The sequence below is a fragment of the Platichthys flesus genome, chromosome 11, assembly GCF_949316205.1.
Source record: "Platichthys flesus chromosome 11, fPlaFle2.1, whole genome shotgun sequence".
Classification (NCBI taxonomy): Eukaryota; Metazoa; Chordata; class Actinopteri; order Pleuronectiformes; family Pleuronectidae; genus Platichthys; species Platichthys flesus.
In genome coordinates this window covers 16,439,144-16,579,460 of record NC_084955.1, presented here as the reverse complement: position 1 = coordinate 16,579,460, position 140,317 = coordinate 16,439,144, and the positions used below count along the sequence as shown (strand labels likewise).

Genomic DNA, 140,317 nt, shown 5'->3' with positions numbered 1-140,317 from the left:
GCCGACACACACCTGTGTCCCCGGATCTGTCTCTGGAGCCCGAGGGACGACAACACAATATGTGTACTATGAGCTCAGAAGGGATGGGCTTTGCTTATTTGAGGAACCCCCCCCACACACAATATTCAAGGAATGGTTGCTATTTTTTGGCAATTGCACTTTCTTGCCAAGAATGAGATGAGACATTCAAAACCACACCCCCACTATGTTTCTTCAATGAATATGATGCCACTGACAGCAGCTGGTTAGCTTAGCCCAGTTTAGTATAAAAACAGGAAACCAGGGGGCCTGACTGTCCAAATAACAAGATCTGATTATCTGCACCTTGCTCAGGTTAGGTTACCATAACACCAGGAAACAAGTGGAAACGGCTAGCGTGGCTCTGGTCAAAGGCGACTAAAACTGCTTATAGTACCTTTATAGTACGACTCAGCTCGGTATGAAAAACTCACACTAAATATGATGCCGCAATCCAGTTGCACAGGTACAATGTTTACGTTAGCCAGCTGGCCATTGTTTACAGACAGTAATTGGACAGAAGAATACTATGTTATCGACACGTTTAATGGCAGAAGTGCTAATAATCAGTACAAACTACAGCTGTCTATAATGTTGATGTACAGAGGAGCCATCTTGGATTCCTTCCAAATCGAAATTCCGTCGGCTGGGGGTGGGGGGGGGGGGCGTTCCAGTTGTAACTTCATACTCGGGGGTCACATATCCGAGCTCTGAGGTTAAATGGAACTCAGCAGGAGGCTATTGCCAGCAATAGAGTTAGCTTAGCCTAATATAACGGCAGGAAGCAGTAAAACATCTAGCCCTAATGCAGTAACAAGAGTGAGATGAGATACTTGCTACAGCGGCTACAGACAACCACTGGTTAGCTTAGCTTAGCTTAGCTTAGCAGTTCATACCATCAGCAAACAAGGGGAAACTGCTGGTCTGAGTCTGTTTAGGGTGGAACTAAATCATATTGTGGTTTCAGATTGGACTTTGTGAGGAACTATTTCTTAACCTGGTGCAGTGACTTCCTTCAGTATCACAATAGTTCCACTCATCATTTTTTGTAACACCACGAATTTTGACATTTTAATTATACTACTATAACTTTTTGTAATGATTAAATAAACTGAAATTGGTGAGCTTTAGAGGCACTGGGAGTTTTGTTACATTTAGACAGAGCAAAGTTATCTTGTTTCCTCTGCTTCCAGCCTTTAAGCTCAGCTGAGCTAATCGCCTTCCAGCTCCAACTCCATACTTCACACACAGACGTTAGAGTGGTATCGATCGTCTTCTCTGACTCTCAGCAAAGCTATCAAAGCTGCCAAACTGTCAAACACCTGCCTGTGATTTCGTTTGTTTCAGTTTAGTGCACGTCTGCGTGTGGATGCATGCGTGGTGGGTTTTACCTGAACTTCCCGTGCATGGTAGGCGATGATGAGGCCCAGCAGTATGACCGTCGACAGGCTGATCAGACACTTCAGGGCCAGAGAGTACATGGAGCTCTGTAGAGAATAAATTAACACATCATGAAAATCATGCAGTGCAAACATAATGCCTATTTCATATTGGCTTTGCCATGTTGATTGGTTGATTATTCAGAGTACATTTATGATGAAGATGACACAATCATAAAAACTGATTGTCGAGATTCAGTCTGTTTAACTTGCAAATATCCCAGATGTCCTGCGTCACTCCTCTGCTAAAATGGCCCGTACGTGTACAGAAGCGACACAGCCTCAGCACAGACAATATGATTCAATATTAACAAACACAGACTCAAAGGCTGACCAGAAGTAGAAAGGTAGTACCCCACCCATCAATATCTTTCAGTCAAGCTTTAAATCCTCTGCTTGTCTAGTTTCTTATGGTTCATAATCGATGCACTGGGGAACTTCCAATCAACACAACTCATAGCACTTCAGTGGCTTCTTCCTCAACCCCCTCACCCCACATACTCAGAGCACAGCAACACTTGCTGGAGTGATCATACACCTGTGCACACACATACATTCAAACACTTTTGTATATTATCACATCTACACAACTGCATCCACTTGATTAACATAAACAAATCAAGAGCATTAGACGTATTCGACGGAATTGGCTGACTAGTCCGACCTGGTGAAAATTGCAAAGCTTTGCAGTGATCGGGTTCACTCTGGACGTAAAGTATATTCTTCTGCATTTTTTCTCAGGGTTATCTGCCTTTTTGGATTTCTTGTGGCAATTTTCGTTTTCCCAAGATTATTGTGACACCTTTAAATAAAGTCAGGAAACTTCGCACCATGTTTGAAGAAGAAAATACTTCAATTTGTTACAAGTACATAAACAATTCAGGTAAAATTGCATCCTTTTTTTGCTGTGTACTGTCTGGCGTTGGTTAGGATATTTTTTTTGTGTATGCATTTTAGTGTCAATATTCAGTTTCATAAGCTCTCCCAACCTTTCAAGTATTGGAAAACAAAAGATTTTGATCACAAATGAAGAATGTCAGGAATCAGCAGTCAAGGAAAGAAGTTATTTTGACTCATCTTCTAAGCCTTAGAAAAGAAAAATCTGTATTCAGCCCTGTTGTCTCTAAAAGCCAAGCTGTCTAAATTGATTAATTTGTCCACATCAGCTCAAGGACTATGTCAGAATATAAATATGAAACTACAATTACCGCATTACAGTAGTATGCCTCTGCCAGTCAGTCAAGTTGAAGGTAATATTGTTACAACTGCTACTACTGTTCTTTACCTGGAGAGTTGATAAAATTTATCATTTGTATCCTGAAACATATTTTGTGACTTCAGTGGGACATTCATGTAGAAAATTCAAAGTCTTATTAGTTCTTTCAAGTGGATATTTGTGCTTTATGAATTGAAATTACTTCTGGGCATTCCTAATATATTGTGCACACGAAAAGGCAAGGTCTCAGCGACCGTAACCAGTGACCTTTGCTCACCACAATCGAATCAGTTCATCCTTGAGTCCAGATGAACATTTGTTTCAATTTCCTGACTGATCACATTCAAGACGATGATGCATGCAGACAGACGGACAACCTGAAAACATAATGCCAATGGTGCAGAGGCAGAAAAAAAGCATTTGTTTTCAGGATCACTGAGTGTGTAGCCTGGTGCCCTCTTCAAGGGAAGAGCTGAGAGTGCAGCCTAAATAGGATGCTGTTAAGAATTCATCACGGCGATCTCAGACTTTCCTTGGTGACATTATTAAGCAGAATCTACTTTGCATTTTGGGTTCATGAATTTATATTGCAAGTCAGCCTGCTGGAAAATAGTGTGTTAGTGTGTTATTATGTCTATTTAGTGTCTCTGAAGATGCTTCATGGCCTTAATGTTATTAATTCAACATCATACAGGCCAAGATAGTTTGTTAATATGCACTGGTGCATTCCTCTCTTGAGAATTTCCTATAATTATCAATATCTACATTGGCTGGATATGAGACCGGGTGCCCCTTCATACTATTTATATAACACATACAAATGCACAAACACTTACTCAGAGACTCACACAAGGAGAACATTAAGTGCGTGTTGTTCATTAGTTACTTATATCAGTGTGGTTATGGGCTACTGCACAACAATGGAAAAATACCATCTAGCTTTTGCTCTCCACTGATATACTCCATCATCAGCCGGCCCACAGCTCTAACTGTCTTCTGGTCTTTATTCGCTAGTGCCTTGTTTTTCTGTCCCAGTCCGGCTCTCCTCTACAACCATCTCATTTGTAGTCACTGAAGCAAACTAGAAGGCAATAGAAGCCAACATCGTTGTGCTAATGAGAGAAATGTAGACTTGGGTTTGAGCAGCGAATCTGTTTAAATAGACACTCTCACCGGAGAGCCGAAATGAGATTTGCTCTGAGTTTACTTCCTCTATCTCTCTCTCCGTTTCTCTATCTCTCTATTCTCACCTCTCTCACTGCGTTTACCTTCAGCTGTCCATTGGACGAGCTGTTTTTTTTTCAGTTCTGCCCATCACATTGTCAAGAGCATTTTGTTTCAGCCTGTTTCCACTTCACTTACTCTACCTGTGTAGCGAATGACTCGACTCTGACGGTGTGTGTGCATGCTTGCCTTCAGTTCATAAGAGTTGTTTTTTTTTAACTCCCTACCAGTGACAGCTGGAGCTGGAGACATTATGGTTTTGGGTTGTCCGTCCATTTGTCCATTCTGCGGTAAGCTCATCCATCCATTTTTGTAAAACCAATATTTCAGGAATGCCATTCAGAATTTCTTTACATTTAGTAGAACAATTAATTTGGATTTATGGATGGATTAATTATGCTTTAGTGATCAAAGGTTGAAGATCAATGTTGCTGTGACCTCACAAAACCCGGTTTTCACCTTGTGAACATAATATCTCCTTAACACCTTGAGGGAATCCCATTCAATTAAGCAGAAGGGTTCACACTTACTCAATTGTAAACTGATTTGAATTTGATTACCTTAGGTCAAAGGTCATCAACCTTTTGGCCCTTCAAATGTAAAGAATCGATTGGGTTTCGGGATAAAACGCTTTCAAGTTGTGATGTTTGTGTAGGCTGGTAATGTTTAAAGTTTTTGGTAATATTCCTGCTGTCTTGCTGGGAGTTCAGATATTTGATACCATTCTCTTTGAGTGGCAGGCTAAATCCCTCCAGTCTTCATGCTAAGCTAAGCTGACTGTTTCATATAAGTCTAGCAGTGGTGTCATCTTTTATAACAGTAGGCAAGAAAGTATGTGTCACATAATGTTTAACTATTATACAAAAACAAAAACAGTCATTATTTCAGTTATTTGTTGCTTGCTTTTTATTACTTCCACTTGGGACCTAATCTTTTCATTGCTGTTTGACCGTTTGTTAGCAGGATAACACAAATACTATGTGTGCCCCAAAGAAGAACCTATTGGCGCTCTATTGGGCTATTCTATTCTTGTTTAGATTTTACATATCTACATGACAAGACGCAAACATCAGACTTTTAACATAATGTTATCTACAGTGAAAGTAGCCTGAATTAAACGATTAAGTTGTCGAGGTGAAACTTGTTGGACAGTGTCCCTGCCATTTGCTCTTTATGTTTGCATGTTTGTGTTATGTGTGTTTAGCCAAACATGGAGGCCTCCATAGAGAGGACCCCCCCCTGATGTAAATATAAAGTATTTCAATATGAAGTAAATAAAACAACAATTTGTATAATTTAGATAAAACACACTCGTGAAAACATCGCTAGGATTATTTATATAAAATTTCTGTCAATAGATCGTTTCACCTAAATGTTACACACTGAACCTTTAAGTGTATGTCTTTCTCTGTTTCTTTAAATAACGAGCTTTCTATCAATGGCTTGATGGAGAGCATGCAGAGATAATGAGCGTTTTGAGCTTCTTCGATCAATCAAGAGGCACTCTCGCGGGCACACACACGCGCGCACACACACACACACACACACACATATGCACGCACGCAGACACGCACACAAGGGTTTTCCCACTTTGTTCCCATCTCACCCTTTTTGAAATGTAACAACAATGCATGTTGCTTACAGACACATAATCATGTCATTCACGACACACATGAATGTGTAAGTAAGTGTGTGTATACATGTGCATGAATGCGTTGTTGTAGGTTAGCCTTTGGGGTCTCTCCATGTCAGTGCAATGCCTTCTTGCAATCAGTCTCCAGGGAAACAGGCAGTAGACAGGGGAGGGATGTCACCTTACTAGGATAAACACACACACACACACACACACACACACACACCCACGCATGCACACACACTCACACAATTTCAGCCCAACATACTCAATTAAATCCAGACAAAGGGGTTTACCAGGTGAATCCACAAGCAATGAATACATAAAGACAAACGATTCATAGGTGTGTGTGTATACACAGAGTATACAACATATACTCAGTGACGTAATCGTTTATGTTACGTTGATGATGCAAGCTCTCACACACTCACACTCGCTAACAGAGGTAGCATCGCCTTGTTACACTGAAAGAAATCAGCATATTTGTACCTGTTAGTAGCAAGACCTGTGGGATCTACCGTCCCTTAGAAGCCTGTGATCTAGAAGATGAAGGGAGTGTGGAGTGGAGTAGAGGAAAAGAGAGGAAGATGAGGACGAGGAGGGGGCAAGCGACGCAGAAGTGCTGAGATGGCTGATAGCGCCTTTAGAGAATACGGTGGCAGTTGGTGAGTTTAATTCCCAGGTGATCCTCATGTACTGAGCTGAAAAGCAGCACGCAGTCACTGTAAGTGCCCCGGTGGAGAAAGGTCTCAAAAGGTCTCCCAGTAAATGTCTGAGAGAAATGTCAGACAGTGGGGTGAGAGCGGGGATGGAGAGGTTGCGGTATGGAGGTGGGGGAATGGGGGACGCTGTGTAAGGCTGCTGGGATGGTGATGGCCCCTTTGGGGAAATGGTGACGCGTTTAAAAATCTCACCAGGCGAGGAACATAAACACTCCTCATAAGGGAGAAGAAGGAAGGAGGGACGGGAAAGAAGAGGAGAATCCATCCATCCGTCACAGGGCCAACATACAGAGACTTTTAACCGTTCACACTCACATTCGCACTTATGGTCAATTTAGAGCATCAATCAACCTTCCCCCCCTCACAGGAAGACGTTGTGGCGTCTGTGGGAGGAAGGTGGACAACCCAGAGAAAACCCACGCAGACGCAGGGAGAACACCCAGAAGACTGCAGCTAATCTGTGAAATCATCAGTACTCGCTGGTGATGAGCAATACACAGTAGGTGGTTACATGCAACCCCGTCCCTCTGCTCCTCTAACATCTAACACCCATCTGTGTGTGTTGAGGTGTCAAGCGTGTCATTTGACAGTGTGACAGGTGAAGTTGACAACAGCTGTGCATTCCCTCAGAATAGCTATGTTCCATTGAGGATCCAATTGGGCCTTTGTGAAGTGATCTATTACATTACATTTCATTTAGCTGACGCTTTTATCCAAAGCGACTTACAATAAGTGCATTGACGTTATTGACGTGACAGTGACAGGCCACATTCTAAGGTCCCAGGTGTCCCATTGCTTCAGTTATTCTAAGATACAGACACATGTCAGCCAGGGAACCCCCTCCCTTCCTCTTTTAGCCTGTACCTAATAAAATCAATAATAGAAGCAACATGAAGACATTTTCTTAAAGGGGAACTCCATTTCAAGTGTCAAGGTCCTGGGTCAATGGCAGAGAGCAGGTGACACTGATCCTGAATAGAGGCCACGGAACACGTTGAATTCAAACACAGTGCAGTCTGAAGACAGACTCCCGAAACGTCTCAAGAAAAGTTATGACAGCAATTAGAGAGCCTCCGTGCTCGATGGCTTTTTCTGTGAAAACTCGCAATTCAGCCTGTGAGCAAATTTAATCATTTCACATTCATAAATTATGACACCATCCAATATTCTCTTTCTATAATCTATATTGGCTCAACAACATTGCACTGAGCGACAATTTGCTGCCACTGTCTCGGCCGTTGAATATACATAAGTTGAACATGAGAACGGCTTTTATCTGCAAATAAATGATCTCAGATGTGGCCTTAATCATGGACTTTGTGTTTGTCTTAAACTTGTCTCAAGTGGGATGATAAGTGACGAGAGAGGCTTTAAATCAATGAGGTAGCCCCATTGTGTGCTGCTGACACAGTTTCAAATCTGTTTCTGCACATGAATATACATATGCTTACTCACTATATCCACCGGCACGGACGCTATGCCCTCCTCTTGTTAACCTCTCTGTCTTTATCCCCGCAAACACACACATGCACCGTCCAACCCATCCCGTGTAGTTCCATTCTTATTCTTCATCTCTATTTTTGGGTGCAGCATAGAGCAGCTGGACCTGCTTACAACAACAGGAGCGTTTGGTGGGTACACATGCACACACACACACACACACACACAGACACACACACAGACACACACACACACGCTGTTAACAGTGACATGGGGGTTTTAACCTATTGTCAAAGACACAAAGTCCTGAAGCAGTTACAGGGATGTATATATACACATGCATGCATACACACACAATGTATGTAAACTAATGAAAACTGATATGCATCTCTCACATTTCCTAACAGGCTCTCACTCGCTCTCAATGGTTGGCTGTCAATACATGAAGCACAATACAGCACCTCGGGAAGTCAGCATCCATTTTCAATGTGCGTGTTTGTACGTTGTGTGTCTGTGGGGGTGCACAGTGCATGTGTGGGAGAGTGATTATCAATAATCAATACAACAAAATCATTCAAGGCATCCCCCTTGGACTGGTATAAAGCACTGCTTGATCCTCTCCACTTCTCTGCCTGCCTATCCCATCCATCTCCTTCTCTGTTCTCTCTTTCATCTTCATGATCTCAAACCATTTTTCACCACAACCAGCGGGGTTTTCCCTCCACCTCAATTATCCATGTGAGGGCGTGAGCGGTTTAATGGATCTCCAGTGTCTTTTGGAGGCAAACCAAATCCACAACCATGAAAAAAAGGGGAAATATATATATATATATATATATATATATATATATATATATATATATAAATGTAACTTTGCACTTGGCATTTAAAAATGAGTTTTCATCAGGCCTCTCTCTGGATGCCACCACTCTTTAAAAATGTACGACCCCGAAAAGGAGATTAAAGGATTCAAAGATATTTTACCCTTCTCCTGAACTCGATATAACTAGATATCTTAATGAACAGAAATTAATCAATATAGTGGGAGCAAACACGCTGCCCGGCTCGAAGTCCCAGCTGTCCATAGAGGCTTATTGATAGACCAGATGAGGACTGTATTGGTTGTAGGTTATTAACCTAAATCAGGCTTTTCATTATCGCCTTTCTTTTTTTCCCTCTCCTCCTCCAGCCTCTCATTTCTCACCCAGCCGCTTCTGTCTTCCGATCGCACTCCCCCAGTTTTTGACGCCCACTGGAAGAACCCGGGAGCCGAGGGAGAGAGAGAGAGAGAGAAAGTGAGGGGGAAAAACGAAAGAGAGGAAAAAAACGAAAGCAGGCGTGGAGTTGGTTTAGAAAAGAGACAGACAGAGAAAGAGTTGGTGGTTGGAAGAAGAACAGGCTGGACAGAAAAGAAGAAAGGAGGAAAAGGAGAGACAGAGAGGGAGAAATTCAAACCAAGATTTTTCATCAATAAAATAAAAGGCTGCTGCTAAAACAGTGATTTTCATGAAGTACTGAGTGGGAGAGTAACAAAGAAGAAAAGAAGCCAAGACACAGCCAGCAAAACAGAACAGGCAGGTTTTTATAGCACTGACAATAACAGAGAGAAACCAAGTATGAACTGGAGACCACAGTTTACAAACAGACTGAGAGAGAGAGAGAGATGAGAGACACACCCTGCTGGTTTATTCTAAGAGACAGATGGAACAGGGATAGAAGTACGTCTAGATAAGCAAGGTGAGTACAACATGCACCTAGCCTCACTGGGACCCTGTGGAACACACACACACACACACACACACACACACACACACACACACACACACACACACACACACACACACACACACACACACACACACACACACACACACACACACACACACACACACACACACACACACACACACACACACACACACACACACACACACACACACACACACACACACACACACACACACACACACACACACACACACACACACACACACACACACACACACACACACAATACCAGCCAGGGGCCAATGCAGCTTATTAAACTCCCCATTACACAGACAAATGAGATCCTGGCCTCCTGCTGATAATCTGCCCCGTATGTCCTCTGCATTGTTGCGTTACATCACCCAAAGCAGAAACTGTCACGCCTGGTCACCACAGTACACAGCCCACTAACAATATGGGCAAGGTGGTGGTCAACGAGTGGGTGTATCAAATCAGGAATTTGGGGATTAACTGTGGAAAAGCTGATTCTAATTATCTGGGCAACAACCCAAAATCCAAGATTTGGGCGGCCTTGTGACCTGGGTAAGCGATGCGTGCTAATGGCCCTGGTTTGAGTCTTACTGTCCTTTGTTAGGTTTCACCATCCATTCCCGGCTACCACATTACATTACAGGTTACTACTGTATGAAGGTCAGATGTTTAGGAATCAAAGTTAGACTCTAGATTCCAGCACCGATGCTATGGATAGCTATACCCAGTAGGGCTGCTCGATTATTGAAAAAAATCATAATCACGATTATTTTGGACAATATCAAAATCACGATTATTTAAACGATTATTAATATGTGCACTTATTCTGAAGTCTATGCTTTAATTTTTTAATCACTTCCGGTTCCGGTAAGCACTGATGACGGTGGTGTGTCTTACTCCTCCGTGAAACCAGGATATTGGTGCCCGGTTATTCAAACCCTTAATGATGGCAACCCTAACACTCTATGACCGACTGACTGGTGCGGAGAAATGCGGATCCGGTATGACCGGTCTGGACAGCCAGGTGGGAGCGAGCTTGAGAATATCGGTGTGCGGCCGCTATATGGTCTGCTGCTGCCCGCCCTGCTTTTCCACTCGCACAGTTTTTTTCACCGGCGGTCACCACACACACAACTCGCCTCCTTCACTTTACTGCTGCTTGAGAGGGAGAGCCAGTCAGCTGGGCCGCTGAATGCTTTGGGGGAAGGACTGAATTGCGCATGCAATTCAAAAAATGCCAAATAATCGTTTCAACTCGATTATAGTAGTTTGGAGATCGTTTGACCCCATAATCGTAATCACGATTAAATTTCGATTAATCGAGCAGCCCTAATACCCAGCATGTATCACAGCCTTGTTAGACAGAAACTACATTTACATGGACAGCAAAAATTGGACTATTCCAATAGATATTATTTCGATAATGATGTTTACAGTTGCTTATAGAATATTCCACTCATATTCCCATTCACCTTTTACAGTGTGAAGTCTGACTCGTCAACATAATGTGCGCTATGTCTTGCTTCCAACATTCCCACCAGAATTCAGAACACCACAGTTCTACCTCAACCCTTTGTGTGTTTTCTAATTTCGCACAGCTCTCTCATCTCCTCGTTCTTCAAATCAAACGCAAGGCATGTGTTGGCAAGCAGCTGGTCGACGCCATATGTCGACATAACTTAATGCTGTGAGAACTCCCAGAGGACCACATGTTGCCATTTAGACCTAACATGTCTTAATTGGATTATTGATTATTCCAAATATGCCCTCAGTCAGATTTAGGTTATCAGCAAATGCGGTTTTAAATGTCTTAATTAGGTTTATATCAGAATATGTAATGTAAACATGTCTTTCATCAGACCTGGTAAAATGCAAATGTCCGTCAAACACCACACCCCCATGTTGTGACGCAGGCGCTCTGTTAGAAATGTGTTGCCCCTCCACCCAACCTGAGAGAACCGTTATGACATCAGTGTAACATCACAGGGGTTTCCTCCTCCAGAGCGGCAGAACACTATGCGAGGCTAAAGCCTGAAACATGCTTCTGCGTTTTCACGGGCCCGTAAGCGCAAGAGCCCTTCCGGGTCCCTTACGTGCTTCTGTATCCCTCCTTACGTGCTGACGGGTGTCGACCCCCTTTTCTAAAATTTACGGCAAAGCTCCGCAAGCTCACTGTGATTGGTCTGCTCTACATCCCTTCTGGAGCTGCATTTCCGGTTTCATGCCCCATAATACCGGCAGAAATCACGGAAGATTTAGAAGAACGAATATGGACCAAATAGAAGAGCACTTGGCAGAAGATATCCGATAGTATCATCACTTGTATAACCTGTCACTGACTGGCGGATTTGTCCGCCAGAAAAAGGCTACGAGGAGCCGCAGTGGCTATGTAAATAAATAATCGACGAAGAAGAAAGAAGGCGTCTCTAAGGTCGTCTTCGAAAAAAAGCATTACTCTGCCTAGTGTTCTGGCGCGGAATTGCTTTGTAAGACGCGCAACGGTTGGGGAAGCATGAATGAAAACGAGTCTTGCGCCACAGCGGCGTGAAAAGACGCAGACGCAGTCGCAGAAGCATGTTTCAGGCTTAAGAAGTGCAAACTATGGCAGGTAGAGTGCAAAATAGGTTGAATGTCCTCATTAGTGTCACTGGTCGGTCGCCTCACCTTTGTGTACACGCCCCACGACAGCTCCGTCTCAATCACCATCACAACGATCCCAAACATTCCGAAGATGAGAGCATAGTCGCTCAGCCTCTTCCTCTTCTCGAACAATGCTCTGCGATGCCCCAGTTTATAGCCAATGTTTTGGTTCTTCCGTTTGGAGGCCTTGGAGGTGCTGCCCCGAGCCCCGGTACCCACTGCCCCAACCGCCCCTTGCCTGCTGCTCCTGCCCGGCGTAACCCGCCTGCTCTCCACCAGAGCATGGTTCTGGTGGTAGATGGACATCTGGTTGGATGTGGAGTCTGTGATGTCATACCCTGCTCCAGGGTAAGGCGAGTCTTCTTTGGATGAAATCACAATCTCCGGAGGGGTCTGGATTGGGGGTTGATTGGTAGAAGTCTGGACCGCCAAGGACGTGGGAGGGGCTTCTCGCTGTCGGTCATGCCCCCCGGTGGCCGATGCCCCTGCGACAGCTGAAACGCCACCCTCTTTGGTTTCGCTGCTGCTGTCTGATTCGATGAGGTTTCTGCGGGAGGCGCTGAGGCGGCTCAGGGGCTTCATGACCCCACCTGTGTACTTGCAGGAGCTCATGGCGATCTCGGTGAAGGGGTTGCTGTCCCTGCGGTGAACAAGAGGGCTGGCTTGTCTGTGTTTGCAGCCCCGCTCTCTCTCCCTGTCCCTGTCGCGTTCTCTGTCCCTGTCCATGGATGGCGAGTGGGAGGAGTAAAAGTGGGCGTTGTAGACTGGGGAGTTGTCCCCGCTCAGGCTGTGCTGTGAGCCCAAGCAGGAGGACAACGGGGTGCTGGTGGGGTGCAGGGCGTTGGGGATGGGTGGCGGCAGTGGCTGCCCTCCAGACGAGGAAAGGGGCAACTTAGGAAGTGACACTGAAGGTACATTGGGCGTGGCAGGGGATGGGCCGCTGCCATTTAGACGGTCGAGGCTCGATCCTCCCATGTGGTTGGAGTGGTTGGATCCTGGCTGGTTGCCAGTGGCGGAGGGATGGGATATAATGCCCAGGGGATAGAGGAAGCGCTGGTCCTCATCCTCACTCCCTCCTAGCAGAGCCAAGCTCAGAGAGGGGGGAGGCTCCATGGTCACAGCTGTGGCCACGCACCTGTCTACAGAAACACAAAGAAGAGAAGAACTGTAAAGACACAAGATTTTTAAATCATGATGGCAATAATGAGGACAGGACCGACAGAGGAGGGAGGAGCTGTGATGGATTAGGGTCCGTCAAAACAAATGAGGGGAATAACTGAACTCCAAAAACTGAAGGCGTGTGACACCGAGGGGGAACAGACTGAAGAAAAGTGGTCGTAATTGGGGGAATATGTTATTCCTTGAGTCACACTCGAGTCAGCTGCCCAGTCAGCCTCACTCAGCTGCTGGCCGTTTCCCAGTGTCCTCTCCTTCTCTAACATCTCAGAGTGCTTCCAGCAATCTATGCCATAACATGTCCTCTGTGTTACATTGTTGATGGCCTGGAGAATGGTGCAAATCCTCCGGCTTTAGAACATGGAAATGAGATCAGGCACAGGGACAAGAGGATAATCATTCCACATCAGTGCACTGTGACAGCAAGGGGGGGAAGTGCTGGGACTAGTTAACCACAAGTTGGCTGCGTCTAATTGATCCCAAAACAATAACCGACTTCCAGTGTGATATAACCAGACACCTTCACGGCCCCCCCACATCCTCCCAGTCTGCTTCTCTTACCTACCTCTTCTCTCTCAGTCCCTGTCCCCCAGGTTGGAGGTGCAGGTTGAATCACTGGCAGGATGGAAATAGACACTTTTTCTTTTTCATGTTGTCACGGCCATCCCATCATCTTCTATTCGCCTCCTTTCACTGGGCTGTCCACAGGTTCTCCCAGCTTGCCTCTCGAAATTGTGCGCCGCTTTGCACCCCCCCACGGCCGCCGCCACCCCACCAACACCTCACACACAGATGTTGCCTCCGTGTCTGCGCTCTCGCTTGGATGCGGTCAGTTCGTTCGCCTCTGTGCCATCCCCGATCCATGCACGGTGCCCATTTCGGTTTTGTCAGTGACAGTCGACAGGAGATGCGGAGGAGTAGGAGTAATCCATGGTGACTGGATTAAATCGGTCAACCTGTGGCTGCGCGTCAAAAAAAATGTGCAGCGGAAAAAAAAACACACCCACAAGAAATGCGCGACAAACCGGGAAAATACGCACGGCTGTATGTCAGGTCACAGTCTCCGGATGAGCGCTGGAGTCTGAGATTAAATGAGCGAATCCTCAACCGACTTCCACTCAACACACCGCTCAGTGTCTCCCCAGCTCCGTCTCTCACTCTCTCCTCCAACTTCTCTCCCTCTTTTCTCCGCCTCCACTCCCTCCTTTCGCTCCCATTGGACGGAATCAGGAGGAGAAATGAGCGCTGAAAACAGGTGGCAGGTTTCCGCAAAAAGATAATAATAATATTAATCACAACACATGTCTAATTTATTACAAGGGGGGTTATTGTTTTTATTGTATCCCCTCCTAAAAACATGTGACCGTGTCATGATTTGTAGCCTGTTTGGCGCGTCAATTCGCCTTTTGGCACCTGTTACGCACGCCGTAGGATGCTGGACTAGACAACCCCAAGATTCATTTCCAACGATATGCTCTCATTTATCTGTAGAACAATGACACGTCTTGATGAAACAAATCTGTGCTTCAGAGAAAAATTAAGAAAAAACAGCAACATATGGGGAGGAGGTGGGCGTGGCAACAGGAGAAGCAGAAGGGGCGGCACCGTGCGTCTCCAGACTCACTCTGGGAAACACCTCTTCCTTTCTAGTCACAGATTAGGCCAAGATTAAATGGCACAGGCTAATGTCATATATTAGAGTTATTCCTCAGCCCCCCCCCCCCCCCCCTTGAGTGTATCTGTGGAGCTGCTGGATACAAGGGCCCTTACCGAGATAATTAAAGTTGTATTGAATACAATGTGAATAATTGATGCCTGAAAGAAACAAGTCATGTCAAAGAAAATTCCTGATGGTTGATTTACAGTAGATGCATGTATCCGCGGGGTTTCGCGCCATGCAGGGACTTCCTGATTCCATCCGTCAGAAGGCTAATCAATTCATAATCCCAACTCTATAGAGTCTGTGCAGCATAATCCTGCTTAATTAGACTATTCCACCTGGCCTAATAGGTTTAATGTTATGGTGTTCTGTGTGCATTATAGTGCTCTCTTTAATCGGATGAGCCTAGACACTGTGTGGGAGCGGATTAGACAGTTTCCTCATAACGGGGCAGCCTATCCTGCGATTATGCAACCTGACAGACATCAATAAACCAAATCATATCATCAGTAGGATGATTCCAGCTACGTATCACTCCCACAGCTTATGTGAAGGGATAACAGAGTCGCATCATACATCGTCAGTGTCATGTTTACTTGTCCCTATGTTTGTCTGTTGTTGTCCCTATGTTCCAAATGCCTCTCTCTAAATACGATGCAGGGTTATTTCACCCGTTCCTTCCTCACAAGGAGCAAACAAACACAGTAATGTGTTGTTTCTGTCCCCCGGGCGTTTTCGTGATGGGTCAGTGATGGAGAGTAGCTGCTTCAGTGACTGGTAAATATTTCATAAAGGCCCCGGGGAAAGGTCAAAGGTCAGATCTGCTCCATCACAGGTCAAGGCATTGCATTTATTTAGCTTCACTGGGAATCATGGGCCAGAATATATGTTTTCAGAATGTGTCTGAGTCGGGTTTGGGATTGAGGCTGGATTTAGTGTTTTGGTCAAATTAAGGGAAAATGTAGTTGATGAGTATTGCTATGGATTCAGGAACATGAGTAAGGACAGACATTATTTGCTTTGAAATGATTTGTTGATTAGTCAATCAAAAGACTATGAATGCAATTATTCCGATAATCAATTAATAAAACAAGGTTATTCTGGTCCTTGCTTTTTAACTGAGAGGAATTTATTGTCTGGTGAATGTCTCTTTTTAATTGTTTAATTTATAGAGCAATAAAAAAGAGATTTCTTTTTTTTTTGAGTATTAAACTTGACATCATTAATACAACCGATGCAGTCACTGCTCCAGGACCAGTCAGATCGGTGTCAACATGGCTCTGACCTCAGTAGCGTCCATGGAGCTCACTGCACCCTGAGCTGAGGTCCTTTAATATTAGTTGCTTCTGCCGTTGGAAATCCAGACTCCAAGAGCAGTGAAAGAAGAAAAAACAGTGAGTGAGGCCAAGGACGCTCACGTCTCATCTGGATCTCCTTCCTTTATTTGAGTCATGAGAGGTTCAAGAGGATAACAAAGCACTATAGCAGACCTGCGATCAGCAGAACAACAGAATCTCGTTGGAATATGTGTGAATGGAAGCATGAAATGATAAAAAAAAAAAAAATAATAATAGCTGGCAAGTAAAAGTAATTTTTTCTGCAAATGGTCTAAAAGTATTCTTAAATTAGAGTAAGAGAGAATAGTATGTTGCTCTAATAAGTACAATTTATTCAACAACGTTACTCAAGTTCATGTAAAGGAGTAATCGTAGCTTAATTATTAAAGAGAATAATCGATTTATTCATTGTATGAATAATGATCAGTTGCCGCTCTACAAGAACAAACAGAGAGAACACAGATCATGCTGTTCTGATCTCAACTGCACAGTAGCTAAACTCCTCTCGTCTGAATTATTTAATTTTATCCATCCTGATTAAAAGTTGCAGCTGAATAACACAAAGGAATAATAATGTAATTTAAACTTTAACGTTCTGGCAGTTTGTTCACAGCAAGAGAAGGAAAAGAGATTTAAAAAACAAACTAGAAAGCAGTGAAGCACTGTCAATGGGAGAAGGGGGGGGGGGGGGCTTCAGGGGACCCAGGGGGACATTAGGCCTGACAGAAAATGGGAACGGTGGCAGGCCCACGCTGTTTATCTTTCACAAATCGTAACATTATAGACAGAGGTTAGGGGGCAGCAGAGCAAGATGGAGAGCCTGGCGCAATGGAAGCAGGGGGGAGTGACAGGCAGGAGGGATGAATGGCCCCTCTGAATGAAGAGGTAAGTCCACAGTCCTGCCCTCCAGCATCCGTCAGGTTTACGCTGTGAGAAATATGTGAGCGAGAGAGGGAGCGAAGAAACACGATGTCCACACTGTGGAGTGCCCTGGATGAGTGGTTGTGGAGACCCCAACCATTACCCCACCCCCACCATTTTGAACAGGTATAAAACCCAGTTAGTGGGAGAATACAATGAGGAGTAATAAAGTGGGACGGCAGTTGCTATGCCAACGCTGTAGTACACAGATGAGTTCTTGTTCAGCCCGATCCATCCCTCTTTCTCTTCTCCCTCCGAGTTCAGAGCCACATAAAAGCTCGACTGGAGGAAACGATACAGAATGATTCACGTAAAACTTCTAAGAGATACAACAGGCCGTGGGTGGGAGAGGACATATGAGGAAGGGAGTCGCGTTTATAGGCTGGAAAAAGGGAAGATGTAGAGAAAATGTGAGAATAAAGAGGAGAGGTGTGGATTAGATTCAGACTGAAAGGACACAAGAACCTGCCGCCTCACAAACACACTAAATAAAGCTCTTAAACCTCATTGTCTTTCCAAGTGGACGTCTTCGTCAGCATCTTCCGAGTGTGAGACTCCTCTTTCTTTCATTCTAGGACAATTGCATTCTTCTTGTTTGGTTTTTCCAGTTTTTGCAAAATCTCTTGGCCCATTCTTTTAAAGCGACATGTACTGTTATTAAAAATTAGCTTTTCAGCGGCTGAATTATTTAAATAGTTCCGGCATTGGCACACCAGTTAAAACATCAGGAAGTAAGGTTTTTAACACATACCTTCTGGCTAAGAGTGTTCACCAGCGACAGCTATGATATGCTTGTTCATACTAAAACATAATATAGCAGCAGTCTCAGCACAAGTGAGCAAACTAACTCAGTGATGTTACTTTGCCAAATTGCTCCAAAGTGCTGTCATCTGCTGCCATAGGCAACCGGTCACATCAGTGAAGAGTGCAACTGTTTATTTTATGTATTTTATGGCTTATGAATTCAATTCTTCATTTGTGAGAGGTATTATAAAAAATGTTAAATACTTAAACAGACCTCCCCTTGAGCAGAAGCTGAAATAACACTGTAAAAATATTTTATTGCAGGTAGAAGTTCTGCATTGAAAAGTTAGTTTGAGAAATAGTAACTCTATCAGAAATATATATATATGCATAATAGCTCATAATACAGAATGATCTTATATTATATTATATATATTATAAGTAATATTATCATCAAAATTTTAAAATATATACATTTTTAGGACATTTCTCCTTTATTGACGTAAATGTGAAATGGTGAGAAAGAAGAAAGAAAACACGAGGTTGCAAGCCTCCATATGTTGGGCAGCAGCACCACCAGGTGAGCTTGCTGGTGCCCAGTAAACAATTTATTTTTTTGTGTTATACAGGTTGTTGTTAGTGTAAAAAACACAACAAAAAGCACAGTTAGCATTTCACCTCCACAGAAAACTCCTTCTGCAAAGCTCCTGCAACGCATCCTTGCTACCAGTCCGGCCAGCCCCCTGAGAAGGAAACATAAAGTGTGAGGCCAACTTTTCCTACAAATGTGGTAACGTTAACCTTTTCAATGATATCTTTAATTTCAATTCTGAATTGTAAAAATGAGCATCACATATCTCCTTTCAGCACCATTTGAGTGTGGGAGTTGGAAAAAGTGGAGCCATTCTTAACTACTTTATACACCATCAGGGAATTCAATTGATTTGAGTTAATTATATTTCATCAACTGATCATACGTTTTGTGTGTAATAGTTAAATTTGCACAGTACTATACGTAGTTACATAAGTAAGTAAATATAAGTCGTTTCAGCAGTCAGGTGTAGAGATACAAAAAGAACAGTGTTTTCCCTGCAATGAAGCACAGTGGAAATACGAAGTGGCATCAAATAATGAACAATGGGAGATGTGTTGCACAATGCGCTGAATAGCATAGCTCCAGTCTAAGTGAATCACAAGGTCACCGCATCAGCGAAGGGAAGCAGACTTTTCCCTTTCTCTGAGACAGACACTTGTTGTCGAGCAGATCTATGATCAACGTCAGGGAACTGATGTATAAGTGCATAGCACGGCTGCACGGCTCTTAATAGACCATTGGGCTGGTCCTGCTCTATCAGACTCACTTCAATCATCGGCCATGACTGGCTCCAACGTATCCTAATGGCTCAGATTGCATTAAGGGCCTCGAAGCAGTGTGGGCATACCCACGGCCGAAAACCTGCCGCTGTATGCAGATGGGTCTCTGCAAACAGCACTCAGATTAGACTGCCTGACAGAGACTAACCAAATACAGACCCAGAGGAAACAGGCGGAGGGTAATGTGTCCCCTCTCCTCTTCAAGTTGCGAGAACGAATGCAAAACATCTCGCCTCCAGACAACTGTGGCCTTTTAATGGAAGGACACACACACACACACACACACACACACACACACACACACACACACACACACACACACACACACACACACACACACACACACACACACACACACACCAACACACACACACCAACACACACACACACGCACACGCACACACACACACACACCTCTCCCCCGACCTGGAGAGCTTGTTGGTTGGGTCTCTCTGAAGGGTGTGCAGCTGTCATGTAACTAATATTTGGACGTGTTTGAAGACTTCAGAGGCAAACTGCAGTTTCTCGGCGTCAGCATGATGGCAAAGTGTGTGCTGTGATGCTGATGTATCGGCTGTGTGTGTTTGTGTCAGCTGTCTGCTGGAGAAAGAACCCTCGTCAGCAGACCGGCGGTGACGCTGTCGGATTTCCACTCACATACACTTTTCCTGTCACTTTAACATTCAGGGCCATTTTCTTTTTAAAGCCACTCTGAAGCTTAATGTGTAACTTAAATTTTTCCACGAGTCAGATGATCACTTTTTATAACCTGGACCCTGTTTTATTAAATGCATGGGCATGGAAATGAATGGTACTAACCAAAGCTACTCAACTCAAATTGACAAAGAGTCCGGAAACATTAGACAAGTCTCCCTCTCAAGTCTTGTGAGACTCGTGTGACAAGATGGCGGTGGAAACAAGTGAGAGCTGGAGAGGGGAGGGTTTGGATTTTACTTAAAGAAACCATTATGGCTGAATCTTTTTCTGATGTGGACAATGGCGATGAACGTTTGACTTCTATGGCTGCTGCTACATCCTTGAAGCCGAGGACAAAGAGCTCCTACAGATTGAAAAGCGAATGAGTACAGAGAGATGACAAAGGCACTTTAAGTGGACATTTCATGGACCGTCGCAGTTTCCCCATAAGATTACATTGTAGGCACCGCTGAGTTCTGTCCGACACATTTTCAAAAGTTTTGGGAATTATCGTACATTTACACATTTATAAATATAAGGCCCAGGTTGAAAAGTACCTGAATCCCTCTTTAAACACCCCTATTCAAATTCTTTTGCCGTATCTTGGTCCAGTTCTGTTGGAACAGCCTCGGACCTGATTTCCATTCTGATGTGTGCAAAAGAGGTTTGATATTCTCTTCTCCATCCCAGATTTTTTTTTGCCCTGGCTGATTTTTCCCATGATTGTAATCTACAGCATATTTAAAAAATACTTTGGTAAACCTTTAAACCTTTTCTTCCTATTGATTTGTCAGTTTTTTGTGCAGCAGAAGAACACTGGTCCGCAGACTAACGTATTCCTCACAATGAATCTGACAGGAGAGAAAAAACATGGGAGGGAGAAATGTGGAATTAAAAAAAAAAACTGCTCCCTGGGCAGAAGTTACAGTTAATGCTTGGCATGAAATCCCCCCCTTGCATCTCTAATTGGTCAATTGTTCCTTCAGCCAGTAGAAACCAGTATTAATGAGCTTAACGCCAGGTCTTTCCGAATCCCTGAACAATATGAGATGAAGGCAGCATCGCAGATATCTTGTCCATTACCCCTTATTCCCCCATCTGGATCCTGCCACAGATCCACTGCACAAACCAGCTGGTGTTCTCCTCCACGTGCCTCTCTACTGTTGATAGGGACGAAGCTGCTAGTTGCCATTAAGTAGGGAACAAGGCAGTGTCACTACTATCTCGATCTGCGTCCTCATAGTTCTGAGCAGCAGTCACATTTAGGCCCAGCCAGCTCAGGTAGCAGGGACTCAAGCCCTTCAGCCTTTTGACAGAAGGAACGCCGCCACTAGCGCTACGTGTCATTCTTGATTGAAGAGGCAGTTGACAGCGAGAGTGCGCAGCTGCCTCCATTCTTACTCCTCGAGGTGTTGAAGGAGTTCAGGAGCTAACTGCATTTAGCCTGAGCTTCAAAGTGTCAGCATGACAGCAAAGTTTCCGCAGGCTGGGATGACTGCCCCTCTTCTTCCTGAGTCAGCTGTCTCCGGTCGCTCAGCTCTGAAACGTTGCCATATTCCTGCCGGATGTTTCCTGTTTACCAGCAAACGCATTCCCGAGTGTAAAATCAAGTTGCGTTTAAATAGAAGCTTTCAGAAGGGAAATTATACACAGAACAAATTGGGAGATCAAAATGATTGGTTTGGATGATGTGATGTAGTAGCCCTCACAGTACCACACTTCTCCAGGTCCCCTCTCTCATTTATTGCCATTGGAGAGCAGCGAATGGTTTGTTTAAGCCATTGAGTCTGGACTAATATTTCACACTGTGCAGCCCTGTTCCCTCCAGCGTGCTTTACTCTCCTCTCCCTCCATCATCAGTCGCAGCCTCCCACCAGTATGAATCTCACTCGATTGATCGAGATCCAGATTGAAACGGGCACAAACAGCACAAATAGGCCTTCACATTTAAATGCAAGATTTTGTAACAAATTCTTGCTCACGAGGTCATAAGGAAGTGAATGATATCACGGCAAGAGCTAAATAATTAGATCTTAAATTAATTGAGGTGTTTTGTTTAAGCCATTGTTGGTTTTAGCTTTTTGTTGTTGTTTTCCTCTGTCCTGCCGCTTCCTCCACTGAAACAGACCAGGTAGGGAGCACTAACAATAAAACTCTTCATGAGGCACTACACTGATTGGCTGGCAATATTACTGCCATCATCCTCTCTCCCCTGACAGAAACAAATGCTGCTGCTGCTCCGCGGAGGAAGACTCGGCCTATAACGCTACACCGAGCTGATTCAGAATTAGACACCGAATATCACTATCTGCTCCCAGTGAGACGTCACACGGAGCAGTGCTGTAAATGGCTTGCTCAGTGTTAATGTGTCACATTAAGACACTGCTGGAGCAGTGTGGAGCAACAGTGGTAGGTTTACAACACATAACTAAGATCATTCTGACTTCCACATGATTATTGAGATCCTCACTAATGGATGTTTTGTGTTTCACTCACGTATCATTACTACCCTACTAATCTGTTGCTCATTCTTTAATGTTTTATTAGGTATATGCACTTTTACTAGTCTGTATGATTGAATGCAAAAGTTGCAGATAGTTGTGCTTCGTGCAATGACGATTAAGTTGAATCAATTCCACTTAACTCATTGTAATTGTGACTCTAACCCTCTAATAACCTAAACCTTAAATTAGCAACTTGAAGATCTAAATGTCAGATAAACGTATAAGAGCTGGAACATAGTCAAACTTATACCAAGTGAAAATGAAAACAAAATCAATTCTAAGCTTGTATAATAGTATAAGATGGTTTAGAGATAAAGTGTCAGTGCTGCCCAGATCAACACTTTATATCTTCAATCCACCATGATTACCAGCTCACGTGGGCCTTATTTCATGAAGGCTTTCTCCACATGCACACACACACAGCCCCGGGCCTTTAAGGTGAGGACATGTTTCCATCTGCTGATTACTTTGCAGCATTACAATCGGCTCTGCAGCCATTAGGAGACGCTTTCCACCCTGAGGAGAGGAAAGGAGCCCCTCCTCTAAGAATCAGGATCATCGACCTACTTGCAAAATCAGCCTAGGAAATATCTCACCTGTCAACGTTTCCACTTAATTGTAATCCCAAAGATTTAAAGTGGATTAGGAGTCAGGAGCAGAGGTGTTGCTCTGCATTTTCTGTCCTCTTAGAAACAATTCAACAGCTGCTCCGACACCATAAATATTGAAAATCGCCTCAGAGATTCCCCACATCATTCAGACTATGCACCCTCGGGTGATGCAACTTCTCCTCTTGGTATAGAAAGATGAGAAATATAAAACACAGTATAAAAAACACATCAATACAACCCAAACTTTTGAAACTTTATTGGTAAAAAAAAATGGCATAATCCATTAAAACACCAGGAAAACTATAGAAAACTATTTTTGATGATTTACAAAATATATACATGAAAACTATACATATACACACACACACACATATTTATATATTTATATATAACCTTATACTGAAATAGTGGGGATCAAAAGTCTGAGTCCAATACTGAAAGCTGCACATTTCCTTTTCTTTTTAAAACTTCTTATTCAAATAAGGTACACCTTTGAGGAAATGTAACAAGTAATTACAACAAGGGAGCTAACAACACATGTTCCAGGAAAGGTGACTTAAAACCGTTTAAAATAAGATGAAATATCAAGCAAAATAATGTGCTCATGCATCAATGCTCAACAAAATGGAGCATTGACCTGCATGGCTTCCTCTCCAGACCTCAAACACAACTTCAACCTGAGACTCAGGCTTTTGGACCCCACTTCACATCTGTGTGTCCATGTATTTGTATATACTTGATGTATATATTGCATCATCCAAGTACATGAAACCGAAACAAGGGGAAAAAAAGAACCTAAACATTCTCCTTAAACAAGCTGTCCTCACCTAGTGCTACTAGGTGAGACAACAACTGGACATGTGAGAGAACCTGGATGTCTTTTTGTATATTGAGTTGTGAAAAAAAACAAGAACATGCAGACTGGCTGCATGCAGGACAGGAGAGACTCGCTCCCATGACCAGTTATTGATTATCTTATTGGTTAAACATGGAGATATACTCAAAAACAGACCCACAAGCAATAAGGAAACAGAAAGGTTGTACGTCTTTGAGCTCTTGACATCAGTAATTCTATATAAAAGCACAAAAGCACAGAGGAACTTGTGGCACTGATCAGAGGGTCACACTTACCTACACTGTGCTAATGGAAACCATGGCAACACTATGTGGAGGGAGGGTGTACAATGAATGAATCTTACAGCTGGTGTTACTCAGAAAAGGGCCGGATGGACGTCTTCAGAGTTTGAGGAGCTGAAGCGTTTGTCACTGATCAGAGTAAGTGTGTTTATTGATGGCCTTATGTACGGTGAACCTTCTGAATTTACATTTAAGCTGGGACTGTACCGAGCAGGTACTGATTTCAAGATTCACTTCATTGAGTCAATCAGGATGACTGAAAAAAATAATAAGAAAAAAACTTTTTGTCATATAGCAGTTGCATGCGTTTCCATGAAGTAGAACACAGGGAGCAGAAAAAAAAAAATAATCACCTCATGACATTTGAACGCCATCTTCACTTAACAATTGCAAACACTGCGACAAAGCAGGCTTGAGATCGACTAAACGCAGCTACTCAAGCTCTCAAGGAAAAAAATCAAACAAGCGTTTGCCAAAAGAAGCTGAATAATGTCAATGGTCCAAAAACCGAGGGAAGCACTATTATAACAAAGAGCAGTTGAAATTACACTCTGGAAAAAAGGATTGAGACACAAGCAGCAATCATCTTGAGAGCAAACAGCTCAGCTTTGTAGCAGTGTTTGTCAGGTTAATGTATCGACTTCAAACGAATTCCTTTTGTATGTAGTGTTTATATATGTTTTGTTTACCCTCTGAATCTCTTTTTCAAAGCTCTGTGTGTGAACTCTGACCCCAGTCACCCATCAGGCTTTGCCCTGGTCATTCACACGGTTCCTTTGCATCGCTCCTCCTCAGCAGCCGTTAGCCATGTCCAATCAGAAGATATGGTTCTGGCAACTTGCTACACAGAGTTTGATTGTCCTTTTCTTTCCCCCTTCACGTCTGCCCCAGTCTGGTGTTTTTTCCCCTCCTCCAGGTTCTATACTCACTTAGTAATGCACTGTTCTACGCCTCCTTGCTCTAACGCTGCTCCGTTTCTACTGTTGCCATATCCAGAGGGCAAACTTGCTCCGTTTTTCCGAAGTCCCTCTAAGACCTCGAAGCTCTTCTCTTCCAGCGGTTTGCTGATCCAGGCACCGTAACCGTGGACGCCGAGACCTTCAAAGAATTGCTGCTTTGCCAATTGGAAGGACATGGCCGCCATCTTGGCGTGGGAATAAGATGGAAGAGCGAGGAGGTCTGTGCGGCCGCACCGCTGACACAGAGAGCGGAATACGGAGAACAAGTTGGACTTGGAAACACGGGAAATGCTCTGCTTGTTCCTGCAGGGGAGAGACATTACGACTCTTCTGTTTATTGTGAATACAAAAAGAGAGAAATCCTTAACAAATCTCACTCACTGGTTTGGGTTATTAAATAGCAGAGCAGTTAACATAATCTGTGATAGCCTCAGTGTCACGTACCCATCCAGTTTGCCTTTGGTCCCGTCCAGCACCTCTACACTGTGCTGGTCTTGAAAGCTCCAGTTCACACTGGACTCTTTGGTCTTTCCTGTGTGACGTGTGGAGTCGTACACACTTACCCTGCCCACCTAAAGTCCACCCGGGTGGTGTTGGAGGAGGGGAGCGGAGATAGAAAAGCATATTTAGTTAAATCAGGCTCATTAAGCTCTTCAGTGTGAATCAGTAATTCCAAACAGAGCGTGTAAAATTAGTTGTGTAATTCATGTGTCAGTGCGATGCCTTCGTCATCGTGTGTCGTTTAAGGACCTTAGCTAGAAAACAATTTCCCTTGGGTTTAACTGAAATTTTCAAAAGGGGAAAAACAATAAAAAAATCTCTGTTGTTTCTCAGTTTTGCTCGGTGATGCAATAGACACCGACAGTACCAGCGTTCTGCCAAATGATAAATGAGTCACAAGTTAAGAGGAGAAATGCAGGAACAGTTGTAAAGGCACAAACAGAAATGTCTGTTTTTAGTGAGCACGATCTGAATATTCCCCATTAATGCCCACATGTGAAATTACCAAACATTTTTGAGGTTACCTCTGGGTGGTTGAGCACGAATGGAGAAGGAAGACTCTCCACAAACGCTTCACTGTCCCTCGCCATTCGACAGCAGACAGCACGTGTCAGGTGGCCGTGGCTGTACAGGTAACCTAACAGATCCAAATGACAACAGCCGGAACATAAAACAGGGAGTCATCTTATTTCGCCGTAGTCAAATCTCATATTTATCACATTATCTGGCAACAACCATGACAGTGCAGCTGCATGTTTTACCGAGTGTGATGGACTTTAGGTAGATGGGATGCATGAAATGGGTGAGCAGCGCCCCCTGCAGGCCCAGCACGTTCCAGCGCAGGATCTTATCACTGCAACTCATGGTCCGCAGCCTCTCTCCGTGCTGGATGCCGTCCCAGGTCGGCACGATGGCACTCGACTCCACTGGGATGGTGCCCTCACCTGAGACAAAACAATTGCAAAGGTCACAGCTCCTGCTTGTGGTGAGGAATCATTTGCTTCTATTAAGTTTTATATAATATCTCATTGCTCACCGTTCTCCACTTTGGTGCGGAGCTTGCCCTGCTTTGTATTCTCAAACAGAGGCTGGTGGCCCTCGACGTCATCGCCGGACTCACTGCAGGACTTATCAAACAGAGCCCCATCCCCACACGGTGCTGTGCTATGATTAAATGAAAAGCAGAAACATAAGATATTGACACGACACATGCCAAAATGACTTGCACTTAAAGGAAGAGGACTAACGAACGCTTGATCCATACAAGAAACATGGAAGAGACTGAGGAATGAACAGGATGGGACGAAGCACGAGAGACTTCGAGGACGTGGACAAGGAGAAAGAAAACATCTGATTCTCCCACCTGATGTAAAGGTGAAAGGTGATGTCAGCTTTGATCCGCAGTTTGTCTGACTCCGCCATCTCAAATATACTGTCTTCTGCGCCGTCGTAGTGCTTCAGCAGCTCGCTGTACAGAAACCTGAGAGGAAGTGAGGTGGAAAATTAGACTAATAAATAATGTCCAGAAGACTGGGGCTGGAAAAAGAGCTGAGGTAAATTTAGAAGTGGGAGAGAAACATTGATGAAGGAGCTAAATCTATTTCTACCTAAGAAATCCCCTTCTGGAAATAATTTCTGCGTGGCAGTCATTCACTGTCTCCCCTTTAAGGCTCAGCTCCTCCCCTTTAACGCAGCGATTTCCTGCCAAAACAAAGAAAAAAGACATTTAAAGAAACCAAGAGACATGCTCAGTGTCAAAGATCACAACAACCATCGCGATTCTACAGGGAGCTAGTTCTGTTAAAACCTTCGGACACTCCATGAATCGAAACCAACACATCTTCTTCTGTTGCTGCACAATCCTGTAAACTCCCTGTTTCTACATGAAGATGAGAGATATACCAGTTCCCAGGCTGACAACAGTCCCCAGGCCCTCCCCCTTCCTCATGACGATGGTGGCCAGAATCTTGCGTCCCAGAAGGCTGTGCTGGATACGTGTCGTCAAGGCGTTGAAGCGCTGGTGACTCAACATCGCTATCTGGTCGTGCAGAGTGCTGCCACTCACTGGAAGCTAGAGAGAGCGATGTTTACAGGAGAAAGGAAATACTGATTAGTATTGGCAGTATTAGAAGTGTGGCACCTTAAAACCGCACGTAACTCTTTAACTGTAAATATTGTTGTTTTCTTATATTGTTCGATATTGTTGTTAATTTGTTGTTTGTAAAGTGCACCAACCACACCAAGGCAATTTCCTGTATGTGCAAATATACATGGCAATAAAAAGAATTCTGATTCTGATTGATATATATACGGCATTTGACTGTGCAAAGTCAAAACAAACAGAGAAAATGTAATTTATATAAATGTTCTATTAAGCAGCAAAGGTGTTGAGTTTGGGTTTACAAGTCATAAGTATTGTAGTGTATTGTTGGTGAAACAGTTTTGGTTATGTAACGTTGGTCAGTCAATGACAAACAGGCTTCTATCGTAGTTCAGGTGAGAGTCATGAAGTAATCATAACCTCTGTTATTCCTCTGCTATTTCTCTCATTTCATTATGTTCTTCCTTGATCCCATGTTCAGCCTGATGGTATCATAGACAGTGTTAAACCTGTGAAAGGTCAGCTCACCTCGGCCGGGATAAGCTCCCCAGTGCGGGCTGCCCTCTCAGCTTCTCCAATCAGAACCCGGAGAGCGGCGTCTGCTGCTTCCTGTTTTCCCTGTTTCTTGTTTGATGCACAGACTGGAGGAAACCACCGTCCGCCGAGCTTAGCCTGGTAGGTGAACCTGAGCAGGAGGGCCAGAGAGGACGGTGATCAGAGGAGGACTTTAAATCACTTTAAGACCCAAGTTGACAAATATTAATTTGAGCATTTTCCTCAGCATGTTAAGTGCTTGTAGAACGAGGTTTAAAAGAAACGAGAAAAAGGAATATTCCATAATTCCACTTTTCTTTGAAACCCAGCTTCAGAAAAGGTTTTAATGTGTAATTAATGTTGTATATTTCACATTGTGGTATTTGCTTTCTCCGTCTTTTAAACCTATGTAAAGTGTCTGTGAGGATTTGTTAAAAGTGTTTAATACAAATAATTGTATTACGTCTACAGGAACAGATTTCTAAAATCACATGGTAACCTTGTTCAGAATGAGATTTCTTCTCCAGTGTGTCCTATAAATGTGTGTTTCTGTCATCATAAAGCCAACACATACTTAGGCTCATGTGCTGGCCCAGACTGGCCCACGAGCCGGATCTCGGCAGCAAAGCCCCGGGCTCTGGCGTACTCCAGAAGACCTGACACTGCGTTGTTGTTCAGGTGGTTGATGAGGTCCCCCACCCCTGCCTCGTGAGCTGCTCGCAACTCATCTACAGTCAGAGGCGGCAGAGAGGGACACGTGGTCCCAGCACTGTCACTATCACTGGAAGAGCCTAGGGGCAACTGGGGCTGGAAAAGGGAATAAAAGGAAAGGAGATGTAAATGTTACTGAGCAAAGGCAGCAGAATGGAGACACAACAGTGAAAAGATCTGTTGTTTCATTCCACTCAGTTTGAGGATATGCAAAAAGTGAGTAACTCTAGTCACTCCTCACCTTGCTGAGCTGCAACCTCCCGTCAGCCATTAATTCCTTGACGGCTCCCTCTGCTGCCAGCTGGCGGGCTGCCTTCTTACTTGGAGCGGAGGACTCTGCAAACAAGTTCTCTCCGACCTTTACTCTGTACATGAACCTGAACGCAGGATGAACAAGGAGAAAAGGGAGGAAAAAGAGAAAGGGAGAAAGTTACTTTTGGTCTGGAACAGAGATCAGTGATAATGCAATGGTTTTCTAAATTACTAATCCAGACATCAGCGGATTTGTGAGGGTCACAGTAACTAGAGTGAATGGTGTATAAACTAAGACACATACAGTATTTATGTAAAGCTGGTTTGTATTGAATTTCTGAGCCAGCTGCCAAAAGATGAATTATAGACAGAAAGATTAGAAAGAGATGGTCTTGTGCCTGTGTCAGCTGACCCCAGCACTGTGGACAGAAATAGCAGATCACTCTTCTTCCCCCGGGGAGGAAGTGAATAACCACAGAGAAACTCAATCTACAGTGGAAAGCAAAAGTAAGAGATCCATGTGGTCCTCTCAGCATTTATTTTTAAATATAGTTGTCATTAAATACAGGTAACTCTTCATGTAAGTTACAATAACTAACAAACACAATCTAGTTTAACTTATAACACACAAATCATTGTATTGTCCATGTATATACGGAGCATATCAATAACATATATGGAGTAGGTTGGGAAAGTGTGTGAATGTTAAATAGGTCTGTTTAATGGTTCCAAGGTGTTAGTCTGTACTTAGATAAAGATCAGATCAAGATGCAGAAAACCAGGTTATTCCAATGGGTTCACAAACGTATTTCTTGCCACGCTCACAACACACAGGGCAACATCCAAAAGGACAGATTCAGAGAGAGGGGAAGGAGCCAGTACCGTGGGTCATGTGGCGGGCCTGCCTGCCCGGTGATGATGAATTCGATGGGGTTGCCACTGCGCTGGCTGTACTCCATCAAGACGGACACTGGATTTTTCCCACCAGGCAGAGAGCGGGACAACGGCTGGCGAGGTCCCTCCGACATCTCTATCCCTTCCACATTATTGGGCCCAAAGATTTCACCCATGGTTTCAACTGTCACCTGGAAAAAAGTCACAAAAATACAAAATAGTATTCATTGAAGCTCATTTTCTCATTATCTTAAACCAAAACATTCTTTCATTGAACCAACCTTACTAGGGCTGTGCAAGTATTCACAGAAATATAAAATTACACATCCACAGCATATTGGTGAACAAAATAAATATAGGGGTGAAACAATTAAAGTTCCAAAAAGTTTTAGATCGAAATATGAAGCTGAAACTGGGTTACAACAACTTACGGTGGTTTCAGGTTGTATGTCCATGATTTTGATTGTGGTTTCAACATTTCCATTGTCCCCTGTGGTCGCCCCTTCCTGCATCTCTGCGTAAAGAATGCGCAGAGTGGCCGCGGCGGCGTCCTTTTTGGCAACCTTCTTACTGGAAGCTTCTGCGACGGGAAACAAGCGCCCATTGAGCATCACCTGCATACGGAATCTGACAAAGGGAGAGAAAACGTCCATGATCAGTACCTGACTGTGTCCCACAAAAAATTAATTAACTTTCATTGTTGATTGGCAGCATCTTGTGTCGCCACTAAGGCAGATTTATTTCTCACAAAATTATAAATCAATAGGTTTGTCTAAGGGTGCTTTGAAAAAGACTTACTGAATGTGTTTCATATAAAAGGACCAACAATTAGCTTTATTATGTGGATGATTTATGGAAGAGACATTTCTGTGACCAGGTCCTGATTTAATGAATTAAACTGATATAATAACTTTGACAAAAACACTATCTTTAGTGTGGATCACGCAATATCTGATAAGATCCCTTTAATATCGGCTCTCTGTATAATTTCTAACTTTGTAGCTGTAACATACCGACAATGATGTCACTAACCTTGGGTCGTGGGAGGGTCCCGACTGGTCAAGGAGCAGGAACTCACAGTTCTGGCCCAGATACTGGGCATACTCCATGAGGCCGCTTACTGGGTTCTTCAGCCTCACTTCCTGTAGCTTGGCCCATAGGTTCTGCGGAGGCGGGGCAGCCAGCGAGACGGCAATAGTTCCCACAACATTGGACTTGTCTGCCGCCAGTTTTCCGGCATCCGTTTCCCTGCGAATGGCATTGAGGAATTCTGGGATATCGTCGGTGGCCCACTGTCCTTCGTTGGCCTCTTTGGCTTTACAGGGGCTAAACGAGGGGGGCCGGAGGGAGGAGTCGGACTTCTGAGGGAAAAGCAAACAAGAGGAATGGTTAATAACATTGGACTAGAACTCCAAGGCTGGTAACCTCAGCTTAATACATGTAGTAATGTTGTAGCAGATTTCTCATGAAGATACACTCAGGCTGAATTGCAGTTTATTACACATCAGCTGCAGCTTTTATAGCCTTTGATAAATGATATTGTTGCCAGTGCTGAGGTGAACGTGTCCATGTTTCATTTCCCTGAATTCCTCACTTGAAGTGTATGTGAAGTCCTCGAGCTGTATGTGTGTGCATGTGTTTGTAACTGTTTATGTTTTATAGTTTTTCCCATATTGCAGCCAAGTTCGGTCAATAGAAGTTGTATAGCATTGTTCATGCAGAGGTAGAGCTGACCCCAACAGTAATAAGATGATTCACCTATTTCTGAGATCTACTTTTATTGCCATATTTCAACATTTTGGGAACATGGTTTATTTTGTTGCCTAGTTAGATTTAAAGTATCTTTCTATATTCATAAGAAAGTAGTCACTAAGGATAACAGGAATTTCACCTACTGCCTCATTGTGACTTACCTCCGATATCCAATCCTCTGGAAGTGAAAGTTGCTCGAGGCCCGGTATCGGCGGTGTTGTTGATGGATGGAAGATGGATCCTGAGCCCTCCTCCATCGGAACCCCCTTAGCTGCGGTGCTCTTTGCAGCTTTGATGCTCCTCTCCATTCTCTCCCTGCGGTGGGTGGAGAGCTCCCAGGTGGGAGGGTTGACTTCACCATTCTTAACGACTTCGCCTTGCTTCTCCAGAGCATAAAGTGTGGCCTGAATGGCATTCCTTAAACCCAGATTTTTGCCTATGACAAGTGCGGTTGCCTCCCCTGCCTTCAGCAGGTAGCGCAGTACTAGGTCCTTCTGTTCCGTCATTGTGGGAAATTGCAGTTCCTGATCAGGGGAGGTGGTGCTGCTGCAATGTGGTTTCTCTGTGTGCTGACCTTTTCCCGATGACCTGGATCCTTCAAAGTCTGATGACTCTGAGGAAGAGCAGAGCGTAGAACTGGATTCTGTGTCCGAGTCCTCTCCCTTGGCCTGTACCCTGTTCCCTTGCTCAACCTTGACTTCAGGTTTCTGGGGTTGCTCTAAACGGACGCACAGATTGGATAGAGGAGTATATACTTCAGCGTTTTGACCTTCTGTGCAATTGAGAGGTTCTCTGTAAAGACTCCACCCAGGAGGGAGAAGTCCTTGCTTAGAGGCTATCTGCAAGCGTTCCAACGAGTACAGGGCCCTGTTCACTATCTTTTTGGGCAGACGCAGCTTTCTGGCTAACACTTTTGCAGGGACGCTGTCAGTTGGATTTAAAGCAGCCAAAGCTTTGTGTACCTGGTCCTGGATGGCAGCAGTGAGAGTGATGTTAATCTTACCGGAGCTTGAAGCTGCTGAGCTGCTGGATTCAGAATGTCTATCAAAGCTGTCTCTTCTGCTGGTCCAGTCTTGATGAAGAGACAAACTATCAAAATTGTCACACAGAGAGTCTGTTTGTTCGCACCATTGTCTGTTGGAGTGCTGGTTGTGTTTTTTACCTAGCAACTGGGTTTGATTCAGGTGCCGAAGGCCTTGCTGGGGTCCAAAACTGGGTGAGTATTCAAAGCTGTGCTCTTGGCTATACCCGCCTCTACCCCTGGGGCTGCTGTTAGGGTTTAGAAATCTATTATATCCTGACTGGGGCTGATATGAGGAACTGGGCGGTCTGCCTGGTACCACTCCACCTCCTCGCAGACTGGTTCTGAACTGTGGAGCCTCGGAGCTTTGACCTCTCAGGAACTCCGACTGTTGGTGCTTAAATGAATTTGGAACAGGACAGGGAAAGTGGTTCTGATAGTATGAATTGTTAGGGGTCACAGGTTTCTGGGGTCCTTTATAGTGGCTTGGTTCGGGTGGGGCAGAGGGAATGAAAGAGGGAGCTGGGGGATGTGTGGACACAAAAGGAGGGGGAGGGCTGTTGTAGTAACTTGAATACGGGCTCAGCTGCGGGTCAGCTCTGGGAAAGAAGGAAGACGGGCCAGGCCTGTTGTAATTCTCCCTGGCCTGGAAGTCGGGTAGTGGATATCGGTGGTAGTGTTCTTTGGAAGGCCCTCCCCTACCTCTGCTCATAGCGCAGGGGGTGAGCGTGAAGGGGGCCGATGCAGCGGGGTCCGCAGCCTCTGTATGAGTGTGTGTCCAGCGGCAAAAACAGCAGGCGCTGGTTGAAAGTCAGGGCAGGCCGGTAGCACATAGAGAGCACCTGAAATACAAACAAAAGGACAAGATCAAGAGCATATTAACAAACAGAAATAAGAGAACGTGACATAAATAAATGCTAAAAACAGCCAGGGGGGAAAGAGAAAGTAACATTCCAGCCACCAACATCAGTTCAGGCCCTCCTGGCAGATGTACAACTTGCTCAATTGCCCTTAGAAACGTCACTGAATCTAGACCAGCTCCAAGGACACCGTTTTTAACATCATTCTACAGCTCTCATCTTCCTGAAGTGCAGTGTATAGAAGTGGGAAAACAAAAATATTAGGGTATAAGGGAAAAAAAGAGGATTTCATGCAGAGGCTAAGCTATGACATCTACCAACGTTGTCAACGTTGTAATGTATCTTTAGATCATATCCCAGCCAGTCTACAAGGATACTGCAGGGTGACATACTGTTTCTTCCAGTCACAATGAAACTTAATCCCAGGGTAAAAGGAGGGTGATTAATAATTCAGACACTCTTCCTTCTTGTGACTATCCCATTTTATTTCTGGCCTTACAAATTATGGCTCGATCTGGATCCATGTTCTCCTCAAAAAGAACAGTTCCAAGGACACAAGAACATCACTACAAATCAGTGATGTGCTGAGGAACAGAAAACCATGCCAGAAAAACATATATTATATTAACAGTTGCCATTATACTTCTGACATAATGAGTTATGGCAGAGCTACGTTAATTTTATCCTCCAAAAACGCACACAGCTTCAACAAAAAGTATTCATCAAGTAGAAGTGTACTGCAGATCCAGCAAAACAAGATAGTTCAGAGTTCAAATATCTTCCTATGGTACAACAAACATTGATTCAGCATCAAGTGTCATATCTAACAACCCTCAATAATGTCTATATCAGTGAGAGCCACAACAAGGAGACATCCATACTGAGTCAGGTTTCACCTCCTCCGGCCCAGTCAGCATCACTGTCTGTCCCATAGCGCCGAGCAGGCCTAACGCTGCTGCCTTAATGAGAACACAGTGTTGGTTCATCATGGTAATCCGGGCCGACGCGGCCACTGGCCCTGGAGGCTAAACGGGGCTGGAGCTGACTCATCTTGACCCTGATGTGAGGCAGCAGTTGACAGCCAAAAAAACAACTCTGGTGTTTTTCTAGAAACCCCTCTTATCATGCTCCTCTCTGGTTTCGAGCCCGGGCAGAGGCATGGGCAAAAAAACAAACACTTGACATCTGATAAATAGACAGTTGTTCTGACATGTCAAGAAACTGCTAGCATAGTTTGATGTTTCCCCATTCTCCCTCTTCACTGAGTTCATAGTGTCATTGACTTATTTAGATACATGACGCATACCATCAATCAAATTGTATTTGATTAGGAAATATTCACAAATCACAATTTGTTTCATAGGGCTTTAACAAGGTGTGACATCCTCTGTCCCTAACCATCAACAAGACTGAGGAGAAACTACGACTATAAAAACTTTCACAGGGTAAAAACAAAGGGGAAACCTCAGAGAGAGAGACTTGTGAGGGATCCCTCTCCCAGGACGGACAAAAGTGCAATAGATGCCACATGTAATGGCGAGCATCAGAAAATGCATACATGATGCACATATTCAAATATCAATGCAATACACAAGACAAACTGGTGGCACAGGGCCCAGTGGGCTCGGGGAGCAGTTTGGTCTCACCTAGAGGAGTTCAAACCAGTGTCAGACGTGTGCGGTCCTGCAGCCTACCAACAATCAGATGACTCAAACAGAACAACAGCAACACACAAGGCGCCAGTCACGGATGAAGCGTGTAACGTGGGCACAGAACCTCTGGTAGATTAGAAATCACAACACGGTCCCTCAACAGACTGTACTGGGCTGCTTCTTCCGCATTGAGTGAGTCAGGTCCTGTCCGCAGCTTCCACCGTGTAAACAACACAGACCTCCAACACTGTGTGCAGTTATATACAGACGCGTTGCTCGACTGTTGCACCAGGTTGAGGGGAAACAATCTGACCGGATGGCGCAAGAAAAAGAGAAAAGAAACAGGTTCCTAAATGAGACAGGGTGACTTTCGATTCCCTTTCTGAAAAAATGGATAGGTTTCTATTCAGGGTCACGTGACCCAGAGGCGCACGCTGACAACCGGATGTAGACATGGCCAGACACACGTGGAGGAGTGTCTAGAAAGTATTAAAAGTCAAAGTCTTCTCTAGATCTCTCCAATGACGGTCGTTTGTTTTCCCTGCGCGCAACAATCGATGCGGCCGCGTTACAGCGGAGCTACAAGGACACAATCCAAACACAGCAGAGGAGACATCACCTCACTCGGATCAGGTTGTCACCTTAATCCCCCAGCGGAGGAGGGAAAGTGACGGACACTGGTCGTAATGTAATCCATTCTGAGGGATACAAATATCAGAGCAAGGAGTCCAGATCCTGTGACAGCGTTGCACTGTGATAGGAGGGATTCAAGGATAACACGAGAGTACTACAGGGTGCACCCAGCACAGGGGCCGCACGGACACTTGTGCTTAAACTTATCTTGCAGCGTTGAGATGTTCACCCATTAAATCCAAATGGGGGGTCACAGTGGAGTCAAAGGTTATTTCCCACCATGTATGTGTTCAGCAGATATCCCAGTGATTTATGAATGGGCGCGTTCAAGTCAATGACATCTGGGTTCAACGTGTGTTTAGGTTCAAATGCAAAATAAAGTGATCTGCATTACAATATATTGGACACTGCATATTTAAATAGAAACAGGAAGTGTGGAGATAGTTCCAAAACGCATGCCGTTATAAAAGTTGCACAGAAAACATCTCTGGGACTATCTGATAACACGATGATGATACATGTGGGTAACTGAGGCTTTTAATACATTGATCGTTGGAGTTATTAGAGTCAAAATCAACAGATACTCTATTACTCTATCTGTACTTGTTTTAAAGGAAGTAAGAATATATGGTTTCGTGTGATCCAAAGCTGAGCATGAAACTCTGACGTCCTGGTTTTTGTTTTGAGGAAACGTCCAGCTGTGTTTTAGAAAGAGTTCCAGGAGCTCGACGTGTTTAACCGTCTGTTCGGGTGAAGGCTCCGGGGAGAGGACACGACGAGCGGCTGAGCCTCGTCCCTCCACCCGCAGCTAACGGTAGCTGAGCAGCTAGCTCCGCACTGGCGCTGCACCATTTCCAACTGCAGCGCAGCCACAGCGATAGCACACACATAAACACACACTGCCCAGCACACACACACCTCCACAGGCCGCGTACAGAGAATACACAGGTTCGATACCTCACCTTCACTTGCAGGTTTTCCTCTTCATTGGCTCTGGGTGGTGGAAAGTGTGCGTGTGTGCGTGTGAGTGTTTTTTAAACGCGGTGATAGAGGAACAATCAGGCAGCGTTGCGAGGAGATGTGACGTAGAAAGCCGGCGACCGACACAAACAGCAACACGGCGCATGCGATTGACGTCACCCCAGCGGCAAGGTTCGGCTACTTTTTTTAAATTCCTAGTGAAGTATACATATGAGGTACTTGTATTTTCTACTTAAGAATAACGGTAATCGTAAAAAAGGTTTGGCTGGTGACAGGGCGCAGAGGGCTCCCATGTTGTGTTTGTTGCCACTCACTTCAGGTCTCCCTACAGTAAAGTCACTTAAAACAAAGCCAGTTAATTTGTGTAGCACTTTTCAACAGAAAGACAATTTAAAATGCTTTACATCAAATATAAGAGGCATCATGAAAGAATGGGACAGTACACGCATTTGAAAATAAATGTCACACATAGTGGGTCTGCTTCCCTAGAATGAGTTATTTATATATTAATCAGTAACACGTCCCCTCCCAGGGTCAGCCAAGCGGCACCACCAAGTTTCTACAGAGAATTGTCTAATGAAGCACTGACTCTAGAGAAAGGCATGTCACATTTTAACATTACCTGAAAGAAGCTGCAAGGTTTCCTACATGCTTGAAAAGGGGAGGATGAGGGGAGGGGTTTTGAGTTGGCTTGTTGAAAAATGTACCTTTACCCCCTGACAGAATCTAAACCTTCAAGGGGCAACGCTCTCAAAAACTTTGTTCTTTTGGAGGGAATGGTATGAGTCTTATTTTGATAAAGAACGTGATTCCTACAGGCTGTGCAGGTCTGGTTGTTGTCTGTTTATAATCAATGAGCATTGACCCCCTCATGCATGTTACTGCTACCTTCAACCCAAACAGAATTACAGTTATTAGGGCCCGAGCATTGACAGGCACTGACAGACAGTGAGGCCCTATGGAAATTGTAAGGATTATTATTATTATTATTTTTCAGGCAATACAAATGAATTGGTACTTTCCAGGGCTGAGCAATCCTGGTTTTAGTAGATGTTTGATTTCATATATCGATTAACCCTGGAAAAAGGGCCAAAAAACATAAATGTACCAGTTCCAATGTTACACTATGATTAACTGAATATCTCTGGGTTGTGCATGGTTGATCCAATAAAACAAGTGATGGAGAAACGATTTGCTCATCACTGTGAACAAAGTAGCTCACATGTGGGGAGACAGATGCACCATTTATTACACTAATGATTCTATAATGTGATCATGGACCATATGACAGCGGATTACGAATCAGAGATCGTGGATCAATTTTTCTAGTTTTATTATAATAATGTGTGTTCATGCTTTAAGATCATTGTCCCCTCAGCAGTCAGACTTTTCAACTAGCTGTAGCCCTGGTGTATGGCACACACATATTTTAATATATTTTAACAAAGGACTAATGGATGTTAAACGCTCTTTTTATGTATTGCTATGATGTGGATGGGTTGTGTGTGACTACTGTTTGCAAACCGAATGGCACCTCGTTATTCTTAATTTATTTCATGCCAATGAATTTGCTTTTTGAGGGCTTTAACATGTTCAGATTCTTGCCAAAATTTGCACAAAATTTGAAAGTGGTGAAGATGTACGTTTCATTTATTTTCTGTAATTTATTATTATTTACCTCCTGCGCAGCAGCTAACTTGGGTTAAAATGATAACTATAAAAATAATTAAAGCGAGACACAGTCTGTTTATAGAATAAGGCACATAATTAAATGGTATGTAGTGCATATGAGCTTTTAGGAGCTCTAAAAAGTGACGTTTTGCACTTGACCAACATATCCTGTGGGTGTCAGCCTTACACTGTGAATATGCTGATGTCAAACGTGACCAGTTGGGAAGCAGCTGGTGATGGTGAAACATAATTCTGAAAAGCTTGAATTTCAGAATGTTTCAACTGTTTCAAAATATGTCCTTTTAGGTCAGTCGTGTGTTTACAAAGACAAATCCTAACCCTTCATTTCCTGCCCCTGTCTGTTTTCAAAGCTTCGACTCAAAGACAACCGATTGCTTGCAACTCTGATCATATTACCTGGAAAGAGTCACCACAGATACAAAGCCCCTCTTGAAATCATGAGAATGAACTCATAAAGAACAGCGGATAAGTCCAGGATGAAATGATAAAGGTGACTGACATGTGATGACAGTTTGCAGGAGCGGAGGAGCAGAGCAGCATGAAGGGTGTGTTTGAGCTGTGGGTCGAGGTTTGCCTGGTTTTCAATCTGATTCTCTGACACATTATCTAGCTCCTCCGAGGAATATTTGTTTCACTGCGTTTCTCACCCACCCCGTTTCTCCTCCTGCTCCCTCTCCCTTTCTTCTCATCTCTCCGCTCTGCCACTCCTGGTATCACACTCTGTGCACTTCTTCTTCCCAACCCCTCTTCTCTTATCTCCATCCCTCTCTCCCTCTCTCTCGTCTCCTCTCTCCTGTGTTTTCGTCCTCTCGCACTCTTTCGCTGTGAACACAGATGCATGCAGCATGTGGCAGGCTGTGGCGCTGTGGCAGCTGATGCTCGTGACTCTTCTTCGGGGTGAGTGACTTTCACTGGTGCATGCGCTCGAACAAGTGTGTGTGTGTGTGTGCTTGTGAGTGTTTCCTATGTGCCTCTGTTTACACTACATGTGCTCTTTAGCGGCTGTGTCGCTGAGCGCTTGGTTCTCAACAACTGGGAACACAGCAGCTCACCGAGAGTCTGTGGGTGTGCAGGGAGAGAAAAAATAGATTTATTTTTATGATGAGCAAGCAACTGTATGAAATGAATCGTCTTTACTGCAGATTACAGAGCCGAGCAGTGAGTTTTTATGTTATGGATAGATGGATAGAGAGAGAGAGGGTTAGAGCGATAGAGAGAGAAAAGAGCAGAGAGGGAAGTAAATAAAGAAAGAAAGATGGAGAGAGACAGAGGAACAGATAGATGGATAAATATATAAAGAAAAAAGAAAGAAAGATATAGAGAGACAGAGAGACAGATAGATAGATAGCTTGCTAGATAGATAGATAGATAGATAGATAGATAGATAGATAGAGAAAGAAGCAGAGAGGGAAGTAAATAAATAAAGATGAGTGAGGCAGAGGAATAGATAGATAGATAAAGAAGCAGAGAGGGAAGTAAATAAATAAATAAATAAAGATGAGTGAGGCAGAGGAATAGATAGATAGATAAAGATAAAGAAATAAAGTTATAGAGACAGAGAAATAGATGGATAGATGGATAGATGGATAGATGGATAGATGGATAGATAGATGAAAGAGAGGGGTGATGAGACTGAAGCTATCTGTGTGTTTGATTTACTGTCGTTGGACATTATGGATACTATAGGGACCTTTCATTTGATTAATAGTCATCTGTGGAGTCGTATTGATTAATTATGGTCTAGTTAGTGAATATAGATCCTTACACAAGGAACACAGTCATCTTGTATCATTTATTCCTTCACTGGTTTCAGTTGGTGCCAATAGAAAATACTATGGAGATATTTTAGGTGCCTTTAGTGACCCCCCCCCCCCCCCCCCAAAAAAAAAAAAAAAATATATAGCTCCCCCTCCTCATCACAGTGTTTGGCTGGTGGAGAAGGAATCAATAGTGAATCAAAGCTCGTGGCGCAGCTTCGGGGGCCAAGAGGAGAGAAAGTTCCCCCCCACTCATCGTCGTGAGTGCTGCGTCTGTCTGTCCGGGGTGTTTCCATGTTTAACGGCCCCACTATTTCCTGCATGGGATGAAACTGACATGTTTACAGTGGTGGAGCGACTCCGACTGTCTGCGGGTGATCAATCAGAGACGTAATTGATTAGGAGGTTCGCATTTGTTCTCCTCCCCCCCTCCATATCTGCTGCCCTCTCTCTCTTTCTTCCTGATAACTCTCTTTTCTCGTGCAGATTTTCAGTTCATCAATTTGCCTCTCCATCATTATTATTTTACCACCAGTTACACTTGCAAAAGCCTGTCCTCTATTCTATCTCCATCTCTTTCATGATCACCCCCCTCTACCCCTTTAACTCTCGGTTTTCTGCTATTCAGCTGCCTTCAGTGCTTGCTTGACATCTTCTCTGACAAACTCTGAGCTACCTCTTACTTTTTCTCATTCTACTATGTTATTGTCCCAATCTCCATTCCCCCACTCCTCCTCTCCATCCACTCTGCAGTATCAGTGCAGGGTCCTCACCAGCGCTTTCTGCTCAGAGAGCTACTGAGGGACTACAACCCCATGGAGAGGCCGGTGGCCAACGACTCGCAGACCCTCACTGTTCAGTTCTCCTTTACTCTGATGCAAGTCATGGATGTGGTATGCATGGCACATAACTGCAGAGTTACAGACACACAAACAGTAAATACACACCCAAACACATTGAAAGGAAAGGTTAGCATTTTTTCAACTTTAACCTCATGCCCACATGTACATTTTAAGATTAAGGTTATTCCTCTTCGCCATATTGGCTTTGAAAAGATCAATCTATCCATTATATATACTGATTATCCTTTCACGGTCATGGGGGGTCAGCTGGAGCCAATCCCAGCTAACTTCAGGGCGAGAGACAGGACACGCACTTGACAGGTCACCAGCACATTACAGACACAATCATTCACTCTCAAATTCACACCTACAGACAAATTAGAGTCTCCAATTAACCTAATCTGCAAATAAAACCGTATGTGAGGCCACGGTGCTAACCACTGTTCCACTGCGTCGCTCGCTGTGGGAGGATCCTTTTCCTAAGGCAGTTGCAATGTAAAAATACTACCTGTGGCTAAATTAACCGTGATAAGTGTGAATTTTTCAAATCAAACTCTATCTCCCTCAAGTTCCAAGTGCTTCTTGCCCTATGTCAGCCGGGATTGACTCCAGCCCCCTCATGACCCTCTGAGGATAAGTGCGTGATAAAGATAATAGATTAAAGCTTGAAGAGATTTTTGCCGGGTTTCCATGGCAAAGGGTTTTCTTGCTGAGCTGCACTGTATATAGGGATAATAACAAAAAGGGGATGTCATACAAAATGCACCATAACCAGATTTTCAGACTAGCTTAAGACTGGGTTGTACACAGAACAGGACAGTGGACATCGTCCCTATTACTCACATTGAATCACATTAGAAAGGAATCGCATAAGGAACTCTAGAATGAGCATGAAGAACAACTGTCGTAAGTAAAAACAGACTAAATGTACACATAGGCTTGAGAAATAGTTTTTTAATTTATAAAACTACAACATCTCCTTAAAATGTTTAATTCCTTGGCTTTGTGTTACGCAAGGATGAAAAGAACCAGATCCTCACCACAAACGCTTGGCTGCAGATGGTGAGTACAGAGAAAAAACATGATTCATGTAATATTGATCTGTTTAGTGAAAATCTTTTTGCCGGCCCCCTCGTCCCTGGAAGGAACAGATGCACAGTATCATCCCAGATGTTGGTTTGGTTTCAGTGTCATGATATTTGAAGAGTTATGCATTCAGTCTTGTTTCTGAGGCTGATGTGACCCAAAATACTAATCTCAAATCCTTTCTTGCCATTATTTTTATATTTTTGGTTAATCGAATAGAAAAACATTATTGTTTAAAGGATAAAAAGGAGGAAACTGTAGAAAAAGAAAGAGACAAAGGATTTCTCTCAGGGACACGCAGACAAGCGTCAAAGAGCTGTGCACACAATAAACCAAAATAAGAGGTCAAATCTGTGTGTATTTACCTGAGTGGTGCTTGTTCGTGTGTAAAACCATTGTTGTGTTTGTGTCTCCCAGCAGTGGTACGACCACTACCTCCAGTGGAACCAGTCAGAGTATCCCGGGGTGAAGAACCTCCGTTTCACTTCCGATCAGATCTGGACACCTGACATTCTGCTTTACAACAGGTACTGTAAGTGACACACACAGACACACACAGAGTAGTGTCTGCTGAGCTCTGACTCATTATCTCTGTTTCCGTCCTTCAGTGCTCATGATAAGTTTGACGCCACCTTTAAAACCAACGTGCTGGTGAACTCCAGTGGCTTCTGTGAGTACCTGCCTCCAGGTGAGTTTCTATTCTGCAGCTCAAAGACAAACTACGTCTCCAGTCAGACTGTGCATGCGATCCTCACACTGCAGCAAATGAACACAAAGAATCTTTATTGCGGTCACATCTTTTCTCCTTCGCTTACTTCTCGCTGGCTGCACCAAACATTTTTAATTAATTTCCCCCTCCTTGTTTACTCATCTTGATTATTAGCCTCCATTTCCCCTTTGAGCTTTTTTTTTCTCCTGTTTGTTCCAAGGAATATTTATCAGCACATGCAACGTGGACGTGAGATGGTTTCCATTTGACATCCAGCGCTGTGAGCTGAAGTTTGGCTCCTGGACGTTTGACGGCTGGCTGCTGGACATCCAGATGAAGGAGGCAGATGTTTCAGGATACCAGCGAAACGGAGAGTGGGACCTAGTGGGTGAGACGCACTGTGGCAAACTGTTGCTTAGTAACTATACTTACATTACTGCCATACAGTTCTGTGACTGTAAAAGATTTGTAAAGGGTTAAAGATTAATTAGGTTTATATTTATAGAAAATTAAAGTCCAGCAGGAGAAGTCAGAGTTTCTCTAATAAACCTAATATAATAAACTAAATAAAAATTCTCCTCTCTTGAATGATTCGATGTGATCTCAGGCATAACACAATTCCTGCAGAATTAGTCCTTGATTTTAATAAGTTGGATTCTTTTTTTTTCCACCTCAGTTCAATGACCTCTTTTTATGAGGCTGAAAATTCACTTTTCTCTTCATATGCTTCTCGTTTCACCTTACAACCCATTCCCTTTCCCCTTCGTCAAAGATATTCAGCGGTTGCGGCAAAATACGCTTCGTTATTAATACATCAAGATTCGTCGTATGTGGTTTTCTTGCTTTCTCAGCCCTCAGTTGTGTTATATAGTATCGTCTCTGCTTCTTCCTGTCCTTCCAGAGGTCCCAGGGGGTCGACATGAGGTTTTCTATGACTGCTGTGCAGAGCCCTACCCAGACGTCACCTTTGTGGTGACACTACGGAGGAGGACCTTGTTTTACGCTCTCAACCTCCTCCTCCCGTGTGTGCTCCTCTCCTCCATGACCTTGGTATCCTTCCTGCTGCCCGCAAACTCCGGGGAGAAGATCAGCCTCGGTAAGGAAGAACACGAGGCGTTTAGAGAGGAAGAGCAGGGATGACAACAAGACAATGGCAAACAAGAGATTCATCTGCTGAGACAAAATATATTATTTTCTTGTTCAAGTTAGGGTTAGTCCTATTTTTCTCTCTTAAAATCTCTCTCCTTTAACATTACTAGAAAACGTATTAATCAGTTCCGCAGAACATTTGTATGATGTCGGGGGGGCGAGGGGGAAAAGGAAGCTGAGACAGAGAAAGAGTCAAAGATAGAAAGTGTGGGTGGGACGATGAGAGAGTAAAATTAAATGAGTTTTCCTGGGAGTGTCAGAAAGACTTATGATTGTGGCGATTATCCACTACTGCACTTTTCAAGTTTCTTCTCCTGGCGTCCTGCTCTGCCTGCAGGAATCACGGTCCTGCTCTCGCTGACTGTCTTCATGCTGATGGTTGCAGAGATCATGCCCGCCACCTCAGATTCTGTTCCACTGATAGGTCTGTGTTTTCTCCCCTATGCACACGTGCTCCTGTGGTTGGTTTTTCTTCTCCCTTGTGAGAGAAATGTGTTCTGTCCCAGGTCAGTACTTTGCCAGCACCATGGTGATTGTAGGGATGTCTGTAGTAGCCACAGTCATGGTCCTCCAGTTCCATCACCACAGCCCAAACAGTGGACAAATGCCGCGCTGGGTGAGTTACAATGAAGATATGTCAACAAATGTTATTCTTGGAGCAATTATGGAACAAAAACTAAATTCCAATGTACTAAACGATCCCAAAAATATGATAAGTTTAATGAAATAATATGTCAAAAAAGTTTAAAAGTTTGAATCGGCATCCTTGTCATTAAATATCAGTATACTGCTACTACGACTACTACTACTACTACTACTACTACAACTACTTCTACTACTACTACTACAACTACTTCTACTACTACTACTACTAATAATAATAATAATAATTATACACGTTGTCTATATAACACCTTCTTAAACACAGCAACAAGGTCCTTTGCAAGTTATAAATGAAAAAATTTAATCAAACAATAGGAAACAATTGAAAGAAATTTGTAACCACACAGCTTTAGAGCACAAATTCAAGCAAATCCAGAACAGGCCTTGAGAGTCAACAACAAAAATCGAAAAATCTATTTTGAAACACACATGGGGTCAATGGCGAGAGGCGAAAATTTGTGTAATATTCTCTTTTTGTACATTTTGGACCAACTGCAACTCATGTTAACTCTGTTGGCCGAGGCAGGTGAAAGAACGTGTCCCTGTTTCTGTTCAGGTGCACTTGGTTCTGCTGCAGTGGGTTCCTTGGTTCCTGCGGATGAAGCGTCCGGGCGAGGGAGTGGACCCCACACTCCCCAACAGCCAGGCAGACCGTCCGTGCAGGACCCTGTCCTCTCCTACCACCACCGCCACCACCACCACCATCCCCACCCCAGTGCCCTCCAACCTCCCACAGACCCTCAACTCCCTGCAGGCCAGCCTTGCCCAGCTCACGCACCCTCTTTCACATCCGCTACCCCACAGGCCCAACTCGCAGGTTCTCATCCTCCCTTACCCCAACCACAGAGACACCAGCCCGAATCCACAAGGCCAGCCTAACGGTCATCTGCCCTACATTGGGTTCCAGACCTTCCAGACCACTGTGGAAGTGGAGCCTGTTCAGTGGAGCAGAAGCGCCGTTCACGGGAGGGTTAACGATGGACTAGGTGGACTAGGTGGAGGAGATGGAGAGGGAGCAGCAGCAGCAGCAGCAGCAGCAGCAGCAGCAGGAGAACCAGCTGGAGATACACCAGTCGACTACCACCTTGCATCCTCCCAGTTCCCTCCACAGGAACCTACGGTATCAACAGATCCTGACCCGTCAACTACATCTCCTGGACCTTGCGGTTCAGAGAATGTGGCTGGAGCAGGGAGATCGGAGGCCATGAACACCCACAGCAGCATGGTCCAGTCAGCAGCCGTGGACAACCAGATTCAGGCACTCCTGGTGGAGGTGCAGTTCTTGGTGGAACGTGTCCGGGAGCAGGACCGGCAGCTGAGCTTGGCGGAGCAGTGGCAGTTTGCCGCCGCCGTCATCGACCGCCTGTGCCTTGTTGGATTCAGTGTTTTCAACATCATCTGTACCATCGCGATTCTCATGGCTGCACCCAACTTTGGAGAAGCACTGTCAAAAGACTTCATCTGAGAGGCAAAAGAGAACTGAGAGAGAAGGGGACAATAAAGGAAAATACAGATATAGATTTGTTGGAAGCACAATAGCTGTCACCGGGACATAAAACAGCAAATAGTGCTCGATCAGTGAGCTGGATCAGATTGTGGCACATGAGGTTTTTTTTTTCTCTTTCTATTATTGTGGAGTATTTCCGTTTACTGTTCACAAATGTCTTTCCTTTTCATTTGTCCGTGGATGCTTCATTGATTTTTTAAATCATGGCCAAACAGAGAGAATCCTGCAGCTCAATCTATGACTGAATAATAAATAAAGAGAATGAGGATCCTAAAGGAAAGCATGACTGTATTCGATTTCTAAAGAGATGCACCATGAAGCTGCTCAGCAGACAAACTTTACTCTCATGTGCTGCATGTAAAATGTTTTTTTAAACTGCTTTTACAATCAACACTTTCAAGGTTTCATTAAAACTGACTGGGCTTGCTGATCTTGAATTGATTGTAAACGAGGGAGCTTTCTGATGACGACAAAAAGCGATTTCTCTGTGTTGTCCTGTTTGTCCTCAAGGATTTGAGAGTTTTAATTTAATTTCAGTTTAATTTGTTTTCTCAATTGAATGCCCCCAATCGTCGTGATCAGTATTTGTCTACATGTTTAGAAATTCCAGAAATCTAAAACCCCAAAATGAATCATCATGAAGCCTGAAAACCCTCCATGTAATATAGAATGAGAAAAAAATGTCTGCATTACCTGCAACAATCATATTGGCTTTATATTATGCTGCAGGGCTTACTATGAAACACACAATTGATCTATCCCTGGAAAATTAGCCTGCGTACTGCCGAGGGGATCTTTATTATCAATAGTTTGCCTTCTATGAAACAACACTGTGCAATTGCAATATCTGAAAAGATATTTCTGTGTTTTTAAAAATTCTAGTGAGTAAACGTACCAGCAAAACATAGCTATAAGAAATCCTTTCTTTCAAAGCTGCAGTTTGTATTCATAATGCAGACCATCACTGTCGCTCTCTGCAGGCATGGATGAGGGTCAGGCTGCAGAGAAAAGAAAATTATATTGTCAGTTTTCCAAGATTCCTTTTTCAAATGGCTTTTTATCTTAGGAACACACACATTCACTTGTCCATACACAAACTGTATTCAGAGGAGTATCATCAGTGTGACCCCGGCTTCGAATGAAAACCATGGCATCCATTGTGCAGAGGTGTTAGACCAAAGGCAAAGGCCAAAAAGTTGTCTCGGACCGGGCTTTAAAAAATATGGAATAAACTGACCTGTCTTTTTTTTTACTCTCTAGACAGATTTTTTACTCCCTGCGGGTCACCTCGGCCTCGATCGAAGATTCAGAAAAGGAGGCAGATACAGAGGGAAGGAGGAGGATAGAAAAACAAGCCAAGGAGAGGGAAGGGAAGATAGAGGCAATAAGGAGGGCAGAAAGGGAGATGAGATTGAGGGGACAGTCTGCAGAGGCACAGAGACGATGCAGAGTGAAGGCGAGGGAGGAAAGAAAGGTGCTTGCAATGTTGGGAGAAATGTGCTGAGGAAGCCAATACGGACCAATAACGTTTTTTAACTGATTGCTCATTAATGAAAGAGGGAGAGGGGTAGGGAGTGCCCCCCCCCCCTCCTCCTCTGGGATGCTGCTTCTTCTAAACCATACTGAGAGGCGGCTGCATATATATTTAGTGAATTGGCAGAGGGTGTCGGATTTCAGCAAATATTCCCGTGTGAAATGGATGACACTGAAATAATGCAAACACTTTATGATGTTTGAATTTGGGTAATTGGTGTCTTGGCGTGGCTGTACTCAAACCTCCTGCACCGAGGCTATTAATCTGTTTTTTAAACTTTTCCACTATAGGCGCAGTGTGTGCCAGGGTAGATCACCACTGGAGCAATCCACTGTGCGTTTCAGAGTCATACCGAGCTGCCCTCCGTCAGTGCAACTGTCAGGGGGTGCTGAGAGATGCAATACAGCACAAGTAATAAATCTGAGACTCTCTCCTCCTCCTGGATCGGACTCGCCAACCTGCTCTGTGTCGACTCCCTTTCAGAGGAGAAGCAAAAACTAAATCATGCAAAGCAGAGCCGGAGAGTGGGACACAGATTGTGTGTCTTCGGTGTCAGGGGACCACCGCAATATGTGGCTGCAGTTGTCGCATAAGTGTGCACACACGGAAAACAAACCCACTCACACATCAAGTGGTACAGTACAAACCCTGCTGCAGATCCAGTGCAGTGACCAGCACATTCTCCCAAGACTCCCAGTTCCAGCTTCACTGATCACTTTAACTGCAGCACCGTCAGCTCTGTATAGTCTTATCTCATGCAGATAACCATATAGGAGGGGTTTATAGGAGGAGTACCTGAAATAATCTGCTGAGTTGAATGATTTTATTCAGTAAAAAAATTTACTTTGGTTTGTTTGCTCGTTCCTGGTGTCACGTTTGCACACAGCGAGAGGATAAGGGAACTTCCCAGACAGGTTTCCAGCCCATCAGAGGGTTTCCACAGACAATATCCCAGTCCTCTTGCACTGCATGTTTTTGCAATGTTGCAAGACAACAAGAACGTCCCCCCGTGCAGGTTGTCGGCTGTACATACACAGAGCGAGGAAAACGGTGGCAATAACTAAGCCTATGCAACAAAACTGATATTTCAAAATGTAATTTGAATTTTTCAATGTTCAATTTTATTCAAAGATAAAATCTGTTTATCTGTTTTGGTGGTATAAAGCTACACACACACCTTGTCCCCATATTTAATGAGGGTTTGTGTGAAACTGATAAACACTGACGTCTGATCATTTGATACTCGGTGGAGCTCTCACTTTTTTTAAAATTCAAATGTCCCCAGATTATACCCCATACCACCAACAGTCAATACCTATTAATTACTGGACGCCTACTTTCGATGCAGGTCAATACAAAACCACCTTTTCACTGCCTGTTGGGTAATTGTCTCCCAGATCTCATTAAAAGATGTTGGAACTGGGGGAGGAGAGAAAATTATAGCAACAAAGTGAAGAAAGAAAAAATCACAAAGGGAGGGTGGGAGATCGAGTGTAAAAATCATCTTTACAGGACAAATTTGAGTTGACTCCAAAAGCCAAAAGTTTGCATCAATAAATCGGTTTATTAAAAGAATATGTTACAATTTATTACAGTAAGCGACGTAATCAAACACGGTCTTTAACTTTACATTTCAACATGTCAGAAGAACCTGCAGGCTGTTACCTCTATCCTCTTCTTAGCGTGTCCCTATTTAAAGCCAAACCTTGTCAGGTGGAAAACTTAAACAACAGGGATGTTGAATTCAACACTGTTATTTGACTGATATAAATAATGCATGTGACTCTGGACTTTACTCAGAATGAGAGAGAAGAAGAGAGCGAGGTGAGGCAGAGAGACTTGGACAGATCGGAGCACGTCAGTAGACCTCTGCACAGAGGTGCACACGCAACCTCTGGATTGAAGCTTTCAATGAAATCTCTCACACACCCATCGAGGTCTGTTGAAGCTTAATTTTCACCCTGCACAGCTTTTTAGAACCAGCACCATCTTCATAACAAGCTGAAGTGAGGGCCACTTACTTTCAGATCAAATATAATACTGTCAAAATTCTTATTACAAGCCAAACAAGGAGATCTATTTGGGCAGCAAACCAATATTATCATTCATTGACATTCAGTGGCTTCATATCGTGATCATATAACTACCACGTTAGCATTTTACAACTGTCCGACCTCTTCACTAAAAGGCAAGTTTGATTTAAAAAGGAATTATAAAATCAGCTGGTTTCAGTCATTTTTTTTAACATAACAAGTTTGGTCTCTGCGCAAAAACAGCTGGACACATGAGCATGAAACTTGGTGGAGGGATGCAATAAGTTTTAGGGGAGAGAGAAATTTGCCATATTTAGGCGACTGAAATTTAAGATATTATGAATTTTGGTATGTGCTCTAGTGAGCGCCATTCCAGTTTTACAAGTAATGCTACAAAATAGTTTTGGGAAATAGCCTGATTAAAATCTGAATGATTCTGACCACATCACTGAGCCCTCATCGTATCAATGCTCTTAGCAAGTGAACATGTGATATCTACAGGATAAGGTAAGAACTGCAGCACATGGAGCCAACTTCATGTTTAAGTTAATGACTTAAGTAAGGATTGCATCATCCGATAATCATATTAAACCTTATAACATAACTATTATCATTAACACATTATTCTAAGAATTACAACATTAAGGGCTTATTTAAAGCTAAAATGTATTACGGTTACTCTGCAGTTAAGTGACCGGCCGCTCCAGACCCTTTTAATGAATGTGCGCAGTGATGTTGATGGAGAGTGCAGACTGCTCTCACTGCCCAGAAACCCTCGTCCCACTTAACCTGATTCCAGAGTGCACGAGTGGTTTAACAGAGTAGGAAAATTCCGGCTACAGAGATAAATAGTGCTGCGTAAAAAACAGAAAAAAAAGCCATTTGAATTACAGGCCGGTTATAAATCCTGCGGGAGCTCTCAGGAATAAACTCATCACGGCCAGCAGGTAGGAGGAGGAGGACCTCTGCTGATGTTTCTGAGTAATACACACCGACCATGTTGAACTAACCTGCTGCCTGACTGGTCAAGGCCCCGCGACCTCACATGGAGACTTAACAACTTATACTAACATAAAAGTGTGAGGCATGGATCTGCACAGTGCACACACCATCTGATGATGCAATGCATTATCACACCGCAGTCACTCAAACATGACTGTAAACTAAATAAGACCTGGCTTACTCCAGTATCATGCCCACCACCTCCTTCTCAGGTTACATTTCCTACGTCTGATGGTTGTAAATACTGTTTGATAAAGTGCAAATAAGTCTAAAGTTTAGCGTATTTCCGTTCATGTGTCCAACCATCATCGCCGTCTGCTCTGTGCTTCCTCGTTTGGAAAGAAGAAACCTTCCTGCAACACGGCTGCGGTCTCTCTCCCTTCTCTCGTTTGCCACATTGCAATGTTTACAGGTTTCTGTTATAAATGCACATTAAGCGCCAAACAAATCCAATTTTTTTGCACGTGACATGATTCAGTTGTGACTTAAGATTCTGAGGGCCTCAGTCTGTTAGAGCCCCTGCAAGCATTGCTCAAGTAGACAGTCAGTGGTGTCTCCCTGTGGTCAACCCTCAGTATTGCTGATCAGTGCTCCTCTGTTTGAGCAGAGACAGCTTCCACTTTCCCTTGTTAGTCCATCAGGAATTCATTAATCATGTCGGCTGTCTTGTCCGATCGGTACGCCTCCTTCTTGGACAGGTCACATTCCACTTCAAGTCTCTTCCAATACGGAAAAAAAAGGCTTGTACGACTCTGTGGCTTTAAGTCTGTCGACGCGCCCTTTCTTTTTGACAGAGCTCTGCTTATTGCATGATTATGATGTGCTAGATCCAAGAGTTTCTGGTTTGAGCCTGTGCAGCCTTATATGCTTCTGTTCATTAGAAGATGTTGATTTGCATGTATGAGGAGGGGTGGTTGTGGTTGACAATGTTCAAACGATGACAGTGTTGTTAATAGCTGAGTGCTGCTGGGCGTGGGGCTGGATGAGGATCGAAAGTAAGCCGAGTCCGTGACGACAGTGTTGTAGTTAAGAGGTAACGATCTCCCTTCCTAGGTGCCCCCATCCCTTCTGTGCCTCAGCTGCTGGAAAATATTCTGCAACAGAAACAGCGATCAGTACGACAGAAAGCGAGATACTCAACCTCAGAGAGCAGAGCGATTCAGCCAGGCTGTTGCTGGACCTGAGACTGGACAGAGGCAGGCAAAGCCTTACCTTGCCACACATACCATCTTTACTGCAGTTCTTATTGTCCTTGTCTGTCGCCTCCTCTTCCACCTGGACACACAAGAGCAGTGAGTAAAGGACGCGAGTAAATAGGTTTTGATTGATGTTGTATGAGCAGGTAGATGGTCCTCACCTCCTTCCTCCACTTCAGCTCACAGAAGACTCTCTCAAAGCATTCGTGCATGTAGTTAAACTGGACGGTCCCCGTAGAAAGGAAAAGAGAATTTAGGCCCAAAAAGACAAAACGGTTATATTTCACTTCAAACAATTATTTCAACGTTTATTCACTTTTTGGAGGAGGGATGAGTGAGAAGATTGTTACTGCTCTTAAGCTTGTATGACACATATGAGGTCAAATGAAAAAATACACCTCCCAGCCCCTCTACAGATTATTATCTAAATGTTTTATCTCAACTGTACAAAAATCAAACCATAAATCATTAATTTTTGGATAGGATCAACTTCTTAGCGTCTCTAAGCAGAATGTAAACCAGAATATTTCCCAAAATATTTAAAATAATTAAAACTTGATATTTCATCATTAAATCAATTAATCTTGCCCATTTTGTTTTACTTAGACACTAGACGTAAAGCACGTTCAGCGGTGAGGCAACAATTCAAATACTGTATATGGGACAAATACAGTTACTATGAATTGAAAGCGATTAAACAGTAGAATGGTCCGAAAACTGGTTATTCAAATCTTTCTTCTATAAAACTGTATATATGACTTTAAACAGAGATTATAGTTATAGTTCAACCCATGCCATATTTTCGTCTTATTATATGACTATAGGAGCCCCGTTTCTCTAGAAAACTTTGAGTACTATATGACATGTATAATAATGATTGTGCGAATGTGTGATACTCACATAAGGAGTAAATATCTTGACCCAGCGTGGTTTCTTTTCTCCACGTGCGTATTCAAAGCAGAAGGCCATTCCCTCTTCATCTGTGTCCCACCTCTGCATCTCCCCCCAGTCGAATGCAATCACTTGGTTCTGCAACAACATTGAGGTTTTATTATTGTCCTTCTTTTATACAAAACAAAAAAAGCCATGAGTGCAACACGCTGATGAACAGTTGCCCTTGCCTCGAGTGTCCCTTCCTCGGTGCAGGCGTGCAGCTTGAAGTGGTGAATGCTGATGGCTGTGATGACGTGGCCTTTGCGCCGGGAGTCGCAGGAACAGTGGGGGAATAGGATCTCATTGTAGCCCTCACAACCCCGCAGCAAACTCAGATACTGAAAGAGGAGGAGGACAGAGGAGACATAACGCAAGACATTGTTTTCACTGTTTATTACAACATGTAGTTCAGATGCAGGATGCACTCATTGATGTCTAATTGTTACTAATCTTTAAAGCCAGAAAGCAGAGTATAATCAGGCGCTGTAGAAATTCTGTGTGACTCAACTAGAAAAAGGTTTCATCTGGAGGGTAATTACCTCTGCTGGTAAGGTTATGTTTTCTGCCCTGACAGTGGGTTTGTTTGTTTGTAGGCAGGATTATACTGGATAAGTCCAAAAACCAGGGAGTTATAGAGCCCCTAATACAGAGAAGTTTTGAAACACTGGTAGCATAATTTTAGTTAGAACAATTTGTGGCGGAGTCTTACAGGGAGAAACCGATGTGTTTGGAAACATAGACATAGACACTGCTGATTGGGTCTTTACAGTCATGACGTAGCCGTTGCCATATTCATAGAAAACATAGTAATGTGGCTCGAGCCGGTGAACAGATTTCCATTTTCACTGTGTGCAATTAGAGCAGCTTGATTGAGCTCAAAGAGACTGTTGGGCCTTGGTAGAGATATGCACTCTATAAAGTAACAGTTTATTTTTATTTTCAGACAGAGGAGAACCCACTGGCTTTCTCTGTGCAAAGATGGCTTGTTGCACCTTTTCCACTGTGTACATATATCACACACTGAAGAAAAACTGAAGAGGTAGATGAGGAGGAATAAGACAGTGACCTATACCGAGTAACTTTGTGTGTGTGTGTGTGTGTGTGTGTGTGTGTGTGTGTGTGTGTGTGTGTGTGTGTGTGTGTGTGTGTGTGGATAGGGAACATGCTGTACTGTGTGGTTTGTCAACGTGAGAGACTGACCATGGACGCCTTCTTCTGCTCTGCCAGTTTTTGCAGCTGATAGGATTTCTGCTCTGCTTTTATGAAACCTTTCTTCACATCCTCTACAGCCTGCAAAGATGGAAGCAAAGAGGGGACACTCCTAAAACATCAACAACAACAACAACAACAACAACAACAACAAAGACTACACACACCACAAAAGAGAAATGCACATACCTGGTGAAAGAAATAGTTGACAGCAAGCTGGTTGTCATTGAGCAGAATCTCTTCTTCCGTGGTGAAGAGCCACTTTCGCAGGGTGAGACAGGTTCCTGGAATGGCTGAGGTATAGTTCTGTACATACAGTTTGTGGGGGAACTCGTTTGGGGCGAGCTTACGCACTGGAGAAGAACAGGGTGAGAGAAAGGGGAGGGAGAGAATGAGATGTATTTCTCAGGTGGTGGAGTGTGCAAAGTGAACAAGAAAATACTCAAATGAATGTCCTATAGAAATATGACAGGCTGAAGTAGGAGTTTAAAAAGTCAGAAATATAACTTAAACACACACACTAAATGCAAGGTAACATATCAACCCTGAAATTAAGAAGTAACCAGCATGGAAAGGCAAGAGCAAGAGAAGTGATTCATCATCTCGTTTTTAGAAGAATTCTAGCTGCTGCCTTTGCTCCAACTTGGAAATGAGCGAGGCTTTGGTGTGGAAGGAATGCAAATGTTTATGATAATCTAATGTGAAAATGATAAAAGAAAACAAAGATGACCTTCTCCACACCACTGAGGGATTAGAAAAAAAACTCTAAAACCGCAGTTCTTATCTGCCAGAAAGAAAAAAATCTTGGCTTCTATCATCAAAAATGTTATTCTCATCAAAATTCCCCTTGGTTCTTGCTGCTGCTGTTCTCATGCTTCTGTATTTGCAGTTACACGCAAAAAGTTAATGGAGAATAAATTCAGTGATGCTGCATGGATTGAAAGTAACCACTTGTGACAATGTCAACTGAGTTGCCTTAGTCTGACTTTTTCTTTTTACCACACAAACCTTGGGAACCCGGGGACCTGTTCAATTGACGCACATGAAATGTCATCTTCAATGATGATTTAGTGGATTATTGTGAATAGGAGGAATCATAACACTCAACTTTACGCCTCAGTTAAATGCTCTCACTCACCGAATGTGTGATTGATGACCTCAAAGACAGCGAAGTAGCTGGCCGTCACACTGTCCACACCTAGTTTCATCACCACAGCCTGACAGAGGGAGGAAGACACAGAATGAGAGAGGGTGATCGGCAGATTAGAGCATACGCTAGACGACTGGAATAGAGTCACAGTTTATATGGGTCTATAATGTGTCCATGTGTTTACCTGGTAGACCTGATCTGTTGTGGAGTTTTTGCGAACTCTGACAGTGAGAGTGGTTTTATCGGGCATGGCTATTCTCAACTCCACATCCGACACGCCGTTATAGTTCTGGTTCACGAGAGGGAGGAACAAACTGCACAGTGAGTCACGGACAGAGGAGGACTATTAAAAACAGACACCATTCGCTTTTTCCATCTTACCTCATCTGATTCAGACAGAAACTCCTGCATGACATCACTTTCTCCAATTACCCGTACGGAGCACACTGCAGAGAAACAAAATAATATGAGGTCTATACTTGTGTATTCATTCTGTTTTAACACCGACATAAATGTATGAATGGAGAAAGTTTCAAACATATAGCCTTTTTATGTGATATTTATTTCAAATCACTTCTTGAAATCTTTTCCCCCTCACCTTTCTCCAAATACTCTTCCAGGCCTCTGCGTCTTGCATCCAGCTGCTGCTCCGACAGGGAAAAGGGCCATTTCCCAGGAAGCTTAGGGAATGTAAAGTTGGCAAACTCCCGCTTAAGGTTTTGGTGTAGGATCACAAACTCTCGGTAGCGTTTGGAGCACAGCTGCCTGCCTGCCATGTACACATTAAACACCTGGAAGGAGACAGCAGGGGTTGAGAAACTGATGAAAACAGGCCTTAAAGCATTGACAGTGATTTCTACTACCACAATCAAGATTAAATAGAATACTGGGTTGGATAAGTCTTCTTTCAATCCACTCCTTTTTTTACACCACCCTTTTACTGACTAATCCTCCTATCTCAGCCTCGACTTCATCAATTCATGCTTCCCAATTCATCCATCCCCTCGTTATCATCTATCAATGCATTCATCCACAGGTCCACCCACCACAAACTTTTCCTGGTTCAGCTCAGTGTGCTTGTAGCTGGGCACAGAGATGGGGACAGCCTGCTTGTCGGAGTAGTCGTAGCAGGACTGAGCTGAACCGTCGTCTCCGGGATCCAAGCAGTCGGCCTCTTGGGGCGGGACGGGCAGCACGGCCAGAACAAGCTCCCTCTCCCCGGCCCGGATCAGGTCCACCACCTGCTTGTGGGTCGATCCCTCTACATTCACTCCATTGCTGTTAAACAGACACAGAGACGTAGGTGTTAGGGTGGTGAGTATTTTATGAATACACTGAAATATACCGAATTAAAGTTAACTTAAGCTCCCTTAAGTAAGTAAAATACAATTTAATTAAAAAAAAACACAATACTCCAAGGTAAAATTTCATGTAGTAGTCAATTCATCAATATATCTGTGATACTTCCAACATCAATGCAGAAACAGAAGTGAAACCATTTTAAATGTAAACGTGCCAAAATGAAGCAAACGAGCCATCATTTGAAACTAGCTTGAGTTAACATGAGCAGAGTGACAGAGGCCTTGTTCTCCAAATCACTCAGGAGTAAGAACTCTGGTTTATGGTATCAGCCCGGCTGAACATGAGCAACACAGGGCGGCTGACCTTTGGCAGCCATGTGTCAGAGGCATGACAGTGTCGTTGACCGGGCTGTACCAACCTGACCTGCAGTAAACTTGACTCAAAACAGCCACAACATCTTTTATAAAAATTCCCAGCATCACCTCAAATGTTTCCCGGAAACAACCCATTTCTATTGTTATGAATATTTGGCAAATATAAGCATAATTTAAAAAAAAGGAGGTCAAACTACAATTTGAACAACAACACCTTAGAAGCCAGCCGTGTCTGAGGGGTTTTTCATATACAAGAAAACAACACACGCTGTTCCTCGACTAAAAAGAAATATACTTTTAACTTCTCAGACAGACAAAACTACACTCTCCGGTCTACTACCACAAACTACCATAGCATACCTGAATAGCTTAATGGGGCTGTAATGGTATGCAGAGGGTTTGTGAATATCCTGATCCCAATCATATGATCCTCAGAGCATTCACCCTTTGTATATGAACAGGCCAACAATCTTACTGTCACAGCTAAGTCACGTCCATCTCTTCCTATACTGACGGCTGTTGAGGTGGAAATTTTCAAATTAGTTTTCCCTGGTTGTTTTGATTGTTCGGAGAGCAGTGAGATCTTATCTGGCAAAACTATGGACGGGAGACAGTGTGCTTGAGCAGTTTTTGTGTAATCTAGCTCACACACAAACAAACACACAAACCATTGTTATTACCCAGCAATGCCTGATATATAACTAGATGCTGTAGAAGTTACCGTCCCAAGTAAAAACATCCAACTGTCCACAGGAGCAGGAGACTAAACCTTGAGGTCAGGAAATGCTTCAGATAGAAGCAGTGAGTGACAACTGATCTGCCAGGTCGGCCATGACCTCATGGCATGGCTTACGTTGGCAGGGCGACAGAGGACTACAGCTCAAGCTCCCTAATATCTAATAACACAATGGTGAGAAATAGCTACGCCTGAATATATCATCAAGCCGGAGGAGGAGGAATTCGGAGTCTGGGGCTTACATGGCAGATTTGAAAGATGATGACGTAGATAGAAATACACAAAGACAAATGAGGAACACGTGATGCACAAATAAAACCATCTCACAGGTTTAGTTGGAGAACCAGCAAAGGTCTTTTACAACAAAAAACACTGACTAAGCATTTTGGCTGCTCTCTCATTCATGCAGCTTTATGACTATATTATTGGCACTCGATGTAGTGGCCTTCCCACTTGCACCATCAGCACAACTGAGCATAATAAACAGCTTTAAAGAGACATTTACCCTATACATCCCATAGTCAGTTTTTTCTGTCTTTGCAAGTCAATGTAATAAATACTTCCTTAATGTTTTATGTCATTGCATCGCTACTTGTGAGTTAGGTGTTTTTGCACTCCAACCAAGCACACTTATTACACATGCACAAGAAAAGATGCTCATACACCCTCTTAAAGGCTCTACATGTAAAAAAAAAAAAAAAAAAGATATACACGGCACAAACTCTAAAATGTGTCAAACATTACACGCAAACATTATTCCTTTATCGCAAAGCAGGAGGCTGAACAAAACTAGTCTATAGATTATTCTGCATCAAAGGCTGAGAAGCAGCGGTTGGTTATGAATGTGCAAAGAAGTATTGATTGCAATGAGAGCAGAAGAGGCTGTGTACCACTGCAGATTGTATGCAGGCAATCTGCTGTGTGTGTGTCCTTAGTTACTGTGTGTGTACATGCTGTTCCTGACAGGAGGGCAGAGAGGCTCCATGTACCAAAGTCAAAACTTCAGCCTACAAAGACCTAGCAATATTTGCGCCGTTATAATCACTGTATGTTTAGCAATAACATTTACAGTAGCAGTATGTGGTGATATTGAGTGTTGTACTTATATCTGTCATCTGAAGAATGGCCTGTGTCTGAAATGTTACCTACTTGCTAGGTCAAATAAATAAGTTTATGAAAGCATTTGGAGAGCTTTGTGATATTTCTATTTTAGCATCTATATAATAAAAATTGTAGGTTTACTCACTAGATTTAAGTTGTATGTAAGTACACCAAAATATTTCTGTTTTAATGAGTGTAGCAGCTCAGAGTGAGAGGATTTTGTTTTTTGGACCTCTCTGTCAGGTATATTGTCTTGGCTCCTTTTTGTTGTTGTACTACATAGGAGTGGGAGTACACATAGACAAGAGGATTTTGCTATTTAACTCAGAATAAACAAGGATTGCCTCCCAAGATATTCACAATCCTGCCCTTTTCATCACCATGCTGGACTCCACCGGTTACATATGGGACATTCCCAGATGAGGCCAGTCAGGCACGACCAACTGGAGCATACACTAAGCTGCCTAGGCTGAGGAGGATACTGACCCAGAGAAGGGATGATAGAGGGACTGATGTCGAGAGGTGGACACGCTTCCCTTTGAATACAACATGCAAATAAATGCAAACACGAACATCCTGACACTCGCCAGCAAGCACACACAAAAATAATGGGGTCAACAAACTGCCAGGTTACTGCAGACCATCCATTAACACAGCAGTGTGCAAACACCAGCCAATGGGACGGTGGATTTTGGCGAGGGAAGCCAATCAGAGTTGAACTGACGGTGTCCCTCCCTCTCTGCATCACCTTATTCCACACACACACACAAAACACTGTTTGCTGCGTGTGGCTCTCCATAGCAACAAAGCCCAACAAAACCATCTCCATGCAAACTGAAGCCACCAACGAGGACAGGCATCCAGAACGCAGCAGGGAGAGTCACATCCAAACCAGCTGTGGTATTGATCCACCACACTCAATGATGCCGATGATAATGATTTGACTTTTGATTAGTGCAAAGTAAAGCAATCTGCCACACTAGATGCAGTGTGTGGTGTGGAGATGCCGCAGGCTGCATCTGGCCTGGAGGATGTGGCTGTGCACAAGGGGATGACTTGAGGATGTTTGGCATGCTGTGGAGGAGAGGAGCAGGTTGACAGTGTGACAGGAATCCTTAATGAGGCCCGGATCGGCCCGTTTGCTTTTTCTGTGACACTCACAGACTCTTCTTTCATGAGGATGAACGGCTGCTCTGCCTTCTGAGAGGAGCAGTGTGATGGTGCACACACTCTCTCTCTCACTCACACACACACACACACACACACACACACACACACACACACACACACACACACACACACACACACACACACACACACACACACACACACACACACACACACACACACACACACACACACACACACACACAATAAATGATGCTCAATATATTTCACTGACAATCACACCGAGGTGAGCGAGTCTCATCATCATATTATTATTATGCTATATCCCTGTTAAGCTAGCAGAGTAGCGGCCACTTACACCTCAAGGATCCGGTCCCCCTTCGAGATGCCGGCTCTGTCCGCAGCTCCTCCCGGTAGAACGGCACTGACATGCTGCAGGGGAGCGTACAGTTCCCCGTTAATGCTCCGCAATTGTCCTCCTTCGCTAACTTGCCCCCGAACGTTGAAGCCGTAGCCGGAGTCAGACTTCACTATCCGGACCAGCCGCGGGCCCGGGGTAACGGTGGTCGCCGTCTCGCAACTGCCGTCGCCGGTTCCCGGTGTAACGTTACCGCCATCGGAGCCGTTCCGGGAGGAAGGGAGAGGCAACGGAGGGACAGACGAACAGGTTTCCAGTCCCTCGACGTCCGCCATGTTTCTAGGCTGTATGTATCATCCACCCCGGCCGGCTACCATTAAAAAAACCCCGCAAACATTAGCTGGCGGTAGCAGGCTAATCGAGTCGGCTAGCTCCCCGGCCCGAGATACGCCGGAAGAAGCCGAGAGAGTCCGATGATGGGCGAGCCCGCCCCAGGACGCGTTCCATGTGTGTCAGAGCCGCTCTGCGCGAGGAGAGGAGACGACCTGCAGGCAGCGAGATGCCATCCAGACCACAGATCCAGACCATAGATCACAGATCCAGATCCAGACCATAGATCCAGACATGAAGTCGTTGTAAAACACCGGATTGATTTTAGTCCCAAAGCTTTTAAATGGACAACACTACATTTAAAGTAACTTATTTTATTTCTCTAGCACGTATCTAAGCAAGGTTACAAAGTGCTGCACGAAATCCAAGGCAAGCAAATGAATGAACTGAAATAAAAGATATTCAATGAGGTACAATTTTAAAAAGGGTGAGTTCACCCAAAAATGTCTAATTCACTCATTGTCTACTCACCGCTGGGCCGATGGAGGGGTCCACAAAACATGTTCAGGGGTAAACTGTGTGGCAGCCAAATCTAATACAAATAAGGTAAATGGTATTCCCGAAACTTCAAATAAAACATAATAAGCCTCCGTACTGCTCATTTGGTGTCATCCAAGTGTCCATAAGCCGCAACATTGAAATTTGACTCAAAACTTTGTCATTCACACCATGTTTGTAGCCTAAATCTCCTCAGTGATCCATGTGTGAACGCAGCTCCGGAGAAGGATGTCAGAGGACATTTAGATTAAACACTTGGTGTACATGACACCCTTTCAGCTCGAATATGAATGTCAGGGCTTGCAGACACTTGGTTTTTCTCTGTTGGTGGTTTTATGTTTGTGGTCGCCATAGTCTTCAATTGTATTAGATTTGGCTTCAACACTGTTTACCCCTGAAACTCCAAATGTGTTTTGTGGACTCAAATAGTTCACCCATCCCACCCATCGGCACAGTGGTGAGGAGAGATGGAGGGAATTTTCATTGTAGGGTAACTGTCCCTTTAAACTTCAAATTATAAAATATTAACCGAGTGATTCAAATTTGTAGAGAAAACCCAACAGTTCCGACAATGATCAGCACTTTGGCGACTGTGGAGAGAAAAATGACCCCATTAACTGGAGGAAACCTCGAGCAGAACCGGACTCAGTGTGGGCGGCCATCTGCCTCGACTGGTCAGGATATGCAGAGAAATGTGAGGAATAGAGGAGAGGTGGCAGGTAGAGAGGAGAGAGAAGAGGACAGGGGGAGAGGGGGAGAGAGACCAGGAACCAGAGGCATAGTGGGGGGGAATAAAACAGACTTCCCAGGGCCCTAAAGGGGAGTGGGGCCCCTTGAAAAGCCTGAATGATTTAAAAATAAAAAATATCAAAATATATTTGATTTATTTTCTAAGTACTTAATACAAATTGCTAAAACTGGCTGAATAGATACATTGATTGACTAAAATATGTATCCAAAAATAGTGGAGGCTTCCTGATGCCACCTGTCTCACCCCTACAAACAAATGGTTTAGTCCTTGCCACAACGCCTCTTCTGTAAACATAATAGAGTGACTGCTGGAGAAGTGATGTCCAATATGTCAGAAAAGCAAACGTACACTCGGGGAATCAGAAAAGAAAAGAGAAAACTTGACCAAAAACCAAAATAATTGAAGAGAGTGAGATAAAAGCATTAAGCACAGGCCCAAACCTTTTACTCTTTTCAGGTATTTGTGCTTTTCCTGTTAGAAACAGCTCTTTTCAAACCAGTAAAACCAGAGTTCGTATAGCTGCTCGGTATATTGCGTGTAAGCATGTGCATGAACATGGATGCATGTCGTGTCATGTCATAGGGCTTTATTAGAATGAGTAAAGTTAGCATTTTGTGACCGCTGCAAAGCCAAGGACAAATCCCATATGTTTGTTTTTTTGCATTATTTCATTCACACTTCCTACTGGCTAAATGACCATCATGTCCATTCTCCTCCTTTTAGAACATACTGGGAGGAACACACGTCCCCTTTATTTTAAAGTTAAATTGTTGTTGGGTTGTTTCCTAATTTGTTTGTAAACCATACAAGCAGTTAAATTACAGTTGAAAATAATAAGAAACACAATGGGTCCGAAAATGAGGAACCTTTCATATGTTGTGTTAAAGGAAAGAACAGCAGACACACACACACGGAACAAAAGTGTCACATCATTTATTTCAGGAATTTTCTGGTCACTCCTCAGTGATACAACACACTCTGTAGTATATTTAATAAACTACAGAAGCGATGATTGTTATTGTGTGTTTTACAACTTTTCCTTCTCAGAATATATGATTATGACATGTATGTTTTATAAAGTGACTGTCGCTGGTTCAAGTCAGGACACTCATGTTAATCATTCTAAACCAACGAGAACGTTCTGGGGAAATGTGGCCAAGGTCGTTATGTTTTCTTCACCATCACGGCGAGGGCCGTCACAAAAGTGACAAACTCCTTGAAGTCAACGGCACCATCCCTGTCGTTATCCAGCATGCTGAAGAAACTGTCCACTACAGCTTTGCTGTTGCCCTACAGAAAGAAAGTCAGGGGTTGAAAGAAAATTGTAAAACGTTGGAAACAGGACAAAGAGGCATTCTCAGCTCTATGTTGCAATTGGAGTCCATCTGTTCTACTTACTTTCTCAGGAAACTCACTACGGAGCAGATCAGCGAGTTCTGCCTTGCTCAGGGTTTTGCAGTCTCCGTCTTTTCCAGCGTGTTTTTCAAAGGTATCCGTGAGTATGGAAAGTGCATGGGCGAGTCCTGACATGGTGACTGAAATGAGAAAATATTTCCGATTTAAATACATTGATTGAACTGTTTTTATTCGGTTTGTTGATATACAATCAGGAATCTTTTTGCCCAATTCAATTCCTGTGGTTCATAAATGGAGTTGATCAGTTTCAGTGCAAAGTAAATTAGCTTTTATAAATTGCTCTATACGGAAACATTAGTGGCCTGAAACTTCTGAATTACAAATTTCTCGATTACATTGAAAAGAAAACTGTTATGATAATATCAATATATTCATAGGTTGAAATACAGAAGATGTACAGGCCACACCCAAACCACACCCAGAAGCTCAATCAGGTGTCTTATGCTAAATCTGCATATTAGAAGTCAATTATTGAAATAGACTGCTTCAAAAGAAAATCTCTACAATATAATACAGTTTTAAGAGGGTTTAAAAACATATTTCCACTTACCAGAGTTCTATAATAGCTTGTGTAGAGCAAAGAAGTTGAAAAGAGTGAGAGAAAAGCACAGAGACAAACCTTTTATAGCTCTAGTGACACAGCCCCCTGTTCAAGTTGCCTCCCTTCTCTCTCTCTCTCTCTCTCTCTCTCTCTCTCTCTCTCTCTCTCTCTCTCTCTCTCTCTCTCTCTCTCCTCTCTCTCTATTTTCTATTTTTTCTCTTTCTCACCCCCCGGCCACCGGATGACAATATGTCATCACTGGAATTTCCTTTTTTTTTGGTTTTTTAGAAATTTTCAGAGACGCCTCTTTTCAAACCTGTAAAACCAGAGTTGGTAGGCTGCTCGGTATATTTGCATGTAAGGATGTACAATAAAATGAATGCATGTCGTGTCATGTTATGCTGAAAGTATTGGTGGTCTCTACCATTGCCTTTCAGTCAGCATGACATGGGAACATCAAGTACCAAAGACTTGATGTTCATGGGATCAGTCTTTGAGAAACATATAATTGTCTGTAATTTAAGTGAATTTACATTTGATTTCATGATACTAAAATATTTCAGGTGCTAAGGCAGGAATGGTTATGGAAATCATATTTATGGTTTTTCTTTTCAATTAATAGCCAGTTAGGCTTCATTAGGAGGACTGAAGTTAGCATCTGTCAAATCTTTGGGGTAATTGAACAAAATGCTCCACCCAGTTATTTGAACCTGTCTTATTTAGAAAGGGCAGCTTTGAGTTTGTTCCTATCAGCTGCCACTGAATGAACGTGCTGCAGATGCTTCTGACTTGTTCCAGCAGGAAAAGTGCCGGTGAAACTAATGTTGTTAACAAAGGCTCAGTTCCATCCGGTGTCAGTGAGTGGTGCACAGAACCCGGTCACCATCACTAACTCAACCATTTTCATGTAGTCAATCACACATGTTGTTATTCTGCTATGAGAAGTTGCATTGATGGGACTCCAATTTAATAATTGTCTTTTATTTATTCATAGGAATACAGGTGGTATATGACACAGGAATAGATTAGTGGTAGTTGCTTTTTGGGCAAATAATGCAAATTTTGCATTTGACATGCTTTTTGCATTGTTGTAGATGGGAACTTGAAAGTTGTGTGTGTGTGTGTGTGTGTGTGTGTGTGTGTGTCTGTGTGTGTGTGTGTGTTTGTATCCAACAGTGGTGTATAAAGTACTTGAAGCCAGATATCTTACCTGAAAGTGACTCAGGTAAAAGAGTCACACGTCAGAAAATGACTTGAGTTAAAGTCTTAAAGTAGCTCCTATTAAATGTACTTAAGTATCAAAAGTAAAAGAACAAGTACCAAAATTAAAAATACAAAGTGCGTTTTATAGTAGTCCTACACATACAACCCAAAATTGTTCCCTTCAGGATTTATTTCAACTAACTTAATTATAACAACAATATACATATAATGTATAATTTTACAAATTTGGAACCCCAGACGCTGAGGTTCAAATAGTATTGGACTAGTGCATCCGAACTTCTAGGGACAACAAATAATCAACACAACATAATAAACAAGTGCCTCTTGCGTCTACCTAAGTACACTAATAGACCACAATATAACGACTAAATAGTTACCTTGGACTAAACATGGACCTTTCATCAGTAGCAGGAGTGATACACAATGCCCCTTATGATAACTCAGCAAAGGGAAACAAGTTTAGGCACACAAAACTAAAAAGAGGACTCGCAGAAAGGACTCAAGTGAGTACCTGTCCCAGGCCCAGCATAAACGCTTTAAGTATATTTGGTTACACCTCAAATGTGTTTGTCTTCTCGTGGATATCCTTGTTGTGGTCTGTTATACAAACAGTAAGAATATATTTATAACAATTACCCATTGGCAATTCCTTTTTTTTTACATGGGTTGCTTTGCAAATTGTTATGCTTAAATGTGGATGTTGTTGGATTTGCACTGCATATACCTGCGTTCATATGCAATAATTTTTGCTATACATTTAATCATTTATATGATTCTAGTCCTGTGTGTGGATCCCATAAGTTTGATTAAAGGTGCAGGTGGCAGGTGCAGTTTTCAAATTGGCCCACGGCTTTCTTAAGTTTGGGAAAGGCTGATCTAGACGAAGTAAAACTCTTAACAAAGTTTCTGAAGGTGAACCGGCAGATTGATCATTACCAGAACAGCCTGCCTGACCCCGGTCGACCAAGGCAGCCCGACCAACGTCCGGACGTTTGGGTCTCGTGCTGCCAAACGCCATTGAAACGGGTCTCAAAATCTAGATGTCTCTGATTGCTTCCTCTGATCTAATCTGTTTTTTTCTGTTGTGTATAAATCTATTGTAGTATATGTTTTGTGCATATTGTGTAAAGACAGCCTGTTTCAGTTTTAAGACATAAACAAACATAACTTTTGAAGACACTTTACACAGATGTCTGCCTGGTTAGTAACTTAACAGGTCTGAGAGTAAAATGCTTGACAGATGCCAATTTGAGTCTAAAATGGATTTTCGACACTGAACCTCTTCGTCTGTCAAATGTCTCCTCAGTCCTGAAGCTGCTGGTAGATCATCATGTGAAGCTGCTGAGGAAGATCGGCAAGTCGGTGTCAGCAGACCGATGGGAGAAATATCTGGTCAAGGTAAAGCTCACCTCCCAGTTCCTGTATATTTATTACAAATATTACCATTGTTAATATGAGAAATATTGATAAGTGCAGTTTTACTCTGGTGGGAATTTATCTGAATTCACCTTCAGGACATCTTGAGACGCTCACTCAGTCTGTCAAACACCTGCAAACAGTCTCTTTATCATGTGACTATTTCAGCTACAACCGTGAGGCTGTAATGTTCAGCCTGTGTTGCTGAAGCAGTAAGATGTGCTGAAACAAGATTCAATTAAATCAGTTGATTTGTATAATTGGATTTTTATTACCTTATTTCAAGAGGGCAATACTTAAGTGAGCGCACTGGGTTTATGTTTTGTTGGTCCTGGTTTATTCACTCGATCTAGTCTCGAGGCACATTAGCCTCTTTGCTTCAAAGCTGCTCTGAATCCTCCAGCTATAGAATCAATACTGCAGTTTTTGTTCTACTTCCACAGCTCATGTATGTTGCTTTTGACCTAAACTAAAACAATAAAGACGTCATATACATCCTGTGATAACCGATGTGGATGTTATTAATCATTCTTTGCCTTTCTTTTCTCTCCAGTATTTGTGCGAGTTTGATGAAAATGTCAATTTCAAAACCGCCATCAACGAGGACCCGGATAAAATACGTCTGCAGCCGATTGGCCGAGACAAAGACAGTCAGATGTAATGGTTTCAGCTGGACCAGGACGACAACGTGCACGTTTACATTGAGAAGCAGGACGACTCGGACTAACATTAAATTAACCTGAGTGTCAATTTACTTTTTTGATGTTGTTGGCAACAGCGACAAACCGAAATTAAGAAGACTTGGATAGACTTGTGAAGCTTAGTCGCAAGTTTGATTCATACCTAAAGAAGGTTCAGGCCAGAGGAGTGAACAGGGATTTTCATTTTGCAGCTTTTTCAGTTCAAACTAAAGTGAAAAACACAAACCTGCAATAATACCATCAAAATAATTATTAAGATGCTTAAATCAGATATGCAAGAACACTGCTACACATCAACCGTTTTCTCTTGATGGAGAAATGTTCGCTCCTCTGTGCAGCAGTTCAGTGGACAGCTGATGACTGAATGTTTGTAAAGGTTTTTATTAGTTGTACTTTGTTGGCTCATGACAGTGAACTGAATGAGAATGCAAGATTCTGTTTGTTTATATCTTTATTTTTTTTGGCCGTCTTGTCAATGTGCAGCAAGGAATGTTTCTCAAGATGAAAGCAGCTTTCTTAACAGTTATCCTCCTGTTTCTGAGGATGTTTTCCTGTTGGTAAAGATCCTCTACATCCCAGTTTCATTCATTCTCTACAATCTATGGTTTGGCTGTTGTAGATTGGCAGGGTTAGAAACAAATTAAGTTCACATTGAATAACAGTTGACTGATTTTGCTTGTAGACTGGTTAAAACTTCAGTTGATTTGTGTCGCCAGTCGCCACATGGAAGTACCCAGAGAATGTTTGTGTATGAAATATAAAGGACATTTTTTTCTCTACAGTTTCTTTACGGCACAATGTTTTCATTCATTTCAGAGAAGTTCTCTTTTTTTTGTAACACCATGTGCCTAAGAATAAAACTAATAATGCAATAAACTTGGAGTGGTGACTGTAAAGACTGACAAGTTATTAAAAAAGGCATATTTTAAATAGTTTCTTATAAAATAAATTACCACATTTTGCCATCAATCTATCTGAAGGACACCTCCTTTAGATTTTCGTGTTAGACCATGGTCCTGGGGCAGATTTATTGAATTACATCTGTTTCGGCCTTTTCAAACTAGATGTGTTATTTATCTTAATTTCCATATTATAAATTGTTGTCGAGTGATATCACAGGCTTAATTTTTAAGTTTTGCTTCGACATCGAAAATGTTTCACATATTTGATATAGATTTGTAACTCATATCCTTCTCAGCCAAACTGTTTACATTTCTGTAAACACAACGAAATTAATATTTAGAGTGAAAGAACAACCTGCTTTTCAAATGTTAATGTCATCATTTATTTGTCACTGTGTGTTGCAGCTCGCTCCAGAAAACACTCTGATGTCCATTGAGAAGGCGGTGGAGGCAGGAAGTGAAGGTCTAGTTACCGACGTCACCATCAGGTCAGTGGGCGTGAAAAGTATTTTTACAAACTTTACTGTGATGATAGCTGTTGTGTGGTCATGGTTACAGTTATGACGGAGTCCCCTTCCTGATGCACGACTGCAGTAGACAATATAGAGAAGTGTTTTGGTTCTACAGGTTTAACCACAGAAGGTTCAGTCGTCTGTTCTTATTGGAGCAGCGTCGCTTCTTGGATTTGTGTCGCTTCTTGGAGCCGCGTCGCCTCTGGGAGCAGGGTCGCAGCGTCGCCTCTGGGAGCAGCGTCGCGTCTGGGACCAGAGGTGTCTCATCTGGGACCAGAGGGGTCACATCTGGGACCAGAGGGGTCGCATCTTGGACCAGAGGTGTCACATCTTGGATCAGAGGTGTCGCATCTGGGAGCAGCGTTGCCTCTGGGAGCAGCGTCGTCGCCTCAGGGAGCAGCAGCATTGCCTCAGGGAGCAGCACCGTCGCCTCTGGGAGCAAATTCGCCTTTGGGAGCAGCGTTGCATCTGGGACCAGAGGTGTCGCATCTGGGATCAGAGGTGTCGCCTTTGGGAGCAGCGTCGCCTCTGGGAGCAGCAGCATTGCCTCAGGGAGCAGCACCGTTGCCTCTGGGAGCAAATTCGCCTTTGGGAGCAGCGTCGCATCTGGGACCAGAGGTGTCACATCTGGGACCAGAGGTGTCGCCGTTGGGAGCAGCAGCGTTGCCTCAGGGAGCAGCAGCGTCGCCTCAGGGAGCAGCAGCGTCGCCTCTGGGAGCAGCAGTGTCGCCTCAGGGAGCAGCAGCGTTACCTCTGTGATCAGCAGCATCGCCTCAGGGAGCAGCGTCGCATCTGGGACCAGAAGTGTCGCATCTGGGATCAGAGGTGTCGCCTTTGGGAGCAGCGTCGCCTCTGGGAGCAGCAGTGTCGCCCCTGGGAGCAGCAGGGTCGCGTCAGGGAGCAGCATCGCATCTGGGAACAGAGGTGTCGCATCTGGTGCCAGAGGTGTCGCCTTTGGGAGCAGTGTCGCCTCTGGGAGCAGCAACGTCGCCTCTGGGAGCAGCAGCGTCGCCCCTGGGAGCAACAGGGTCACGTCAGGGAGCAGCGTCGCATCTGGGACCAGAGGTGTCGCATCTGGGACCAGAGGTGTCGCATCTGGGGCCAGAGGTGTCGCCTTTGGGAGCAGCGTCGCCTCTGGGAGCAGTACCATCGCCTCAGGGAGCAGCAGCGTCACCTCAGGGAGCAGCATCGCCTCAGGGAGCAGCGTCGCATCTGGGACCAGAAGTGTCGCATCTGGGGCCAGAGGTGTCGCCTTTGGGAGCACCGTTGCCTCTGGGAGCAGCAGCGTTGCCTCTGGGAGCAGCAGCGTCGTGTCAGGGAGCAGCATCACATCTGGGACCAGAGGTGTCACATCTGGGACGAGAGGTGTCGCCGTTGGGAGCAGCAGCGTCGCCTCACGGAGCAGCAGCGTCGACTCTGGGAGCAGCGTTGCCTCTGGGAGCAGCGTCACCTCTGGGAGCAGCGTCGCATCGGGGAGCAGCGTCGCCACTGGGAGCAGCGTCGCCTTTGGGAGCAGCGTCGCCACTGGGAGCAGCGTCGCCTCTGGGAGCAGCGTCGCCTCTGGGAGCAGCGTCGCCTCTGGGAGCACCGTTGTCTCTGGGAGCACCGTCGCCTGTGGGAGTAGTGTCGCCTCTGGGAGCACTGTCGCCTCTGGGAGCACCGTCGCCTCTGGGAGCAGCGTCGCCTCTGGGAGCAGCGTCGCCTCTGGGAGCAGCGTCGCCTCTGGGAGCAGCGTCTCCTCTGGGAGCGGCGTCACCTCTTGGAGCGGCATTGCCTCTGGGAGCAGTGTCTTCTTTGAGAGCAGCATTGCCTCTGGGAGCAGTGTCGCCTCTGGGAGCAGCGTCGCCTCTGGGAGCAGCGTCTCCTCTGGGAGCAGCGTCACCTCTTGGAGCAGCATTGCCTCTGGGAGCAGTGTCTTCTTTGAGAGCAGCATTGCCTCTGGGAGCAGTGTCACCTTTGAAAGCAGCATCGTCTTTGGAAGCAATGTCTTCTTTGGAAGCAGCTTCACCTTTTATAGCAGCATTGCCTTTGATAGCACAATATCAAAGACGACAAACGATTTCAAAGGCGACAAACTATTTCAAAGGCGACAAACAATTTCAAAGGCGTCAAACGATTTCAAAGGCGACAAACGATTTCAAAGGCGATTTTTTTGACGATGTCATGACACCGTCAAAAAAATGGGGAGCTGATTATTATAAGTAGTAGGCCTATATAGACCACTAAGATATGCTATGGGCTGCATTTTGAGTGCCAGCAGGGAGCAGAAATCCTATTTCAAATACATTTTACATGCTTAAGCGCTTAGCGCGAAATAAAGATGTTGCCTATAATACAATTTTGTGGGCGGAGTTGGGGCACTTTCAGATGTGCCCCGACTCCGCCCACTCTCCCAACGTTAACTTCGGCCTCTGTGGTTTACGCTCATTGGTGTTCCCATGGCAACGGTCTTAAGCTTGGGCCGTTGCCCCAGAGCAGAGACGGACGGCAAGAGAGAAGCGTTAAACAGAGCATGCACACAGACAGAAAAACACACGAATCAAATGACTCCAAAACAAGACTATAATGCTTGTGAGTCAAGTTTATTCATGCACACATTCACGCTAATTTGTATATAAAATTAAATTAAATATATTTTGCCACAAAGTACAGATGTATTGAGCTTTCTGCACGACAGCGCCATCTGGTGGGGCAGTGCCACTACTGTAGAAACGCCACTGTCCGGTTGATTTTATTTCTTGAGCTGCTTGAACTGGTCAGATGTTATGACTGAAAAATAATTAAAAATAACTATGAGACGTATTTAAGGAATATTTGCTCATCGTGATTTCACAGTTGAACATTTTATTGATTTCTTTGAGTTTTTGTTCTCTACCTGGTTGAATTTGTTGTTGATAAGAACCAACCAACCAACTGTGAACTTTATTTTGTTTTTGTATTTCACAAATCTAAACTAGGTTTCACGCTCTCCTTGATAATCTGCTCCAGATTTCACAAGTGGGGTTTTTGAGCTAGATTTGGTTCTGATGTATTCTGAATGGGAAAACATTTTTGAAATACCTATTTTTAAATCTTCCTTATTCAAAGGTTTCTGCCACATTTGGTCATGTGATCATATTCAGGAGGATCATCCAATGTGAAGGTCAATCATCTTCATCTTCATTGAGACACGACCAATCGTTATGACGTGACTGAAAGTCCATGTTCAGTTTTATTCGGCCGCTGTTGGTTTGTTGTTTTCAGAAATAATTCCAGTCTTGGCGCTGATCTGGGTTTGACACATAGTGTCATAGCTTCTAATTTCTTTATGTTGTATAAGTTTACATTAAGTTTACCATTAAAGACCAAAATATACATGAGCATAATAACATGAAATAAGATATGATATGATGTATTTTTCAACAGATAAGCTTATTGGAGATGTTTAGACATACCTCATACGAGCCAGTGGATCTTTAAGCTCCAAGGATCACATGCACACATAAACTTTGCTTTTCTATCAGTTTAGTTTCCTAATGTGTTTGTAAACCATATAAACAGTGGGTCCCTAAATGAGGAACTGACGCTTGAGTTCATATGTTGTGTTGAAAGGCAGAACAACAGACACACACACACACACACACAAACACATGAAACAAAAGTTTGAAAGTGTGAAATCATTTATTTCAGGAAGGTTCAAGTCGACTCTCCCTAATAAACTACAGAATATAATTTTAATTGGGTTTTTGATCAACTTTCCTCCTCAGAACGTATTTATTTTATAAATGTCGCCGGTTCAATTCGGAACACTCAGCTATTTCATTCTAAACCAACGAGAACGTTCTGGGGAAATGTGCCCAAGGGCTTTATTTTTCTTTGGATATCACGGTGAGGGCTGCCACAAAAGTGACAAACTCCTTGAAGTCAACCGACCCATCCTTGTCGTTGTCCAACATGGCAAAGATCTTGTCCAGTGCTTCCTTGTTGTTGCACTACAGAAAGAAAGTCAGGGGTTATAAGTAGATTGTAAAACATTAGAAATAGAACAAAGAGGTATTCTCAGCTCCGTGTGTCAATTGGAGTCCATCTGTTTTACTTACTATCTGAGGAAACTCTGCACGGAGCAGATCAGAGAGTTCTGCCTTGGACATGTTAGGTCGTCCATCTTTTCCAGCGTGTTTTTCAAAGGTATCCGTGAGTAAGGCCATTGCACGTTGGATCGCTGACATGGTGGCTGAAATTATAAAAAATACGCTGATTAAAATGCATTGATTGAACTCTTATTCTTCAGTTTGTTTTTTGTGTGATAATATCAGGAATGTCCCTGCCCAATTCACTTCCTATGGCTCATAAATGGACTTGATCCTTTTACAGACTAGTCAGTAAGGGAATTTACATTTTATTTCATAACACTAAAATAATTCAGGCTAAAATAAGAACATTTTGTTAATTAAAATTCCCATTTGTATTTTTTCTTTTCAATAAAAAGCCACCAAGGCTTCATTATGATGAGTAAAGTTAGCAGCGGTCAAATCTTTGGGGTATTTTAATTAAATCATCCACCCAGTTACTCCACCCTGTCTTATTTAGAAATAGCATCTATGAGATGGTTCCTATCAGCTGCCACTGATTGAACGTGCTGCAGAAGCTTTTGACTTGTTACAGCAGGAAAAGTGCAGCAGAAACTAATGTTGTTAACAAAGGCTCAGTTAAGGTTAAGTTAAGATAAGGTTAAGGTTAGGTTTAGGTTAAAGTTATGTTTAAGGTTAAAGGTTAAGGGTAAGGTTAGCTCTAGACAAGTAATAGCTGGGATTAAGGTTAGACTAAATCTAGTTTTTTTTTATAAATCCTTCATTCAAACTTTCTGCAGACTAAATGACCATCATGTCTGTTCTTCTCCTTTGAGAACAAACTGTTAGAATCATAATAAGTTTGAAAGTCAAAGTAATTCCAGCTGCAAGACCAGGAGTTAAAAACCTAAACACAAGGGGGCAGCATAGAAAAGACTAACTTTACAGTAAGATTCATAAAGTGTACATAATTATAAAAGAAGAAATGAAGATGGGATATTTTAGCTTTTCTCTCAGGGTTGTTTCCTGATTTGTGTATAAAATACAAAATATTACATATTAGTAACTCACTGAATCCCCATTAATGTCACTGTTATATTTAACAAACACTGTATTCATGCTACAGTGATATGAATGTTTTCATTGGTTTACATCCTGTTTCCGACACAGACTCAACTCACCAGATTGAACCACACCCAGAAGCTCACTTCCTGCATCTGATGCCACATAAAGCTACATATCAACTATTTGGAGAAACTAATTGCAAAAATCTTTAAAGTATTCCACTTACCAAAGTTGTATGAATAGTTGGGTAGATCGAGAGGGTTGGAAGAGAGGGATTTGAGAGGAGACCCCGGACACAAACCTTTTAAATGGAGTCCAACGCCCTCTTTCCAAGCCCCTACCCATCCCTCTCCCATGTCCCTCCTTCCATCTTTAATGCATACAAAATGTTCTTGATTTGCGTGACATTTTACAGTGGGGAACAACACTGTGCCTGATTTCTATTCAAGGATCTCGCAATGTTGAAGAAAGAAAAAAAGAAATCATATGCTCCCTCATCTGGATCTGCGCCCAAACTGAATGTTTTCTCTTGAATCACACTGCATTGTTAGAGGTTTTGCATGATCCTGTTCATCTAACAAACAGACAATGGAAACCTAAGTAATCCACTGAGACAGTACGTAACATCAAACTACCCAAAAGAATAAACATTATAACCTTTACAGCTGCAGCATCCAAACACTGGGGTCTTCCAGATCATTTGAATGCAAATCAATTATATGTATTTTCTCAGATTTTATACTTCATGAGGGAAAGGTTTAAAGAGTATAAAGATTCCAGTCAGCCTGGCTTCGAGAGGCGATCTAATGGATAATTGAGTTAGTATAAGAAAAAGCAGCTTGTAAATGAAAATGCAGATGGAAGAAATAAATCCCTCTTGAGTAAATGTGAATTTGTGATTGAAATGTGACTTGACCAGTTTCAAACTTTTTTTGACTAAAGTCAGTGGTTCTTGTCTTTTCTTTGAATCTCAACAACCTCAACCGGCCTTTCCACTCACAGCAACATTTTGCAACTGTTTAAGTGAGAAGACGACAACGATGACAGGGGGCGGGACGCCATGATTCACTGCCAGAGAATGTTTGTGCCTCTAACGCTGGTGATGTCCTCCCCTGTGAAAACAGACCTCAGTCCCTCAGGGCACAAACGAAAACATATTCTGCAACGTATCAGCTCATTGTATGGGCTATAAATTTGTTGCCACACGTCCCAAATAATGAACCCTCATGCATTCAAGACGTGGTTTCCTGAGTTCCACTGCTGAAACGCAGCTGCTTGTGGTTTGTAGTCTTAATTAGAGGAGCAGTGCAGAGTCTCCAAGATTCACCAAACCCACTTTGGGAAGGGATATGTGAGAAACTGTACCGTCATTGTTAGCTGAGGTTTGAGTAGAAAACAGCTCTTACACAAAACACCGGAAACAATTAGCAGGAATGCACCATCTTTACTGTATTAAATGGTTTCCTTGACTTTAGAATTCAATTCGGTCCTGAGTGAAATGTCCTGGATGGACTGCGTTTAAAGTTTGTAGAGACAGTAATTTATTAAAAGTTGGATTTTCCTTTTTTTAGATGCATATAAGTATGTTGTCTCGTTTTTCTAAAATCTACATGAGGAGACGAAACGAAGTACAGGGAACTGAGATGGCGTGAGGGCAGGGCTCTGTGTTTTGGACAAAACAGTCATTGAGCTCCCCGCCCATCTGTTGGTAACACAGCCCACAAAACTTTCCACTAAAACTCATTGGCTGGGTATGTGTGCGTGTGTATGTGTGTGTGTGTGTGTGTGTGTGTGCGTGTGTGTGTGTGTGTGTGCGTGCGCATGCGTGCGTGCCTGTGTGTGCGAGCAAATATGTGTTTGTTTACCCTGAGTAGAGGATTTCACAGAGGAAGCAGCTAATTTACTTCATGAAGCATTGGTTTCAGCGGCTTTTAATCAAGAAAGAAACAAAGATATATCTCTAGGCTTTTTTTCTTGCTGCCTGGTCCTCATTTTTTGCCTTTTCAGGTTTTTCGTTGCACAGAAAATGCAATGTTATGTGATCCTTAATATGTCTTTGGATTCCTGTAAGAAACACATGCAATCATTTAACAGAGCTTGATCTCAAAAAGCTTGTTACCATCAAGCAGATCCACTTGCGCAACACTGCAATCCTGTTCACTTAAGTTTACGACGTCTGGCTCAGTATTCCTGAACGGGGATGGTAGATGAAAACTGAGCTGGGTTCTCTCTGCAGTTGTGCGGTTTTAACAAAAAAATGATTAAAGAAGAACAACGCTGTTGTTGCTACACAGCTTAGTTAACAATGAGTTTTCTATTGGCCACCAGGAAATATGAGAGCTTCAGAGTGACACACAATGGACCACGTATGTGCACAGTGCACCACTCTTTCTTTGTCCTTCGGTGATTTCTGGTTTCACATTGTTTCTGTGTATTGTCAGTTTGCATCATTGCTGTTTATGCTGAGTCTCTTACTGACTAAATGCTCCTGCAGCAAACAAACTGTTGATAATTGGACTGTTTGCATTGTGTAATTAAGTTCTACGTTCATTTTTGTCTACGGCAGAGTGTCATACGAGACGAATATGAGCTGTTGTGAAACTAGATGCTCAAGAAGCTAAAGCCTCCAGGCTTTTGTACTTTACCGAGTATCACAACTTGTCCTTGCACACACAGACAATGTGGTGTAACTGTCGGGTGCTGCTGATGTAACAACCTGAGTTTTGGCTGTGTGATGATAAGAGTGATGGTCTGGCTTTGGTACGAGAATCTAGGACTTTTTAGCTGTGTCTCACTTCAGGGGCTGCAAATCCTTCGGAGGCTGCATTAGAAGACCGAATTCTCTTAGTGACTAGGCTGCATCCTTTAATCACCAGGAAAAGAAATATTACGTAACACGTTCAAAAGAACGGAAGGGTCGCAGGGTATCTGATGCCAATCCCAGCTGACATTGGGCGAAAAGACCCATATATGGAGACCATCCACGCTCACATTCACACCGATGGACAACTTAGACTCTCCCATTTACCCCAGTATGCATTGCTTTGGACTGTGGGAGGAAAATGGAGATCCCAGGGAAATCCCATGCAAACTCCACACTGGCCTCGGCCCAGCTACAATTCGAGCAAGGAACCGCCTCGCTGTGAGGGGAAGGTGCTAGTAGTATATATTATTGTCATTCATGGTATAAATCAGAATCAGGTTTAATTGGCCAAGTAAGTTGTACAAACAAAGAATTTGACATGGTGAAGTGGCTCTCAATGTTCTTAGATAGAATACACATAATAACCCAAAACAAAAAATGCGATGGTCTAAGAAAAAGAAAGAAATGAAGTGCAGGGATAAATATTGAATGGTATGAGTATTACAGTTGTACAGTGAGGGTGAAATAAATAATATAATTAAATATAATTACAATACAATATAACTTCGGGAGTATTTGTACAATGGTTATAATAAAGAACCAGGGTTATTGCACAGTGCCACGGTGGATCACCTGAGTAATAAATTATGACTAATATAGTGGATGTGATCATTTGTCTATTCATATCCCTTCTTCTTCTTTTGTCATAATTCGACTTTGAAACGTCTGTTGTGGAGGCACCTGGAGGCTTTTGTCATTGTCACCACAACCGTGCTTTCTGTTGAAAGGCTCCACAGAGCGGATGAAGCACTGCCCCGGAGGGTGGTGGCTCCAGCTGAGCCAGTATGGAAAAATACACGGATCATGTTGGGCTGCTGTGTGTCCGGGTGCTTCCCTCTGGTGGGGACAAGTCGCCCCACTGAATCAGACAAACTGTATCTTTATCTGAAATATATAAAACCTTTAACAGCTGCAGTGAGATAGGTTGTGTGTTTTTTGTTATCAGCGGTGAGAGGAGAAGATTGAGTTGAGTAGAGACATGTTCCAGCAGCACAGGAGCAGAAGAGGAGTTCACTAAAACATGCATTTGCTTCATTTACCCATGTGGCGTCTCTGCTGGAGTGTTCAGGATTAATTATATGTCTTTGTGGAGCAGAACAGACATTAGAGATAATTCATGCTTTCACTCCTTTTGTTCCTACTCCTGGAACCAGTCATTTGGGCCTCTCGCAGACCACCTATTAACTTAATTTGTCATAATGGGGTTATGGTTAGGGTTGGATAAAATATGTTATTATATTGTATATATATATATTACAGTTATGAATCAAACATATAAACTCACTATATTCTGCAGAGAGCGGTGTGATATGGTGGTAAATCACATTTCCTCGAGTGTTACGTAGTATTTTGTGGTTAGGCAGAGCCAGTAAACACAAACACCTTTGAGCTTCCTATTTGTGTCAATCTTGCCAAATTCAGAACTTTTTTAAAACAGCTTAAACGCCATTCCTGCTGTGCTGCTTCAGGCTCATATCTGCTGATTTCCAACAAAAACCTGTTTAAACTGTCAAACCTTCTGCGACAGTGCAGCAGATTTCTAAAGCCTATAACTCCCCCCCCCCCCCCCCCCCCCTCCCGTTTCTAGAGCCTGTATTGTATATGTGACTTGTCTTGTCTTGTCTTGCGGATCATGAAGGGTCGATCCCCGAATGTGGTGGATGTAAGTGGCGACGGTCTTTCATCACGACTTGTCTCGCCTACTGCTCAACCGAATGCAGTTGAATTGTGAGAATATTACACTGCATGTCTTTATCTTGATGCCTGACGTCTGTGAGTGAGTCAAAAGTTTTTGCAGCAAATTAAATTTGAATAAATGAAATGCTTTACAGACCAGAATGTCAGTGAGGCATTTCAATGATATATCTTTATAATTTTATCATTATCTCCGTTTACTTGCCTTGGAAGTTTCCTCATTGCAAATGTTGCTACGTGTGTATATTGGGTGGTTGGTGGTAGAGGCCAAATTGTATAGTTCTCCTTTGTGTTACAATTGTATGACCATGCACTATTAAAGATGCAGTCATGGAAATGTACAGGCGTGTAGTTGAGATCTAATTTAAAAACAAGATGGGTGTGGTCTGTGATTTCATTAATGAGTGCTCATATGATAATGTTGTTTATACTACTGAGTTCTCATTGGGCTGAACCTATGATTGAAAATCTTATATTTTTTATTGACAGTTTCATGTTTGGTAGGTCTTATGTTTGACACACCTAGACATAAAAATAAAGAGTTGTGATGAATAATACTTATCATGGAAATCTCGTCCAATCCCAACATACCAGTTCACCGGTCCCTTTGTGCGACTGTAATTATAGCACAAAGCAACTGGTGAAGCTGTTTGTACAGCGAGAAACCAGCTTCACCAGTTATCTGTGCCACAGGTAAAATATTCATCATCGCTCTGAGCGTGGCAAAACATTCCCCTTAAATTCAATGAAGCTACACCAAATTTCACCAACTCATATGTATCAGTTCCCTAAATGAGCCTGATTTAGTTTATTAAGAGTCATGAATAACTCCCTGTAAAAAGGATGAAGTGTTGAAATCTGTACAGTTTGTTTTGTTGATCCTATGTAAAAAACAGAGAGAGGTGGAAATGTTACCTCCTTGGAGAGTTATCAGTAAAGTGGCATGAGGATACCTTCACTGATCTCAGCCATGTTTGTTTCCTCCCACACACAGTGACACTGAATATTACTACACATGCAGTGATTGTTATAAACAGACAAAGGAACACACAACACATTCAATGTCATATTTTTATTCTTCATTATTTCTTATAGTGATAAACAATGAAAGTAACATTCTTTAGCTCCGTGTCACATTTGCCACCGGTCTTCTCTTTACTTTCCACAGCCAGCTCCACCGCCTCTCCTCTTGTTGTAGCCACATTTTGCCATGCAGCTCACACACTTGAGAAACTCCTCGAAGTCGATGTCTCCTTTACACTTCCCTCCCTGGCCCTTGTCACATCCTTCCGCCATTTTAGCCTAGAGAACATGTGATTAGATCAGCATAATGTATGTGAATGGTGAAAAATATAGATGTACATACACGTGTAACTTCATCCTGAAGATAAGCATGTTGAGTCTCTTACCTTGGCCTCAGCGCAATCCATTTCTTTATCCATCATCTTCTTCATCTCCTCCTTGTTCAACTTGCCATCACCATCAGAATACTCCATAAACACCTCCACGAGGTTCTTAATGGCTACTTGTAAACGTGCCATGGCTGCAGCTGGAGAGAAAGATTCATGCTGCTGTTTAGTAAATGCTCAGGAGTTCATGTATTTGAGTTCATGTATTTAAAACGTACAGAGTTCACATAAGATAGAGATGGAGTCTTATCAAACGTCTTGATGTTGCAGAATTAGAATAAAATTATTTAAATTTTTAGTTAAATTTTGCATCGGTACTCACTTTAGGGTTTCAGTTCAGCAGGTGAAAAGAGATCAGGTCTGTGTCAGCAGCTCGGACTGTGATCCGACTGATGGAAGGAGCCTAGTTTTATAAGAGCAGATGTTTGACACACCTAGACATAGAAATAAATATTTGTGCTGATCCATGATGAAAATTGACATTTTGCTTACTCCCAACAAACCAGTTCACCAGTTATTTTGTGCGACACTGTGGATAAAGCACAAACCAACTGATGAAGGTGTTTGTACAGCGAGAAACCAGTTCCACAGTCAATTTGTGCCACAGGTCAAAAAATATTCATCATCGTTTTAAGGGTGGATTCATGTTTGTGTGTGTCAAAGGTTTGCAGTGTGCGTGTGTTTGTGTGTGTTTGTGTGTGTGTGTGTGTGTGTGTGTGTGTTTTACTGGATATTCAATTAGTCTTGGACAAGAAACTCCTTCTTCTTATTGTGCCACTTATTGTGGAGATAATTCATGAAAATTGAAATTGGGAAATTGATGTCCTTCAAAAATGTAGTCAGAGCCATCGTGCATGTGTGTGTTTGTGTGTGTGTCTAGATATGATAGTTGTAACCCCACTTTCAGATACAGATACTTATTTTCATGTACCTCATTATTGATACACGTCCTGCAGCACAAACCAATTGACGTTTATTCACACTTCCTTAGTATTTATTATTTTTATTATGTTGTATTTATTGTTCCCTACATTTCAACGTATATGTAAACTTAGGCTGAAAAACATACCAACATTGCAACACAGGATATTATTACTGCGTGTCTGAGGTTCATATGTGATATCATGAAAAATAATACAATATTTTGAGACACATTTAAAACTAACAACTCAATTCAATCACAAATCCCTGTAAATCGAGTTCAACAAAAAAATATATAATACAAAGGATCACTCAAATAACACCTGCATAATATAATTTAGTGTAATTCAAAGGCCAGTTTGTGATCCCGTGAATCAGCATGTGTCTGTCTTTTTACACATGCATGTGATCATTTCTGCCAGACCGGCTTGTTTACTCTCATTAAAAAGAGGCTTCCTCCTCTGCCATCTTCATTCCTGAATGAAGGCCAAGTTGGTGAGTCTAACCTGAGGACTCTAGTGACCTAAATACACAGATTACTACACAAAAATGTTCACAAAATGTATTTTCTGTCATAAAAGCATTTATCTTCAGCACTCAACACCCTCATGAATCTTTTTCAGCTGCAGCTGTGGCTCATGCAGAACAGGCCATTAAGAACATTGTGGTCGTGGATGGCCAGTTCCAGAAAAAAGAGTCAAAGAAGGTGATGGAGTCAGAAGTTGAAAGCCCTGATGATAAAGTAAGAGCCTCAACATGCTCAACTTAAATGATGAATATACTTTTTTTTTCAGATTTTCCACTTAGATGTATTTCTTGCTGTTACCTGTAATACTGTTTTCTTCAGGCCAAAAATAATGCAGCTGACTTTGACAAGGCCATTGGGAGGATGGCCAGAAATTATGATGGAGATATCGAATTTAAAGAGTTTCTCGTGTGTGTGACCTGCATGGCAAAATGCTGCTATACCAACAGACTGTGGCATTGAATGTGTTGTGGGTTTTCTTATGAGTGTTTATTGCAATAAAACAAACACACACACACACTGCAAACCTTTGACCACACAAACATGAATCCACCCTCAGAGCCCTGAGTAATGTTTAATGACCTGTGGCACAAATTGACTGTGGAACTGGTTTCTTGCTGCACAAACACCTTAATCGGTCTATCTACAATGTCGCACAAAAGAAATGGTGAACTGGTTTGTTGGGACTGAGCAAAATCTCCACTTGCATCATGAATCAGCACATATATTTATTTCTATGTCTAGGTGTGTCAAACATCGGCTCTTATAAAAAAAAGACTTCTTCCTTCAGTCTGATCACAGTCCGAGCTACTGACACAGACCTGATCTCTCTTCACCTGCTGAACTGAAACTCTAAAGTGAGTACTGATTATACTTAAACTGTTTTTTTCCTTATAGCTTTATTTAGTGTCATTGCAAACATAGGTGCAATATTGTTGTTGTTAATATCGCTTGATTATATTTACACTTTTAAAAATGGAATTAAATGAACTTGGATAAGACTCCACAATATGTGTTTTGCAAAATGATAAAATATCTATCTTATTTGAACTCTGTACGTTTAAAATACATGAACTCCTGAGCATTTCTCCTCTTTACTAAACACCAGCATGAAACTTTTTCTCCAGCTGCAGCCATGGCACGTTTACAAGTAGCCATTAAGAACCTCGTGGAGGTGTTTATGGAGTATTCTGATGGTGATGGCAAGTTGAACAAGGAGGAGATGAAGAAGATGATGGATAAAGAAATGGATTGCGCTGAGGCCAAGGTAAGAGACTCAACATGCTCATCTTCAGGATGAAGTTACACGTGTATGTACATCTTTATTTTTCTAATCACGTGTTTTCTAGGCTAAAATGGCGGAAGGATGTGACAAGGGCCAGGGAGGGAAGTGTAAAGGAGACATAGACTTCGAGGAGTATCTCAAGTGTGTGAGCTGCATTGCAAAATGTGGCTACAACAAGAGGAGAGGCGGTGGAGCCGGCTGTGGAAAGTAAAGAGAAGACCGGTGGCAAATGTGACACGGAGCTAAAGAATGTGACTTTCATTGTTCATCACTATAAGAAATAATGAAGAATAAAAATATGACATTGAATGTGTTGTGTGTTCCTTCGTCGGTTTATAACAATCACTGCATGCGTAGTAATATTCAGTGTCACTGTGTGTGGGAGTAAACAAACATGGCTGAGATCAGTGAAGGTATCCTCATGCCACTTTACTGATGACTCTCCAAGGAGGTAACGTTTCCACCTCTCTGTGTTTTTTACATAAGATCAACAAAAATAACTGGATAGATTTCCATGAAACTTGGTGGGATGGATGCAGAAGAGCATTTGTGAAGCTGGTTTCTCGCTGTACAAACAGCTTTACCAGTTGCTTTGTGCTATAATTACAGTGTCGCACAAAGGGACTGGTGAACTGGTTTGTTGGGACTGGAGGAGAATTCCATGATAAGTATTAGTCATCACAACTCTTTATTTTTATGTCTAGGTGTCAAACATATGACCTATCTGACAACATGAAGCTGTCCATAAAACAAATAAAATATTTCATCATGAGTTCAGACCAATGAGAACTCAGAAGTATAAACAACATTATCACGTGAGCACTCAGTAAACAAGGCACAGACCACACCCATCTTTGAACTTGTTTTTAAATTAGAACTCAACTACACGCCTGTACATTTTCATGACTGCATCTGACGCACTTGTCATACAATTGTAACACAAAGGGAAACTATACACTTTGACCTCTACCACCCAATACACACACGTAGCAAACTGTAATTACAGAGACTCAAGAATCATAAATCTTATAAATCTGCAATGAGGAAACATCTAAAGAAAGTAACAAAGGTATTAATAAAAAAATAACAGAGATAAAGTAACGAAATGTTTAAAAATACAAAAGAGACGAGACAAAGTGAATTATCTTCCACTCCTCACTGGTTCACTCACTCACGTTCCAGTCCATCTGAAGGGGCAGCTGCATTTAAATATATCAGAGACCATAGGATCAAAGCAGCTGCAATGCCTGTCAATCACATTGACGTTCTGAGCCATATTCAGATTACTACGTTATTAAAGGAGTACCCAGTAATCTTGAGTTGAACCACACCCATCTTTGAACTTGGCCTACATCTAGATCTAAACCACACACCTGTAAAAGTGTAACCTTCATACATGTTATGAGTTTAACTGACAGAACTGACTTGTTCTAGTACAAGGCCGGGAGGCTGCGAGAAGACTGTAATGTTTGCCTCAGGGTATATGTTCTACAATACAGAATTAGATCGAAGCCCATTTCAACCAGGAAAAGAAAAGAAAATTAAATTTATTAAGCTTATGCCTGTTTCTACAAGTTATAGCTTCACACAATATGTACAGGATCTTAGGAGCCAACAATTCTTGCTGACCAAAATAGTTTTACACGATAAAATGAAATGTGAAAGTAATCCAAGCTAACTAACTACCTAAAGATTTTCAACTTGCTTAGATGGCCAGTGGTGGCAGATGCTCACTTCTGTTAACCCTGTAGCACCCCTTGTTGTAAGATTACAACGTTACCTTTAACCATCCTAAAAAACAATCTGGCTTTTTTTTTCTTGTTTTTTTACCACATTTACATAGTCATTGGGTCCTATTGTTCAGTCTCACAATGTTATTGGATCGTACATTTGTTTATAAGTCACGCCTTCTGGCCATGAACTCACACAACCTCTCAAGGTTTCCTTCGAACAACATCTATTGGTTTCATTGGACTGGATTCATCAGATGCATGTAAGTAAATGTCTTTTATATATTTTTTGGTTGTTATTATAATGTCTAGAGCATGTACATATGTAGTTAGTGTGGAATAGATGCATCAAATTTCTTTTAGAGCTTATTATATAATTGTTGCAATTATACAACACTGTGTGGTAGTCAAAATAGCTGGCTTGTTGCAGTGGGCTCAAACAGGTTGTGTTCCCTCCACTACACCACTGCCTGAAACAAAGTGTTTTCTTTATACATGGATAGTATACATTCTACCCTTGTATTGTGTTCTGGTCAAATTTGACTGATTTAAAAGTTTTATCTCTAAAAAATGTAGTTAATTTGATCAGCCTGACCTAAAATTCCATGACTTTGTCCATGGAACAATTCAGTTCTGGGGACAGGAATGTTCCTGAATGTGGGGTGTGGATGTAAGTGGGGGGGATGCATGTTTTCCTTTTAGTATGATAATTAGAGCCATTAAACCATTTACATTTACATTTAGGGAATTTAGCAGACGCTTTTGTCCAAAGCGACTTACCAGGCTGACAGTATTGTCTGCATGGAAAACATTTCTACCCTGAGCACTTGGTCCACCACCCTATCTATTCCTTCAGGTTATGTACTACAATATATAAAACATATATTCATGTTAATTAATTGATATTTTATTTTCAGAATGCCACCAGCAAGGAGAGAGCCGCGATACATGGTGCAGGATGTTATTGACCTGGTCCAAAATGGAGAGAGTGAGGTTGAGATTGAAATCAGTGACACAGATGAGAGTGATGAAGACTCCGATGAAGATGTCTGTAAAGAAGTGGACAAAGAAAACCAACCACCCATGGTCTGTGCAGCTGATAATTACGTGGACATCGAGCCAAAAACAACTCTGTGGATGAGATGATGATTCCTGATGACTCATTTACAGCCAAATATAAGTTCCCCATCAAATCCCGTCGCTGGTACATGTACATCTTCTGGCACACCATCATCCTCGCTGTGATCAATGCCTGGTTGCTCTACAAGCGGGACTGTAAAGCGCTTAAGGTGTCTAGCAAAGAGACAATGAACAGGAGACAGTTTCAGGCACAGCTAGCATCCTCTCTTATCCTGGTAAACGCAACACTTCAAACTCCAAAGAGAGGACGGCCATCTTCAGGCAAAGGGAGCCCAGCAACACAGTCAGTGACATCAGGAAGCCCTCTGAATGCTCAGAAGCTCCCATTGGATGTACGCAAGGACCTAGTTGGTCATTTCCCAAGGAAGACAGGGAGAGGACGCTGCAGACAGTGCAATAAAGGATACACCAACACGCAATGCAGAAAGTGTGATGTTCGCCTTAAAGATAACACAATGACACAATGTCATAAAAAGAAAAAAAGAGGGGAAAAACGCGCTTTTTAAGAGTTTTATCTTGTTTAATATTTTTAATAATTTTAATAAATTACTTCATAAAAATATGACTAATGTGTGATTATTATTAATGTTATATACCGTTATGGGGCTAAGTAAGCAATCAACCCTGCAAATGAACCATTAGTTGTTCTGAATTGTTCATACAACGTGAGTACAAATACAGAAATCCCGCTCCCAACTAAGCCCAATGTTGCAATATTACAACATTTCTCTAAAAACGTACATAAACTTTTTTTTTTTTTTTAAATCTTTCATTTCTGCATCAAAGGCCTCATACAACATGATCTGAAAGGTCAAATAATTTTTTTTTTTAGGTTTTTCTATATTTGGGGCTTACAGGGTTAAAGGAGTGCAGTATTTTGATACACGTGTGCCACCTGGCGGTCAGGGGGGATATTGCATCGATTAGATCATCTGCAGACAGTCGTTGTAGGGAGTAGAAGAGATGACAGCCAGTGTTGTTCATGACTGAACTCAAAAGAACACCTTCAGGATTTCTCCTATTAATTGCAAAATACCTTAACTATGTCAATTTAAATTAATTAAATATAAAAAAAGGAAAAAATGTATGTGCAATGGGATTCTGCGCAGGATGTGCGCAGTTAGCTTCTGCGCAGGATGTACGCATGCGGTTTTATTTTTTTCATTTTTTTTATTTAATTTAATTTAATTTGATTTTTTTATATTTATTCTTATATTTAATTGTTTTTATATTACATTTTTCATCATCATCGTCATCATTTCTCCGCGCTGGTTCAGGGGTAAATGATGCTTGTCTTCACAGGTGACTGACATACGCAAGCCGGTACTGTCACTGGTTATTTTGGCTCGCTGTCTGTCCGGTAACCAGCCGTTCGGACCGCTCCGTGAATAAGGAGCAGGAGAAGTCTTTCATTCTCACTTACCACCTTAAAACAAACAAATGGAATTTTTAACTGAACTATTAACTAGTTCAGAATTTAAATGGTGAACTATGAACGTGAAGTACTCATGTTTACTTTTATTATCTGAACTTTGAACTAGTTCTTGAGAGGTGTGAACTTGCACAACACAACGAAATGTCCAAACATTACATCAGAAACATGCAGTAGTTCACTCTTTGTTGTTTGAAAATTTTCCAAAATGCACAAGTTAACCCCTCTGAAAACACACACAGGCGTTGCAGGTGTATAAATTCAATCTTCAGGCTTAAATCCTGTTGTCATATTCAGCTTTATGTGCTCGCCCCGTCTTATATGAGATTAACAGTGAAGCTGCACGACCTGTCCTAACTTTACTGTGTCCTCACAGAGTCATATTACTAATAACTGTTCCATGTCTTTACATTACTGACTGCTGGATGCTCCACCCAACAGGCAAAGCAACCAATCACAAACTCCCGTCAGGAAGGCAGGGGGAAATGACAACCAAAAGAAAGGCACCTTTTTCTGGACTGTGCGCCCGTTAACACTCTGTGGTGTGAATATAAATCCAGTGTATAAGATATCAAATTGAATACAACCTGATATAAAGGACAGCTTTATTAAAGTTGTTTTTCCACTCTGCTCCCAAACAATAGATCTAACATTATTGTTTCTGATGATTTGGAATTTTTGTTTTTAATTAAGCATAAAAATTGATGAAGAGATGAAGAATCTAGACACATGACTTTTATGGAAGACAAAGACATCAGTCACAGTTCTAACCCACGGAGAACAGTCCCTCTCAGCAGTGGTGGGATGTTATGAACTACATTTACTTTGTTACTGTACGTTTTTTATGTATCTGGTATTTACTTAAGTAGATTTATTTCAGGTACTCTCTTGAATTCAATAAATTTGATTGATTGAATTACACTCCAAGTACATGTCTCAGCAAATAGTACATCTTAATACTGCATTTTGAAAATGGACTGAGTAGCATGTTCACACAGTTTTTTATATAAAAGTAATCAATCCATACCAAGAGGAGAATGTATGTTTGTTTCCTTTCACGACAACAACACCAGATACTCTCCAGTGAGACGTGCAGTGATTGATTCAAAAGACAGAGGAAGCCCCCGACAAATTCATTCATTTTTTGAAAGTTTATTTTCAGTTTGTACGTTAGACAAGTGAACATCACATGTTGCATGCACTTTTTAGACATAGGAAACAAGCTTGAGTTTTATTAAACGTGCAAAATAGCTTGAGAGCAATAGCATCTGGAAGACTGGGTCACAAATGAAATCTAAGTTGTTTATATGCCAAATATATATATAGAATATTTCTAATATGTTACAGAGCTTCCATCATTTTAGGAGTGAATCTTCAGTCTTCTTGCTCAGGTTCCTGTTCTTTGCCCTTGCCTTTCTTGCCTCCCTTGCCTCCCTTGCCTCCCTTGCCTGTCTTCTTTTTGTAGTGGCACTTGGCCAGGTACGACACACACCGACAAAACTCCCGGAAGTTGACCTCACCGTCATGGTTTTTGTCCAGCATCTGCATGGATTCCTCAATATCATCTGCATTGATTGTACCCTTGAAAATGGATTCTTACAGTTAGATGATGAGTAGGAAATGCACAAAACCAGATGTCAGAATATAACAAATAATCCGCAGAGGCATATTTGTTATGGATAACTGTGGAATATGTTACCTGAGTGTTTTGCATCACTTACTTTCAACTCAGGACTTTGTATTTCTTGCTGCAACACTTTCTTTAATTCCTCCTTGTTTAACTTGTTCTTCTTGCCCTCATTTTCGGCGTACTCCTGGAATATATCCACAATGTTTGTGATGACATGATCCAGACGAGCCATATCTACAGCTGAGGGGAAAAATTGTAATTGATTTTACAAATGAATCGATGGAAAAGAAGAATAAAATACCTTAAAACCACTAATAATGCAACAGAGAACAAGATAAAAGACGATTATCCGGGCATTGTGTTGTCGGGCCTCATGAAATCTCTTGATAAAGTCAGTTATAGATACATATTTTAGACAATGACATAAATGTTCAGAGCTGTAGAATAACTTTAGTAAAGAACTTTTCTACACAATATTCTCTCTGTTCTATTGAATCGTTCGCTCGGTCCCTACTCCAGCATTTGGCAGTTTCCATCTGTGCTCACCTCAGAGTCCTCGTTCACCAGAAGCAGAGAAAAAATCACGTTTGTCTCACTACTGGTCCCAGATGAGAGTGTGGTCAGAGCGAGGGGGAAAGCCTCCTTTTAAAGAGAAGACACTCGTCTGACACACACACACACACACGTGCCCAGACACACAAAGTCACAAACACACACACACACACTTACACAAACACCTGCAGTGATTCATGCCTGTGCAATGTACCCCACTCCACCCGCACCTCTCGCTCCACATCTTTTTTATTTCAATAAAGTAAATTGGAAAGCTTGAGTATGGTTTCAATTCTACCTAAAAAGTCAGACATGTGTGTGTTTACATTTGCACTACAGTTTTGCTATTGTTCCATATTGATATATATATATAAAATATACATTTTGCCTTGGGATGGTAGTTAAAAAACCTGTTCAGGACTGAAAAAGCCTGTTCCCTATATATATATATATATATATATATAGGGAACAGGCTTTTATATATATATATATAGGGAACAGGCTTTTTCAGTCCTGAACAGGTTTTTTAACTACCATCCCAAGGCAAAATGTACATTACACTTAACATGACTGAAAAACCTGTTCCCTTCTGTCGCCAAAGTTCTGTGGGAATGTAAATACTTTTACCACAAGGGAATTCCTTGCTTTTCTCAATGACTCATGGCTCATACCAACAACATATGGTTCAGGTCTTACCTTTCACATGTATATGTTCAAAAACATGCCTCTAATCAATTGCACATAATAATAACATCTATGAAAAGGTACTAGATGGTTCAGAAATATTTTGTTGTTTTTTATTTGTAACAGTTTAAAAAGTTACTTCTTATTCCTCAAGTTAATTCTCTGTGCTATTTTGAATAAAGCTGAATACACTTTTGAATGTTTGATCTTATCACGTGTTCTCTAGGCTAAAATGGCGGAAGTATGTGACAAGGGTCAGGGAGGGAAGTGTAAAGGAGACATCAACTTCTAGGAGTTTCTCAAGTGTGTGAGCTGCATGGCAAAATGCAGCTACAACAAGAGGAGAGAAGACCGGTGGCAGATGTGACACAGAGGCTATAGATGTGACTTTCATTGTTCCTCACTATAAGAAAAAATTAAACTATGACATTGAATGTGTTGAGTGTTCCTTCGTCTGTTTATAACAATCACTGCATGCGTAGTAATATTCAGTGTTACTGTGTATGGGAGGAAACAAACATGGCTGAGATCAGTGAAGATAGCCCCATGCCACTTTACTGATAACACTCCAAGGAGGTAATGTTTCCACCTCTCTCTGTTTTTTACATAAGATCAACAAAAAGAACTGGATAGATTCCCATGAAACTTGGTGGGATGGATGCAGTAGAGCAACTGGTGGAGCTGGTTTCTCGCTGTACATATAGCTTTACCAGTTGCTTTGTGCTATAATTACAGTGTCGCACAAAGGGACTGGTGAACTGGTTTGTTGGGACTGGACGAGAATTCCATGATAAGTATTAGTCATCACAACTCTTTATTTTTATGTCTAGGTGTCAAACATATGACCTATCTGACAACATGAAGCTGTCCATAAAACAAATAAAATATTTCATCATGAGTTCAGACCAATGAGAACTCAGTAGCCTGTACATTTTCATGACTGCATCTTTAATAGGTCACTTGTCATACAATTGTAACACAAAGGGAAACTATACAGTTTGACCTCTACCACCTACTACACACAATACACACATGTAGCAAACTGTAATAACAGAGACTCAAGAATCATAAATCTTATAAATATGCAATGAGGAAACATCCAAAGAAAGTAAACGAAGGTATCGATAAAATTACAAAGATAAGATAAGGAAATTCTTAAAAATACAAAAGAGACGAGACAAAGTGAATTATCCTCCACTCCTCACTGGTTCACTCAGTCACGTTCCAGTCCATCTGAAGGGGCAGCTGCATTTAAATATATCAGAGACCATAGGATCAAAGCAGCTGCAATGCCTGTCAATCACATTGACGTTCTGAGCCATATTCAGATTATTACGTTATTAAAGGAGTACTCAGTTTTGAGTTGAACCACACCCATCTTTGGACTTGGCCTTCATCTAGATTTAAACCACGCACCTGTAAAAGTGTAACCTACATACATGTTATGAGTTTAACTGACAGAACAGACTTGTTCTAGTACAAGACCGGGGGGGCGAGAGAAGACTGCAATGTTTGCCTCAGGGTATATCTTCTACAATACAGAATTAGATCGAAGCCCATTTCAACCAGGAAAAGATATGTACAGGATCTTAGGAGCCAACAATTCTTGCTGGCCAAAATAGTTTAAAACGATTAATTAAATGCATCAAAGTAATCCAAGCTAACGAACTAACTAAAGGTGCTCAACTTGAGTAGATGGCTAGTGGTTGCAGATGCTTACTTCTGTTAAAGAAGTGCAGTATTTTTTATGCACGTGCGCCACCTGGCAGTCAAGGGGGATACTGCATCGATTAGATCGTCTGCAGACAATCGTTGTAGGGAGTAGAAGAGATAGATAGATAGATAGATAGATAGATAGATAGATAGATAGATTACTTTATTCATCCCCGAAGGGAAATTAAGTCGTCATAGCAGCTGGTACATTTGAATACAATAAAATACAATACAATAGAATAAAATAAAAAATATTGAGGTAGAAAGAATAAAAACAGAAACACAAGATAAATAGGTAGATAAGGTGCAGTGGCAGATGATGGTAATGTTATTGTTAGACAGTATGTAAAAAATAGTAAAGTATATATATTATATAATATAACATAATATATATTTATATATGATAGTAATTATACCAATATAAAAGCAGTATATAGTAATAATGGCAGCAACAGTATATATGATAATAATAGTAAATATAATAATAATAACATGTACACATGTATAAATATGTGTATATAGACTCATATATACAAAGAATATATAAAGAGTATGATATAATATATGATATATAGTTAGGGTATAAATATAAGTATTTGACGATACAATAGATAATATAATATACTATGAGTGTAAGAATATGTAGACAGAGTGTGCAAAAGACAGTATTATTGTATAAAATGATATATAGTATCAATATGGTTTATATTAACGCATATCATATATGATGTGAAGTAAGTGTTCCAGTATATGGAGCGGAGTGTTGTACAGGGTACACAGTGCAAGGAGACAGGTATGTTTAGTGCAGTTCTGTGATAGTGGCTCTGACAGAGGTAGATGAGTTGTACAGTCTTATTGCGGTTGGGAGGAACAACTTCCTGTATCGTTCCTTAGAGCAGCGGGGTTGAATGAGTCTGTGGCTGAAGCTGCTCCTTAGCTTGTCCAGTGTTATGTGGAGGGGGTAAGAGGGATTGTCCATGATTGCCAGCAGTTTTGCCAGAATCCTGTCCTCCAGCACCTTCTTCAGGGTGACAAGCTTAGAGCCAACCACAGACTCTGCCTTCCTGATGAGTTTTCTCAGTCTGTTGACGTCCTTAGCCTTGATGCCCGCACCCCAGGACTACCCCAACTAGTTTCATGACAGAGTAGGACTGCTCCAAACTTCCAGATGCAACATTTTGAAACAGCTTTAGAATAAACTGAATTCTTGTGAGCGGAGATATAGACAAATTGAATAACAGAAACATTTGTTATGATGTAAGGCATTTCATTTCCTTATTTAGCAGTAGGTCACTCTTTGTTATCAAAAAATGCACAAATTAACCCCTCTGAAAACACACACAGCCGTTTCTGGTGTATAAATTCAATCTTCAGGCCTAAATATAATAGTCGTATTCAGCTTTATGTGCTCATCCTGTCTTATATGAGAGTAACGGTGAATCTGCATGACGTGTCCTGACTTTACTGTGTCCCCACAGAGTCATATTACTAATAACTGTTTCATTTTGTTTATATTACTGACTGAATGATGCTCCACCCAACAGGCCACGCAACCAATCACAAACTCCTGTCAGGAAGGCAGGGCAAAATGACAACCAATAGAAAGGCAAGTTTTTTTGCTCCACAGGATGGAATGTGAGGCGGTTAACACTTTGTGGTGTGGATATAAATCCAGTGTATAAGATATCAAATTGAATAGAACATGATATTAAGGAGAGTTTCATGTAAGTTGTTTGTCCACTCTGCTCCCAAACAATAGCTCTAACATTATTGTTTCTGATGATTTGAGATTTTTGTTTTTAATTTAACATAAAAATTTATGAAGAGGTGAAGAATCTAGACCGAGACACATGACTTTTAGGGAAGACAAAGACATCAGTCATAGTTACAAGTTCACACAGTTTTTAATATACAAGTAATCAATCCATACCAAGGAGAATTGATCCAGTCAGAATGACAAGACCTTTACTTTTAAAACTTCAATTACTTTTACCAATGGAGAAAAAGCAATTGTTGTACTTTTACTTTTACTTGAGTACATTTATGTCCATTTATTGGTAAGTAAAGTTCTTGACTACTTACTCCACCAATGCAGCCAACTATAGAGGAAACATGTCCCATAATGAAGCACTGCTGGTGTGCACTGGAGAACCCAGTGAGTGATGTCTGCTGAATGTTTCATGAGCCAGCGTTTGTTTCCTTTCACAACAACAACACCAGATACTCTCCAGTGAGTCGTGCAGTGATTGATTCAAACGACAGAGGAAGCCCCCGACAAATTCATTCGTTTTTGAAAGTTTATTTTTAGTTTGTAAAGTTAACACCACATGTTGCATGCATGTTTTAGACACAACATGCTTGAGTTTTCATAAACGTGCAAAATAGCTTGAGAGCAATATCATCTTGAAGACTGGGTCACACATGAAATCTAAGTTGTGTATATGCCAAATATATATATATAATATTTCTAACATGTTACAGAGCTTCCAAAATGTTAAGAGTTAATCTTCAGTCTTCTTGCTCAGGTTCCTGTTCTTTGCCCTTGCCTTTCTTGCCTCCCTTGCCTGTCTTCTTGTTGTAGTGGCACTTGGCCAGGTCTGACACACACCGACAAAACTCCCGGAAGTTGACCTCACCGTCATGGTTTTTGTCCAGCATCTGCATGGCTTCCTCAATATCATCTGCATTGATTGTACCCTTGAAAATGGATTCTTACAGTTAGATGATGAGTAGGAAATGCACAAAACTAGATGTCAGAATATTGTGAATAAGGAGCAGAGGAATATTTAATATAGATAATTGTGTGTATCATGTAACCTGAGTGTTTTGCATCACTTACTTTCAACTCGGGACTTTGTATTTCTTGCTGCAACACTTTCTTTAATTCCTCCTTGTTTAACTGGCGCTTCTTGCCCTCATCTTCGGCGTACTCCAGGAATATATCCACAATGTTTGTGATGACGTGATCCAGACGAGCCATATCTACAGCTGAGGGGAAAAATTGTAATAGATTTTACAGATGAATCAATGGAAAAGCAGAATAAAATACCTTAAAACCACTAATAATGCAACAGAGAACAAGATAAAAGACGATTATCCGGGCACTGTGTTGTCAACCTTCATGAAATCTCTTGATAAAGTCAGTTATAGACATATATTTTAGACAATGACATAAACACAGGATGTTAAAGTCAAAATAAACACTATAACAATTGTTCAGAGCTGTGGAAGAAATTCAGTAAAGAACATTTCTACACAATAATCTCTCTGTTCTATGAATTGTTTGCTCTGTCTTTCCAACCGAAAAAAATTCCCTCCTCCAGCATTTCACAGTTTCCATCCGTGCTCACCTCAGAGTCCTCGTTCACCAGAAGCAAAGAAAAGATCACGTCTGTCTCACCACTGGTCCCAGATGAGAGTGTGGTCAGAGCGAACGGGAAAGCCTCCTCTTAAAGAGAAGGCACTCGTCTGACACACACACACACACACACACACACACACACACGTGCCCAGACACACAAAGTCACACACACACACACACACACACACCCCCTTACACAAACACCAGCAGTGATTCATGCCTGCGTAATGTACCCCACTCCACCCGCACCACTCGCTTCACTCTCACAGCTGAGCCACACAGTGATACAAAAATAGAACATTTATTATCACTGAAGGACCCTGTTTATGTTTGCATGTTTGCCTAACATGCAGATTTCATGTACGTGCGTTCGCAGTAATTTTTTTGCTTCAATAAAGTAAATGGAAAGCTTGAGTATGTTTTCAAACTAAAAGTCAGAGATGTGTGTGTGTGTGCATTTACACTACAGTTTTGCTATTGTTCCATATTGATATATATATATAAATGTATATATACAACAAATTGGAGCGGCTCCAGTGTGTTTGTCCAATAATCTTGGGGTCGGTTGTTGTTCTCCTGGCTCCTAGGATCTGAGTTTTCGAGTTTTTATGAGTGGTGTGTGAAGCCCTGTAAGAAAGTATGGGTGAATGAGACTTGTAGTGAAATGTGCTTTAAACTGATTAATACAGACCTGCAGTTGTATAACCACCATCCCACGGAAAAATGTACATTATACTTAACATGACAGAAAAAACCTGTTCCCTTCTGTCGCCAAAGTTCTGTGGGAATATAAATACTTTTACCACAAGGGAACTCCTTGCTTTTTCTCAATGACTCATGGCTCATACCAACAACATATGCTTCCACCCTGCCCTTATTTTTTGATTCTCTGTGCTATTTTGAATAAAGCTGAATACACTTTTGAATGTTTGTAACTTAGATTGATCTTTTACTCACTGAAAAGTATTAAAACTTTTCTATTCTTTACAGTGAAGCTACTGAGTTAACAGTATAACTTAATAAAACCAGCAGCCGTCAAAAGTCTGCTGAAAGTTTCAAACTACAGCACTATGAGCGTTTCCACTGTGTTTGAACATGTCTGACTCTGACGCTCGGCTCTTCCATTCATCCTGCTTGACTGTTACGTAACACAGTCTCCATTTTCCACTTCTCTGTTCCAAAGAAGCACAAAGGCAGACTTTCATGTCGCTGCTCTCCTCGCCTCTCTCGCCTCCTGCCAAGTCCCGTTTTACAGCTCAGTTCAAAGTGTCCAGGGCCGGCCTCGCTTTACTTAGACCATATTACCTCCACTTATCAAACACTATCAGATTCTCCTTGCAGGGGAGGCAGAGAAAGTAGAGACGGAGGATCGTGTGGTGTTTCAAACAACAAAAAGTTCATCTCTCCACACTCTGCTGGTTGAGGTATGAGTTACAGTCTCACTGCTGGAGATCGTTCTTTATCTCTGCAGTGGTAAGTCATCATGAACATGGAGACTGATTGGATATCAATTAGAAATAGCTTTGAATCCGCTTCTTTACATTTAGTTCTTCATAGCGTTTTGAAAAACTGATTTTTAAAAGATTGGCCAACGCCTGTCCAAATACAAAAAGACACTACAATGAAAATGTGGTAAAACAAGTTCTACACACAAAAGCTGTGAGTCACAGAGAATGGAAGAATTGTTCATGACATGATAAGATAAGATCAGATATGTTAAGATAAAATACGATACGTTTATATACAATATAATATGATTCAAGACTATACGATGCAGGATGATAAAAAATGTGAAATAAGACTATTTTCTACATTTCTGTTCAACTTATGGGTGTGGCTTCCAGGTTTCTGTCCCTTGTTGTAACAAGCAAGGCAGATTATTCCACTAGTCATAATCAGAGTGATACCTATTTTGTGATTATATCTATAAATCTTGTGGGAGAAAAGAGCAGCTCAGAAAATACACACTGAAATTCTGTCAAATACTCTTGAGGAAACATTTCCTTTATTTGAAAGAAGTCAGCATCGACTCCTTACAGCTGAATAATTGTAGTGAATGTTCTCATGTTAAAATATTTGACCTGATTAAACCCTGCAACATTTACTGGATATAAATAATTAGAAATAAGAGAGGAAACAAGAGGAGAATGCTGAGTGAACTGTTAGATTCTCATGACATCTAGTGTTGAATTTAAGACACTACACAAACCCTTTGCTTAAAGGACGAATTAATAAATTGTACTTTTTGGAACTTCCTTTCACTTCCAGATTCCAAAGAAACGAACCAGCTACTGCTCTATTGATGGGAAGAGACATTTGTTAATGTCATGTCAGGCTTTTGTTTAACAAAGTACTAAAACTGAAGTCTGAATGGTTTCAAATTATTGGGTTTGAAATATTTAACAGAAAATAGGACACAAAACAAATGATCCCCCTCTCTGTGGCCATTTTTGGACAGATGTGTTTAACCCTATGACAAGATGTCATAGAACTAATGTAGGAGCAAGTTAAGTAACACAAAGTTATAGATAGACCTACACACACACCGTGCATCAAGCACAATTCATGCAAAGCAACAGGAAAAAAACTGGACAAAACACAGAGGCAACAGTACTTTCACCATATCCACTGTTTGGTGCAGGTTCACCTTAAATGTCCATTTCGGTTATTAACCCCAGTTTCAACACATTATCAATGCAGGTAGATGAAAACTTGTTCAAGTAATTGATTTAGTTTCATCTTACATGACTGTCTTAAGCTTTGGTGAAAGTTCATCCTACCTGGTTTATCTGCCACTACGGTTTTAGAGTTAAACCGAATTTGTAATACTACTGTTCTTGGCTTGTCATTCATTTGAATCGTTTTTCTTCATACATTTGCATGTCGGCTATTTCATAGGTCTGTTAAGTAACTGACACAATCTTCACACCTAAATTCACAGCTTTTCAGAATAAAACTTTTTTCAATTCATCTTGACATTAACCATCAGCAGCAACAACTGCACTTCTCTGGGTGATTGAGGATATACATGCTGAGTTGTACATTAGAATGCAGACACTGCTGTATCTCTTCATTACAGTGACTTCTTATCACAACAAGATTTCTATGATATGTTGGTGAAAACCAAATATCATCAGAAACACATGGAAAAGAATGAGAGTAATTATGAAAACTCCCTTGACTCCCATGGGTATTAAGGCCCTTATGAAACAGTAATAAGTAGATTCAGGCTTTGGATAAAGCATATTTAATCCCGGCCACTCCCATATTAAGCCATTCCCATACTGTATAAAACTGCTGTCTTTGCACAACTATTAGGCAGGATTTATGAGTGGAATGATGTGCATCAGATGTGAACTCCTCAATATTCTCTCTGAGATATTTCTCTGGCAGTAGCAGAACTTCTCTTGACTAAACTGGATGCAGGTGTCCATGAAATTTGAGGCAAAGAGCCAGAACAAGAAAAAAGGTATTTTGTACAAAATGCACGAACAGAAGGGGAAATCTTGTCAAATGTAGTTTTATTTATGAAAACTCTGCATCAATATTTTCCCGTAGTATTTGCCTTTCAGTGCTTGAGCTTCTTTTGAGAGAGATCGTAACACTTCTCACAGGCGTTCGAGAGGCCGGCCACGAACCCGATGAATTCCTCAAAGTTTATCTTATCGTCTTTGTTTTGGTCCAAATCTTTGATGATGCTGTCCACTGCATTTGGATTTCTCTGGGGGAAAAAGTTAAACCCAGAGCGGTGAGTTAAGCACATTGACCAATACTGAGGCCAGAGATTTAATGGAATACAGAAGGCTCTTACTTTCAGGAAGCCGGGTAACTCATTCTCCAGCAGCTTTTTCAGCTCCTTCTTGTTTAAGGTCTTCCCCTCCTTGTCTTCACTGGAATATGTGTGGAAGATCGTAATGATGGACTCCATGGAGGTCTCTAATTTAGTCATGGCTCCGGAAATGTGTGCTGAAAGGAGAAAGACAAATCTGGAGATTAATTTCACGGAAAATAAACTTTAAATTCGTAACATATTTTGTAGGATTTCAGGATGATGTTTAGGGCCTGCATGCCTGTGGCCTTTATCAAGGTCATTTAACAATTAATGCAGATCGAGCTATACATAAAATGACCTTGCTGCCGTTGGTCAGTTTACATTCAGGTGCATGATGTGCACTTTGATGCTCAGTGCAACAGGGTAAGTTCACTTACTATCACCATTATTGGCAAAACTGTTATCATTAAAATTGTCACTGCTGCTCCCTTCGTCGCTGCCATTTCTCAAGAAAGTAAATATTTTTTAAATCCTGAAATGGTGTTGGAAAAGTATTATTAAGAATTTATTTATTAATTGCACGTCTTTATATCTCATTCTGTTTGAATACAAGATTTCTATTTTTCAACAGGTAACGATACTGGTTCATTCCTGCGGTTTTAAAATCTTGCTCCATCATGTGGCCGTTTATAACTTTGAGGGCCCATCCCTCCTCAGGTCTCTGCACAGCCATGCCCTGCTTCACACATTAGAGTATGAATTAACCTTCCTAATACTTGTAACTATGCTCTATTAATGTTTGTGAAGCATTAAGCTGCAGTCAAGCAGCAGGAAATAAGCTATAATAGTAGTTAATAATTTGTAAGTGTTAGGTTGGTTTTACATGGCGCTCAAATCACATTCTTTGAATATGAGACACAGTTTTCTGGCACACAGTGAAATCCTTATCGGTAGGGTGAGATCATTCCTGCCTGCCTCCCCAGCTGCCTCTCCTTTAAACTCACCCTGTTTTAGTGGAGTTTCAAAAACGATGGGCTGTAAAAGTAACTTAAGGGATGAACAAACAGAGGACCTGTCGGTACTTGTCAGACGAGGCGAGAGAAATGCGCAAAAAAAGCCAAACCCCACAAATTTGACCAGTTTTACATTAAATATCAAAATCAGCTCCTGCATTTATCGCACAAGCCTCAAAGTCCTCACACTAACAGATGAAGAGTTTTTAAGTGTTGAAATGGATAGTATGAACTTACCAGGACAGGTGACCACAGTGGCAGGGAGAAGAAGTTCAGAGAGAAGCTCCAGGGAAAGTTTATCCAAGCACTTATAGTCTGCTGGCAACGCCCAGGGTTATGGGAGGGAGAGAGAGAGAGAGAGAGAGGGAGGTATATACAGGGAGAAGAGGTAGAGAGAGAGAGAGAGGTAGAGAGAGAGAGAGAGAGGAGACAGTAAACAATGTGGAAACGCCATGTACAAACACCATCCACTGTTTTTTTTTTACGCACAGCGGCTGTCACCTCCTGAGACACTGAGATGAATCTTTAACTTTCACATGTTACAAAGTCTCTATCAATTCAAATATTTTTCCCCTCGGACTTCTCTTAAGATGATGTCATTTCCGTGACAGGCGCGTCTAACACCTCCGCCCTAATTCTAGAACATGTGCCACAGGAAATCAGAGAAAGAAAGGAGAAGTACGAAGCGCCTTGCCTCTCGTAGTTTGTCGCCGAAAGTTACAGCAAAATGAATCATAATCAAACAATAAACCAAATAGGAAAATGACACAATGCTGTGAAATATCCCACTCATTGGTGTCGGAAGGAGGACGAGCTTTGTAATAGTTTGCCTGAGGGAAGGATTTAAGTCAAACCCAGCTTGTTAGTGTCTGTAATAAATGATTATCCACACAATACACATAAAACAGATTTACCTCTTAAAATATGGGAAACACTCATATCCTCCTCACAGCTTTTATTTATCTAAGGAAACTCCATTGTCTCTGTCCGGAACGCCCTGTTCACACAGACAACCACACCTGGAAGCTGTCCAGAACAAGCAGGGATCTGTTGGCCCCAGAGCAACTCGCCTGGAACTGTTGAGAAGGCTTCATTTATCTTTTAGGGGTTGCTCAAGGGCACCTCAGCTTTTTGACTGTCGGCCCCTCCAGATCTCTACAAGGAGATCTGGAGGGGCGTGTCCTTTAAAATTGAGTAAATATAAAAATATATACAGACACACCAGTGTCTTCTGTTACTTTCTACAGCCTCACAGAGGGAGTCACCATAACAGGATAACCTGCCTGTCCAAAACAGACAGTGGCTTTACCTTCACCAAACTCCATGTTCACATGCTCAGAGAGGCTGAGCATGTGAACATTAGAACATAGAGTGCATCGCAGTCATGCGTCTCAGGACATTCTTTACTCAAGGTGAGACGCTCCTGCTGCACGTCAGTGCTTTGTCATCCTGTCCCAGGAACATGAAGCAGCGTTGGATGCTAAAAATCGTCAAGGAGGCTCAGACCACAGTTGTGGGAGAGAGATCCAAGCAGGTTATAGTCAACTCCGCCTAAAGGACAGATATTTACGAGTGTTCGACATTTGAATTTGTTTGATCGACTTTAAGGGGAATGTGGGGCCTCGTTGAAGGTGTGTCCTCTACTTGCCTTTATTCTAAAACACCTTAATTAGCCGAGGCAGCGCCCACACCTCGCTGAACAAATACCCTGATACATTCAAACTGGACACTGATTGAAAGAAGAACATTACATTAAAAGTATTTTACAGAGTTTAATTACAAAATGAATTAAACAAAAAAAGTCACTTGATGCGCTGATGCATATGCAAATAACATGGATGGGCTGATGAATCTCAGTGTAACTAGTGTAAACACAGTGCAGCGGAAAGGTTTTCAATGGAATGTAGATAGCAGTTCATTCACCTTAGTATACCAAGAACAATTCAGATTTGAGATCTATGAAAACTATGTCGTAACGGTTACTAGTATGCACTCACTGAAATAAACCAATTTTATAAGAGGGCAGTGGATAGGAGAAATTATTCTGTCAAAATATACACAGTTGTGATTCACTGTCCATCAGCATCTGGCCAATATTGACTGGTGAACTTCCAGGCCCATCCCATGGGATTCCTTAGTTCTTCCTCTTGCCCTTGCTGGCAGCCTTTGCCACAGGGACTGCAGGAGCAGCTGCTTGGTAAAGAGCGGAAGATATTTTGTTGATGTAGTACAAGGCGAAGAGGGAGAAGATGAGGCTGGAGAGAAAAAGAAGGACACAGCTCAGGAACACAATTTTAAAATGAGGTTTTACTGATTTTTTTTAGCGACTGAAAAAGGCATTTATGATCCACAGAGGTTATTGTCACTTACCATGTGGTGACACAGACACGATGAACCAGACCTGAGGCAAACAGTGACAGGCACATGCAAACCAGAACTGGAAGAAGAGAGAATGAAGAGCAGAACCACAATTACAAAACTATTCACTGATAAAAAAGCACACACTGTTTGTAATATGGTTAAATGCTCAAATGTGAATTACACAGGTTATTATCCGGCTAAACAACATAGTGTGCTGAGAACATGAGTTTATCGTCATCACTTACTCTCTGGGAAAATCTTGGCTTGGAATCCTTTCCCGAAAAACAGGTTTTCCAGATTATTAAATGCCTGGAGGAAATGTTAAAGAAGAACATATGGATATTTCTATCTATGCAACAGGCAGAATCAATCTGAATCTTTTTGTATTTTCTTGAAAGCTCCAGTGTCGTCCAAATAACAAATATCATACAGCTATTTTAAGCAATACATAAAAATCCTTAATGCCACCAAAAGGATACAGTGAGGGAACAGATGAAGAGGACCGAGCCCAGGAAACCTCCCAGGATGGTGAGCCACTCGGTAGATCCCAGCTGTTTACTGAACATCTGCATCCCGGCAAACACCAGCACTGACAGCAGGCTGGACAGCACGAGGGAGGTGCCCGTGTTCGCCGCTGCAAATCCCAGAGAAGTGACATCATCAGGAAAATATCAGGCCAGTCGACTTGCACTCTCTTGTCTGTTTTTCTTAGGCACACCTTGTTAAACAGTCCTACAATAAACCCTAATGAAATCATGATGACATTATTATTTGGCTACAAACACATTTTACAAACCTGAGGTAGATCAATTATCTATTCAACCTCCTCACTGTGCTTACACATGTATAAGCAACACTACACATTGGGCCTGTTGTGTTGCCGTTGATCAAACTTTTAATCTGATGATCACTGATGTTGTTTTACTTCCCGGCCCTCCTGTGGGATCCTCCTGCAGGATGTGGTTTGTGCTGCTGTTGACCTGAAACCTGGAGTGGAACACCTGCCAACACGGCAGTTCAACAACAGCACACACCCCATCCTTCACAGTAAACATGCAGGTGAATCAACACATCGGTGAAACGGCTTCAACATAAACTGGACATTGAAACGTGTGAAGGATTTCCTGCAGGTTCTGTTGTCTGACGCTGAACTGCACTGATTTCAGATCAGTGTTCCTAATAAACTGGTTTATTAGTAAGACTGTATAAGGAGGTAGTGCAACTGCAGTTAGGGATCTTCGTGTCAAACTTTGATGATGAAGGTACATGAATTATTCCAGTGTAACATAAATGGAGATTTTCTTGAATCACCTTTTCCGGAAGGAGCAGGTTTCAGCATCAGATTTAAGGATCGTGAGAGAAGGATATGGGAAGAATCTTCAACGTGGCATTATAATCTCAGTGGAATTATTATCAACTCGAGTATTTATAATTTTAAACATTAAATTAAAGTTTATTTCTCACACTAGTAAACTGCTGAGCTCTCTGAATGAAGCGCCACGTCAGTGTTCACACTCAAACCCGTCCGACGTGTAGCAGTTAGCTTCGTGCTAACAGCCAACATTACCGGCCCAAACTAATATAAAGTGTATAAATCCCTACACACACAAACACACACAGGGAAAACACAACATGTCTCACTGCTGTTTGATATCAGCTACACTGAGTGAACATTACTGAAGCGAACAGGCAGACACTGCGACCAACTTCCGTTCGTTAGCTTCAACGCAGACCCGCAGGCTAACATCTGAACTCTCCTGTGCAAATACGACCTCTTTTCGCAAATGCACCGGACCGGTGAGTAAATAGATCCACACATACCCATGAGTCGATGTGGAATCAGAGTCCTTCAAATGAAACTGAGGAGAATGGAGTCTTATGTCGTGGAGACAAGAAAACGCTCCGGTTGTGGGAACTAAAGAAAACCTGAGGACTACCCGGTGTACATTTGAAGTGGGACCAGTGGGCGGGGACGTTATCAGATCATGGACCCCAGACTGCATACAATAAAGGTTTCACTATGGCTGTGTTGTGTTTTAGATCAATATTGAGAGATGAGGTCTGGGTCCGGAAATAATGATTCAATCTGGTGTGTTTCCTTCTTACAGGCCCTACTGCAATATCCATTTTCTGAAGTGAGATACATCTTAGGTCTTTATTTGATCATCTTTTATTCTGGTGTTATTGAGTATTGTATATTTTAAATCTATATATCTACCTTTACTAATTTCCACAATTGTTATTAATATTTTATGAATATATGAATGTATAAATCTTGGCCTAATTCACTTGGTCTTGCTTTTCTGCACACTCAACTTTAACTAAAGTTTTGAATATTGTACTTTCCCAGTATTAAAAAGGCTGTAAACTATCCCACTATTCACATGCTTGAATGGGCACTGGATTAGGGCCTTGGATGTGGCAGGGATCCGTCAGTAAGGTTGAAACAAAAAACAAAAAAAGTGTATAAGGTAGACACAAATAGAGTAGAGTATCAAAAGAGATGAGAGAGAAAAGCAAAAGACAAGAGATTTGACAAACAAAAAGATTATTATTTACAAGTAATTCATTTCTCGACAAGTTACAAAAAAGCTACAACTGATTTTCTCGCAAATCCTGCCTAAACTAAAGACTGAAACATTAAAAAAAATAAGCACTCTGCATCTATTTCATTCAAAATACCTCAAAAAATACAAATGTTGCAGATAGGGTGGCTTGTATATTCCATTTGGTTTTCTTGGTTTTGCTTGTGACTCATTGAGACAGACTGTATTTCATTGCACATAGCACATCTGGATCGTCTTTCATAGTGGCTTCTTCTTCAGACCAAAAACAGCTACAAACAGAAGAATCTCCACAAACGCAGGTAACACGCTAGAGGGAGACAGACAGAGACAGAAGTTGTGAGAGAAACATTAACAGAAAAGTTCCACCACAATGCATTAATTGTTTATACTTGCTCTGTTTAACTCACTCGTGTGCGCACACACACACACACACACACACACACACACACACACACACACACACACACACACACACACACACACACACACACACACACACACACACACACACACACACACACACACACACACACACACACACACACACACACACACACACACACCAACCTGCAGACAGCAAAAATAACCCAATATGTCCAGCACTCCCACTTCTCAAATACAAAGAAAGACAAGGAGACAGATGCGCTGCAGTGGACTGCCAGAGCTGGGTGAAGTATCTGTCAGGGAAAAACACTTTTTGGAAATAAAGACACAAGATCAAGTACATGTGACACTAACCTGCAAATGGCAAGGATCCACCAGTAGATTTCACACTCCCACTGCTCAAAAAGAAAGAAAAGCAGAGCCACTGATGCACTGGCATGGACTCCTGTTGCTATTGTAGGCGATTACACAGAGGGTGGAGTCATGGAATTGTAACTGAAGACTAGACTGACTTATTAACCCCTATAATCACTTTTAATTCCAAGGCATATTATGAGGGCTCATCAAGAGATATTTAGAGTGACACGTATTTCATGTCTCGTCCCTTTTTTCTGCACTGTGTAATTCTGAGTTTAGTATTAATTTGTTTGCATTTGTTACTAACCATAATAGTGGAATCAAACTAGAGACATTAAGTTTGTATGACCTGGGACCATTCACATACCAAGGAATCTAAATTTAGACAAATATATAAATTATTGTTCTTGCCCATTGGAAGCTAGGATGTGGCTCCAGCCCTGCAACCCAAGGAATAAAGCCGGTAAACAGATAATGAATGGACAGATAGATATATTATTGTTGAGCTCCCCTGTTGATTTATATAAGTTTCGATTCTTCCAAATCAATCAGATCCCAATCATACATCAGTAATACTTAATTAGTGACCCACTACGACACAGTAAAGGATACACAGGAGTCCTTGGCTGCAGTTGAACATGGAAACTCCTGAGAAGAATCCAGCCAGCTCGATGGCGAACAACCCGAGGGTGACGGCCAGTGCCACTACCAAGCTGAAACAGATTCACAGATACTGAAGGACGTGTTTTTTACTTTATTGCCGTGTGTTGAAATAGTCAAACGTGTTCTTACTTTCTGTCTTCAATTTCATATTGCTCTTGCGTGAAATCCAAAGGCAAACAGGCCTTTACATTGTTTTCCTGAAAAACAAAAAACAACACACAAACTATTGAGCAAGAAAAACATTACTTTTATGATCTAAACTCGGGAGAAAGGGTTGGGATGTGTGACAATCTGTCTCTCTAACTTACCCTTGACCAGAAGATGGTGATAACGATGACCAGATGAGCTATGATGGTGAGAAACCGAGCAGGGACGAGACTGCTAACAGCCGACATGCTAACACGGCGACTAGCTACTCAGCTAACACTCAAAACAACATGAAACTAGCAAAGCAGAGATTATTCTCATCTCGCTGTTTCCTGCAGTAGAGTATCGCTGCTCAACCACCTCCCGTGTTCGGCTTATGCACAGTAGCTCTTAGCCACAGTGCGATATCTAGCTAACTTTATCCCGAACGAACACAAAGAACATTGGTCGGAGATAAACGCAAGTTAAACCTAGATAAACATTTGGGTAACTAACGATTCGATTCTTCAACTAACGACCATTCATACGATGTGCAGGTTGTTGCTATTCACGTTAAAAGACGGTTGCTACAACAACCGCCACGTCGGTCCATTTGTGAAAACGTCCCGGGTTGAACAACTAATATCCAAAGGTTCCGCGTCCGGAGGACAATCGAGAACGGACTGGTTACGACACTGCCACCTATTGGCGATAATAAAAACTGGGCATCAGACATTTGGGGATTTGAGTTTAGTGTGATAGATGAAAATATAAAAATAAAAACATCTACAAGGGGATAAACAGGGATGAATAAATAGTATTTTCTTATAATAAACGCTAAGAAGCAATTATCATAATTACACTTCGATGACAGCGGGCATGATGTTTTTTATTATCGTCAAATATATATACATACATATATATATATAGCTTTCACTGTAACACAATTAAATAGCCACTCGAGCAATCTGATGTGTTTATATATATTTTGCTCTATGCGGCTGTGATGATACAGCTTGCACCTTCACCCCCTCCCTCCCTCCCCTCTCGCCCACGACGACGACTCGTTGTTCTGAGACAGACGACACATCATCGTGCACGGAGGAACACGCACAGAGCTCCAGTCCGATGAGGATGCTCAGCTCCAGGCCTTTAGGTTTCATCTAACGTCGGCGTGTTGGTGGGTTTCCTGCAGAGCATCGCACAAGACGATCATGGCAGAAACGGAGTTACAAACCTTTACCTCGATCATGGACGCGCTGGTTCGCATCAGTGTGAGTATGACGCTCGTTAAATCAACCTGTTTATTTCAATCATAGCGGCCGTGTGTGCTTTAAGGGAGATCCAGCGTTTCCTCACTACTTATGTGTCAGAGAATTTGACCATTTTTCTTACACAATTGGTGGCGTACGTGCTGGAGGAATGTGAAGCGTTCCTGCCTTTTGAAGATTATTTTGGCGTTTAATCAGCCATAGAAAGCGATGGATTCCTCTCAGTCAAAGCTGAGAGTGGAGGTGGGACGAAACGTGACACAGGCCATATCCACACAGGCGAATAGTCGCGGCAGGTAAAGCAGTGGATGTGTGATGCTTTAATCGATAGAATATGTTATCAGTAGCTGAAAATACGCAGATGATGAGAAGGTAGCGAGATGATGAGCGTTGCCATAGAGACGGGATGCTGCATCACTGGACCAGGGCCTAAAGCAATGATACGTGTGTAAAACTGAGCAAGAGAGAAACAGAAGGCTGAATTTATTTTATTCCACTCTATTCTCAAATTGGGTGTCCTGTGTTTGTAGTACCTAATCCTTGCAAATGATATGGGGAAGCTAGAGGACTCCAGTCATTTTCAGAGAGAGTGGCTAACGCCTGAAGCAGGGGGGAGTTCTTTTTTCCTCCCTATGCTCCGTATATCAAACACCAGCCTGTGGCCCCAGTGTCTGCATCAGCTCCCTCTCTCGCTTTGGACTCCCACACCTTTTTTCAGGCCACAGGAGGCTGCCGAATCAAAAGAGCAACATGATTCTGTACTTATACCAGTGACTCAGCCTTTATGTGGTCCAGCTCCTCACACAACTCTCTCCCCTCCAGTCCAACATGAAGAGCATGGAGCGGGAGCTGCACTGCCCGGTGTGTGACGAGATGGTGAAGCAGCCCATCCTCCTGCCGTGTCAGCACAGTGTGTGTCTGCTGTGTGCGGCTGAGGTGTTGGTGCAAAAGGGTTATCCTCCACCTGAGCTCCCTCCAGAACCCCACTCACCGGCCTCCACGCCCAACACTCGCTCCCCGCGTCAGGGACGAAGACCCACGCCGAGGACCCCCGACCGCCTGGAGCGGGTCCTCAGAACAGGTAGTGGAAGGATGCAGAGATTCTTTGTGTTCATCATTCACAATAAGCTTGACATCATGATATTACGATTCAGATGACGATGGCGTGTGATGTCACTGCATCCCAGTCAAATAGATGATCTAGATGACTCATCACTATCCTGCTGCAGACCTATACACATTAATCTCATGACTTATTTAACTGCATGTAGAGCAAGGGCCACAGAGGCAGAGAGCAGCAAGTATCTGTCAAGCAGGTGGGTTTCAGTGTGTGTAAGCAAATAGCTCTGCTTTTTTCTCTTTTCACATCCTCCATTCAACAAACACACCTTCTTCTTCTTCTCTACATCTCACCCCGTCTCTTTTTCCTCTCGGCGACACCTGTGTCCTTCTCCCAGTGTGCGGGACATACCCGGGGCGAAGGCGGAAAGACGCCCCTCCCCCCATGTTGTTCCCATGTCCTTCCTGTCAGCAGGACGTGGAGCTTGGAGAAAAAGGCCTGACAGAATGCCTCCGCAACCTCACTCTGGAGCGTATCGTGGAGAGGTGTGTGTGTGTGTGTGTGTGTGTACTGTAGCAGACAGGGTCACCGGGACAGTCTGGTTCCATCAGAGTTCTTACTGCTGTCTAGAACATGACTTGTGTTTTTTATTTGGATCATGATTAGCTTGAAATCAAGAACAAACCACTCCAAAGGGCAATAAAGAAACACAGCAAATAAAGCGCCTAGTCAATACTGCTCAATAAATGAGACAGGAAATCATTTGCTTGAAGGAGATGCTTTAATGAATCTCTCCTTTACCCCAGATTCAAGGTAAACCTAAGTGCAGATTGCAGGGACATCTAAAATAACTGCAGCGTCTGACAACAACAACTCTGGCAAAATGGTTAAGTTTTACAAAAAGTGATGTTGGATAACATAGAATAAAATCATGCATATCCTTCTTAAATGTTAATTAACTGAGAGGAAAAATGATCTGAGATTGCAGGAGGCAGTTTCATAGAGTCACGTGCAGCAGTTTCATGAGGTAGTGGTCCTTTTGGAGAGTGTGACTCTGCATGTTTTACTGCTCAGAATGTACAAACAAAACAGCTGCTGCTGCTGTATCTAGGTCAGGCAGTAACAGAGTTGGACTCTAAACTTTTGAAAAGAGAGCAGGGACAAGCAAAGTTTGAAGAACTTCTTTGCTTTCTGTTTTTGCTGCTACAGAACTGCCTTAGCTCTGCACTAACGTCTGTGTATCCCAATCTTCCATCCAGGTACAGGCAAACGATAAGTATGGGCAGTGTGGCCATCCTGTGTGGTTTCTGTAAACCCCCTCAGTCTTTGGAGGCCACTAAAGGCTGTGCCGACTGTAAGTCCAACTTCTGCAACGAGTGTTTCAAACTGTACCACCCCTGGGGAACTCCCCGGGCTCAGCACGAACACATCCTACCCACCAACAACTTCAGACCAAAGGTTAGTCTGTTTCTTTGTTTTGTACACGACACACATCTCCTTCTATTTTCTTTGTGCCTAATCCTCCTTTGTGCTCCAGGTCTTAATGTGCACGGAGCACGAGCAGGAGAAACTTCTGTGGTACTGCCGCAACTGCCAGAGGCTGCTGTGTCCGCTCTGCAAGCTCCGACGAGTCCACCATGGACACAAAGTGTTGCCTATAGCACAGGCCTACCAGGCCCTCAAGGTGAGCGTGTGGAGTCTGTGTGAACAGTCTCAGGATTATAATCAGGATCCGGTTTAGACATTTAACTTTTGTTTTGGTGCTGCAGGACAAGGTCAACAAGGAAGTCGACTTCATCCTGGCCAATCAGGAGACAATACAGAGTCAGATCACTCAGCTGGAAGCAGCCATCAAACAGACGGAGGTGAACCAGAGTTTCTCTGCTTTGTGAAAGTGTCTATTTCTTCATTGTCTTTGGACAAATGAAGCAGAATATGTTTTACACTATACTGTGGTCTACACAATTGATCCTTTTATTTGGGATCAAATAAAAGGATCAATTAAGCAAAAAAGCAACGGTTTTGACACTAATCAACAATAATCCTATTTAGTGGAAGATCATTTTAATGTGTTTTAATCCATTTAAATCACTTTATTGGGTAAACCGCTGCAAGTCAGGGGACAGGTAGTGTTAGTACGCCCTCTAGAGGCCCAGGGCTCTGGTGCAATGGCCCACTCTGCAGGCAATATCTGAATCCTCGTCTCTGTGTGGACATTCCTTATCTATCATTGTACTTTATCATATCCTTCATCGTCTGTCTGTCTTTCTGCAGGCTAACAGCACAGTAGCCCTACAGCACCTGATCCACAGTATCCGGGATCTGGGAGCAGCCGTAGCCGAGCGTCAGGGGGCTTTGGCTCTGGCCGTGGAGGGCTCTCGCAGCAGGAGGGAGGAGGCCCTGTCTGCTCAGGTCTCAGAGAGGCGTGGACTGATGGAACACGCGGGCCTGATGGCCTACACACAGGAGCTGCTCAAGGAGACTGACGCACCCTGCTTTGTACAGGCTGCCAGAGTGACTCACAACAGGTACTGTAACTGTAACACATCAGCTTTTTGACCGTTTTGTCTCCTTTTCTCTCTTCTTCATGTGTCCCTGTGTCTGTCCCCCTCCAGGCTGGTGAAGGCCATCGAAAACCTGCAGTGTTTCACCTTCGCTGCGGATTCCTCCTTCAGACATTTTCACCTGGACGCGACCAAAGAGATCAAACTCATCAACAGCTTGGAATTCATCCGTGGTGCGCAAAGTTCTTTGTTCCCATCATATGAATTCTTCAAAAAGTCAAATCACACTTTGTTTATAAGCCAATTAATGAAATCTCTCCGTTGCCTTTGGCTCATCCGCAGCTCCAGTGGCTCCAGTCATCGACACTCAGAAGACATTGGCATACGACCAGCTGTTCCTGTGCTGGCGCCTCCCTCAGGACTCGGCCCCGGCTTGGCACTTCTCTGTGGAATACCAGCGACGGGCGGGAGGAGCCGCGGCCACGTGGGGCGGCACCAGATCCCCCGACGCTGAGACGTCATGGCAGCGCCTGGATGAAGTGAGAGGGACCAGTGCCGTGGTCGAGCGGCTGCAGATCGACAGCGTGTACGTGCTCAGGGTGAGAGGGTGCAACAAGGCCGGGTTCGGAGAGTACAGTGAAGAGGTGTACCTCCACACCCCCCCCGCACCTGGTGAGATATGCAGACGTGTTACATCATATCATCAGTTTTTACATTTCATACACTACGAAAATCATCTTTTCACTTTGAAAAAACTGTTGATACAAGATAAGTAGTATGCTTCAAGATTTGAATTTTTCTAACTTCCATATTTTCCAGTATTGGTATTGATTCGTTGACTAATCTTGATCATTGTTTTCTCTCCATCCCTTGATTTCCTCCATTCCCATTCCATTCATTTGATTATTTTAGCTCCAAACCCTCTTTTTTGTGTTCGTCAATCCAGTTTCATCCTGGTGCAACTCTTTGTGCTTCTGTCTTTCTCACTGCAGGTCTGTGTCATTTTTTTATTTATACAGTTCATCCATTGTTCGATCTTGTCGGTTCTACATATGGTAAAAACAAATCTCTACTCTGTCTGTCATATTAACTGATAGGTCACTTCCTATTTCCCTCTTTAATACATCCTTCTCTCTTGATCTGCCTCTTACTCTTCTTCACCTCCTTTTTCACGATGTGTTCAGACTTGTTGTAGTTTTGAATCTGTCCCAGCTACAGGATCAAAATCCTTCCTCCCTCCTTGACTCCTTTCCTTTTTTACTTCCTTCTCCATGTCTCTCCCTCCCCACTCCTCCTTCTCTCACCTCCTCCCAGTGCTGAGTTTCTCCCTGGACTCTCGCTGGGGTTTGCACTCTGACAGGCTGGCGCTGGGTAGAGGCCAGACGTACGCCCGCAGCGTGCCGGGCCTCTCCCTCCTGCAGGCTGCTGACCGCACGCTCACTTCCTGTCACCTGACATCGGACCTGCTGGTGGCTGACCTGGCCGTCACTCAGGGCCGACACTACTGGGCGTGCTCTGTGGAGCCTGGTTCCTACCTGGTAAAGGTGAGAGGCAGGCACGTGCACAGATAGACCCCTAGTGAGAAAAGTGCCCTTCTGCTGGAGCCCAATTAAAGCGTAAAGTAGAAAATATTTTCTCTGAAGTTTTAGTGATAATTTGTCAATGTTATTACCGTGCTTAATTCCTCATGGCAATAATCAAGCTGTGTGGCCTGTGATGCCCCTAAAATGTCAGCGCACGTGCCTGGTGAGAGGACATCTTGTCTGTTGTTTGGATGATATATGGGCCTCAGCTCTACCTTACCTACCGACTCAGAGTGGATGCGACTGAATCTTTCCTGTGTGTCTCTCTCTTGCAGGTGGGAGTAGGCCAGGAGACGAAGCTACAGGAGTGGTTCCACCTCCCTCAGGACATGGCCAGCCCTCGGTAACTAAATCTCTCCTTCCTAAATATACAGCAGACCTTGTTTCTCCTGCCCTGGAAAAGAACAGCAGATATGAATGGGATTTATTGGGACCTCATCTTTATCGGGAGCACATTCACTGACATACAGGGGGATTACGAGCCACGCCAGAAATGTCCCTTGGCGCACGTTTACATCAGGAATATTGGAGTTTTAATTGATGTTTTGGCCACTTGGGGGCAGTGGAACCACTTGTAAACAGGAGCTTGTAAATGAGAGTTGAGAGTCTGAATCAAAACGGTAAAGTTAAAAGCTGTAAAACTAAAACAATGAGCATTAAACCTTGATATCATCAGAAGAACTTACTTTCTAATTCAGCTTTTGCATTTGCAATGCTTAATTATTTCATATCACAAGCTTTTTTACAAATCCATATTAAATTTGGACAACATTATTATAAGTGTAGGGTCTATTATAAGGTATTAAGATCCCTGTTAATAGATTTGTGTTTAAAGTTTTAAGTGGGTTTAAAGCTAGACAATTTTCTGATAAGGCAGAAGCATTGCAAGTGGAGTATTTCACATCCTCAGATCAATCATGATTGTTCCTCAGGTCCTACTGTGTTTTTGTTGAGATACATTATGAACATATTCACCTGTCACTCAGCTTTTCTCTTGTTCAGCCTAATTTCTTCCTCCCTCAGCTGTGACCCAGACAGCGGCCATGACAGTGGAGCAGAAGACGGCCAGGACTCCCCTCCCTTCTGCTTCCTCACCATAGGCATGGGCAAGATCCTGCTCCCTCAAGGGCACGGTCACATACAGAGCCAGGCGGACAGCCAGAGCCACGGAGGAGTGCACTCCCACGGCAGCAGCCACAGCAACATGCCTCACCCTCACACGGCTCCTCTGCCGCCCCGACTGGGAGTGTTACTGGACTGCGACAAGGGACGGGTCACCTTCTACGACGCCCACTCGTTGCGGATGCTGTGGGAGACGCACGTGGATTGCTCAGCTCCGGTGTGTCCGGCCTTCTGTTTCATCGGCGGGGGAGCCCTGCAGCTTCAGGACCTCGTGGCCAGTCGGAGCGTCGAGGAGCCGCCGCCGCGGAGGGTGACCATCCAGACACGGGCGACAAATCTGAGCAAGTAAAGAAGGAGGCAGTTTATGGGCACGGTTCACTCAGAGATCACTGGTCATGTTGTTGGAGGACGAGAAGGTGTGTGAGTTCATTAAATAACAGCCTTTGACACTTAAATGAACTGTCAACGATTGGGAGACCCCACGACAAATATCTGATATTGTTTTGCATTTGCACCTGAAAATATCAAATCTCTCTTTCTTGCTTGATCATATTTTTGTTCCTTAACTATGGACATTGTGGCTGAAGTGATTTCCAACTATGCAGAATCCTGTAGACAGGGTGAGTCAAGCACCTTTCTAACAGATTAGGACAATGACTTGCGTTGTAAGAAGATCTGCCGTCCATTTACACTTGTCTTAGCTTTTCCCAGGCATCAAAAAATTGCATGCAAGTGTAACTTGGATACATAACTTACAGCAATGCAGGTAACTGTCACCTTGTAACCGCACCTCAGATGAAGGGTATGTCTAATTTTCTATCTTAATTCTGATATAGCCTCATCAATGTGTCAATATTGCAGAGTTACAGAGTTTGAATATGTTTCGGTTGGTGATTAGTAAACCCCTGCTGGCTCGTGTCAGGACATGAACGTTTTTATAGTCACAGTTTTGCATTTCAAAAGGATGTGCGTGACATGTCGGCTGAGTCAACGTCTCACCGCTGCCTCTGCGTTTTCAGACTTACAGAGATCAGAGTTTTAAAAACAAGGTTGTGAAGAACAATGCTCTCGTCACGCTGGTTTACTCACAAACCTGTGAAGACGTTTCATTGTTTTACGTTTCGAGAAAAGTTGAAAATTCAGATGGCCTACTTGTTCGGTATTAAACTGTGGAGTCTGACTGATTTGCACATACATATTAATGATCAGCTGGAGGAAGTGGAGGGATGACAACCAGCTGAAGAAGGTCTATTAGCTCTGGTTTCTTACAGCGTTTCCCTAACGCAACTGACAGTCGCTCATTTACTAACTGACTGACTCCCAGTTAGGTCGAGGGAATGTAGGAGTCGAGTTATGTTTTATTACAATGCAAGAGATTGTCTTTATTCTAATTTTTTCAAATCAACTGGCTCTGACTGTATTTTAATATATAACATGATTTTCTGGTGTGTTTGTGTGTGACTGAGAGAGGGAGAGCTCTGGCTGTGACTTTCATGCTTTCTGATGTGTGTGTTTGTGTGTGTATGTGTGCGTGTGTTTGTGTGTGTGTATCCTGTCTTGAACAACTCGTGTCGACTCCTCTTCTCCCGTTACAGCGCAGCACTTGAATGACTTTGGACTGTAGCATCTCAGAAATCAGAATCGACAACTTTAGACTTTGCAGAATGTTTCTATCATGTCACGACAAACACAATAAATGACTGAAAACTAACATGGAGTCACTGTGTGTCGATGAATGAGCAATCTAGAAGCTGTGAGGTGAATTGTAAATGTATTTAATGTATGATGAGTAAATGTTGCTCTTGCATAAGAAAGACAGAAGGAAAAAATGATTGACGTTTTACTGTGACATCAGAAACTTTATCTTTAGTATCTGCCGTCCTATACAGACAAACCGTTCAGTGTTAATCCTCACTAGCATCACAATCTTTGTTGTGAACCTCTCACACCTGTCATGTCACCGCCCTGCTAACGCCCACCATCGAAGTTACAAACATGTCAAACTCAAACGTCGGTTTGATTGTCGCACGCTTTTACTACTCACTGTAGTAAAAGCTTGAGACGATTAAAAATAGACTCTCTTTGTTCGAGTGTCACGCAAACACCGATGATGGTGTGGTTCCACCCTGCGGATGAAGGCGAGTGTTCCCTTAATCACTCCAAAGTTCCAGAGCTGCTCGAACAGGTAAAGTGGATCTTTAATGCCACAGGGATTAAATATAATAATCCTATTTTTTTTAGAACCACGGCACACCTCACAACACCTGCAGCGCTCCACATCTGTGTTGTGTGTCAAGAGATCAAAAGGACGGAGGGATGAGCCACTTTGGTTCTTATTTATCTATCCTCTTTCTAATTTCATTTACTTTATCCTTTATCAAACCTGGGAAGTCCTATTAGGATAAAACATCTGTTCAGCCAATGAGTCTTGGTCAATATTGCAAACCAAAGATTCACAGTAGAGATGTGAACAGATTCACCTGCAATATCAAACCAAAACACAAACAATAGAGACAAAAAAAAAACAAATATTGGGAACTAAGAAAATTGAGGCAAACAAAAGCTTATATGAAAAGCAAAGACATGATTCTATATTTAAAAAGAGAGTTTTCATAATGTTTTTAAACACGTCAACAGTGGATGAACGGGCCAATACAAATATGCCTTGCAGCTCATTCCATGATTTATTCAACTATGGGATGTTCCAGAAAGATAAAGATACAGAGTGGCTGCATATTGGTCATTAACCTTTTGACATTCACAGCGATTTTTTTGCCACCAAACCATCGAATGGAGCTTTTCTCGGTGTGAGCTGTCTGCTTCAGGGGGCTGCAGTTCAAAACTTTGCCAATAGGGGTCGACATTGATCGTGCTTTGATTCTCTCTTACTACAATAACAAACACTGAAGTGAAAAGGGTGGTGATGGAGTGTGTGTGTGTGTCTGTGTGTGTGTGTGTGTGAGTGAGTGTGTGTGTGTGTGCGTGTACGGGGGGGTTGTAAAGTCAGCAGCAGGTGTAAGATGTGTCAACACGGACTCGCCTGACCACAGATCTGTGTTGACATGTCAGACAATGAGGACTTTGCTGCGTCTTCCTGAGCCGCTGTGTTTACACCCAGAGTCTGAACATGAAGAGGTTACACCTGGAATAATACAAAGGCTCCCTCACGCTCCCTGTTTCCCCCTGGAGCGCTACTTATTTAATCGCTTTTTAATAGTATTTTCGTTTTCAGGCGGTTTTGTGTATTAATTAGCACCAATGTATTTACACGACACAAGCGAAAAATGTCATTATACGACAACAAATACAAAGAAAAGCAAAAAAATATAAAATCGTAATCAATAGCCAGGGATTGTTCATGAACACTCTTGACACCATTAAACCTGATTGTGTATAAAAACATTTTGTTTTCTCCCTCATCTTGATTCCTGCTTCTTCAGGGCCCCGATCCCACTGTGGTTGCATCACTTCATCTTAGCTACAGCCAAGTTTAGTTTACCTGTGTTTACATGACAGAACTCCTCCCCACAGGGGTTAAGCCATGTTTGTCTGTGTGTTTGCACGCAAACAAGTAGGTGTGAATTACCCGAGTATTCAACCGTGTGTGGTTGTGTCATTGCCGTGTCAGAGGAGCAGATGATGGGGATGAATAAGCAGCTCAACTGTATTAGGTAACAATAATAAGGCAAACCCTTTTTTTTTGTCTTTGAATGTTTGTGAATTATGATGAAAACAGACTCTCTCTGACTGGGACTGTCTGTGTGGAGTCATTATACTTGTTGGTTCCATGTGTTGGCAGTTACTGGAGTGCAAAATGGTAAAAATGCTGAATATGGTGAATATGGTGCAGCGAACTTTCAAATGTGCGAACAGAGCAGGAAGCTGCAGAAACGTAGAGGCCGAGTCCCCTGAACAGCTGTGTCTTCCATCTCTCCCCAGCACCGCTGCACATTAACGGACAAGTGTGTTCTGCTGCACACATGCACACACAACACAAACATTTATACTGTCTGTCCACGAAACCTTGTTCCATCTGTGATTGTCGAACAAAATGCATCTCCACTGATGGAGCCGATCTGTCAATAACTTCCAAAAAAAACTGTTTTTGTCTGCAGCTATGAACACACACACACAGACACACATACATATGGACACACATACACACACACACAAATCCACTTTACATAGGTTCCATTCAAAAATACTTCAGCACACAAACACAGACACAAATCCGCCTCATGTGTTTGCCCTGGATGGATGGATGGAGCCAGCGTGCTCAGACAGGGCCAAAGCCCCCGCAGGCTCTGGGAGTTTTTATGTTTGAGTGAGTGTCATTTTTAGACTGGAAAATTATTAGCTGTTCATAAAGCTCTTAACTGTACTGTAACACCTGTTTGGCTCCAGCATGTAGTTGTGTATTCTACACAATTACATGCTGAAAAGGGGACGTTTGCACTCGAGTACAATAATCTCTTACACAATAAGAATGAGAGCTCTGTGAGATAAATAATCATTTGAGGCAGGAGGACACGGTGTTAACTTTTTATTGATACCAGTTAAATTGAATATTGTGTTTGAAAAACATAATGCTGCTGTTGTCAGATTCATCGGTGTCAAGCGCAGTTATTAAATCTCTGATGGGCTCTGCTGGTAAAACAGAAGGATACCCGACAAGTGATTTAAGGTAAATGTGTACGTTCATCCTCGCTGACAGCCTAATAACCGGCTGTCCACATATCACTTCGCTCGCTGTTCCCATTCTGAAGGGGCGGCGGAGGCAGGAGGAGGAAGAGGAGGAAGAGGAGGAAGTCGCGGGGAGCAAAACAATTTATGAAGACCGAGACAGGACAGGACATAGTGAAGCACACTCAGACCCCCAGGACTCCCTGCAGGTTCGGCCTGTTCATCTATTTCCGTGGCAGAAGTACACAGCACGGAGCTGTCAGCACCAACTGTCCCCGCTGAAAGAGCCGAGGAGTCACATTTTTGCATGCGTGGTTGTGTTTGCATGATGAAAAGAGAAGGTGGTCCCTGTGTGTAACCTGCAATGCATGCGTTGAATTCTTGTGTGAGCCCATCAGCTGTGCCACCTCCTGGCTCTGAGGAGAAAAGTGCTGATTATAAAACCCAAACCAGGCAGAACTGGGGATAGAAAGTCACTTGCTGCTCCCTGCACATGATGCCCCTATAAATACCACAACACCAACTGCATTCACAAATAAGGCAGTGCATACATATGCATGCAATGAAAAAGTTATGACTCAAAGGTCCTGTGCTAGAGAGGATTTTATGTGCAGCAGTTTGTCACTCAGTAAAATCTCTTGCATATCAAACAAACCCGAAGAGGGTTTTTTTAGGACATCCCTTCTGCTTATAAAAAACGACATAAATCTTGGGCTGACAGTTTCACTAGACAAGCCTGTTTATCAGCACCGATGATCTGAGTGTAAGGTTACAAAACATGGACGTCAACTCAGAGACTATTCCATAAATGCAAGAGCAAGAATGAGGAATCGCTCGGTATTTTCTTTACGGTACCAAAGGTGAAGGAGGAGACTGATAAACTGAGCGAGATGACATGAGTAAGAGATATGTTTCAGGGAAAGGAGAAGAAAAAACAACAATGACGAGATTAATGAGATGTCAGTGTGGAAGAGGAGGAGTGGGGGGGGGGGGTAGTGTTCATGGCAATAATTAGATAAATAAGTGGAGGGATGAGTGCAGCAGAGACGACTGGGATGGGTGAGAGGTCGTCTGGAAAACTGAGAGAAGCACATTCCTTCTTTCTCTCTTGTTCTCTTCAAAACAGCAGCTGGGACAGGTGTGCTTTTACTGATGGCAGAAAGTGCACATGCTGCTGACTGCCTCCCAGTGTGCTCCGTTTGTGTGTGTGTGTGTTTGTATGTGTGTTTATATGCTGAGTGTGCACAATGTCTGGCTGCCGACTGCATGCAAGAGGAGACTTAGTTGTGTATAATTACGACGGAAACAAAACCCCAAAGAACAGAATTCGCCCATAATGACAAAAATAGACATCTGAATGCACACATGGTGTTTGTTGGGTAGGGACAGCAAGAGTGTCTGTGTAAGAGACAACATAGTGTGTGCCCAATGTGCCTAAAGGATGTGTGCGATGTGTGTGTGTGTGTGTGTGTGTGTTTATGTGTGTGTGTGTGTTGTTCAAGGAGACAGTCTCTACTCCAGGAAACAGAGGGATCCTGTTTGTGAGCTGTTCTCATTGTTCGGCTGATTACCGGCCCTTCACCCTTACTCCACCACACACACACACACACACACTCATATACAAGACACAGGACTCGTGTTCCTACTTGGCCGTGGACCAAGGTCCTGTACACATCAGCGCGGCCATGCTTTGATTTTCCTGTCCAACATTTAACACAGTGTCTCTTCACAATACAGCCATAGTTCCTAATGAGGGGTGTGTCGGGCCAGACTGACTCCAATGCATTGTCCCTGCAACCTTGTTGATGTCTGTCTCTTTTCAGCAGAAGACAACACCTAACACTCCCGTCTCTTCTCCTGGACTCCTCAGCTACTCATGTGTCCTCCTGTCCTCCACACCCTCCTTTTTCCTCCTGTCTCCACATTATCTGGGACAGAATCTGGGTTGTTTGGCCCAACTCACTGGTTTGTAGTCAAAAGCAGACGTGATGATGACTCCGACTTGTTTTGTCTGTACACCACTTACAGTCCAGAATGAAATCTGAACATCTATTCATGGGAGGCAATACATTTTGTAAAGATATTCGTGGTACCCAGGGTATAAACCCACTGACCATGGTGGTACTGTGACTTTCCATTAGAGAGATAGTGGCTACCTAGATTGGTTTAGCCACTAGCTGAAATTGTAGCTTTTTCAGTTAAGTTCATTTGTCATTTATTTACCCTGTAGCCTACTGCTGTTCAAGACTACACCTAATGACATCTGGGTGGATTTTGTGTGTATTACTAAATAGCAGATGTTAAGATAATATGGTAAACATTATATACTAAGCAGTTTGCGGTGTCACTGTGAGCATGTTAACATGGTGACATAACTCAAAGCAGCACTGTCCCTACCATGGACTGTAAAGATGGACGACATGTTTTAAGGTAGTTCCTCTGATTATATAAAGAGGGTGAACCTTCATGATTGACAGATGAGACTGACTCACGATTGGTCGAGCACATGTATATAGGCGTGTCCTCGCTATCGCGGCTCCATCCCTCATCAGACTCTGGCTCCAAATGACTTCTTTGACCCAAGATGGCAGCATTCCTATCCAGGATATTTTGGCTTCATTCTGGATCGTCGGAGATGTTGGAAATGTGTCATCCACTTTAGATACAAAGGCCCGGTCACACATGCACGAGTGTTTAGTGGCGAAGCTTCGGATTCTGTTCACTTCCAATCTGAGGGTTAGGAGGTAAATCCCAGCACAGCTTTGCATGGAATTTAACTTTGATCCACAACATTCACTTCAGATTCACACATGGCCAAGCTGTAACAGCTAGTTTTCTAGTGCTAGTTTTGTCTTTTTACTAAACTTTACAAATACAATAAAACACATCAAACTGAACTTTCCCTGTGATATTTTTTGATTCTTCTCCCTGGTTTTATTGTTCCCAACTTCTATCTCATTTGTGCACGCTGCCACTCTGCCCCCTCCATCTCCTGCTCAAAGTTTTCCCCTTTTCTTTCTTGTCCTCTTTCAACTGTAACTCATTTATCTCCGACTCACAGTCTCCTCAGCTTAGCTGCTCTCCTGCATAACACACAACGCAGCCTTCCAGCACAATGCTGTGTTGTGTCTGTACTAGGCTCTTTCAGGGGCAGGCTCTTTGAGCTCAGGAAGAGAGGCCAGTGTAGCACACATACACACACATGGGATGAGAACCTCTGGCATGGGCTTTCCCACCACTGCCCTCTCTGTATCAACATACTCACACAAACAAACTCATTCACACTGCTGCACCATCAAACGAGGCTTTTTGTCTCTTACACAAGCAGCCTACTACACACACAGAGTTATCTCCACACATCTGCATGTAGGCTCATTACTGCGTTCAAAACAAAAACCAGAGGACTGTAGAACGAATCCTTCTACTTCAAAGGTCAAGTGCAGCCTTCATGCTTCACAGATTTTCTCCTTTCAACCATCTTCAAAATTTAAAATCAGAAACTTAAAGTCATTAATGGTTATGATAAACATTTATTTACACAACACAAAGATATTTCGTCCCTTAGAAGAAATTGCGTTACACACATCCTTACTACTGGTAATAAGGAAACGAACACAATTTAAGTACCCATGAAAGCAACAAGTAAGATAAGTATGATTATTTTTTGTTAACATCTCTTATAGTGTTAATCTCTTCCTGCACTTGATTTAATCTCAGAAGAATATCTATAAAAAATAGTTAACAAAAAAACTAGATAATATCTGATCCCTAACCCTGTATCAAAAAGACTTGGAAACAAAATATATAGAAAACATTTCTGGACAAATATAGCTTACGGACTTGATATTCAGTCTAGTTGGTGATGCAAAGTAACAACTCAGAGAGACATCTGGATCTCCACACCCGGCAGTGGTGAGAAATATGAAGCTGTACGGTCCATCGTTTGATACTACATGTGTACCATTTCACAGGGAAACCAAATTTTGTATAAAAATAGCAGCCAACAAGTTGCAACTCTAAACGGTCTTTGGCTCATACAAGGTGACAAAGATTGGGTCCAATTCACGGGATTGTGAACAGATGGTTATTTTTATAGGTCAATATCTCATGACCTAATAGAAGGCACTTGAATGACGTGAAGAGTAGACACAGGTCACAAGTTTAACAGATAGATACAGTAAACCCCAAATAAAAAACATATTTGAAAACATCATGATTTTTTCATCAAACCACGTAACTGTTATCCTTCATATCATCCCCAAAATGACTAAGACAACAAAAGCAGTACATTATCTCCACTTCATAAGTGGAGTCACAAGCGGAATGATTGTTTCTCATCATGTGACCCTGTCTCACTATCGACAAGAGCCTTGCTGCAACCTAGAAATGTGTCGTCTCACATGTTGCTCTCATATTTGCATTGACTTATAGGACGGCGAGCTTTGCTTGACAGATGCGAATTTCCAAAACAGATACAATCTGAGGAGGCTGGTGAAGATTCCTGGAGTGTTTGGAACCTGGGACGAGCACAAACAGGGAGAAGAGGAAAAGACATAAACAATGGGGGTTCACCTTTAAATCAAACAATGATGAAAGCTGCGTTCACAAGCGTCTTACCACAATATAGTTATCGTTTAGCTGCAGGCCGTAAAGGACCCAGGAGGATGAAGTGAAGAAGGTGGTTACAGTCAGGGGGAAGGACAAGCACTGCACGTCCCCACTACGCACTATCTTCACCTGAAAGAGAGGAGAGCAGCACAGTGACACTTAGTTAACAATGAAACTGTATTTGGATGCTGCATTCAATTATGTTTATGTATTTACAGAGAATCAAATGACTGCAATGTGCAATGTGCAAATAATAATTGTAGTAACAGGCAAATAGAACTATAACTTATTCCTCCTCATGACCTGGTGAAAAACTAAAACAGAGTTAAAAGAAGAAATGTGAATATTAGACTTCCAACTCTAAGATGCCTACAATAATGAATCCAAATCAATTTGAATGATGATGTCTACTAGATGTCTAATTGTCTGTTTGTTCGTCAGCAGAATTATGCAAAAAAAAGAGACACGGGCCATGAAAGAACCTCTTTAATTTTGGGCAGATCCAGACAGAGTAGCAGATCCAGGAACCTTTCATTTCATTCTTTAACAATGTGAGGTTGAGCTTTTTGTTAAAGTTTTAACCAATTACAGAGGAAGTAATTCATGGAACTAGATGTGAAAAAAAGTTGGAACGCAGGAATGTTCAAACCTATGACAAGAGTGGAGGGTCACAACCTAAGAAGCTGGTTTGTACAGTGTGATAAATGTTTTTTTATGGATTTGTTTAAATCCCACATACAGTAATTCTATGACGGTTTATTCTTCCATCTGATTTCCTTTTAGCAACGTTCTCACATCTGGTCATCAAAACTCTATAATTAATCGGTATGATTATATGAATATCGTCTTAACATGGAATTTCCTTCTAAAAAGATCAAAGGCACATCTGGAGTGTGCTGGAATGCCCTGTATGAGGATGGCTTAGGGTTTAGTCATCAGGTGTAGTACCAGCATCACATTATGTAAACTGTAAAAAGCAAACTGAATGTAACCAAGGGGATAAGGAACAAACAGACAGAGGGGCAATAACAGGAAGACACAGATGAGGAAAAGAAAGGCAGGAAACTCTCTGTGGGTCATTTGGAAGTGTGAGGCAGATGGAGGGAAGGAGACAAACAGGATTGTGGACGGACCCAAAAGATGATACATAGACAAAAAAGGAAAGAGAGAGAACAAGGCATTTATTCCTTCACCGCTAAAAAGCTGCACGTGCAGACTTGACATGAAGACGAGGGGAAATAATATACTGCTTACAGTTGTATACAGAGTGCTGGGTGAATAATGTGAAGCTTGACATTCAGTATGTGGAATTACAGCCCTGGATATGATTTACGAGCTGTACAGACTGACTTCCTTCTGAGAAGGTCTGTACTTTAACTGGAAACATTAACTCTATATTTATAAATCATTAAAAGCTCCTCCTTTAGTCGGCTACTTAGCTACTGAAGAGCATGAACAACACTTTTCAAAGGTCTGAAGATTATGGACTATGCGATGTTATGGCTGCACTTTGAAAAGCAGCCAGTCGTCATTTGACTGATTCTTCTGGGTTTTACTGAGCATTAAAGCAGCCTCCACTAGTTCCCATGAAAAACAGCTTCCACTGAGAAATGAGCTGACTGAGACTCAGACAAGGTTCATCATGCAATGAAGAATTACTTTAAGTATTGTTTTAAAATGAAAGATACAAAAAAATAACTCAATCTAATGCAAAATATGATATGAAAATAATTAGGGAACAATTATAATAAAGTCAAACAGCAGTATCTTGATAGCCATGCTATGAACTCCAAATAACTAGGGTTGTGACTGACAAGATGTAATTGAAAAAAATCAACTATTCAAGAAGAAGAAAATCATAATTTCCCAAAGCCCTTGTTTAAGCGCTAAATGGGTTAACCTTGTCCTCTAATATCTAAATGTGATGTAAAACAGGGAAGTCAGAAAGTTTGATAAAAGTCTTATTATTTTCCATATTCCAAGTGTTTGCTGTTACTTTTCTGTACATAACCTAATTTCACTTTGTGCATATTAGCAGATACTGTTTGATACTTTTCTCCATCCTATCACCCCACTGTTTATTCCAGATAACAGCAGTTCAGACTGTTGTCTTTGCACTGTTTATCCGACTGTCTGTTTGTCTGTGATGCACGTGAGTCGTACCAGGTCGGTGAGCGGGGACAGGTACATGCTGACGGTGACCACGCTGCAGGTGAGGCCCAGCTGGTTGAGCTGAGTCTCTCCCTCGGGGAGGAACATGCTGAAGTAGAACCAACCGCCGACCAGCACCATACCCGCTGCAAGAGTCTCGGACATCACCAACCTCTGAAAGAAACACGCAGGGCGGTGCTGAGAGACAGATGTGCGGGACATTCACAGGGGTGGGGTGGGGGGGGGGGTTCTGCAGAGCAGCACTGACCTTCTGGTTGGTGTATTTCAAGTACATGATGATGTAAACGATCTGGAGGCAAGCTCCGATAACGTTGACCAGGGTGATCGTCTGGTCCTCCTTCAGAATCCCATAATACAACCAACCTAGGTTACTATGGAAAGAAGAAAAGCATGACACACCTGTGGTACTGAACCGATGACAGCAGCTAAAGTTCAGATCGGGTGTTAACATCTGTCCTAAGAGATCAGATCACACCTGGGACAGCTTTATGCAAATGTAATAACACCTGCAATTAAAATGCGTTGTGCATGTGGCTCCTGTGATCACTTGAGATCTCACTTCCCAGCCCCAAATGCAAATAATCACTTACGCCACTTGTGCTCCGGAGAAAACTAATGTTGTTTTAGCCCTAGTGGGATTTTACTGAAGTGACCAATGAAAAGGTTTGTGATTGTTGTGCAGGGAGGGAGAGAGAGAGAGAGAGAGAGAGAGAGAGAGAGAGAGAGCCAGCAGAGTCAGGAGGGGCTGAATGGATGAATGCACGCAGCTACGTAGAAAAGTGTCAGTCAATGCGTTGTGTTCAGTTTTGATATTAAGGTTTGGAGAGAAGCTTCAAAGTAAGCTGTTCTGCTTTCACACTGCAACAAGAACAGATGTTGACACCAAGTCTGAACAGGATCAGAGAGCTATTCAGGGCTGTGCAAAAAACACACTCACTTCAGACATGTGGTGAGGAAAGGGAGAAACTGGATGTTCTCTGTACTTTTGGATTCTTGCATCTTCTTTAGGTCGTTCCTGGAAACACACACACAGACACACAATCGTAATAAACTTGATTTATAGCGCACATGTCTGAACAGAGAGAAAGAAATAACGACTCATATCCAGAGATGCACGTTTGGTTACTTGTGACTTTAAATAAACACTTGTATCTGTGTGGTACAACAACAACAACACAACTCCATGCAGCAGCCGCCACTAACACCGCGTTTCCCAGCAGCCTCACTAAACCAAACAGGAGTGAACCAGGATGTGGAGCTGCCATCTGTCGTCAGGACAAACTTACAGTCCGGTCGAGAACATCCCGACCGTGAACACGATGCAGGCCCATGACAGCAGCTGCAGTAAATCCATGCGACGACAGAGAAACGTCCGACACACACAACCAGCTGCGCTTCGTGTCCTGCGCGCTTTTAGTCACGAAAGCTGAATTTGCTTGAATTCACAGATGAACTAAAACTCCGCTGGCGTTTCTCTCCACTCGCTGTATTTCCGTGTTTGCAATCAGTGTGTCGAAGATCTCCGCCCTGCGATTGGCTCCCCGCTGGAGCCGGTGGGCTGGATTGGTCCAATGGGATACTGCAACGTGAGCGTACATTTTGCTCCACGTCATCACGTAGAGATAATTTGGAATAGACAATGTTGGATTTGAAGAGATTGTTAAAGAGAATGTTGGATTTGAGGAGGTGATGAAGTGGATGAATGAGCATCACTCCACAAAAAGAGAAGAGAAGGATAGAAAGACGTTTGTAAAAAATGCAAAATAAAATGTGAGTTGCAAGTTTTATTTGTCATATGCAGGTTAACAAAGGGTCAACAGTAAAATACACAAATAACAGTGCAATTAAAAAGCGGACTATTATTATCACTGCCATCAACAAGAACGGTAATAACAATAAGAAGAGTAACAACAATAATACTAGCAAAACAACAATTAAGGCACATTGAAAGTGCTTTTTCAGAGGTTTTTCTGAACATTTCTGTTGACGGAGAGAGTTCCGGAGTATTGGGAATATTTCGGTGGAGAAGGCCATGTCCCCCAAAACTCTTAATCCCTCATCTTTGGGACAGACAGCAGTCTCCTGTAGCTGACAGGGAACCAGTGTAGAGAGGAATTCCCTCTTTTATGACCTAGTTCAAACTCTTGATGTAGCATGTTGAACCAGTTGAAGATGGGATAAAGAAGACTGAGTGATTCATATCATTTTATATATATATTAATATTTATGCTGCAAAATGTAAAATCCAAATTGGTCAACTGCAGCACACCGCTATCTGATGCCGTGAAGTGTTTGTTGTTTACCCTTGTGTCGTGAATAGCCCACACAGCTATGCTATGTTCACCTCCACATGTTGTTTTTTGGTATCTGACATGCTCTGCATAATAATAATAAAAGCAGTGATACTACTACTACTAAAAAAAATCATATAAGAGAACACATTTGAAGTAACAGAAGAATATGTTGAAATTACATTTAAAAGAAAAGGAAATATAAAAGAAATACAACTAGCACATGCATTTTGAAGCGTAGCATGCATTTTGCCTTTTCCCGGAAAAAATAAATGAAGTCAAAACTCAGAAATCCTGCTGCCTTCCTATTCAGCAAAGTTTCATTTCTCAGAACATCTCTTGGACTTGGCCTTTAACTGTAATTATCTGTAATGTGTCATTTCCCCTCAGTCCTTTGAGTTTGCATCTATTTGACATTTCATCTTCCAGTGTTTTCCTCTGTATTAAATTTTTTTTTTTTCATTTTTAGGAAGATGATTTTTACATGAAGCTCTTTAAGGTTATATCAATTCATCTTTCTCCATATATTCATACCAAATAATTGATGGACGTGTGTTTGTAACTTAGCTTCAACAATGCATGCAAGTTAGGGATTTAAAATTTTTAACATTTCTATATGACATCATATAGAACTGAGTAATAACTACTTCCATTTTTGGTCTCTTCCTTCAATGGAACGCTGTGGTCCAGTGATCTATTGTGCTGCATTGCAACAAGATATCTAAGAGCGTGTGATCCCTATACAGGGAATTTAAGCTATGACGTGATTATGGAAAAACAAACAGTTCCGTTTTATGCTCTGGTTTAGAAACGTACATGTTGCATGGTTTTACAGGACATGGTGACTTTTGACAGTTTTCAGTCAGCTCTGAGGTTGAAGCCCTCTGCTCCTCTTCATTCCAACATGTGGACGGATGCTCACCTTTCCTTCAACAGAGGATGTAAAGGGAAAAAAAAAAGTGCGCCAAGGAGGTGAGAGTGACACCTTCGCACTGGGTTGTCAGTTTGCTTGTGGGCCCCTCTCCCCGCACTATCCCGCGCTTTCTCCCCTTCATCGTCCCCCTCTCGGTTTTCGTGTTTAGTTTTCAGACTGTGAGATCTAAGCCGAGGCAAGCTGTGTCACCGGGGATGAGAGATGAGGAGGGCGGAGGAGAGGGGGCTGAGAAAATAGAGGCTGGGGAAGACCTGGGGGTGAAAATCTGAAAGGGGCTGGAGAGATTTTATCGGGTCGGAGCCTTTGCCAAATGGCCATCTGCAAAATCTCAATAAGCTAAGTGGGATTTCAAGATCCAATGTAGGTTAATACACAAATTGATTTTAAAAAATAAATCAGGGAGATATTTTTATAACATCACAATTTCTTTATTTCACTAAAGATTGTTTTACATTTTAAAACAGTTTCTTAGAGTTTTCTCTATGTACAAATTTACATATAAACATTTACAAAATGATAGATAAAAAAACAACTGTAAATAAAATGCGCGAAGTCCCTTCAGTTTGAGGTTTGACAACGTGCAAGTGCGATCACATCTGCAAACATCCGCCAGTGTACCATACCATGATACTGTCCAGACAACAGAAATGAGTGAAGAACCGATGAGTACGGAAGAGGCTCAGCTCCCTGACAATCCCGCTTTAGGTTTTAATCTGGTTTGTTTTTTCTTAATCAGCGGCTCCAGATCACTTAGAACCAGTATTATGGATTATGATTTAGGATCCAAATTAATTTGGATGTATTTTGTGCAAAAAATCTGCATAATTTACTTCATATTGAGTGCAATGTGTAAAATGTTGACAGAGAACCTGTAGTTTAGACATGAGTCATTAATTTGTTTACTTGTGTTGAGTTATATGTGAAAAATGTGCAATGTGACACTTTCTGTACTAAACTGTAGAACCGGTCTGCTTCCAGGGATACAACAGGGAGCTGAGTGCTACATGACAAAAAAAAAAAAAAGTACTACATAATGTATTGTATAACACAATATTTTCTCTCCATGAATAGGGAGAAAAATGACTCTATTGGCAGTTTGAGACCAGTTATACATGCACACCTGTACCAACAGGTATGAGGATCTGAAAATAGGATAATGAGAATAACGGGTTCCTCTGGTTTCTGATCCAACTTTGATCCGTGTGATTCAAGTGTGTTGATCCGTTTTGTCCGTGATGACTGAAGATGATCTTAAATGGTCGTTAATGAGAATTCCATCCTCGTCATAAAGTAAGAAAAAAATAATGTCTTTGAGGTCTTCTTCTTTGGAACGATCCACGTTCCTCATGCACACAAACCAACACATCAAACACACACACACTCACACACACACTCTGAAAGCTTTGTCCATGCTTGTATAAAAAAATCTGTATAAAAAGAAAATCTCTGAGTGTTCATGGTCCCAATGACCTGCATTGGTGTGGTGTAGTCTCTGCTCTGCTCAGCTTTAGTGCAGCATCGGGACTAATAAGACTGGGATCATGGTGAGGAGGAGTGAGAAGGAAACCAGCTGCACGCCCGAGTTGCCGACGCTCCTCTGGACGTTTGGCTCCATCGCAGCAGGGTCATCTGAGGAGAGAAAAGGGAGGTGAGCTTCAGTTTCAGAACTCAACCAGCTGAGCTCATCTGAGACGCGGCCCTGCTGTGACTATTTTGCGTCTGTCTGGTGTTTTGTGGGGAGAATCCTCACCTGCTGGGAGCCGGTTCGAGGGGTTGTGCACTCCTCCGTTGGCAGGAAACTTCATTTTCCCACCATCGAAACTTTTTCCCAGCTCCTCCGCCTTGGATTTGTCGATGTGAGATTTCCCAGTGCCTTTGTGTCCGGCCACATCCACTCGCAGCTTCATGCAGTCCTGGCCGTGGTGATGCATTGGCTTGGCTGAAGAAGGTCGGAGAGAGGGAAATGTTTGAATACCAGAAAACATCAGAGGCACAGCAAGCAGATAAAAAGCCAGTGGTGCATGATTATTGATACTTACAGATATAATAGTAGCTCTCTCCCTGTCTGAACTCCTTGCCCAGGGTGAATGGCGTGAAGCGCTGGAACTTCTCGGAGAATTTCTCAGGCGCGTGGGGAGCAAAGGGCCGGGAGCACTCCCAACGGAGCTGGTCGAAGGAGTGAGGCTTGCACACGTCGTAGTCCTCCTTCTCCACCATGTACAGAACATAGCGCTCAGCTGCATGCTGTGACACCTCACCGTGGGCGTAGTGGGGGCAGACGATGTCCAAATAGTCATTGATGCGCACTTCCACCGTGTACTCATCCCACAGGAAGCTGCAGGGAAACAGGAAGAGAGGAGGTAAGTGACAGATGTCCTCGTTTTTTAATTCACATAACACATGAATCGCATGGGCAGATATCGTCTGCTTCTTTGCACACGCGTACAACTCACGCCCAGGCTCATGGAGAAAACAGGGAATAATAATGAGGGCTATTCATGAACAGAAACTTGCAGCAACAGAAAACTGACTCCCTCACACAAACAAGGCGTGTGTGCTTGTGCAAACCCGCCACTGACACACAATTAGCCGGTCGGACTTGTTCACTTTTGTTTTTGGATAGGAGAACACACCCAGGATTTCACTCACACACCATCTCTCTCTCTCTCTCTCTGACAGAAACTCACTTCTCACCTGCTTACAAGCAGAAAACATGGTAAATGAAAGGAGCAACCCCTGAAGCCCAAAACACATTCTTCACTTCTTCCACACGTCCAATTTTCAGTCTGTACAACTATGCGACTCTTTCTGCCAAGTCTTTTCCAGCTGTCTCTACTTTCTTGTTTCTTCTATTTGTGACTGCACTACTGTAATTTCTGTAATTTGCCGTCTCTATCTGCATCTGTGTCTCTCAATCTCTCTCCAATTTCATCAAAGACAGAGGCACAGTGGGTGGAGACAGCCAGACTGCCGCTCTCCTTCTCCCTTTTCATCTTCACCCTTCATTTAGTTTTATGGCTCTTTTTCAGCCTTCCTGTCTCCTCTTCGCTCACTTCCCATCCTTGTTTCCCCCCCTGTGTCCTAATGAAGCAGGGACGGTGAAAAATACTGATAAATCCGTTACAGTCCTGCTGCATGGAGGCACATTTATGGTGATGTTCCCCAGTGAGAACAAATAAAGTGGATTCGGGGGGGTTGTGTCAAGTAGAAATTTTACTTATTGTTAATAAACAGCCACGACTGAGCAATGAACGAACTCTAACCCTGTAAAATACGACAACGTTTCTCCTTTAAAGTAAACACGCCGCAGGTGAGGCTGTCCTCATGTGATGCGCGGCTGGCTGACATCCTGGGCGATCGGCCAAGAGCCGGGAGGTGAAGACATATTTTTATTTTTGTGCGACGCCCATAACATCTTTAAGGGGGTGAAAGAAGAAAAACTTGGTTGAAACGAAATCACTGCTTGTGTTTGGGTGAGAGAGTGTCGTATAGAGAGGGAAAGTGACAGCTAAACACCTCCTGTGTCAGCCATTGTTATTGTGTGTTGCAAGTGTGTGTGTGTGTGTGTGTGTGAGAGCCCGGCATCAAAGCATGTTGTGGCTCCTGTTGTTGTGGCCTCTGTTCGGACCCCCTGGTCGAGTCACAGACACAGTGGCTCCAAATGTGGGCCTCTGACCCCTCCTTCCTGCCAGTGTGTGTGTGTGTGTGTGTGCGCGCGTGTGTGTGTGTCATTTAGGGCTAACCTGCTTGTCAAAACACGCTTTGTTAGTCGAGCACAAGTCTACACTTGTTATCCAGGGCTAATAAGCTGATCACCATCCTCCACTTACAATCGCTGCTCCCTCTAAGAAAAGGTTCTTTGAAAGTGCGTGCACACTCCTGTGTAGGTTTGCTCGCCTTTGCGTGTGTGCATTCATGGGTGTGCGTGTGTGTGCTTGGCTAAGTGCTTCATTGAAAGTAAAAAAGAAACATCTGTTGCGACCTAATTGGCTAAAAATAATCTCGGCTTTCACCTTGTTCCTCTGGTCGGTGTTTTCTTTTAGCAGAACCAGTAAAAAGACCAGTAGGAGTCAGAGAAAACAAAACGGTGGAGGATCACTAGTGGTTCCCTCTGATGTAAAGAGTAGTTTTAAATTGTATGGCATCAGACACCCCCATGTCCTTGTTAGTGGCCTGGTCCCCTCTCGGTATGACCAAAAATACGGCTTGTCAAAAGCTTCCAATAACAGATTCTGTTGCTAATTTCATTCATGTCTCACACGTTTTAGAACCCCCCTCCCCTTTTATCCTTCTCACCTCCTCCTCCCCCTGCCCTCCATTGGTCTGGCTAATTAAAAGCTGTTAGGGGTCCGGGGCCAATGTGTTCTGTAGAAAAGTTAGGGAGGAGGAATGAATGGGGGTGTAATTATACCCGTTCCCTCCCCAAAGACAGAATGGCTGCAGGCCACAGTGCCGCTTCAACCCCTGTACCTTACCCCCTGTGGAGCTTTCACTGCCCTGGCTGCAGTGGATGTGTGTAGTGAGTGTGCTCATATGACCGTCCATGTTTTTGCTTATATCCTGGTCATTTCGCGCAACCGTAAAGTAAGAAGGAAAAATCTAGCCCCATTTTGGACTCGGCCAAACCCCCAAATGCCTTCTGCTCCTCCTCACACTATCTAACTTTAAATCTCCACTCATCAAAGCTCCCAAACGCTGGAGACTCCTCTGCGTCTCCCCTCTCCTCCGACTGGCAGTTCTCAGGAGAGTGAGAGTCGCGTCGACGTGAGAGTTGTGTTGTGTGCGAGACTCAGAGCCAGGTGTGTGAGTTTGCTGCAAACCTACTTTGCACGCAGCTTCCTCCTCTTCCCCGTGTGTTGGTTTGTCTCTGTGTGTGTGTGTGTGCATGTTTTCATGGGAGAGGGATTCTCTGAAGACCCTTATTGAGGGCGTCTCACGCCCCAGGCCGAGGAGCACATCTGTTTATCAAGGCCTACTGGAGCCTCTTGTGTGTTGGAGTGTGAGTGTGTGTGTGTGTGTGTGCGATTTCTTACATGTGACTGAGGTGTGGGTAAACAGCCAAGGTTGAAGGTGGATGTTTCTCACTATTGAGCTACTCTAGCTTTTGCGTCAGTGGGTAACATTGTTGTGTGTGTGTGTGTGTGTGTGTGTGTGTTTGTGTGTGTGTGTGTTAGGGCCTAAACCAGTACGATAGTTGTAGTCTTGCTGGTTATGACAGTAGGTGGTTTGTTCAACACTTTGCTCTCCTCACTGGAACTTTGAAGTCTCACCATTATCCTTGTACTTCTACTTTTCTTTTTTAATCCTATCCCTTTTTCCTTTCCCCCCTCGCTCTCCCTTAGAACCCTGTTGTCCCTCCATTTGTCCCCTGAGCCCACACTGGCTTCAGTCAAACCACTGACACTGGAACTCTGTCCTTCACTCCCTCTCCTGGGTGCATTTCAAATTGGCAGCTGGGTCAAGGGGTCGGGGTTCAGAGTCGTAACTTCTCACACACACTGCCATCTTAGTCAGCGCTGCAGATATTGGTTTCACACACACGGAGCGAGTCAGCACCACTGAACAGATGCACCCCCCCCACCACCACCACCACCATTTGCTCTGCAGGTAATCCGTAGTAAGTGTGCACGCGCTGGAATGTCACGACGGGGGGGGGCTGCGGTTTAGATGTTTTACTGTGTTCTAACAAGGCATACTCATCAGATTTCCACTTGCAGCTTCACACACACACTCAATCCCCTGTTAATTTCCTGTGGTAGGGCAGATTCACACCTCCTTTCACACAGGCCGAGGAGCTGTCACTAGCGCTAATGCATTTAGCTGCTCACTAGTGGGATGCTTCATAAAAGCCAATCTAATTTGCAATCTAAAAAAGGTCTTTCCACATTAGCTTCCGAGATATTCAATTCTTCCTCCAACTTGAAAAACCAGTGGACCTTCTCAAGTCTGCCGGTTCAACTATGTGTGTGGACGCATGTGTACGTGCATGCTCTCGAGTGATAGTTAAGATGTCGAGAATCCCTTTGGCCCTTGCAGGATGAAAGCTTTAAAAAAAACGTCAATGCTGTTGTTTCTCACTTATTCAATTCCAAACTTGTCCCCTCCCTCCATCCATCACTGTCCACTCTCTCCTCCCTCCGTCTGCTTCTTCTTTATTCCTTCTAAATCAGCCCATCCCCCTTCTCCCACTCCTCTATTTGGCCCTGTCTCTTAACGCCGACATAATATACCGGGGCTCTTCATCCAGGGCTAATTTCTCAACACAAATCCCTTTCTCTAGTTCACCCCTCTCTCACCCTGCGCCCCGGGCCCCTCCTTCTCGCCTGCCCCTAAAATCTTTTCACCCCATGCCCCGTTTTGTAGCCTCCCATTCTGTCTGCGATGAATAGAGGGTTTAATATGCTGGGGGGGGAGTTAATCTGTGTGCCTGTGTATGTCCGTCCAACTGATAGATGGGGGGGAAGTTCAGAAATAATTCAAAAAGAATGTTAAAAGTTTTTATTCTGAATAAATTTGTGAATTAATTGATGTAAAATTAAGACATCCTCAGAGTAGAGCAGAAGTCCACTTGCTGTTAATTCTGCCCTTTAGGGGGCGATGCTGGGCTAGAAGTGGACAGCAATACCAAAGTATGCCTGAAATGCTATGAATGAGAACTGTACGCACACACACACGCACACGCACGCTTGTCCACACATACTACGATAACGCAGGCCACTGGTGTTAGCAGAGCCGGGCCTGAGAGATTTTTCTGTCCTCCTCCGGTGGAAAACTACTGGGGCAAAGAAACAGAGGAAGGTCTGTGAGAAACGAGGGGGGACTGGTGGAGAGAGGGGAGGGAGGGAGGGAGGAAGTCTGGACCTCAGATAAGGAAGCGAGAGGAAGAGCAGAGAGAAAACAGGGGTGCACGGATACTGGGACGAGGGAGGAGGATGTCCACAGAGCCGAAACGCAGATATATAAAGTGTGGACTGGGGTTTATAAACTGCAGTAAAAGTTCCCCCTCAAGTGCGGCTGTGTGCTGTGATGCGCGCAGGTACATCCTCCCTCGTACGTTAGGTAAGACGACGGTCAGCAGGGAATCAACACACAGTCTGTTCATATATTGAATGACAGGATTCACACAGGAAGATGAACGGAGATAGCTTGCGGTGCTCGGAATTGATTGTTCTGATAGGATCGGTGGGATTGATCCCATCTGAGGGATTACGGTGGAAATGGAACACTGGGACAATTACAGGTTGACCAATGTTATAATACTTACACAATAACCCCCCTAACCAGATACACACACACATACACACACACCGCAGAGGTCATAATGTGATGGAAGAGTCATTACAAAAGCATAAATATATGTACAATTAAGCCGGTGGGATTACGGTTTTGTGTCTATGGGTCAGATGGTCAGATTATGATCTATAATCTATGTTAGAATGTGTGTGTGTGTGAGATTACAACAGAAGGGTTGGGGTAGAGGAGATATGTACAAAAAAAAATGGGTGGAAAATGAGAAGGAGAGAGGGAACAAAATGTATAGAAAGTATGAATTGAAGGGGGGGGGGATAAGCCCCTCTCACCCTAAACTCCTCCTTAGGCCTCGTGTACGTGTCGAGGCAGGCCCCACCGCCTCAATTACAGCTAAGAGGCAGACAGAGCCAGACACAGACGGAGATAAACAGAATATTGCGTTACACCAAACTCCTGATAAAGATACTTGTACAGATACTGGGAGTCGGAGAAAAAAAAGGGAGGTTATCTGGAATGGATGACAGCAGATAAATAACACAGAGATAAGAGGCAGTGGAGTGGAGTGTTATCAATATCTGTGCGGAAAAGAACAGATGTTGAATGTGCTTGAATCAGTCGGTGAAGAGGTGGAGGGGTTGTGGCCAGTGGTCGGCCTTGGGGTGAGACCCAGAGGAAAAGGAGTGAAGATGGAAAGAGGAGGAGACAGGTTCAGAGATACACACACACACACACACAAACACACACAGCTGACGGAGTTGAGTATAGTAACAGTGGGGTGGAATGCCGGCTGTAACTAATATTAACATCCAAGTCCTCCCTCTCGCCCCCCAGTGTGTGTAAGTGTGAGTCACACATTTATCACGTCTCGGTAAGACAACCTACGGTAACTGCCACTCCCTGTTGGACTCTGACGTGGAGGCGCACACACACACAATCACGTACTCTCAGTCCATAACAAAAATAAAAGCCCTTCCAGTTAAGAGCTTGTAAAGGGCATCACAAGTTCAAACTCTCTGTCTCACACACACACACAAACACAAACACATTAAGAGGACACAGGCAGAGACATGTAGTTAAAATGACAAGACTGGACCAGACTGAGAAAAACATGTCTCTCCACCTGTCATGTGGAAAAACACACACTCACACACACACACACACACCCACTTACTCTGATTCAAAACATAGACTTGAGCCAAAATCATTACGTGACCAGTTCCTGATCATCCACATATGCTACAAACACGCACACGTCCTGCCAGTGCCACACACTTCTACACTCCCCTTTGTGAAGGGACAGGCTGCTGCCATCTGCTCACTGTCCTGCACCTTAAGACGAATCACTGCTCCACACAATCTCACCCAGAATCAATTAGCATCAATTAGCCACAGTCATGGATGCAGCCAAAAGGCCTCTGATAGATCCGTGTAATCCTCCGAGCAGGTGACTGATTGATCACCGGGGATGGTTTCAGGGGCAGGTGGAGAGGAAGGGGGAAGGGGTGGGGGTGGGTTGTGGGGTTGGGAGGAAGGGATTATAATAGTTAAAACGATTAAACTGTAATGTGTGGCAAAACAGTGAATAGTCCACCAGTGGCATGTGGGGGTCAGATGATTATGGAGTCACTTTTGGCTTTTAGCTGCCTTTACCCCCCCCCCCCCCCCCCCCCCCATTACAACTTAAGTTTTTGAAGTGTGCGTGGGTATTAAAATGACAGAGAAATAAAAAAACAATATAAGTTATGAGGTACTTGACATGTACCAGAGGAGGAAAAGGCCTCTACAGAATACATTAATTCACAGGTTTGTTATAAATGTCTCATGACGTGTGAAGTTTGTGTCTGGCAAAAGGCATTAGTCTTATAGCTTTATATTAGTGTGATTTTCCTCCTCTTTACTTAACTTCCATTCAGCAGCAGAAACTGTCCAAGGGCTGGATTACAGACAGCAGTCTTAAAGATCTGACTTTGTATTAGACCACCCCAGTTCTCTTTCTCTCTCTCTCTCTCTCCACCTCTCTGCTTTCTTTTTGTGCTTATCAGCCTTTTCTAAAGAGCTCAGACCTAAAGCTCCTGTTCCCTGTTATTTCCACCCAGGCTTGACCAGAAACACTCTGGTTTCACTGGTTCCTTCCAGTGAAGCCTCCTTTCCCTTGAGTCTCACCTGTACCACTTCCTCCTCCCTCTGTCTGTAGTGACTCAGGTGTAAAACTCAGGTGAACCCAACCCAGGTCGCTGAGTCACACATGGACTTACCCATGACACAAGCACTGCTCATTACGAACAAGACTTTCCATTAGACTCCTTATCCAATTATCAGGGCTTTGTTTCCCTCGTTGCAGGGGGGTCTTATTTAAGCCCTCTGTTGTCATTGTTAAAGGACAATTAGAGAGCCAGTAATGTAATCAAGACAAGACTAAAGGGCCATAATGGCTTTTGCTCCTTTTTCCCCGTCTCGGTGTTAGGGATTAATCGATGTCTGTGAGCAGCAGGGGAGCGAGGACGCGGGTCCTTGTGTTTCAGCCTCGTTATAAAATAATACTGTCCTTCAAGCGGCGGGATCAGCCGCTCCACGCTAAAAGCTCAATAAATCGCGCTGCGCTATTGCGCGTCTGTCAAGCTCCATCGATCCGCACTGAGTGGTCGGATAGCATTACATTTCTGACCTCAAAACAAAACACACAGCAATATGCGCCTCACTCATCTGACTCACTATCTCTCAATACCCCCCCCCCCCCACCCCCAACCTCTCTAATGAAAAACCACTTCAACCCACTGACTTGGAATTGGCACCTATATGAAAGAGATAATGAAATTATTCTGCTGCGAGTCATTTTCTTTAATAGACTTTTGATGACACAAACACGCACACACACACACACTGCACACGCAAACCCTCAACACACACAAACACAGGTGCAGACAGCGTCACAGGCCAAGTTCATACTCGTCGGTCTATTTTCTACTACAGTATGTCTGTGTGTATGCGTTGCGGTTAAATATAGTGGTGAATCTGTCCATCTGTCTGGGCATTCGCTCCCAAACCCGTCTCGCTTTTACTGCCTCCTGCTGCTCTGCGCTCAGACTCCGGACACACTCCAGCTGCTTTCCACCCTCACGTCAACCTTTTAATTGTCAAATGAATTCAAAACAAAAGGCTGAATTAAGCGGATTAGGAGCGTGAGCAGCCTCGGGGCCACACATGGGACAATGCGCACTTTGGGATGAGAACTTAACATGTGGGAACGTGAAAATGAGATCCACTCGCCTCTGTGTGCACCAGGAAACACTCAAGCACACAGTGGGAACAGGGTTTGCTTCACACTCATTCATCTACACGCACACACATTACGCACGCTGCCCGCCGCAGGTACACAAATACATTGATACACTCGTGCGTAAAAGCACAGGTCGGCACTTACTTTGGATTTGAGCTGTTCCAATAGACGCTGTGTCTCTCCGCCGAGGCGAACCAGGCGCCGACGCACAGCACCAAACACACCACACACGCCAAATCCATCGCTTCTCTTCTCCGAAGGAACCGACAACAAGTTCGGACGGTGAGCAGCGTCTGTTACCGAAGATCTGGATGCGTAAATACAAGCACGGGAACCAAACGTGGATTCTACGCTTCTGACGAGGCAGCAAATGCGATTCAACCTGATGAATGTCACCGAACACTGTTCAAGTCCTGACTGATCCACTAGGGCTCAACTTGTGCACTTTGTATGGCTCTGGCTCCACCCCTCAAAGTTGTGCCAGCCAATTGCAGCGAGGCAATCTGCATACACCGCCCACCTCAGCCACGGGAGACGCGCGCTCCATCTGCTCGCGCTTTACACCAGAGAAGCACAAAAACAACCTCGCTACTACACACGGTGATCAATGTATGAGCGTAATAAACAAATGCGGGTCAACGCGGAATATTGGGGCGATAAGATAAAAAGCTATAAACAACTAAAAGGGAAAATGTAAAGATAAACATATGTGAGTTAATATTTAATAGCGACTCAAAGGTGTCAGCAGGTCTAGTCAAATGTACAGTTAGGATTAAATGTGCATGCAAACCATTCAAATGTAATATTTCCTTACAAAAACTTCTTGTTTAATATTTAAAAGTGCAACTTCAAACTGTGAAAACCTATGCTTTGTATATACACTATTAAACTGAAATTATATAAATGTCAGTAAATGTTTTGTAAAATGTTCAGTACTTCCCTATGTTGGAAATTTAGAGTACTGTTAAATGATACTCAAGGTAAAAGTACCATAAGATTGTACTTAATTACAGTATATTTGACAAAATGTGCACAAGATAATTGAGCTTAAAATTCAAGCCATCTCCTGCCTCCGTTGTCCTATACGTTGGTTTCTGTTGTTGTTTGTATTGTGTTTTTATGTAACGTGTTGCTGCTGGGATGTGTTACATTGTTTTGTGACACACTACATGTTGCAATTCATTGTGATGCGCGGAGTTGTTGTGCAATGTTATGCAGTTTGTTTGTTTTGTGCTAAATTGCAGTATGTACCCTGTCAACAGCCCTTGTCTCTATTTGTCCCACTGGTTG

At 42.8% G+C, this 140,317-nt stretch overlaps 14 protein-coding genes across 23 annotated transcripts in view; 2 read left to right on the top strand and 12 right to left on the bottom strand.

The window, feature by feature from the left end:
- kcnn3 (potassium intermediate/small conductance calcium-activated channel, subfamily N, member 3) overlaps window positions 1–14,381 on the bottom strand; it is a 44,982-nt gene extending 30,601 nt beyond the window's left edge. Inside the window, 3 exon segments of the mRNA XM_062400208.1 lie at window positions 1,410–1,505; window positions 12,115–13,229; window positions 13,832–14,381. Coding sequence (XP_062256192.1) covers window positions 1,410–1,505; window positions 12,115–13,203 — 1,185 coding nt within the window. The 5' untranslated portion in view covers window positions 13,204–13,229; window positions 13,832–14,381.
- An 8,973-nt stretch (window positions 14,382–23,354) lies between these two features.
- adar (adenosine deaminase RNA specific) lies at window positions 23,355–37,210 on the bottom strand. Of its 3 annotated transcripts, none has more exons than XM_062399026.1 (16): window positions 37,083–37,210; window positions 32,116–33,817; window positions 31,235–31,563; window positions 30,634–30,829; window positions 30,191–30,393; window positions 29,298–29,433; window positions 28,920–29,152; window positions 28,340–28,496; window positions 27,613–27,781; window positions 27,318–27,411; window positions 27,074–27,190; window positions 26,747–26,874; window positions 26,472–26,654; window positions 26,235–26,347; window positions 25,654–25,781; window positions 23,355–25,539 (listed from the first exon to the last, which is right to left on the bottom strand). In XM_062399026.1, the coding sequence occupies exons 2-16, from the start codon at window positions 33,685–33,687 to the stop codon at window positions 25,176–25,178; spliced, it is 4,122 nt and encodes a 1,373-aa protein (XP_062255010.1). In that variant the 5' UTR covers window positions 33,688–33,817; window positions 37,083–37,210; the 3' UTR covers window positions 23,355–25,175. The 3 variants fall into 3 exon arrangements, with proteins under 3 accessions (XP_062255010.1, XP_062255012.1, XP_062255011.1); XM_062399028.1 differs by having other exon boundaries at window positions 23,355–25,512; XM_062399027.1 differs by lacking the exon at window positions 37,083–37,210 and adding an exon at window positions 35,482–35,890.
- A 2,293-nt stretch (window positions 37,211–39,503) lies between these two features.
- On the top strand, window positions 39,504–47,077 carry LOC133964363 (neuronal acetylcholine receptor subunit alpha-7-like). Its single transcript, XM_062398392.1, has 10 exons — window positions 39,504–39,690; window positions 41,304–41,443; window positions 42,410–42,454; window positions 42,896–43,005; window positions 43,087–43,166; window positions 43,408–43,575; window positions 44,089–44,283; window positions 44,674–44,760; window positions 44,843–44,952; window positions 45,556–47,077. Exons 1-10 carry the CDS (start codon window positions 39,639–39,641, stop codon window positions 46,462–46,464), a joined length of 1,896 nt encoding a protein of 631 aa, XP_062254376.1. The 5' UTR covers window positions 39,504–39,638; the 3' UTR covers window positions 46,465–47,077.
- A 2,507-nt stretch (window positions 47,078–49,584) lies between these two features.
- snx27b (sorting nexin 27b) lies at window positions 49,585–61,022 on the bottom strand. 2 transcript variants are annotated; one of them, XM_062399310.1, is made up of 13 exons: window positions 60,563–61,022; window positions 56,610–56,841; window positions 56,162–56,354; window positions 55,945–56,009; window positions 55,748–55,852; window positions 55,552–55,630; window positions 54,603–54,766; window positions 54,405–54,494; window positions 53,393–53,542; window positions 53,172–53,300; window positions 52,433–52,492; window positions 52,288–52,350; window positions 49,585–52,169 (listed from the first exon to the last, which is right to left on the bottom strand). In XM_062399310.1, the coding sequence occupies exons 1-13, from the start codon at window positions 60,895–60,897 to the stop codon at window positions 52,125–52,127; spliced, it is 1,710 nt and encodes a 569-aa protein (XP_062255294.1). In that variant the 5' UTR covers window positions 60,898–61,022; the 3' UTR covers window positions 49,585–52,124. The 2 variants fall into 2 exon arrangements, with proteins under 2 accessions (XP_062255294.1, XP_062255293.1); XM_062399309.1 differs by having other exon boundaries at window positions 52,302–52,350.
- A 7,671-nt stretch (window positions 61,023–68,693) lies between these two features.
- LOC133964758 (mucin-7-like) lies at window positions 68,694–71,353 on the bottom strand. Its single transcript, XM_062398998.1, has 4 exons — window positions 71,336–71,353; window positions 70,319–70,759; window positions 69,665–70,027; window positions 68,694–68,714 (listed from the first exon to the last, which is right to left on the bottom strand). Exons 1-4 carry the CDS (start codon window positions 71,351–71,353, stop codon window positions 68,694–68,696), a joined length of 843 nt encoding a protein of 280 aa, XP_062254982.1.
- A 1,201-nt stretch (window positions 71,354–72,554) lies between these two features.
- Window positions 72,555–74,379, bottom strand: LOC133964994 (ictacalcin-like). The gene is made up of 3 exons (XM_062399354.1): window positions 74,254–74,379; window positions 72,993–73,126; window positions 72,555–72,884 (listed from the first exon to the last, which is right to left on the bottom strand). The coding sequence occupies exons 2-3, from the start codon at window positions 73,119–73,121 to the stop codon at window positions 72,759–72,761; spliced, it is 255 nt and encodes an 84-aa protein (XP_062255338.1). The 5' UTR covers window positions 73,122–73,126; window positions 74,254–74,379; the 3' UTR covers window positions 72,555–72,758.
- A 13,997-nt stretch (window positions 74,380–88,376) lies between these two features.
- On the bottom strand, window positions 88,377–89,328 carry LOC133964444 (protein S100-G-like). Its single transcript, XM_062398525.1, has 3 exons — window positions 89,265–89,328; window positions 88,810–88,958; window positions 88,377–88,669 (listed from the first exon to the last, which is right to left on the bottom strand). The coding sequence occupies exons 2-3, from the start codon at window positions 88,948–88,950 to the stop codon at window positions 88,463–88,465; spliced, it is 348 nt and encodes a 115-aa protein (XP_062254509.1). The 5' UTR covers window positions 88,951–88,958; window positions 89,265–89,328; the 3' UTR covers window positions 88,377–88,462.
- A 4,224-nt stretch (window positions 89,329–93,552) lies between these two features.
- On the bottom strand, window positions 93,553–95,152 carry LOC133964308 (protein S100-G-like). Its single transcript, XM_062398320.1, has 3 exons — window positions 95,018–95,152; window positions 94,507–94,655; window positions 93,553–94,364 (listed from the first exon to the last, which is right to left on the bottom strand). The coding sequence occupies exons 2-3, from the start codon at window positions 94,645–94,647 to the stop codon at window positions 94,176–94,178; spliced, it is 330 nt and encodes a 109-aa protein (XP_062254304.1). The 5' UTR covers window positions 94,648–94,655; window positions 95,018–95,152; the 3' UTR covers window positions 93,553–94,175.
- Window positions 95,153–98,532: 3,380 nt separating this feature from the next.
- s100a10b (S100 calcium binding protein A10b) lies at window positions 98,533–100,211 on the bottom strand. The gene is made up of 3 exons (XM_062398349.1): window positions 100,051–100,211; window positions 98,840–98,994; window positions 98,533–98,749 (listed from the first exon to the last, which is right to left on the bottom strand). The coding sequence occupies exons 2-3, from the start codon at window positions 98,975–98,977 to the stop codon at window positions 98,597–98,599; spliced, it is 291 nt and encodes a 96-aa protein (XP_062254333.1). The 5' UTR covers window positions 98,978–98,994; window positions 100,051–100,211; the 3' UTR covers window positions 98,533–98,596.
- A 1,360-nt stretch (window positions 100,212–101,571) lies between these two features.
- On the bottom strand, window positions 101,572–104,156 carry krtcap2 (keratinocyte associated protein 2). The gene is made up of 5 exons (XM_062399652.1): window positions 103,996–104,156; window positions 102,654–102,808; window positions 102,420–102,483; window positions 102,184–102,250; window positions 101,572–102,068 (listed from the first exon to the last, which is right to left on the bottom strand). Exons 1-5 carry the CDS (start codon window positions 103,997–103,999, stop codon window positions 101,948–101,950), a joined length of 411 nt encoding a protein of 136 aa, XP_062255636.1. The 5' UTR covers window positions 104,000–104,156; the 3' UTR covers window positions 101,572–101,947.
- A 549-nt stretch (window positions 104,157–104,705) lies between these two features.
- tmem107l (transmembrane protein 107 like) lies at window positions 104,706–106,910 on the bottom strand. Of its 2 annotated transcripts, none has more exons than XM_062398409.1 (5): window positions 106,454–106,910; window positions 106,275–106,342; window positions 106,095–106,195; window positions 105,309–105,405; window positions 104,706–105,048 (listed from the first exon to the last, which is right to left on the bottom strand). In XM_062398409.1, the coding sequence occupies exons 1-5, from the start codon at window positions 106,538–106,540 to the stop codon at window positions 104,979–104,981; spliced, it is 423 nt and encodes a 140-aa protein (XP_062254393.1). In that variant the 5' UTR covers window positions 106,541–106,910; the 3' UTR covers window positions 104,706–104,978. The 2 variants fall into 2 exon arrangements, with proteins under 2 accessions (XP_062254393.1, XP_062254392.1); XM_062398408.1 differs by lacking the exon at window positions 105,309–105,405 and adding an exon at window positions 105,480–105,576 and having other exon boundaries at window positions 106,454–106,909.
- Window positions 106,911–107,335: 425 nt separating this feature from the next.
- Window positions 107,336–115,522, top strand: trim46a (tripartite motif containing 46a). Of its 6 annotated transcripts, XM_062399157.1 has the most exons (13): window positions 107,336–107,545; window positions 108,365–108,623; window positions 109,000–109,147; window positions 109,862–110,060; window positions 110,140–110,286; window positions 110,372–110,467; window positions 110,877–111,130; window positions 111,218–111,339; window positions 111,449–111,778; window positions 112,099–112,161; window positions 112,421–112,650; window positions 112,965–113,032; window positions 113,713–115,522. In XM_062399157.1, the coding sequence occupies exons 1-13, from the start codon at window positions 107,486–107,488 to the stop codon at window positions 114,158–114,160; spliced, it is 2,424 nt and encodes an 807-aa protein (XP_062255141.1). In that variant the 5' UTR covers window positions 107,336–107,485; the 3' UTR covers window positions 114,161–115,522. The 6 variants fall into 6 exon arrangements, with proteins under 6 accessions (XP_062255141.1, XP_062255142.1, XP_062255145.1 ...); XM_062399158.1 differs by lacking the exon at window positions 112,099–112,161; XM_062399159.1 differs by lacking the exons at window positions 107,336–107,545; window positions 108,365–108,623 and adding an exon at window positions 108,661–108,858.
- A 6,486-nt stretch (window positions 115,523–122,008) lies between these two features.
- slc50a1 (solute carrier family 50 member 1) lies at window positions 122,009–126,787 on the bottom strand. The gene is made up of 6 exons (XM_062399826.1): window positions 126,561–126,787; window positions 126,212–126,289; window positions 125,522–125,645; window positions 125,266–125,427; window positions 123,112–123,231; window positions 122,009–123,011 (listed from the first exon to the last, which is right to left on the bottom strand). Exons 1-6 carry the CDS (start codon window positions 126,626–126,628, stop codon window positions 122,904–122,906), a joined length of 660 nt encoding a protein of 219 aa, XP_062255810.1. The 5' UTR covers window positions 126,629–126,787; the 3' UTR covers window positions 122,009–122,903.
- A 2,118-nt stretch (window positions 126,788–128,905) lies between these two features.
- efna1b (ephrin-A1b) lies at window positions 128,906–139,432 on the bottom strand. The gene is made up of 4 exons (XM_062399542.1): window positions 139,172–139,432; window positions 130,539–130,834; window positions 130,250–130,438; window positions 128,906–130,128 (listed from the first exon to the last, which is right to left on the bottom strand). The coding sequence occupies exons 1-4, from the start codon at window positions 139,267–139,269 to the stop codon at window positions 130,007–130,009; spliced, it is 705 nt and encodes a 234-aa protein (XP_062255526.1). The 5' UTR covers window positions 139,270–139,432; the 3' UTR covers window positions 128,906–130,006.
- Between the last annotated feature and the right edge of the window lie 885 nt (window positions 139,433–140,317).

Bases quoted from the DNA above. Each gene is read 5' to 3' on its own strand.
- adar (XM_062399026.1), bottom strand. From the start codon at position 33,687: ATGAGCAGAGGTAGGGGAGGGCCTTCCAAAGAACACTACCACCGATAT. The intron at 30,394-30,633 runs GTAAGTTGTTGT...ACTTTTTTCCAG, and splicing joins ACATACAACCTGAAACCACC to GTGACAGTTGAAACCATGGG. The intron at 27,782-28,339 runs GTGAGCTGACCT...CGCTCTCTCTAG, and splicing joins GGGAGCTTATCCCGGCCGAG to CTTCCAGTGAGTGGCAGCAC.
- LOC133964363 (XM_062398392.1), top strand. From the start codon at position 39,639: ATGTGGCAGGCTGTGGCGCTGTGGCAGCTGATGCTCGTGACTCTTCTT. The intron at 41,444-42,409 runs GTATGCATGGCA...GTGTTACGCAAG, and splicing joins TGATGCAAGTCATGGATGTG to GATGAAAAGAACCAGATCCT. The intron at 43,167-43,407 runs GTGAGTTTCTAT...GTTTGTTCCAAG, and splicing joins CTGTGAGTACCTGCCTCCAG to GAATATTTATCAGCACATGC.
- snx27b (XM_062399309.1), bottom strand. From the start codon at position 60,897: ATGGCGGACGTCGAGGGACTGGAAACCTGTTCGTCTGTCCCTCCGTTG. The intron at 56,842-60,562 runs GTAAGTGGCCGC...TCTGTTTAACAG, and splicing joins GGGGACCGGATCCTTGAGGT to CAATGGAGTGAATGTAGAGG. The intron at 55,853-55,944 runs GTAAGATGGAAA...CTCGTGAACCAG, and splicing joins TTCTGTCTGAATCAGATGAG to AACTATAACGGCGTGTCGGA.
- LOC133964758 (XM_062398998.1), bottom strand. The intron at 70,028-70,318 runs CTGCTCCGTGAG...CTGCTCCCAAAG, and splicing joins TGCTCCCAGAGTCGACGCTG to GCGACACCTCTGGCCCCAGA. The intron at 68,715-69,664 runs GTAACGCTGCTG...TTGTGTTTACAG, and splicing joins CGATGCTGCTGATCACAGAG to AAATGTAAACAGTTTGGCTG.
- LOC133964994 (XM_062399354.1), bottom strand. From the start codon at position 73,121: ATGTCAGCGATCCAACGTGCAATGGCCTTACTCACGGATACCTTTGAA. The intron at 72,885-72,992 runs GTAAGTAAAACA...TTCTTTCTGTAG, and splicing joins GTGCAGAGTTTCCTCAGATA to TGCAACAACAAGGAAGCACT.
- LOC133964444 (XM_062398525.1), bottom strand. From the start codon at position 88,950: ATGGCTCGTCTGGATCATGTCATCACAAACATTGTGGATATATTCCAG. The intron at 88,670-88,809 runs GTAAGTGATGCA...TCCATTTTCAAG, and splicing joins TACAAAGTCCTGAGTTGAAA to GGTACAATCAATGCAGATGA.
- LOC133964308 (XM_062398320.1), bottom strand. From the start codon at position 94,647: ATGGCTCGTCTGGATCACGTCATCACAAACATTGTGGATATATTCCTG. The intron at 94,365-94,506 runs GTAAGTGATGCA...TCCATTTTCAAG, and splicing joins TACAAAGTCCCGAGTTGAAA to GGTACAATCAATGCAGATGA.
- s100a10b (XM_062398349.1), bottom strand. From the start codon at position 98,977: ATGACTAAATTAGAGACCTCCATGGAGTCCATCATTACGATCTTCCAC. The intron at 98,750-98,839 runs GTAAGAGCCTTC...TTTTTCCCCCAG, and splicing joins AGTTACCCGGCTTCCTGAAA to AGAAATCCAAATGCAGTGGA.
- krtcap2 (XM_062399652.1), bottom strand. The intron at 102,484-102,653 runs GTATCCTTTTGG...CATTTCCTCCAG, and splicing joins TCTTCATCTGTTCCCTCACT to GCATTTAATAATCTGGAAAA. The intron at 102,069-102,183 runs GTAAGTGACAAT...TTTTCTCTCCAG, and splicing joins CGTGTCTGTGTCACCACATG to CCTCATCTTCTCCCTCTTCG.
- tmem107l (XM_062398409.1), bottom strand. From the start codon at position 106,540: ATGTCGGCTGTTAGCAGTCTCGTCCCTGCTCGGTTTCTCACCATCATA. The intron at 105,406-106,094 runs GTATCCTTTACT...TACTTCACCCAG, and splicing joins CTGCAGCCAAGGACTCCTGT to CTCTGGCAGTCCACTGCAGC. The intron at 105,049-105,308 runs GTTGGTGTGTGT...GTCTCCCTCTAG, and splicing joins GTTATTTTTGCTGTCTGCAG to CGTGTTACCTGCGTTTGTGG.
- trim46a (XM_062399157.1), top strand. From the start codon at position 107,486: ATGGCAGAAACGGAGTTACAAACCTTTACCTCGATCATGGACGCGCTG. The intron at 109,148-109,861 runs GTGTGTGTGTGT...TCTTCCATCCAG, and splicing joins CTGGAGCGTATCGTGGAGAG to GTACAGGCAAACGATAAGTA. The intron at 111,779-112,098 runs GTGAGATATGCA...TTCTCACTGCAG, and splicing joins CCACACCCCCCCCGCACCTG to GTCTGTGTCATTTTTTTATT.
- slc50a1 (XM_062399826.1), bottom strand. From the start codon at position 126,628: ATGGATTTACTGCAGCTGCTGTCATGGGCCTGCATCGTGTTCACGGTC. The intron at 125,428-125,521 runs GTCAGTGCTGCT...TGTTTCTTTCAG, and splicing joins TGAAATACACCAACCAGAAG to AGGTTGGTGATGTCCGAGAC. The intron at 123,012-123,111 runs GTAAGACGCTTG...TGCTCGTCCCAG, and splicing joins TAAACGATAACTATATTGTG to GTTCCAAACACTCCAGGAAT.
- efna1b (XM_062399542.1), bottom strand. From the start codon at position 139,269: ATGGATTTGGCGTGTGTGGTGTGTTTGGTGCTGTGCGTCGGCGCCTGG. The intron at 130,835-139,171 runs GTAAGTGCCGAC...GTTTCCCTGCAG, and splicing joins TGGAACAGCTCAAATCCAAA to CTTCCTGTGGGATGAGTACA. The intron at 130,129-130,249 runs GTGAGGATTCTC...TTCTCTCCTCAG, and splicing joins CTCGAACCGGCTCCCAGCAG to ATGACCCTGCTGCGATGGAG.